The 144,179-nt window shown below is 46.1% G+C and overlaps 3 protein-coding genes across 6 annotated transcripts; 2 read left to right on the top strand and 1 right to left on the bottom strand.

The window, feature by feature from the left end:
- The first annotated feature begins 20,911 nt into the window (after positions 1-20,911).
- On the top strand, positions 20,912-43,820 carry LOC142571223 (uncharacterized). Its single transcript, XM_075679491.1, has 3 exons — positions 20,912-21,023; positions 40,932-41,053; positions 42,713-43,820. Exons 2-3 carry the CDS (start codon positions 40,991-40,993, stop codon positions 43,115-43,117), a joined length of 468 nt encoding a protein of 155 aa, XP_075535606.1. The 5' UTR covers positions 20,912-21,023; positions 40,932-40,990; the 3' UTR covers positions 43,118-43,820.
- Positions 43,821-63,230: 19,410 nt separating this feature from the next.
- On the bottom strand, positions 63,231-136,784 carry LOC142573157 (protein-lysine N-trimethyltransferase SMYD5-like). Of its 4 annotated transcripts, none has more exons than XM_075682710.1 (10): positions 136,652-136,784; positions 121,979-122,230; positions 114,689-114,804; positions 109,153-109,396; positions 107,256-107,326; positions 96,072-96,178; positions 81,514-81,570; positions 75,146-75,240; positions 65,820-65,890; positions 63,231-63,418 (listed from the first exon to the last, which is right to left on the bottom strand). In XM_075682710.1, exons 1-10 carry the CDS (start codon positions 136,706-136,708, stop codon positions 63,304-63,306), a joined length of 1,185 nt encoding a protein of 394 aa, XP_075538825.1. In that variant the 5' UTR covers positions 136,709-136,784; the 3' UTR covers positions 63,231-63,303. The 4 variants fall into 4 exon arrangements, with proteins under 4 accessions (XP_075538825.1, XP_075538827.1, XP_075538828.1 ...); XM_075682712.1 differs by having other exon boundaries at positions 121,979-122,149; XM_075682713.1 differs by lacking the exon at positions 65,820-65,890.
- LOC142573363 (uncharacterized) lies at positions 70,077-70,658 on the top strand. The gene has a single exon (XM_075683008.1). The coding sequence runs from the start codon at positions 70,077-70,079 to the stop codon at positions 70,656-70,658; it is 582 nt and encodes a 193-aa protein (XP_075539123.1).
- Positions 136,785-144,179: the final 7,395 nt, after the last annotated feature.

Here is a 144,179-nt window from a genome sequence, read left to right as displayed (position 1 = left end):
CTGCATTGCAATGAATGCGGCTGCAATCCATCTTTCGAAGGTGTAACCTATCTGTCAAAATATCGTGATGAACGCGCACGCCTCATATCCGAAGCATTCCACATTCACGTTAGTGGCGAAGCGTGTGTGAGCCTTCCGTCCATTTCTCTCCTTCCGAAGGAGATTGCTTTCCTATCACATTAATCGCAATTCCCCCTGCGCATGCCCAATTTTGTAGATTCGGTGGTTTCAGATAGCGGCGGAGCACATATACGCTGACTGAAAGAATAAAGACACTTTAGTTATTAGTCAGCGCTGTTGTCTCTGTCCCTTCTCTCGTCCCGTCGTTTAGCGCTGTTCTTTTTTTTGCTCGTAATCATGAACCAACCAGCCCAAATGCGTACTCTTTTGCAGTTTATTTCTTCTACGTCGGGCTCTTTTCCATCGTGTGTGCCTTTCTCGTGTTTCCGCTCTTCAGTCATTTCCATCAATTTGCTCGCCACCGCGACTTGTAGAGCTCGCCTCTACACTTACTCGCTCAAGCATTCTTACCTACCGCCGGAAGTCGCCGTGTTGTTCGGGGGACTGATGCCTTCGGAGGGCCACATAAAGAGAACGTGCCGAATTTTGCGCTCTGAAGCATTTCGACAGGCACGCTTCTACACCGACTGCTTGCAGGTTGTGAACCAGAACAAGCTGCATTTCCACAGTGCTCAGAAGAAGTTCCTTCAAGACTTGCGAATGGCGTCTTAGACAGCAGACTTCCTGTGGGGCAACTTGGTGGTGCGACTGCCTAGGAGAGGACGTAGGAATCCGGGGCAAGGCCAAGAGGTAACAACATTTGGGGATGCCTCAATTCCGAACAACGTTGCCGAGCTACTCAAGCTTGGTCCTAAATTTTGTGAGCATCCTTCTCTGGACAAGACGGAACTGCTCAGCCTCGTCAGGACAGCTGCCGGTACAGCAAGAACAGATGAAGCTGACAGATGCATCAGAGAACGTGCTGACTGCCTGCCCCAGCAGGTTAAAAAAGGCAACACAGTTCGGCTCCGCACAGCAGTGACCGTCCTTCGGAATGCGGGGCTCAAGCTGCTCCTATCTGACAAAGAAGGCGGTTTTGTCGTGATGCCTGGTGGCTTGTACAAGAGCAAAGCAGATTCGGCCATTCTAGGCAACTTCAAGGAAGTGCATGGAGTGGCTCCTGCGAAGGTCAAAACAAAGGCTGTTCAGCTCTGCGAAAAAGCCGGACTCTCCAAGCTGGCCTCCTCCATAAAGGCCTGCAATGAAACCAGTCTTTCTGTGTTTTTCAGCGCCAAGACGCACAAAGAACTGTGCCCGTTTCGGGCCATTGTTTCTGAGCGCGGAACCTGGCAACGACAATTGGGAGTGTTCCTGCAAAGGTTTTTGTGCCTCCTCGACATTGATGACCCCTTCCTCATAAAGACGCCAGGTACTGTCTCCACCTTCCTCCGTGAGGAATGTCCAAAGGCTGTCCGAGCCTTTTCCGTGGACATCAAGGGCTTGTATTACTCCTTGCCTCAAGAAGATGTATGCATTGAAGTCGGCCATTGCATTGACAAACATGGTGTTCTTAGGTTTCAGAATGCATGTGGTATAAACGTCGACAAGTTTTTAGAGCTTTTAAGGTTTTATATGCTTTCCACTTTCGTTTCAATGGAGGATAAGCTATTTATACAGAAGAAAGGTGTGCGCATCGGATCATGTATAGCCCCTGTTCTTAGTGACATATTATTAGCCACCTATGACCGCAATCTTGTAACTAAGCTCAGCCAGACAAGCACTGTAAAAGTGATGCGATACGTCGATGACTTTCTAATTTTTTACAATACTAACGCCACTGACGCGCAGCGTGCTGCTGCTATAATATTTGACTTGTTCCGCACAGTTCTAGATTCTTTCGAATTGACCACGGAGCATCCGTCAGACAACAAACTTCGTTCCTTAGACTTGGAGCTAACGTTCTTAAGCAATCATGTATGTTGGGGTTACGCTCCTCGGTCTCATAAGAACCTTCTTCCATTTTCGTCCGCGCACTCAAAGATAGTCAAGCGCGGTATAGCAAGATCCTGCATGAAGGCGGCCCTCATCCGGTCATGAGAACACCAAGTGGATGTAAGCTTCGAAAAGCAAGTAGCCAGACTGAAGCTCGCAGGTTTCTCGGTACCACTTTTGACCAGCATCGCTGAAAGCCTCGCAACGAACCTTAAAGGAAAGCAGTCGGCAGCTGCTCTATCCGAGCATCGCTCACGGCAAACGGTTGCGGTCATACCATGTGTTCACCAAGTTGCGCACAATCTCAAAAAGGTTGTCAGCAGGGCAGGCGTCAGGTTGCTGTTTACTGCCAAAAATAAGTTAGGTAGCCTGTGCCACCAAGTCAATAGGGTAAGCAAGAACAACAAAAAAGTTGTAAAAAACAGCACAGACAGAGGTTTGTTGGTGATTGTTCTGACTGTGTGGTGTATAAGATCGCCCTTTCATGCAAGCGTTTTTATATCGGCCAAACGGGGCGTTGAATCAATGACTGCATGCGCGAGCGCTTCAACAAATTTCAAAAACGGGCAAAAGATAGTCAGTTGTCTCTGCATTGCAATGAATGCGGGTGCAAGCCATCTTTCGAAGGTGTAGCCTATCTGTCAAAATATCGTGATGAACGCGTACGCCTCATATCCTAAGCATTCCACATTCACGTTAGTGGCGAAGCATGTGTAAGCCTTCCGTCCATTTCTCTCCTTCCGAAGGAGATTGCTTTCCTATCACATTAATCGCAATTCCCCCTGCGCATGCCCAATTTTGTAGATTCGGTGGTTTCAGATAGCGGCGGAGCACATATATGCTGACTGAAGGAATAAAGATACTTTCGTTGTTCGTCAGCGCTGTTGTCTCTGTCCCTTCGCTCGTCCCGTCGTTTAGCGCTGTTCTTTTTTTTGCTCGTAACTTGGTTACGCTTTCCGCGATGCCGTTCGCCACCACCACCGTAGAGTAAACGCACCGATGCCACGGGAGCCTTGTTCTTTAAGGTAGCTCGATGACGTCACTGCTGGATGTAATCGTGGAAGGATTCCTCTGTCAGCGCCGGTGCCACGTAGGCGATGTTTCCAGGGAAGGATAGCCGCAACTGCAAGTATAGAAGAACTTGGTTACGCTTTCCGCGATGCCGTTCGCCACCACCACCGTAGAGTAAATGCACCGATGCCACGGGAGCCTTGTTCTTTAAGGTAGCTCGATGACGTCACTGCTGGATGTAATCGTGGAAGGATTCCTCTGTCAGCGCCGGTGCCACGTAGGCGATGTTTCCAGGGAAGGATAGCCGCAACTGCAAGTATAGAAGAACTTGGTTACGCTTTCCGCGATGCCGTTCGCCACCACCACCGTAGAGTAAATGCACCGATGCCACGGGAGCCTTGTTCTTTAAGGTAGCTCGATGACGTCACTGCTGGATGTAATCGTGGAAGGATTCCTCTGTCAGCGCCGGTGCCACGTGGGCGATGTTTCCAGGGAAGGATAGCCGCAACTTCAAGTATAAAAGAACTTGGTTACGCTTTCCGCGATGCCGTTCGCCACCACCACCGTAGAGTAAATGCACCGATGCCACGGGAGCCTTGTTCTTTAAGGTAGCTCGATGACGTCACTGCTGGATGTAATCGTGGAAGGATTCCTCTGTCAGCGCCGGTGCCACGTGGGCGATGTTTCCAGGGAAGGATAGCCGCAACTGCAAGTATAAAAGAACTTGGTTACGCTTTCCGCGATGCCGTTCGCCACCACCACCGTAGAGTAAATGCACCGATGCCACGGGAGCCTTGTTCTTTAAGGTAGCTCGATGACGTCACTGCTGGATGTAATCGTGGAAGGATTCCTCTGTCAGCGCCGGTGCCACGTGGGCGATGTTTCCAGGGAAGGATAGCCGCAACTGCAAGTATAAAAGAACTTGGTTACGCTTTCCGCGATGCCGTTCGCCACCACCACCGCAGAGCAAATGCACCAATGCCAGGGGAGCCTTGTTCTTTCAGGTAGCTCGATGACGTCACTGCTGGATGTAATCGTGGAACGATTCCTCTGTCAGCGCCGGTGCCACGTAGGCGATGTTTCCAGGGAAGGATAGCCGCAACTGCAAGTATAGAAGAACTTGGTTACGCTTTCCGCGATGCCGTTCGCCACCACCACCGTAGAGTAAATGCACCGATGCCACGGGAGCCTTGTTCTTTAAGGTAGCTCGATGACGTCACTGCTGGATGTAATCGTGGAAGGATTCCTCTGTCAGCGCCGGTGCCACGTAGGCGATGTTTCCAGGGAAGGATAGCCGCAACTGCAAGTATAGAAGAACTTGGTTACGCTTTCCGCGATGCCGTTCGCCACCACCACCGTAGAGTAAATGCACCGATGCCACGGGAGCCTTGTTCTTTAAGGTAGCTCGATGACGTCACTGCTGGATGTAATCGTGGAAGGATTCCTCTGTCAGCGCCGGTGCCACGTGGGCGATGTTTCCAGGGAAGGATAGCCGCAACTGCAAGTATAAAAGAACTTGGTTACGCTTTCCGCGATGCCGTTCGCCACCACCACCGTAGAGTAAATGCACCGATGCCACGGGAGCCTTGTTCTTTAAGGTAGCTCGATGACGTCACTGCTGGATGTAATCGTGGAAGGATTCCTCTGTCAGCGCCGGTGCCACGTGGGCGATGTTTCCAGGGAAGGATAGCCGCAACTGCAAGTATAAAAGAACTTGGTTACGCTTTCCGCGATGCCGTTCGCCACCACCACCGCAGAGCAAATGCACCAATGCCAGGGGAGCCTTGTTCTTTCAGGTAGCTCGATGACGTCACTGCTGGATGTAATCGTGGAAGGATTCCTCTGTCAGCGCCGGTGCCACGTAAGCGATGTTTCCAGGGAAGGATAGCCGCAACTGCAAGTATAGAAGAACTTGGTTACGCTTTCCGCGATGCCGTTCGCCACCACCACCGTAGAGTAAATGCACCGATGCCACGGGAGCCTTGTTCTTTAAGGTAGCTCGATGACGTCACTGCTGGATGTAATCGTGGAAGGATTCCTCTGTCAGCGCCGGTGCCACGTGGGCGATGTTTCCAGGGAAGGATAGCCGCAACTGCAAGTATAAAAGAACTTGGTTACGCTTTCCGCGATGCCGTTCGCCACCACCACCGTAGAGTAAATGCACCGATGCCACGGGAGCCTTGTTCTTTAAGGTAGCTCGATGACGTCACTGCTGGATGTAATCGTGGAAGGATTCCTCTGTCAGCGCCGGTGCCACGTAGGCGATGTTTCCAGGGAAGGATAGCCGCAACTGCAAGTATAGAAGAACTTGGTTACGCTTTCCGCGATGCCGTTCGCCACCACCACCGTAGAGTAAATGACCGATGCCACGGGAGCCTTGTTCTTTAAGTAGCTCGATGACGTCACTGCTGGATGTAATCGTGGAAGGATTCCTCTGTCAGCGCCGGTGCCACGTAGGCGATGTTTCCAGGGAAGGATAGCCGCAACTGCAAGTATAGAAGAACTTGGTTACGCTTTCCGCGATGCCGTTCGCCACCACCACCGTAGAGTAAATGCACCGATGCCACGGGAGGCTTGTTCTTTAAGGTAGCTCGATGACGTCACTGCTGGATGTAATCGTGGAAGGATTCCTCTGTCAGCGCCGGTGCCAGGTGGGCGATGTTTCCAGGGAAGGATAGCCGCAACTGCATGTATAAAAGAACTTGGTTACGCTTTCCGCGATGCCGTTCGCCACCACCACCGTAGAGTAAATGCACCTATGCCACGATAGCCTTGTTCTTTAAGGTAGCTCGATGACGTCACTGCTGGATGTAATCGTGGAAGGATTCCTCTGTCAGCGCCGGTGCCACGTGGGCGATGTTTCCAGGGAAGGATAGCCGCAACTGCAAGTATAAAATAACTTGGTTACGCTTTCCGCGATGCCGTTCGCCACCACCACCGCAGAGCAAATGCACCAATGCCAGGGGAGCCTTGTTCTTTCAGGTAGCTCGATGACGTCACTGCTGGATGTAATCGTGGAAGGATTCCTCTGTCAGCGCCGGTGCCACGTAGGCGATGTTTCCAGGGAAGGATAGCCGCAACTGCAAGTATAGAAGAACTTGGTTACGCTTTCCGCGATGCCGTTCGCCACCACCACCGTAGGGTAAATGCACCGATGCCACGGGAGCCTTGTTCTTTAAGGTAGCTCGATGACGTCACTGCTGGATGTAATCGTGGAAGGATTCCTCTGTCAGCGCCGGTGCCACGTGGGCGATGTTTCCAGGGAAGGATAGACGCAACTGCAAGTATAGAAGAACTTGGTTACGCTTTCCGCGATGCCGTTCGCCACCACCACCGCAGAGCAAATGCCTGGATATCGCTACCATTGGATACCGTGGATACCGTGAATACCATTGGATACCGTGGATATTGCTATCATTGTTGAACGTGAAAGAGTTAGGGAAACGTCACAATAGCGGTGTTTTTAGATAATAAACGAGCCTTCTACATCGTCAGCCACGCCAACGTATTGTGTGGCCTGTTATAGCTTGGAGTCCGTGGAAGCGCGCTACGGTGGATATCGAAATTCATGAACGGCTGATCAATATCTATTTCAAGAAGCTAAGGAAAATGTTATCCTCATAATGTTGGTCAAGCAGTCCCGCAAGGCAGTGTCTGAAATCCATTGCTTGTGTGATGGCAGATTTAACGCGGAGACTTCGAATTGCACTACTAAATATTTGTATTTAGGCCTCTCCCTTATAAAAATGTCCATTAACATTCTTTAGAACACCTACCAACTTTCTATTTACTTTACTGACAATCTATTTAGATTTACATTCTAGCAACATTTGTTTATAGACGCTCAAAACACTTCCTTCTTACTTTTGTATAAAGAATATTTTCAATACACCGTTAACAGACTTCCATCTTACTTTTGTATAAAGAATATTTCCAATACACTGTCAAAAGATTTCCTTCTTACTTTTCTATAAAGAATATTTTAATACACCGTTAAAAGTCTTCCTTTTTACTTTTGTGTAACGAATATTTTTAATACACCGTTAAAAGACTTCCTTCTAACTTTTTATAAAGAATGTGGTTGCTCAGTGGCTATGGTGTTAGGCTGCTGAGCACGAGGTCGCGGGATCAAATGCCGGCCACGGCGGCCGCATTTCGATGGGGGCGAAATGCGAAAACACCCGTGTACTTAGATTTAGGTGCACGTTAAAGAACCCCAGGTGGTCGAAATTTCCGGAGTCCTCCACTACGGCGTGCCTCATAATCATAAAGTGGTTTTGGCACGTAAAACCCCCTAATTTAATTTAAAGAATGTTTTAATACACCATTGAAAGACTTCCTTCTCACTATTGTATAAAGAATATTTTAAATACACCGTTAAAAGACTTCCTTATTACTTTTGCACATAGAATATTTTAATGCCCTCATCAACATGTCTTCTTCTAGATTTTTTCTATATAACAACTTTAGTACTCCTTCAAAAGGCTCGTTACTTTTGTGTAAAGAATGTTTCACTATACATCATCAAACTATTCTTTTTTCTGAAGGACATGTATCCTCAGTAGGTCCACAGATCGTACTGCTTGCCGAAAAGTATTTAGAATGGGAAGCAACTTGAGAGTTTTTGGTAAATTTTTCTAACACATTAATGCCGATATATGACATACTCAGAAATCAAGCTCTTTGTTTTAAATCATAGTCCCAATTCCAGTCGGTTGTGAATTGTTGACAGAGTGCGCTACGAAAATGTTTGAAAAAATATGCTCGTAAACTGTTAGAAGTATTTTTTTGAAAGGTTCTACTGAACTACGTGAGCATGCGGTGACGTCAGCACACTTCGAGAAAATTTGCTTGCTCTACACCACCTCACCGGTGTGATTGTGCAGTACTGTGCAGGCCGCGTATCATTTGCACAGCTTTATCCCGGCCTTGGGTCAGGTTAATTAAAACTAAATTAAACTGAATTAAATTAAATGCCGATTTACGCTTAAGCCGTGACACCGCCCGCTTGCTGCACACTTACGGTACTGCGGAAAACTGCACATTTCGCACACAGGTTCACAAATTTTGGTATACACTGGGCTCGCACATGCAGTGTAAGCCGAAATGTGTGCACCAGTCTGCGGAATCTGCAAATTTTCACCCGACCACATGCGTGCTGGCAGGAGGGTGGTGTGGCGTGGGGCTCGAGCGTAACTCGTCCCTTACCACGCACTGCTATTGCAAAGCCCCCCAATTAGCATTGCAACGAGATAATCAGGTCACTGCAGTCCGCGATATAAATAGTACGCCCTAAGCGGGACGTGTCAGCACAGTAACGTCACGATATTTGTTAAAAAGAAGAAAAAGAGCCGAAACTCATGGTAAGACTCGGCGCTGGAACATTGTCGCTCAAATATTCAGAAGGCTGCAAAATATAGCGGCTGCTGAGTGAGCGCGAGTGTCGACCTGAGTAAGCGCACAGGTCGAACAGAAAGAAAAGCTCAAATCTTTGCAAGTGACACCTTTCTGTGAAAAAAGAATGAAATATTCTTACTGTGTAGAAAAATGTTGCTTTGTTCGCGTCTGTATTCGCACGTTTTCGTCCCTGCCTCCTCCTCCTTCTGTACATTAAAAGAAACTAATAGGATTTTGCATCAAAGTGAAGGCAAAGTAACTATGTCAATTGATCTGCTTTACGGCGATGGTAGCTTGCTATGGGAGAAAAGAGATCGGAAATGGATAATTATGCACTGTTAATATTCAGTGCTTTCGCTTCATAACACGGCGACAAAATTCTCAGCTCCGACAAGGTGTTCCGGGGCCCCTACGACATCCGTAATTATGACATTCCGGATAGCAAGAGCCAGGATATCAAAGGCCACGCTTTTGCCGTGCTTCGGGCGTCTGGAAACCGGTAACGTCATTGCCGCCGCGTTTCGGGCATCAATTTAACTATAAAAATTACTACAATAGGCTTCAGCATTATTTTGCGCTGGGCGCCATGAAGCAAAAATTAGTCTTTGAAAGCGGCAAGTGCTAAAGGATGTTTTTGCACAAAATAGGATAACCACATCATTTAACCTAAATGATCTCATTTTTCAATATTTAGTACATATTGAGAAAAAGTCGGTCTTAAGAACAATAATTGTCTCGGAAGATATATAGCCCATAAATGCACAACAAAATTGAGCCGGCGGTTTTATCAGGTTTTTTTTTTTTTTTTAACCTCGGCCATGAAGTACATTCCTACCTCTAAGTACAGTTCCCAGAAAGGGGTGCGCACACAAAGGCCGCCGCACCTCTCCCCGATAGGCGAGGAACGCCTACGCATCAGTCAACCCTCGCAAGGTAGGAGGAGGGAGAGGGGTCATGATTCGGCGTAAAGAGGGGCTTTAGTTTAGCGGTGGCCAAGGTGAAGCGGGTGGATGTAAAGAACGTCACATGCCTCTCCCGCGCATGCACACATATTTGACAGTCTAGGCAAAGAGAGAGACCATCGCAATCGCCATCAGTTCCTTTGCGACACCGGCGTGGTACGGTCGGAGCGATGAAGGTGTTTGGTCGCTTATTGTGGCAGCAATCTAGCTATTTTTGCTGCTGTTTATGCTTATGCTGTGTTGTGGCTGATTCATCAATGCAAGCCAACCGGCAACGTGCTTGTGAAGCCCACGGAGCTTTCTTCGTTCCGTGATGTGAACGTTTATGCAACTTCTCTGCCAGCTGCGATGCAATGTCGTGTGATGTGACTTAATATTGGCACTGTCTGTGACTTAAACTGCACACTGCACAAATAGCGAACACTTTTCCTCAAGGCAGCACTGCGCCGAAGTTTTGTCTGTCTCCAAATTATAAAGAAAGGTATGTTCTTTACCATCATTTTTCATAAACATATTATTTTGATGTTATATTGATTTCAGTTGCTTATGCAGCATTTTGAGAGGTTATTATAGCGCGAACTATAATGCCATTAAATGTTTTAAGAACGATTTTCTTATATTTTTGAGCTGCCCCGCGTCATGCGGTTCGCTTGAAGTTGCTATAAAGGCGAAGCGTACAAACAATACGTTTTCACAGCGTGTCCCGATGACTTAATGTGTGGTAAATATTGACCGACCACGTCCTTGCTCTTTCCTGCTCTGGCTCTACAGGATGAGAGATAGCGAAATATTGAGCGTATGGTTTCACGGTTCACAATGACATGTTTCAGTGAACCGTAGCACACTGACATAGGTCGATCTGGTTAGACAAGCGCAAATGTGAAAAAAAGAAGATCATTCGCACTCGTCTAACCACCTATGTCATTGTGAGCCAGTATTTTTTGACACTGATATTTTGTTTTCGAGTAGAAATAAACAACACGGAAAAATTACAGAAGCGTTCCATATAAGAAGACGTGCTTGAATATACATCAGTCAGCCATTGGTTGCTATCACTGACAAAGAATTTGTATTCTTGAGTACTGCTTCAAGCTCTGTAATCTGTGTATATTGCTACGGGATAGTATTTCCAATGACGAAGAGCCGAGCAGTAAGAAGACGACGACGACGATTGGAAGCTAGCGCGGGCTGTTGCCTCTTGGCCAACTGCGGCGTATTGCCTTGTAAATATACTTGTAAATAGGTTTTCGTCGGTGTCTTCCTACGTAACATATCTGGTGGAAGTGGACGTTCCCTGTACCTCGTCACGGAGCTTCGCAGTGGACGGTACGTCGAGCCTTCCTTCATGGCTCCCGGCGACGACAACCCGACTCCGCCGGCTCCGACACCTGCTGCCACTTCGACGACCTACATCACCCTCTCCGCTCCCCGTGATCCTGGCGTATTCTCGGCAAAAGATGGGGAACACGTCGAGGACTGAATCAGCCTGTACGAACACGTCAGCCGCAATAACCGGTGGGACCCTACTATCATGCTCGCCAACGTAGTCTGTTACCTCGGTGGCACACCTCGAGTTTGGTATCGGACGCACGAAGATGAGCTGACCAGTTGGGATACGCTTAAGCAAAAGCTTCGAGACTTGTTCGGCAACCCCTACGGTCACCAACTTGCCGCGCAGGAGGCGCTTTCCGGTCGTGTGCAGACGTCAACGGAGCCCTACATCACGTACATTCAGGGCGTCTTGGCTCTATGGCGCAAAGTTGACGCACACATGGCTGAATCCGACAAGGTCTCCCACATCCTCAAAGGCATTGCCGATGACGCCTTCAACTTGCTCGTATTTAACAACGTGGCGACGGTGGATGCAGTTATAAAAGAGTGCCGCCGCCTGGAACTCGCTAAAAGCCGACGTATCGACCAACAGTTTGCCCGTCTGCCCAACACCGCAGCGACATCTCCCTGTGCCGACGCTCCTCGTCCAAACAACCTTGGCGATGTTACCAGGATTGTCCGGCGTGAGATAGAGGCCGCCTATCCGGCTGCGTTCGACTCCAGCCCCTCCAATGCACCTGCAGTCACTGTTTCCCTGATCCAGGCAGTTGTCCGCCAGAAGTTCGCCAACATGGGTATCCACACCATCTGCTCGGCCCATCGCCCTGATACCCACCCGGCTTCTCCGATTCCACCCCGTCCCGCACCTTCTTACCCACCACGTTTCCGCAACCCCTCTGAATGGCGCACTGCAGACAAGCCAATTTGTTTTCACTGCCATCGAAATGGGCAGATTTCTCGGCACTGTCGCAGTCGCTGGAGTTTCCTGAACCAGTCTACATATACTGCCTACCCTCGCCCCCCAGGTGGCCTTTCTCGTCCCTATGCTGCCCGCTCAGATAATCCCGCCAACGATTCTCCTGCGCCGAACCGCCCCTATTCTCGTTCGCCTTCGCCCCAACGACGACAATCTCGCTCCCCCAGCCCCGTCGCTCCTATTCGCCGACTCCCTTCGGACGCCGCTCCCAGCCGGAAAACTAGACGATGCAGCGCCTCGAGGTGACGCTGCATTGCTCCCTACGCCGCCAAATCCTCTCCTGCCGTTGCCCACTCATCTGAACCTTCTTGACGTGCAAGTCGACGGTGTTCCTGTATCTGCTCTCATATACACTGGGGCGCATTTGTCGGCAATGAGCGCTGACCTTCGTCGTACGTAGCCAACCAGTCATTGACGTCCTGTGCATCCGTACCGCTGAAAACCGCTGGATGACGTTGCGGGACAGCGCCAGAGCAGGCAACGGGGTGTGGCGGCGACGTCGGCTGGGAGAGTCAGGCATGACGGGAGGCAGAGTCCGAGACCGGAGTTCCAGGGTGTAAATGTTCTTGAATACCCCGCACCTTCCACCAATTGTAATGGGTGCACTCAACAGTTCCGAGGGTAACCTCTCTTCGTAACCGAGAAGGCCGGTGACGCAGAGCAGGAACAGCTGGTTGCCCGAACGGCTCACATTCGCGCTAAACACTGGCGATCCGGCTGGCCCACTGTTTGCACAGCAGGCATGGAAGAGTCGATCTGGCTGGCCTTGTTCTTGTGCTCTTCTTCTTCATTACACATTTAACTTTATTGCTGTCAAATACTGGACACAACACATGTATGTATGTATGTATGTATGTATGTATGTATGTATGTATGTATGTATGTATGTATGTATGTATGTATGTATGTATGTATGTATGTATGTATGTATGTATGTATGTATGTATGTATGTATGTATGTATGTATGTATGAATTTAGCGTTACCTCAATAACAGCGCCAGGTGTACGTGACCAGTCCTGGTAAACCACTGTATGATCTCAGCTCAAGTTATACAGAGAGCTACGATTTTGCATGAAATTTGAGCGCCATATAGGTTTCGATGGAGTTATGAAGCAAGCTGTTGATGTAATAGCGCGAGATGTGTAGATTTATGATCTTCCCGTCAGTGTGTGTCAGTTTTGCCGCAGCGTCAGCGCTCATTTCCAGCTATTCCACAATGGCTAGGAATCAACTTCAACACAATGATATGTCCGGATTGAGACGCTTCAGCAAGCAGAGCAATGATGTGGTAAACCAGAGGACTATATGCGTTTCTGTGATGCATATAATTGCTTATGAATTGCAGCGCCGGTTTGGAGTCACAAAACACTGTCCATTTCTCAAGGATTTCTGCAGTGTGCAGCGGATTGCTTCTCGAGCGTTGGTCAACTCAGCTGCTATATACGATGTTCTCTGTCCTGTCTTGAAGTGTTGCGTGATCCCCATTCCGGTACCGTGTAAGCTTCCGCGGTGAAGGTATCAGTTAAAGAACGATATGAAAAAACACATTCGGTATATCCGTACATGTAAGCAATGTAGGATGACGTGAAATGCTTGAGCCCAGCAAGCGGCAGTCTCGACTTTTTTGTTATTCCCGGAGTTTGATTCTCTCACAGTCCGCTTTACCACCAACCAGAGTGGAACTTGCGGTATGTCAGGCGGTTTCACCATGCGTTGACTATGCGTATTTTACCATGCGTTAACTACGATCATAAGGCAGGCATTGACACATGTAGTACTAAGTCTTTTTTTTTCATTCATTTCTGCTTTGCACGTGGCAAAAAAAGAACCATCGTACTGCCGCTATTTTCAACATAAGTACATTAATATGGTACACTGGCTAACATTGTCAGCAGGAACATTGTAATGTATTCCCAATGAAACTATGTCATTGTTATTTTTGTATTTATTTGCTTTTCATTTTATTTTTGTAAAACAACCAAAACCAACCAAAAATTATTTGCTTACCTACGTGTTCAATCGCTTGTTCCCAATGCAGTGAGGAGTCGAGATTTATTACTAGATATATATGACTGCTAATTTATGTGTTTTGTGTGTCTCCAAGGAACAAGTTGCACTTATTAGAAGTAGTTATAAGGTTAGAAGCAAACTTAAAATTAGTTTATTACAACAAGATTAAAACAAGTTTGTCAGTTTCAGACCATGCTAAAGTACTCTGCAGCTCACTTTGAGCGATGTATTCCACTTCCTGTAGGGACTGCCTTGAATTTAATAGAACCGTATCATCCGCGAATAAAATAGAAAGAGAAAATCTGAGCGACCTACAGGATAATCATTACTGAAGAGAGAGAAGAAATGTTCAAAAAGAGGAAGAAAAGCGATAAGTATGTAGTTACTTGCAAAACTTCAAATGAACCTAAATACTTTCAACTGTCTGTGCACATCGCACATAATCTCACCCCAATTCTCTCCGACTATAACATTTCTTGCGCGTTTGGTTCTCCCAGAGCAGCCAGGTAGTCTTGTAAGCGTTTCATACAAGGCATCGACGCAGGCATGAAACAAGTGCTTTGTAAAATTTTCATTTAGTCCTTTATTGATCCAGACTAGCATGCCCTTTATTTCTAATGTTTATTTCATCTTAATATAAACTTGTTGAAGGATTTATTTCGCGTATGCTACCTTGAGAACATGCATATAACGATTACGCCCGCATCTATCATACTAACACCACTGTGTAAAAAACAGAGTTCGACCTGACACACACACACACACACACACACACACACACACACACACACACATATATATATATATATATATATATATAGAGAGAGAGAGAGAGAGAGAGAGAGAGAGAGAGGGAGAGAGAGAGAGAATTTATTAGACTGGAAATGATTTTCTGGAAGGGTGGTCGGAGCCCATCAGTCCAGGGCCCCACTGGCCTTTGCTGCCTGCCTGACCGATGGTTAATTAAGGGCATTTGTCTTGGCAAGTCGGAGCGGGCGGGCTGTGGTTCCCACTGCTCCATTGTTTTACTTTTATTTGGCCTATGAGGGTGCTTAGTGGACTGCCAGGTTATAAGCATTATGGTGGGTACGCCACCAATCCAAGGGCAGTTGACCCTATAGCGAGTGGGATGCATCGCGTTCAGCAATCTTAGATGGAGGAATACCCCGGCCTGTATTTTGCGCAAATCGGCGGCCTGTTCCCCGCTAAGTTGTGGGTGAGCCGGCGGGTTTTTTTTTTTGCGGACTCCGCGCTGATGAGCAAAGATGTCTTTGGCATTTAAAGTGAAGGTAGTTTCTGAGCGATAGTGGGAGCGCTTGGGGTTAGAAGAGGGCGCCGTCGCTCGGTTAGTAGACCCTCGAGCTAACGGGTTGGCTTGATCGTTCCCCTGCACCCCTTCGTGGCCCGGACACCAGAGTAGGCGATGACGATGGTTGAAGGATTTGGGAATTATCGCGAGGCTAGCCGCAGTCACGTGTCCTTTGCGAAATATGCGACATGTTTCCCGGGAGTCCGTGACCACGACCGAGCCCATCTGCGAACACTCCGCGTGAGCGAGGACTATCGCCACTGCTAACATTGAGCCGAGATGATAGACCTGATAGATTTTTCAAAACTGCAGCTTATAAAGATATATATATATATATATATATATATATATATATATACACACACACACACACACACACACACATATACATATACACACATTATATAGTTGAGATTTGGAGGAAGTCGAGCACGACAGGTCATGTAATACGCTGAACAGATAGCCACTGATTTATTTGAGTAACAGAATACGCAACAAACGAAGAAGACGAAATTGAGGACGGCAGAGAAATAGGCAGCAGGATGAGGTTGACAAGTTTTCGTTCAAAGTATTGGAATGTGCTGCCGCAAGACTGCGGTTATTGGAAATCGCTGGGAGAAGCCTTCGTCCTACAGTATATTGTCACGTGGTGGTGATGTTGAATAACACAGTAGCAATACCGTGAACGACTAAACTAACTTTTATTGGGCGAACCTGTGCCCACAAAACAGGCTACACTTATAGCGCAACGATAGCGGCGAACTCGGTCGGCGAAATCTGATCAGCGGGTCAAGCGCGTCGGCTTCTATCGATCAGACGTCGAATGTTCCAGAGTAACCGCTGGGACCCGCGTGTCTTCCACAAAGTTCTACACTAATCGCGTCGCGCATACATGCAATCAGATTACACAAGTTGAGGTGAAAGACGGTGGACGGAACCATCGATAACATTCGAGAAACTTCTTTTACGTGCAGGCGCGTCCTGCGCTGTGCGACAATATTTGTTAGGCAGCGAAACGTGTCCCCCGATAAAGACAAGTACACGTGTCAATACCCCCCTCTTAAAAAGCATCGACCCGATGCTGCAAACGAAAATAATAAAGAAGCACTCGTAGCAAAGAAAACAACATAAGGAAAGTTCGTCAGTGTCCAAAAAAAGGGTTTAAGACGCACCACGTGGACCACTTCAGATCGTGCGCGGCGCCGCTGTGAATGCAAAATGCCGTCTGGCACAACCTCATAGTCCAGTGCGCCAATACGTCGAATGACCTTGTAGGGTCCGAAATAGCGTCGAAGTAGTCTCTCAATGAGTCCTCGTCGGCGTATCGGTGTCCAAACACAAACACGGTCACCGCGCTGGTACTCGAAGAAGCGTCGTCGGAGGTTGTAGTGTCGGCTGTCGATACGCTGCTGGTTCTTGATCCGTAGGCGGGCTAGCTGTCGGGCATCTTCGGCGCGCTGGAGATAGCTAGCGACGTCAACACTCTCTTCGTCAGTGACGTGCGGCAGCATGGCGTCGAGCGTCGTTGTCGGCTTCCTGCCGTAAACCAGCTTAAAGGCGTGATCCGTGTTGTTTCTTGCACCGCCGTGTTGTAAGCAAAGGTTACGTACGGCAGGACCGCGTCCCACGTCTTGTGCTCGACGTCGACGTACATTGCTAGCATCGGCGAGGGTCTTGTTCAGGCGCTCCGTGAGACCATTCATCTGCGGATGGTTGGCAGTTGTCCTCCTGTGGCTTGTCTGGCTGTATTGCAGAATGGCTTGGGTGAGCTCTGCTGTAAAAGCCGCTCCTCTGTCGGTGATGAGGACTTCTGGAGCACCATGTCGCAACAGGATGTTCTCGACGAAAAATTTCGCCACTTCGGTTGCGCTGCCTTTCGGTAGAGCTTTAGTTTCAGCGAAGCGGATGAGATAGTCCGTCGCCACGACGATCCACTTATTTCCGGAACCTGATGTCGGAAACGGTCCCAACAAGTCCATCCCGATCTGCTGAAAAGGTCGGTAAGGAGGCTTGATCGGCTGTAGTAATCCCGCTGGCCTAGTCGGTGGTATCTTGCGTCGCTGACAGTCGCGGCATGTCTTGACGTAACGGGCGATATCGGCGGTTAGGCCCGGCCAGTAATACCTTTCTTGTATCCTCGATAGCGTCCGGGAGAAACCGAGGTGCTGTTGTGTACTCCAGGGTAGCGTACCGTACTGCTGCCGAGAAGTAGCGGCGCCTGCCTATCGAAGCTCGGCCGACATTACTTATTGGGTAGCGTGGCGTTGTTGGCGGGCTGCAGGCATCCGGTAGACCATGGCGACCAAGCAAGGGCGAGACGATTTGCTAGTGCGAAACTTGCACGGTTTATTCAAAGGTAGATGAAAGAAAATGAGAAGAGCATGAAGTATATAAAAGTACATTTCGGAGCCCCTTAAATAGGCTCCCTACAAGTGTGGGCGGGATCTTGCTTCCGTCGATGTCACGTGACAGGTACAGATAGAGGTCCCCTCCTCCTCTGGCATTACCGAGCAAGGAAAGAAAAAGTCACGCCTCATTTCGACGAAGCCTGGTAGAAGGCCGGGTGGTTGAAGGCCGGGTGATAGAAGGCCGGGTGGTAGAAGGCCGGGTGGTAGAAGGTGGGGTGGTAGAAGGCCCTTAGTGCGCAAGGTGCGTGACGTTAACCATCGCAGTAGAAGTCAAGCCTCCTTTCGACGAATCCTGGTAGAAGGTCGGGTGAAATTCCTGTCGCCACGTGGTGTCAGACGCCAACCCTAACAGTGCCCAGCGGTGGGATCGTCATGTAGGGCGTGCAGTAATTCTGGACACAGCGCCGACGGAGCAACAAGAAGGTAGTTGGCGCGGACTGGTGAGAAGTTCTTCTTCACGAGTAGGTTGTTTTGAAGCGTGAACGAAGATAATCCGCGCTTAAATGCCCTAGGGACAACGTCGGTGTGCCCTTCCAAATACTCAACGAGGCCTTTTAGCTCCGGGTCTGCTCGTTGCTGTTTAGCGAAGTCTTCCGCGCTTATTATTCCAAGGAAGGCGTCGTCATCCTCGTCATCTTGCGGCGGCGGGTCAATGGGGGAGCGTGATAGGCAATCGGCGTCTGAGTGTTTTGTCTGGACTTGTAGGTTACAGTGATGTCGTATTCTTGTAGTCTGAGGCTCCACCGCGCCAGCCGTCCTGAAGGGTCCTTTAATTTAGCTATCCAACACAACGCGTGATGGTCGCTGACGACGAATCTTTTTGTTGCCCAAATGATGGCGAGGCATTCCTTTTCAGTCGTAGAATAATTGCCTTCCGCTTTTGACAGCGACCGGCTAGCGTAAGCTATCACCTGTTCGACTCCCTTTCTCCTCTGGACTAGAACGGCACCGAGGCCTAGGCTACTGGCGTCAGTGTGGATTTCAGTATCGGCGTCTTCGTCGAAATGTGCAAGTACCGGCGGCGACTGCATGCGTCGTTTTAGTTCTTGGAATGCGTCGGCCTGCGGCGTTTGTCACTTGAACTCGACGTCAGATCTGGTTAGATGCGTTAGCGGCTCAGCGATGCGTGAAAAGTCCTTGACAAAGTGCCTGTAGTAGGCACACATGCCAAGGAATCTACGCACTGCCTTCTTGTGGGTGGGCTGCGGGAACTGTGCGATGGCAGCTGTTTTCTGCGGGTCGGGGCGTACTCCGTATTTGCTGATGACGTGGCCTAGGAAGAGAAGCTCATCGTAAGCAAAGCGGCACTTTTCCGGTTTCAGAGTGAGCCCTGATGATTTTATGGCCTCTAATACTGTCGCTAGCCGCCTAAGGTGGTCGTCGAAATTTTCGGCGAAGACAACGACGTCATCCAAGCAAACAAGACACGTCTGCCACTTCAATCCTGCTAACACCGTGCCCATGACGCGCTCAAACGTTGCAGGCGCCGAGCACAGTCCGAATGGCATGACCTTGAACTCGTAGAAGCCGTCTGGCGTGATGGAGGCGGTCTTTTCGCGATCTCTATCGTCGACTTCTATTTGCCAGTAGCCAGACTTGAGGTCCATCGACGAGAAGTATTTAGTGTTGCAGAGCCGATCCAATGCGTCGTCTACCCGCGGAAGGGGGTATACGTCTTTCTTCGTGATTTTGTTCAGTCGACGATAATCGACGCAGAAACGTAGGGTTCCGTCCTTTTTTTTCTGCAGGACAACAGGAGATGCCCACGGGCTTTTCGACGGCGGGATGATGTCGTCGCGGAGCATTTCGTCGACTTGTTGCCTAATAGCTTCACGTTGAACACGACGCAGCCGTGACCCGACGCCAAGACCCAACTGCAACGCCAGACAAAGAACCACCGACCTCGACGTGCTTCTCGGCGGCCACGCAGTCACTGCCTTAGTCGACACAGGGGCCGATTACTCCGTAATGAGTGCACACATCGCCGCCCAGTTGAAGAAGGTTAAGACTGCATGGCAGGGCCCCCAAATTCGGACCACTGGAGGACACTTCATTACGCCGACTGGAATCTGCACGGCAAGAATTACCGTTCATGACCGCACCTACCCAGCACCTCCACCAGATGTCACGTGGTGGTGACGTGGAATAACACAGCAGTAATACTGTGAACGACAAAACTAACTTTTATTGGGCGAACCTGTGCCCACGAAACAGGCTACACTTATAGCACAACGATAGCGGCGAACACGGTCGGCGATCGTCGAAAATCTGATCAGCGGGTCAAGCGCGTCGGCTTCTATCGATCAGACGTCGAATGTTCCAGAGTAACCGCTGGGACCCGCGTGTCTTCCAGAAAGTTCTATACTAATCGCGTTGCGCATACATGCAATCCGATTACACAAGTTGCGGTGAAAGACGGTGAACGGAACCATCGATAACATTCGAGAAACTTCCTTTACATTCAGGCGCCTCCTGCGCTGTGCGACAACATTTGTTAGGCAGCGAAACGTGTCCCCCGATAAAGACAAGTACACGTGTCAATATACAAAACAGTCGGGTAATGACGAATGTAAACATTGGGGCCTAATAATGGCGTACGCACGTTGAATTATTATTCATTTAAGGGTGTTTTACGTCGTCTAAGTACGACTTGGTCAATATGCGACGGGTTCATAGCCGCATTCAAGCCGCTTGCCAAGACGGAGCTGCGCTGCCGCCTTGTATTAAGCCAGCTGCCTTTACGGTCACCTCGGCGTCTACAGCCTACTATACAAGGCAGGGTCACTATTTAAGGCACTGATAACTCTAAGAACAACCACCTTTGCTGAACTGAGTGCAGCTGAATTGCTCGCAAATTTATTTGCCGTATCGAAATAGCTCCTGCATCGTAGCCACATTGTCACGAGTTCTCGTAACAAAGGGCAGAAGGAACGCCAATGACAAAAAAGGACGGAGGGTGGAGAAAGAGGGCGACGACGTTCGGCGGGCTACCTTTGGCCGCTCCTGAAATAAACGCCGACGGTGTCCCTTAATCTGCCTTGCAGGTTTATAAGTAAACGGTTCGCGCATAAGAATATTATCAGTTGAATCCTCATAACAAATAAAGCAAATCCGACAAGGCTTTGCTTTCTGCATTATTTTTTGTGTGCGGTATTCGAATGGGACATCGTTTAAACATTTTGCAGCGTTCCTGGAAGTTGCGAACTTCCACACGAGCGAACGGCAAGCACTAGGCCGTGACGGTTCACTGGCAGAAAGCAACTTACGTGCTTGACCCGCCAACTGTTTGCAGCAATCCTTTCTTGTCGAGGCATGGCGGCGCGAAATGCAAAACCCAGCCGTGCGAGAAGATGCCGGAGTGCCATTGGCGGCGACCCGATGGGGCGTGACGCGCCCCACCGGAGAGCCGCCGTGTCCGCAGGAACTGCGCTTCGGAAGCGACCGCGGTCGGGGCCACGCTCGACCCTTGCCCTCGCTTTACTTCCGTGGACCGCTCTCTGACACAGGCACCCTGCTCTGAGTGCAAAATTCACCCAAAGCTCGCCCCAGCGACTGCGGCCTCAGTAGCTCTGTGACGCACCTTCGATTACAGCGCGACTAACTGCGGGCCTGCTGGAGAAAGTGGTAAGTGTTCTCGGCTGTTTGTCTGCCCTTGCTGCTAGATTATAATGAAAGCAATGGTTAAACCTGATCCCGATGAACTGAAAATAATTTTTCGAAACCGAGCACTGTGCGGCAAATGAATGTTTGGCGTTCGAAAAATGCTTGCTATGGTGAATCATTTGCTAAGCGTATTAAGTTGGTTGCCATGTAGTAGTATGAATTCATTTAAAAGTTAAAAAATAAGTGCACACTAAGCTGTTTCCATCAATCTGCTGGCAGCAAAGCTATCTATAATCGCGTTTATGGCCTGGATCACCCGCTGTAAAGAAGAGTACATTTGTAGCCACACTGCCTGCGCTATTTTAGCGTCTCTATAACTCTGTCTATTGTTCTTCGACAAACCAAAATCGTGCACATCGAAGATGCATTTCCATTGCGGCGCCGCAAACAGACGCGAGCAGCTATGTATTCTTGCGAACATCGCTTAGACATTGGCGGGGCAGTTTAGTTGACACAAAGCAAAACTAACGTGTCGCCATTCATGTATCAGCGTAGCGCAAATTGTAGAAGCTTCGCAGACTCTGCTCATGTGTGCGATGAACACCACAGTGCTCCTTGACGCAATCACTGTTCCATCCGTTAAATTTTAGCCTACATTTGGGCTTGGGAGAGGCAAAAGCAAGTTGAGTAACCAAAACATGATCGACTGGCAGTTTTGCTGTCCAAAGGAAAAAAAGCGACATTTTCCCTTTACATATATCTTCAAGAGTGATTAAAACCTCTCAAAGGAAGACACGTACGGTATATGTGAAAGGCCGCAGAGGGTATTGCGGGATAATTTCGCCTACCAGTGGGGGGTCCTTAATTAATTAATTTATGGGGTTTTACGTGCCAAAACCACTTTCTGATTATGAGGCACGCCGTAGTGGAGGACTCCGGAAATTTTGACCACCTGGGGTTCTTTAACGTGCACCTAAATCTAAGTACACGGGTGTTTTCGCATTTCGCCCCCATCGATAAGCGGCCGCCGTGGCCGGGATGGGGGTCCTTACCGCGCACATAAACTTAATTCAGTACGCGCAAATTATTATATTCCGGCCCGATTGGGATGTGATCGCCACGGCCGGGATTCGTATCCGAGGCCTCATGCACAGTGTCAGAACGTTATAGACCCTAATGTTGAATTCAAATGGTAGATCCGGATCAAGTTTTTCTGCTCTGTATGGAGCAATCCTATTCCAATGGCAGAATGAGAGCGTCGGTCATGTGTTCCAATGGCAGATTGGGACCAGCTATCGATTCCGGATCGCTCTGCGGAGCAAAAATATTTGCTCCGACGAAATCGGCAGATTTGACCAGAAGTCCACGTGACGTATTTCCTTCATCCGCCTCTGCTTCCTGTCACGGTCGCCTGTTTCCGGTCTCGGACAGCTATGGACGACGTGGAAAACGTGGACGCTACATCGCGCCGTGCGTTTTTGTTCCTGCTCCTGGATAGTGACAACTCCGACACTATAAGTTCCCAAGTCCAGTGATGATTCTTCTGACGTGGAAGAAAAACTGAACGCACGGAATGCTAGGACGATCCAGATGACGGTGGTGATTGTGATGAGGCCTATCCGATGGATGAATGGATGTTATGAGCGTCCCCTTTGGAACGGGGCGGTGGGTTGCGTCACCAAGCTCTTGCTATTATATGCTTAATGTCCCACCTAGGTTAAAAAGAAAAAAGAACAAGAAAAAGAAAAAAAACACCATAAATTCCCAAAACGTAATTTTTTTGACCCCCAAATGTGAAGTTTGTTTTTGTACTTCTCCGTTGTTTGTGTTTCCCTACTTTTCTTCCACAAATTTTCCAATCGCCTCTTACTAATGTCTATTGCGGACATGTTTACTTTCCCCTTGCTCTCGCTGAACTGAATGGCTTCGAAGAGGCCAGTGGTGCCTAGATCGACCGCTGGGCAGATATCTTCACATTCTAATAAAACATACTCCATCGTTTCCCGAGCTTTACCGCAGCAAGCACATGCTTCTTCTCCCTTCTTATATCTCGCTTTATAGGTGCGTGTTTTAAGGCATCCCGATCTGGCCATGAGTTATCATAAATTGTTTTTTTTTCCTTATTTTGTTTTTTGCTCTTAAGTGGTTACTCATGGCAGGTTTCTTTTCCATTGCCGCCACCCATGAGATTATTTTAGCCTTTCTGACTTTCCGCTTGACGTTCTTTGTTGCTCTGTTGCTCACTCTACAGGCCGAATACTTGCTGGTAAGCTTCCTAGTTCTTTTCCTCCACTGTGAATCAATGTTTTTTTTTTCTGTACAGATACCTCAACACTCTCCCAGCCCATTTACTTTCTTCCGTATTCCTCAGTTGTTCTTCATACTCAATTTTACTGCGAGTTTCCCTCACTTCAAAACTAGTCCAGCCCATATCACCATGCACAGCTTCATTTGTAGTCCTCCTGTGAGTGCCCAATGCGAGGCGTCCCAGTGATTTTTGGTTACTATCGTGTCCTGATTGCACCCCTGATTTCAAGCGAACAACCGCATTTCCAAATGTAAGTCCTGGAACCATTACACCTTTCCACGTACCGCGGAGCACCTCGTACCTAGTGTATCCCCATAGCGTTCTGTGCTTCATTACTGCTGCATTTCGCTTGCCTTTTACTGTTATTGTTTTTTCCTGTGCTACCATATATCTATTGCCTTCGTTTGTCCATATACAAAGGCATTTATATTCTTTTACCCGAAGTATTTCCTGGCTCACCTCTAGTCTAGCGCCCTCTCACTTCATTTCCCTGTACTAAGTGTCCCCGCGGGCGCGCACACATTCCATTCGCAGTTTTGACGAGGGCGATCTCAGTCGGAACGATGCGCTCCGTTCGTGATCCGGCCGAGCACTCGCGATCTGCCATTGGGATTCAACATAAGCCAGCGCAGAAGATGACGTCATTGCGTTTGTTTGAGCGTTCAGGCATCGCTTCTGCCCTAGCAAAAGAACTATGGCAAAAACGCACCTCGGAGAAATTCTCATATAGTGCGTGTCATTCTTTGTAATCATTACTTATGAAGCTCATACGCTACCCTTGAAACCAAGGCTGCTGTACTTAAAGAGCACGTCTGGCGATTTTTCGATGTCCACTGATGTTAATAAAATTTTGCGTATACGTTCTCTTTTGCATTCTTATTATCAGTTCCAAACTATATGGATGCAAGTCACTTACTTTTCCTGAAAATGAATTTTAAAAATTGGTTCCGTTCCAAACGCATGACTTTCTACTGGCCACCCTGTGTTTGCAACGTCAGAGTCTATACACCCCACTCTCGCTGAAAACGTTACTTAAATCGCCGCTGTCTAGTTTGGAAACTCTGTAAAAGCTCTCTGTGTCGTCAGGAGACATCATCAGCTTCGCTTCTTTGGTGTAAGCGCTACGTGTACTGCGTGCTTAGCAGGCGTTCTGCGTGTTTACATTATGGTAGGGACCTGACGAATGACCTGACGTCATTCACTCATCGTGAAGTCACACGAAACAGCTACCCGTTTTGGTTTCGGTATCTCGTATATTTCATATTTAAAATTATTGATGAAGTTCCAAGGAAACCGAACCACCCTGCAGGGGACAGGACCGTCAATACCATTTGAATATGGCAATATCCTAATTAAGTTAAAAATAACTCCGGAGTTGCCCCTTAAGAGATAAGCAACTCGACAGAATACCACGTACAATATGACGATCTCCCAAGTAAACTCAGTTTTACTACTAATCTTGTTTGCTAAATGAAAGAAACGTCGCTCTGAGGCTTTCTTCTTTCTCGCGTAATTAGCCCACCGACACGCCCACCGGCATTCTAACGCTTCCTCTTCAAAAGATTATCCCCTGCGCCTCGGTAAGGCCAAATCGAAACGGTGCCAAGTGTTTCAACGCGCTCACTTGCCCGCGAGAAATTCGTAATGGGGTTCTATGGCGTTTGTCGATGCATGCGTCCGTGGCGTAACCCTACCTTGGAGCGCCCTACTCGCACGAATTTGTTTCGTAGGGCGAAGGATTGGGGTGCGAGTTTGACACACCTGATTTTGCGACGGGAGATAAACCGGTTTGTCTTTTTCCGATGTCTAACCGACCCTTTTGTGTGAACTGTGATTCAGGTGAGGCTCAAATGTGCACTGCGCGAGTTTGTAGCGGGCACCGATGCGATGGTCATTTAATAGAAGTGGCAACAAGAGTACAGTATTTGGCTGCAAGGTTTTAGGACGAATACGTGATTAGTTCTGCTACCAAAAGGAAATTCTAGCGAGATCTATGGGACCTAGCATTGCCTATGTATAGAGTCACTGGCAGTGAAGGCCAGGGCATGGATGTGTTAAAACGAGTGAAAATAATGCAAATTAGCCCACCAGAAAAATCAATTTTCTTACGTACAAACACATTGGCAGTAGAAATATTTTTAGAATAACGGCGTTTTTTTTTTCTACCGCGTGGCTCAGGCTGTCTTAGCTGTAAGAAAGCGAAGACTGCCGATCATGTTTTTTCTTCGCTGCTGAGAGGGGCTGTATTTTTCGAATGTGCTTCAGCGAACGCTAAAGATCGAAGCACTTTCCACTAGAAGCTAACGATATATAATTTCTGAACATTAGCACCGACGACGGAGTGCCGTACGACCTGATAATGCTGACTGACCTGCACTGTCTATGCAACGCCCGCACAACGAGGTTTCACTGTGGCCGGGCGCGCGTCCCGCCCGGCTGTTGTTACGCGAGTGCACGACGCTTTTCGTAGAAATGCAATAACCGTAACACTGTTTCTGAGCGGCTGTCGAGGGTAGAGCCCTTCACGGTGCCCAGAGAATTTTAAACGTTGATGACGGCCCAGCTTGAGTGACGGTTCAAATCGTAAAATGATTTGATTTTGTTTGTTGCGTAATTTCCGTCCTGACTATTTTTTTAACGCGCGTTTCACTCTGATCGGCAATAAAAATGGCGTCCGTGGCGTAACGGTTTCAATATCGGGCTTCTGCAATAGACGTCACGGGTTCGAATCCGGCCGTCGGACCAACGCTGGTCGGACAATTTTATTGGTGTTTATTTAGTCATGTATAAAACGGCACTTTGGCAAATCAGCCCTGCGAAAGCCCGCAAGGTGGGGGAAAGTACATGAAAGGGAAAATTCGCATCCAGCCAAATTGCAGCAAAAACCTACGCAGGAAACTCATTCGAGTTTTTCGGAAAGAAAGCCTCGCAGTTGAAGGAAGAGTCGTCCTTGTCCGAGACTCGAACCCGGGATTAACGCCTTTCCGAGGCGCTCGCTCTACTATCTGAGCTAGCCAGGAGGTTAGCCAATCACAGAGCGACGGCAATACAGTACTTTGTTAAAAAACGATGTGTTTACGATGTCGGGAAGCCGTTTAAAGCCACAAGGACGAACTTCAGGCAGTAGTAGTAAAACTTTATTAAGAAAGGGAGCGGGGGAAAGGGGGTCGAAGAGCGATGGGTGGCTCCTTTAGTCCAGGGCTCCACTGGCCTTGGTCGCCCGCTGGACTTGCTGGAGGAGTGCCCTCTGCACACCCAGGTCCGAGCTGGAGAGCTGTACCTCCCACTGCCCCACTAATGATTGTTGTTTGTTTGTATTAGACTGAATGGCTAACTCTGGCGGCATTCTTTCACACGTAAACAAAATGTGGAAAAAGGCTGATCGACCACCACACCACGGGCATCTAGCTCGATGTTGTGTAGGATAGAGAGCGTGAAGTTTTATGAGGTACGGATAAACATCGGTCCGGATTTTTTTCAAGTTTGTGGCCTCTTACCCGTTTAAGGATTTGTGCGGGGAGGCGTATTTGTGGCGTGTCAAACGCTGGTGTTCCAACATTTTGCGTGGGTATTTCGGCATAGGCAAGGCGTGTGAGCTGGGCTGCTCCACTCGGTTGCGAAGATCACGAGCTAGAGCATCAGCCTGTTCGTCGCCTACGAGGCTTGAGTGTCCTGGGCACCATATTACAGAGTGGTACCGTTGCAAGTTACGACCTAGAAACCTAAGGGTAGTAGAAGGTAAACGGTGTGTCATAAATAAGCAACATGCCTCTTGAGAGGGAGTTACTATGGCTGAAGAGTGGCCTCTCCTCTCCTGTTGTTGGATAGGTAGGGCTATTGCTGCAGTCTCCGCAAATGTTATGCAAGATGTGATTAAGGATGCGGCGACGAGGGGCTGGTGTTTTTTGTCTACGCCTACTGCTGTATAACGTGATTTTGCATATGTAGCAGCATCTGCATTTATTGCATGTGGTTTGGGTGCCAACTGAATTGAATTGAAGTATGTGGTTTTACGTGCCAAAACCACTTTCTGATCATGAGGCACGCCATAGTGGAGAACTGCGAAAATTTCGACCAGCTGAGGTTCTTGAACGTGCACATAAATCTGGGTACACGGGTGTTTGTAGTGCCAACTGGTGGCGTAGCCATTCGACCCTGGCTAAACGAAGACCTTGGTGGGTATCGTGATGCATATGCTCAGGAAGCGGTCTGGTGCATATGTGCTTGCGACACTCTTTAGTCATATCTTCCATAGCATCTCCTGTATTTAAGGGGGTGGGACTCCTATGCGGGCTAAGATAGTTCTGCCTGCAATGGTAGTGCTCTGCGACACCAGTACCGGAGTTTGGAGCTCCGCAAAAGTGTTATGTAGGCCGAAGGCCAAAAGCCTCTCAGTTGGAGTTTGCATAGGCAGCCCTAAGGCAGCTTTATACGCACTGCGAATGATTGCTTCTACTTGGTATTCCTCGGACTTGCTCAGATGGTGGTAGGGAAGCCCATACGATATTCGACTAAGGACGAAAGCTTGGATTAGCCGTAGGGTGTCTGTCTTTCATTCCTTTATGATGATGCGTTATGCGGCGTATCATCTTAGAGATTTGTTTAGTTCTGGTGCGTAAAGTTTTGATTGTGTGTGAAGCCTTGCCATTGCTTTGTACCCAAAAACCCAGAATTCGGGCTTGGGTGGCTTCAGCAATGGGGTGACCATCTACACTGAGATTTATTTGTCCTTTCGTTTTATAGCGATGATTGTGAACTCGTATAAGGTTTGATTTTTCTTTGGCGCAGCTAAGTCCGCTGTTCCTAGACAAACTAGAGACTATGTCAGCCGCCTCCTGAAGTGTTTGCTCTTCCTGCGCTAGAGAGCCGCATGTAGCCCAAAGGGTTAATCGTCCGCATATATAGTGTAGCCTAATTGTGGTACTTCCTCTAGGGCATGAGCGAGCCTGCGCATAGCTATGTTAAATAGGAGTGGTGATATTATTGCTCCGTGAAGGGCTCCTGTGTTAGGCATGTTTATAGGATCTGACCGGGTCTGTCTAATGCCTATTTTGGTTGATCGGTCACTGAGGGAGGACATGAATATGCAAATATTCGCTGACCGCACCCTATGACATTGAGTTCGTTGAGTATAGCCTCATGTGAGATGTTATCGAAAGCCCCCTTGAGGTCGAGGGCAAGACTTAGGTGTTCGCTACCCTTAGGTATGCGGAATAAAACTTTTTCTTTCAAAAGAAGGGAGGCGTCCTGTGTGGACAGTCCTGCCTTGAAATTAAGGTGATTAAATTTGATGCAATCTTGAAGGAGGTTCTGTATGACTCTTTCATACAGTTTGCCCATGCAAGAGGTGGGCGAAATGGGACGCAAGGCCTCGATTGCTGGGGTTTTTCCTGGTTTAGGTACAATTGTGATATTTGCTTTCTTCCACTCTAGAGGTACGCGACCCTGTTCCCAGTAGTGTTGGTTGAGGTAGTCGGTAATATCGTCCAAGATATCGTCACTGAGGTTCCTAATCACTGCGTTTGTAATTTTATCTGGCCCCGGTGCTGTGTTTCTTTTTGCTGCTCGTGCGGCGGCAAAGATTTTTGCTTTGGTGAGTGTAGCATCTAGTTCTGGGTTGGGTACGTGCCGCGCTATACTGAGTGTTACAAGGCGTGTGAGGTTGGTCTCCAATATAGCATGCGACTAAGTCTTGAATTAGCACTTGGTCTGTACCCGGGAACACGTTCGCTATTCTTTGTAGTGTTCTACTCATAGCCGTTTTGGATTTGCCGGGTTCGAGCATGTTACGCAGGACTGTCCACGTTTGTGCTGTGCCTAAAGTGTCTTGTACAGAGCTACAGATTTGTACCCATCCTATGGTAGCTAGCTGGACTGCATAAGCATTGGCTTCGTCTGAGAGGGCCGCTATCATGCATAACAAGGTGTGGTTGAGGCGTTGTTTTTTTCCCACCGTCTGAGCAAGCTATTGTGGCTCTCCCGCAAATGGAGTAGGCGGTTGTCTACTGCTGGTGTTTCCACTGTACGCGCAGCTTTTTTGAATATTGCTCGTGGGCCTATTTAATGTGTTGACTCAATTCCTCGACATTGCTCGGAATGTGGTCACGTAGGGGGTGGGAGGGCAAGGCAGCCCAGTCCGTTAGGATGGTGTCACCTACTACTCTATGGAGCTTGGGAGATGATATGGATACACTAAGGATTGTTTGCCACGTTCTCTTCTAGGTTGGTCCAATTTACTCGTTTAATGTTGTAAGTGAAGGTGAGATCTGGAAATGTGTCTCTGCTTATACTGTTGCCTAAGCGTGTGGGTGCTGTCGGTAGGGTAACTACATGTAATCTTAGCTTTTCCGCAAAGTTGATGAGGTTGCCTCTCTTAGGCGAGTCCCTATGATAGCCCCACTTGGTGTGGGGAGCGTTGAAATCTACGATACCATTAGTTGATCTTTGGTGCCCGCAATAACTTTAGCGAGAGTTTGGAGGGCAGTAAATTCTTCGTGTTTGTCTTTTGGGGGACTGTACACGCTTAGAACGACTTTATGGGCTTTGCCCATTTTCTGGGGCGTAACCATGAGTGTTTGGTGATTAGTTTCTGTGCGGCCATAGAAATAATGGGCAGTGGCAGTTATAGTTTTAGATACCAGCGTTGGGACACGAGGGTATTTTGAATTGAACAGCGTATAATAGCCTAATAGTTTTACTGGGCGGGGGCCCACTTCTTGTAAGCAGATTATGTCCGGTGGGCTTAATGAGTTTCGTACAAAGTATTGAAGGGCTGCTGCTCGCTTGTGGAATGTACGACAATTCCACTGCCAAATCTGAAGTTGTTCTGAAGAATTCCTCCTAATTGCCATCATCCACGCTCTCTGTGTCAGTTACATCTGTAGCGTTCGCAGTGCGGTGGTAGGTCGGAGCTCTGGGTTTGGACAAGGGGCCTGCATCTGTGCGCTTACGAGCTTTACGTCATGCGGTCAAATAACTTTCGTTAAGCATAGATCTTGCTGTTGGATTTCTTATTGCATTTGCTAATCTGTTGCATTACGCTTTGCAACATGGCCTCCGTGCCTGATAGGGGTGTTGTGGGTTATGTTGGGGTAGGATTCGCTGCTCCCTCCAGCTTACTAAGCCTAGCACTGAGACCACTAAGTTGTTCTTGCAAGGTGTTGTTGGTTTCTCTGAGCTGTCTATTCTCGGCTATGCTTTTCTGATAATCTGGTGGTTCTGTAATAGGAGCAGTCGGAGATACAACTCGAGCCCAGCTCACCTGTTGGGTGTTGTGTGGCGCTGGAGGCATCTTAGCTTGGATCTTCAGTTTCTTCAGCTGCTGCTGCGGCTCCGGGGCTCTAGTCTTGGAAGGGGACCGCGACTCTGTTGAGGTCTCGAGTTCGGAGCTGGACCATCAACGTCCTTGCTTTCGCCAGGATACTTGGTCTTTGCGACTTGGTGTTGGTTGTGCAGGAACCTTGGCTTTCTTGGCTATAGGCTTGAGGCGATGTTTACATTCCTTAGCGCCAGTAGCGTGGACTTCCCCACAGGCAGCGCATTTCAGAGTGCAGCCGTGCCCTTCCGTTGGGTTTTGGGTGTCGCACGTGTGGCAGACCACTATGTTATGTGTGGGGCACATATCAGAGCGGTGGCCGGTGCTGTAGCACACTCAGCATGCTTGCGTCTTTGCTTTGTAGTGGTAACAGGGCCTCTCCCATTCATAGGAGTATACATATCTGGGCGTGTACTCAATGCTGAAGGCAAGTACCGCGGTCTGAGAGTCACCAAGCATCTGAGGCTGAAGAATATCTACCCCCTGAGTACCTATACGCAAGTGGGCCATCAACGCTTCGATGGGTATCTTGGGGTCAATTCCGTGAATCAAGCCATGCGAGACTTTGTCCGGAGCTGCCGTGTACGCATTCATCTGGTGCAGTGTTCCGTTAACGTGGAGGTGGGTCAAGCACCTCACCCGGTCAGTGACTTGCTGGTGAGGTGTACAAACAAGTATGATGTTGGAGCCTGGTCGAAGCCTGACCATGAACTGCGTGTCCATGACATGGCCTTGACAGCCTATCGCCACGGCTTTGGAAATTTAGTGATTAGTGAAGTCTTTGAAAATAAGACCCTTGAAAGGTCGAGGCACGATCCTAAAACCTTTCTTTAGGAGTGGTGGCAACAGGCGACGCTTAGAGCGTTGCCCTGGTGCTTGCGAAGTATTCGGCTGCAGTTGTTTGGCGGGTGGCTCAATAGTGGTCCCGGCTGCGGTCACCGCTTCTCCGCTCGTCAACTTCTTCTGCCGTCGAGTCAGGTTCATTGGCCAGTTTGAGTGCGGGTCGTCCAGTGTTGACCTGGCGCGGACGGAGGTTGGCGCATTCTGGCTGGTTGAAGCAAATTCCATGGACTGGGCCTCTTGGAATTCCATAGAAATGGGCACGGTACATGGTGCGGTACTCGTCGAGGGCAAGTTGAGGCTCCGGTGAAGACCAGTAGTCGGATGGGAGGCCGCCATAAGGCTGCTCGGCGTATTCGTGCCTATGCCTATCCACGGCCGCCGAAGCGACTGCGTCAGGCTTAGTTCGACCTCGCACAACGGAAAAGTTTCAAAGTACTTAACTGGGAAAATATTGGTCACATACGGCCAAACCCAGTCTCGGGCGATGCAGAAACACTTCACGGATAACCTGAACACAAAAATTCAAGTCCCAACTCGAGTTAGAATGCATGAAAAAGCCGAAAGTCGGCGGAGTGGCGTCTCTTCGTAACGCAACTGATTGCTCCTCGTGCACAGGCGGCGCCGCAGAAACGACGAATCCCCTAATATCTCCCTGTTTTTACACGGCAGCCCCATCCCTCAGGTAGCTAGCCTCCGTATCTTGGGCCTCCACATTCAGTCTGATGGCAAAGCCTCGCACACTACGCACCTTTTGAGTCCGCAGATAGCACAAGTCACACATATGATAAACCGCATTACTAATCGTAGAAGAGGCCTTCGCGACAGACGCGTCCTCCACATAGTACAGGCTCTGGTAATCAGCCGGTTCGTATATCACCTCCCCTACCACAATCTCACCATCACTCAAACTCCGAAGATGGACACCCTTCTGCGAAAGGCAGTGAAAGCGGCTCTTGGGCTGCCTCCACATGCTTCCACAAAACGGCGTCTTCAGCTTGGTATCCACAACACCGTAGGCGAGCTTTTGGAGGCTCATCGCAATGGTCAGCTCCAACGTCTCAGACGCAGCCGTCAGGGCTGCGCTATACTCTCTCGCCTTGGCTACCCTGTCTCTGAGACACCCACACACGTCCCACAATATCGCCTCGCTCCTGTTCTACGCGCTAGCCTACAAGTAGCTCCGATTCCTCGCAATATGAATCCCGAGCGACACGCCGGCCGTAGACGCGCCCGAACTCAGGCCCTGGCACGCATTTTTTGGAGACCGCACTACAATTACACCGGTTTTGTACACTGACGCGGCCCGCTACCCAGAGAGGCGGGCCATGTGTTTAGCTGTAACTGGCAATACAGACGCGCTGAGGGTGTGTGCCACAGTTCTAACAACACACAGCTGCTCAGCAGAGGAAGGGGCAATAGCCCTAGCCATTGTCCACGCCTCGACCCTTTCCGACCATAGTGACAGACTCGCAGGCTGCCTGCCGGACCTTCGCGCAAGGACTCGTAACTGCACACACACATCGAATTCTCTCCTCTGTCCCCCTTCCCACGTTACACAGGGTGCGTATCGTCTGGACTCCTGGACACGCCTCTCTCTCCATGGTAATGAACGCGTTAATGCGGTAGTCCGAGGTCTGACTGGCCGGGCACCATCGGAACAGCTGTCCAACCGAGACGACGCACCGACAGAGCCCCTACAGTACACCGAGACGCTCGAGTACAACCGACAAAGTCGCCATAACTATCCCCCTCCTCATCATTCGCTTAATAGGGCAGATGCCGCTGTCTGGCGGCAACTGCAGACCAATTCTTTTCCTTGTCTCCACATGCTACATATCTTTCATCCCACCCTGTACCCTTCCTATTGTCCCCACTGTGGGGCCAAACCCACGGTGTATCACTCCATATGGAAATGCCCTAAGCCTTCAGATGTTCCTCCTATACCCAACTCTACCCTTTCCTCTTGGGAGTCTGCGCTGCTCGGCACAAGCGAGCAGGAACAGCAACGGCTGATCCAGCGGGCTCGCGAAGTCGCGCATGGCAATGGAGCCCTGGACTGAGGGTCCCACTCATCAAGTAAATTTTCTACTTGCTTTGCGAAATAAATGTTTAGTCTCTCTCTCTCTCTCTCCCATAGCGTTTCCAACTTCAGGCAAATATCTGTAGAAGTCATCACTCCCTGCTTGCTGACAAAATATCGCGTTGGAGATTCGTGCGCCCTGAAGTAGGTAGCGGTAATGTACAGAAGTCTGTGTATCCACAGATATTCACCTATTAAGCCTAGATGGCCTTAAAGGTGTTCTTGGGACACAAAATGTAGAAGAAAAAAATTATGCAGACCCCACGCGCAGTGGGAATCGCTCTAACGCGCTAGCAGACGCATCTCCCGTGTTCCTATCATCTACATTATACACGTTCTCAACCACTACTGACGCAACGTGCAAGGCAGTGACAGCAGCAGCAGCAGCAGCAGCAGCAGCAGCAGCAGCAGCAGCAGCAGTGGAAAAGTCGAGGGAAGAGGCAAAGAAAGCTTCGCCTTAATAACCCCGGGCACCTGGCCAAAGAATGTTTCGCACTATAATATTGATATTCACAGTGAGCCTGTTTCACAGTGAGGCCGTTCAAAGGTCACACTGATTTTGCTGTAACCATACGGAAACAGGAATAAAACAATAAAGCAAAGCTTGAAGCTTTGCTGGTGCTGATTGTTTGTTTTTTCACGAGACGTTTCTTTGCTATCTCTACAAATTTTAAAGCGAAGCTTTCTTTGCCCCCTTTCATAGACTTTCCCACTGGTGCTGCTGGCTGTTGTTGCCGAGTGCGTGGTTGATGCTAAAAGTAATGTCGTCGTCACTCCCTCCTTGTCGTTCCTTTGCCATGCTTGCTGGTTGCTGGTTACTGGCTAGTCTTGCACAATTGGCCGGTACCGGACGTAGTGCAAATACACACCAGATATAGTGCGAATTAAGGTTACCTAATCAGTCAGTGCAGGAAAAAGTGTAAACAAACACTGTAAATAGTGAAAATTAAGGCGGCCACGGTACCAAACTTAGTGCAAACACCGGATATACTGTGCATTCGGGTGGCCAGATTGGCCGACACAAAACACATTGTAAAACGAACACTGGATATAGTGCGAATTAAGGTGACCCAACCAGTCAGTACAGGACAAAGCGCAAACAAACACTAGAAATAGTGCAAATTAAGGTGGCCACGGTACCAAACATAGTGTAAACACCTGATATACGGTGCATTTGGGTTGCCAGATTGGCCGATACAAAACACATTGTAAAACAAACACCGGGTATAGTGTGAAATAAGGCGGCGCGCAGCAGCAAGTGATGCACTTGAGTGCGAACGTGAGCGAAAACGTCGACACACCGTCGTCATCATTTAATCGCATTCACGCCGTTGTAATCATTCCTTCGTTGTCATGGCATCGTCATCTATCCGCCCTTTTCACCCTGTTCCTGTCACTCCTTTGTCATGTCCTCGTCATCACGCCACCATATACGAGCCGTTGTCGTCATTCTATGGCAATAAGTCCATCGTCATCATTCCATCGCTGTCATGCCATTGTCATCGCTTCGCCATCACAGGGTCGCTGTCATGCCGCCGTGGTCGTTTCATCGTCGTCATTTTGTCTTAGTGACTTCACTGTCCCCATTCAATTGTCGTCATACCGTCATCGTCATTCCAGATCCGTCATTCTCTTCGCCACGCCATCGTCGCCATCGACATCACGTTGTCGTCGCACCATTGTTGTCACACCATCTTCATCACTCCATCGTCATACTATAACCGTCACACCATCGTCCTCCTGCAGTCGTCGTCTCAGCATTGTCGTCATACCATCGTCGCTACTTCAGCCTCATCATCCCATGGTATTTACGTCTACGCAATCACACCATCGTCGTCATGCAGTCGTCGCCACTCTAGCGTCGTCACTGCGTGGTCTTCACGCCGTCGTCATCACGCCATCATCGCCACACGATCGTCGCCACTCCAGTGTCATCATGCGCCACTGTGGTGTTTCCATTATGGTCATTTTGTCGTAGTGATTCCCGTGTCGCCATGCCATTCTCGTCATGCTTTCGTCATCATTTCATTGCCGCCATTGCGTCATCTTCATGTTGTAGCGGTCGTTCCGTCGTCGTGATGCGTGACATGTCCGCGATAGAGCGCAACAAGTTTACGCTGAGCGAGGCGGTTCCCAATGGAAATCGCCATCTGGATCGTGGCATCTCTACTTGCAAATTATTGCTAAGCAGCAGTAGTGCCGCGAGACAGAAGTCTGTCCCATTAGGCCGGCATCGATAAAGAAAACGTAGAAATTGCTCCTCGCCATCTTGGCTGCTGTGACTCCTATGCCGCTCGCCTTACTTGTAAATAATTGCAAATATACGTGTTTGGTGCAATATTTCTGGTGGAGGTGCGGGGTACGCTGCCTGTTCATCACCATCACCCCAGCACGAAACTCCGAAGTAGTCGGCGCGTTGCTTCCTCGGCGATGGCCACTGAAGCACCCATCGCGCCGGAACTTACCGCGCAGCAGCCGTCCCCGCCGTCCGTCACCTTATCGCTTCCAAAAGATCCAGGCACCTTCAGTGGCACAGATAACGTGAACGTTGAGGATTCGATTTCATGGTACGAGCGTGTCATCAAAGAGAACAGGTAGGACGAAACGATTATGCTGGCAATAGTGGTATTGTATCGTAAGGGAACCGCATGCGTCTAGTGCGAGACACATGAGTACAATGTCGCCAGCTGCGACCTATGCAAAGGAAAACTGAACGACTTGTTCGGGAAGCCCTTGCGTCGTCAGCTAGCCGCTCAAAAAGAACTTGGCTCTCGCGCACAGTCATCTACTGAATCATACATTTGATATACTCAGGATATTATAGCGCTTAGCCGCAAAGTTGACGGTAGCATGTCCGGAGCAGACAAGATCGGGCACATAGTCAAAGGTATCGCCTACGACGCATTTAACCTCTTGGTATTCAGGAACTGTGCTACCGTGGATGTCATTGTGAGAGAGTAATAATAATAATGCGCGTTCTATTCTGTAGCATCATTTCATATTCATACCAATATAATTCCCTCAACTCATTATATATAACCACGCGCTCACGAGGTCTATGCCAGTCTGCTTCTGATAGACCCCAAGAGAGCACCAACAACTGCAGCAGTGAAAGCCCGTGAGCGTCACCCAGCTGCTCCTGAACGTTGTCGCAACGCCGCCCGTAGCACAACATATTTTAGAAACAAGGCGAACACGTCTTTGTGTTTCAATGACGCGGAAAGTACAAAGCAGCTTCAACTTGTTCGCACTTTTGAAACATTGCATTTAAGAGGAGTGTCTGGCGTCTAGCGCGTCTAGAGCGTCTCGCGGCAGTTGTTGTTGCTGTGCCTTCAAAATATGGCACTTACTGAAGCCATTGTAGCGCAGAGAAACGCGGACAAAGAAGGCAGGTCTCCTGTGCTCTTGTCATGGTGCGTTGCCCTCTTCTTTGTCCGTGTTTGTGTTACAATGGCTTCAATACGCATCAACCAACTCGCCCAAGAAGTTCTAAAACATGGCACGTGGCCTTACTCGGGGAGAAGCCAAGAATCTGGTAGTTGTATGCTTTGTTAATAGCTTTAAAAAAGAAGAATGGCCATAAAAAAGCGTCACTGCGAATAGAAGAGCTTTGTGTTATTGAGAAGTGAGACCAGGTAAACGGAAGATCAGATCTTAAAGAAAAATAAGGAGAGTGATTGCAAAATTCCCAATAAGAGTAATTTAGAATAATTACAATAATAATTGTAGGCAAAGTAGGAATTAGCACCGTATGCGTTTGGTTGCTTGGATGAAAGCACTCACTGCGTTAAACACGTCCCTGTGACTAAAACCTTCTACCTAGACACCGAAAGGCAGCAATATTTGGTGAAAAGTGTTATTGTGAAAATTATAGAGCAACATGAAAAACTCTCGATACAGCTTTCTGTGGCTCAATACGTGCTACATAAGAGTGTTTTTCCGGGCGTGAAAGAGCCCTGCGAAGGCGCTCAAAATTGACGCGCGACTGGCCGCTCGATGTACTTTGCGTGTATTCGCGGGCGTCTTTCACGCTCGGAAAAACACTTTTATGTAGCACGTATTGGGCAACATAAAGCTGTATCGAGAGTTCTTATGTTGCTCTACAATTTTCTCATTTACACTTTTCATCTAATGATAATATTTGAGCAGTTGAATAACTAATAAAGACTAATTATATAACTAGGCGGAATGCAAATATAACCTGAGTATCTTCACGTGACGGCAAACAACTTTACCCTGCTTTTCTACAGCTACGTGGCATTTGCATATTTTTAAATCTTGATGCATGATAGTTGGGACACCCTGTATATATATCAACAAAGAGGAATAAAAAGTTCATATTATATTCAATTGCGGTTTGCAATATATATCAGACATGAAATAATACTACATAGGGAAACATACCAGGAAACATAAAGTATAGCATATACCACACCTAAAAGAACATTGAGATTTTTGGAAGTCTAGACATCAAGCATGGAGCAAGGCGGACACATGCATACCAACAAACAAGAATAAAGAGTACACATTTCATATACCAACGGTAAACCCCATAATACAAAAAGGACGTTACATTTCTGGAAATATGTAATGAAACGGATTCGAGCTCTGCTTGGGAAGTGGGGAAACGTCTGTGGAACGTGTCAATTTCGCGTGTGTGTTCGCTGCAGGCATGCACAATCGTGGCCAAGGGATTCTTTGAAGAGCCAGAAATAGAAACGTGCGAACGTCTAGACACCCTAGATTTTTTTGTGTGAAATTGTTAAACTAACGTTATCGAAGACGTCTTTACAATGAATGAGGCCGTCTACAAGCTTGAATAAGAAAGTTTTAAAATATTATGGGGTTTTCGCAGTCCATGCGTCTAGTGAACATATTTGTCATGTGAACATTTTTTCTTTTTGTCGTATGGGAGATGCAGTTAGGATTCCTTGCTTTGTTTTTTCTTTTCTTGGTCAAGTGAACATGTTTGTAGGTATTATACATAATTAGTTAGATTGATTTGAATGTACAGTGTATGTATATTGCTGTATGTGAATTGTTATAATCTTCCCGTAAAAAAAATTGTACTTCGCAACTTACCATGTCGAAACTGTGCCTGCGTGAATTCAGGGTGTCTAGGGCCTAGTCAGGTGACCACGTGTGTCACCTTTAGCCCTCTTCACCCGGACAACTGTATATTGTCTAAATTTCAATAAAGTCAAGTCAAGTCAAGAACCATAATCTGATTATGAGGCGCGACGTTGTGGAGGACTCAGGAAATTTGGACCACATGGGGTTCTTTCACGTGCACCTAAATATAAGTACACGGTTTTTTTCGCATTTCTCCCCCATCGAAATGCGGTCCCCGTGGCCGAATTCGATCCCGCGGCCTCGTGGTTAGCAGTCAAGTTAGCTTTCGTTATTCTGCAGTCCATGTCTTCGAGACTGAGCGAGGACTGTGAGCGAAACTGTTGTTCACGGCCGACCTGCCTGAAACACTGATATCGATGTTTAAGACAAATTTCCTTTGGACTATGTCTACACAATATTTCTTAGGCCGGCAAGTACTGTTCCAAACAACAGCGGCATATTCTAGCAGAGGCAGGCAGAGGGATGCGTGGAGCTTAAGAAATGCGCGTGCATTTCTGAGCTTCCTCAGCTTGTGCCCAGGGTGCGCAGACCGCTCTCGGTGATGCATTCTATGCGAGGCGGTAAGGTGTGCTTGGAATCAAATATGATTCGAAGGTCAGTATAATTTTACACCCCCGAGAGAGTGTGGCAAGCGGTGAAAAAAAAAATACACCTCATCTGTCTTGCGTCTATATGACATTACTTTCGTCTTTCGGTCATTTAGCACTAGATTGTTTTCCACGCACCAATTGGCAAACGCAGATACGTTTTGTTGAAGTGGAGCGCAGTCAGGAAGGCTGCGAATTTTTTCTAATATATTTGTGTCATCCATATAAAGAAAGAAAGACGAGCTTTTTGTGACTATCGATAAATAATTTACAAAGATACGGAAGAGGAGTGGTCAAAGGACAGAGCCCTGCAGGGGCACACCACTGGTAGTTATGTACGTGCCCGAGGACTGTCCGTTGGAAGCGACATAGCATTGCCGGTATGACAGGCAGGCCTGCAGCAAAGGCATTAAAGGTGCAGAAACATCGGTGTCGTAGTTTTGGGAGCAACGGGGCATGACTGGCGACATCAAACGCCTTGCCTATATACGTCACAGTAAACAGAGTCACGTTGACGCCTCAACCGCTTGCTCCTGTTCCGACTGCTTCCGGGCCATAAAGCAGGCAAGGTTTGTTGTTGAAAAGCCCGGTGTATGAGCTCATGTTGGTTAAGTATTAGGCTGTTCCGCACGCTGCGTGCGATTAATGTGCGCAGGACAGACGCAAAGACTCAACTAAACCTAACGGTATGCGCTCTCCCCCACCGCAGGACAGATCGGTCAGTCAGTCAGTCATGTCTGTTTAATGTGCCCAGAAAGAACCATAAGACCTGAGTACTGGCGCATGCATACATAAATAATAATTATATTAATAATAGTGGAAGTAATAATAATACTAATAATCAATAATCTAATCGTTTATTTACCGTGCTCAGGAACAACTATCAAGTCTGAGTGCTGACGCAGTCATACATTTAAAAAAAAAACAAAAAAGGGAGAAAACTGCAGGGCAATCTAAGTAAAAAACAATCAATAAAAGAACAATTTTCAAAAGAAGAGTGTACATACAACGCGCAAGATCAGTGAAAAAGGAGAAGGGCAGTTGAAAAATTGTGTTATACTATGATACAACGCAAAGCTCAGAAACGAACAACGACAGCGAGTTATGAAAAATAACGAGATCATGAAAATAAGTGTTATAATGACTCAGTATTCTGTGGATGGTTGAGTGTTGGTTATGACAGGCAGGAACATGGAAAAGTCTATGTTCTCAGATTATCTTGCGCGGAATGCGAAACATAGTGCAACTGAGGAGTTCGGGGCAGATGAGGATACCGTCAAGGAGCTTGAAAGGAAACATAATTTGAGCGCGATTACGTTGGCAGCGAGATAAGGGCAACGACAATAATCCAACAGTGCTCAAATAGGATCCAATGTCTATGATAGCAAAGCGATGGTGAAACATAGATTACTGGTGCTCTTTTGTCATTGCTTAGGCGAAGTCGTCAGCAATGCGGCTTTCAGCCCACCAGACTTACGCAACGTTTCTCTTACAAAGCCACTCCTTTAGACATAAGTCAGCGAGGCGCCAACGAAATCTAGTTCACCTTTTGGAGGTTTCTGCACCCTATTAAAAGGTAGCTAGTGTTGTAGTATGCCGAGGTATACGGTCCCCGTCAACAGTTACTAAATGAGAAACCCTGTAACAATATTGTTCTCTGCAGAAATTGCGTACTTACCTGCTGATTGGAACTGGAAATCAGAAAGAAGGGAACCGTCGGAGATGAAGTCAATACTGCTCCTTTTCCTGCTGACTGGTTGGGCGAGCGCTATGCCCAACCGAAAGGTAAGATCAATGTGCAGTGAGCCATTATTTATGGTAGGCTTCTCAGGGCCTAGCGGCAAAACCTGACTTCTGTTCACTACATAACACAAGCGTCTTGCACGTTAGCAACCACAGAGTTAGCCGGCACGTGTTGCAGAAGTAATTGTGCTCTTAAGGTGGCTGCAACCTTCAAAAAATAGATACCCAGGGAAAGCAACGGCTAAAATTTACGCGAAATAGCTGGCATCCTAAGCTACAGAAAACTACATTCGTTCGCCCTCAGTCCGTAACCGCTAAGCAACTACAATGCCACGCACCGCTTCGCCCGATGTACTGACACGTTATACGACCAAGCAAATATTTGTATTTTATAATTTATAGACACAATGCCCAAATTTGGTCGTCGCTTGAACGCCACTGTATACATTGCTCAGTCAAAAACACTTTGACTCTGAAAACATGTAAAACTTATCTACCAAGTGGTGATTACAGTTATCGTTGACATTGCTCAATTTGAACTTCTCCGTCGCCTCAGATGAATCAGTGAGGAACCACCGCTCTAGAGACATATTTCGGCAAGACAGCACAGAGGTCCGATCGCAATAGTCTCAGCACTATAGAAGGTCGAGAGCTGACTCCATGCGCATAAAGGGCACTCGATTTATTCAAGGTGATATGTAACTTTTAATATTATTTTGATCAATGTATCGCTAACTATACATGTGCCTTTTCATGACGTGATCAGCATTAGACAAAGAGCGGTACTTGAATGTTCTTTATTGTTGTTGGTGTGTTGCCTCTCCCGGTCCCCAGTTCGCGTAAGATTGACGGCGCGTTGCCGTGGCTATTTTCTAATGATTAGTGTACATACCGAATATTTCTGGGAATAACTTAAGTAGTATTTAAAAATATGCGCTTTGAAGCAAAAGGACGTTTCCTTCGGACACATGCCTTCATTGGTGGTGACCACGGGGTGACGGATGATACGCAGTTATTAGTCGTCAATTAACAAAAATTCATTAGATACCTTCTAATCTTTTAGTTTCAACAGATTCATCGTAACTTGGAAATTGAAGCGATCTCTACGTACAAGCCATATTAACTTTTGGACCTGGAAACTGGCATTACCCGCGTTACTGTGTCAGGGCGAATTTTGTCAATCAGAGCGCTCGAAAACGAAGCTGGGAGACTTTAGCGAGCGCAAAGGCGCGCTCCTCGAGACAACGTTCTGCTCACGTCAACCAGCAGCGGCGAACAAGCGCGCTGCTACCAGGATGTCGCAAAGAAATGTTTTTCGTTCTGGTTTTAATTTCGTTTCATTGAAAAGAATTCCGTTCCGGTTCAGCTCCGGAACGAATAAGAATTATCCCTAACCTTTCTTACAATGGCGCCACAATGCGTCGAAAAAATGCGGATTACCACGTATTACTAGAGTGTACACTCTAGTATTACCAGTCACCCCGTGATCACCACCACTGGCGGAATGTGCCCGAAGGAACCGCCCTTTTATTTAAAAACGACTATCTTTAAGTATTGAATATTCGTACAAGCAGTTCACAGTGAGAATGCGGAATGTTGTGTAATAACGAATTTACAGATTCTTGGGTGCATTAATTCTAGAATGATATTCATTGCCAACAAACATGGCTTATTTTGTATCGCTTGCACATTCTCTCGAAGGTCCCGCCGGTCGCCGCCGAAACCACGCCCTCCATCGCTGCTGATCGCCGCCAGCAGCAACCTCCGCAACCGAGCAAACGAGGCCTGGACGCTGCTGCGAGAAAAAGCCAGCCGAACCGTTCCCTCGAAGCGCCCTTCGTGCTCGTCAACGGCACCGACACTACGGCCGACCGCATCTGCCTGGTGCTGCACAGCATGGGCGAGCAGGCGCGCCGGGGCCTGATGCAGCAGCTGACGAGGGCCACGTACGCAGCACCCAGGAGCCGCGAGGAGGACGAGTTCGCGGGACAAATCCAGGAGCAGTGGGACGCTTTCGTCGCCAAGGTCAAGCAGGTGGCGCGCAGCACGTGGGAGAACCTGGCCAGGCGCATGGCTTCGTCTCTTGAACAGCTGGCCACTCGATGAATGCCCTACTCTGCGCGCACTGCGCCGATGGTGCTGCCACGTGACTTTTGGTTGGCGCCCTGACAGTTTCGGAGGGCGCGCGAGCCGCAATCACTCATCGACGCGTGCAGTCGCCGTGCGTCAACCGGCGCGTTTTTTTTTTTTCTCGTTATTCTAAATAACTGGGGCTGTCGTTGGACTACCCCTAGTCCTCATAGTGAATAATTGTGGATGGCGATCAGTCCGGGGAAGCGTTCCCAAGAGCGTACAGGCTCTTGAATCCAGGTTTCATATTTCTGTCGCTGTACACCATTCTTTACCCGCGCCTGTCCAAGCAATGGCTGTTCAATACATCTGCTGTCGACGCGTGGTGCAAAGGAGACCACGGCACGTATTAACAAAAAGTTCTTATGCTAGAAGTGTTTGTAAAAGCGAATCCCCGCAGATCCTGACACTGAACGAATTATCAGTGAACACTGCTTTCCAATAGCAAAAAGCACATACGAACGAAGAGCTTTGTGAGTTCGTCCCTGGATCTTTGAAAACTGAACACAATGGGATATCATCAGCAATTACCAAGCAATGGTCACTGCTGCATTATTTGAACTGATAAGCCGGCGGCAGGATGATGCCAAACATTTCGTGTCAGCGCGTACTCAGAGAACATAACAAGTCTACACTGTCCCGAGCTGTATCGTAAGGCGTGAATATTCTTTGAGATTGCGAAGTGACGGTTCTTTCATACGACTCGCAAGCGAAACAAGAGCCTATGAGCAAACGCTTAAAGAAATCTACAGCCAACTGCACGAATTTGCACTTCCCGATGTAAAAGCTATTTTGAAGCGGCATGTGTTCGTCTGCTCTTTTGTCTACACCTTGCATCACGCTGCTTCCTGTATCCCACTGGGCTATTACGGCACACGCGCACGTCCGATAAAAACTCTCATCCGTCTTTCCCCTCCTCTTTTGCGTATACGGCTATATAACGAAACCAAATAAAGAAACGCAGGTTACTTTCGTGCCCAACCACTAAAGGTGCCGTCTTGATCAAATAACCGCGATGCACTTGCAATTACCACCTGCCATTAGAGACTTTTAGCTCAGCGGGTTTACGTTTCCCTCCGCTCGTGGTCTCCACCGTTGCGCCAGCGGAGCGGCGCGCGAAAAAAAGTTTTAGCCCGGGGGATCACTCACAAGCTCGAGCGGAGTAAGAGCGGAGCGCTCTGCTGCCCCACCTAGAGGTCAGAATAGGAGTTACTGAAGAATGAATTTGAATTGCGCTTGTTCTTATAATGCAAGAGATGTTGAATAAAGATATATTACATGTTCTCAGTACATTATTTGTTAATAATGTACTGAGTATTCATGTACGGGTCAGCGCCGCAGTCACCGTCGTCGATGCAGAACTGCCGGTCTTCATGTTCGCGGCTGCCATCTTGCATTTCCCATGCACGCACGCTTGCGCGCTGCGTATTGGCGGCGAGGAGTTACGGAGTCGCCATCTATCGTAGCGCCTCGCTGGCGTAGTATGAGGGATCACGCGGCGCGCTCCTCATAGGTTTTGCTGTCAGCGCTCACAGAAAGCACCATGCGGGAGCTCTCCCGGACATTTCTGTAAGTACTTTCGAAATTAGAGAAGTTTTTTACTGTCTAAATAATAATCTTGGGCAAACTGAAAGCACACAATCGTTTACAGACGCTATCTCTTTACCGAATACGTACAGTGAACGCCACTGCGCGCGGTCGCCGCGATGGAGTCCCCCCAACCGGCTTCTTGCGTGAAAGGTAGGCAAACGCTGAGAGCAAACTATGTGAAATATGTTCTTATAGTGTTTGCATAACTAAATGGAGCGTAATAGAATGAAGCCTCAATGCAGCGATCGCACAGGTTAGCAGCGACCAACTGCGCGTCTGCATGCTTGTCCGCGCACTGTTTCGCTTTCGCCGGGTGCGCATTTTCGCACCGTGCCATGAGCTTTAGGCCGCAGAATGTGAGCATTTGACAGTATACAAGCAACCATTGTAGCGTGGGTGCTATCAGAGCTGTTCAAAAATAATTTCATTGTAGAGACTTCAACGCCTACGGGGACTGTGATGTGCCGTCGCGACGACTGAATCTTTTTTTTCTACATTCTTCGACGTTTCAATATTATTTCGCGAGTTGCGTCGCACGGTATGTTTATCGGTGTTCTCAGCGTGCGATTTCCCGCTGCTTCTTTTTTTGTGTGTAATCCAGAGCATTAATTCATAACACAAACATGACCATATGCCATGCTTTTTTAATGTGCTTCTTACCGCTTCCTTCCCACTCAAGTGAACTTGCCAGTATCTATAGCATCGACAAGTTCATAGACCAAACCGTCATGACATTAGTCGGGCAGCGGACTCGGGCGAGCGTCTCAGTGCGCGTTTTGCGAACATCGCAGTCCCAGCGCCGTAGCAGAAATCTTCCTCGCGTCTGTGCTTGCTGCGTACCCGAGTTGTAGCCGATGGCTGTCTGCCGGTTTTATGTTTCGCGAGCCAAGCTTCACGTAGCTTCTTGTCCTGCGGCTACGTATGAAGGCTGATACTGGGCTCCGTTGCGTACGTCTGGCACTGCGGCACCGAGCAGTAGCCTACCATGTTGCGCGCCTTCAAAGGCAGCCACTACCTATTGTAGTGCTTTCAATCCTTGTAAAGGAGGCACTCGAAGCGGGAAAATCTCGCCACTAAATGAGGACCGCAGCGTACGAGGGAACTTAAACTCGTTTTCAGCTTGCTTCTGCGCTCCCGAAGCAGCCGACGCGGTTGCTATGTCCAAGTGATCCATAATAGCACGTCACGCCGACGGTGGCGCCAGCTTTTCCAGTGGTGGAGCTTGAGGCCAATACCCTCCGCTGGGGAGTGCTTTCCAGCGAGCGTAAACGCTGCTCCGTAAAACCGCTGGCCGCCTCAGTTCCGCTCCGCTCCGCTGGCCGTAAACCCGCTGGGCTAAAACTCTCTATTATTGACTGAAGCACTACTCATATATATATATATATATATATATCTATATATATATATATATATATATATATATATATATATATATATATATATATATATATATATATATATATCATAAGAAGCCAACGCACAAAGACGCCAAGGAACACATTCGGGAAATTACTTCTGCTAGTTGAAATATAGAGATGATAAATTAACCGAAATGAATATGGATGAAAAAACTACTGGCCCCAGGTGGGGCACGAACCCACGCCTTCGCATTACGCATGCGATATATATAAATATATGTTGTATACTTAAACTTCTACCCTTAAATAAAAATGGGCAAAGGATAACACATCACAGAAAGAGAAATTATGACATTGTAGAACGCATAGGTATAAGGATTCTCAAATAGTTTCTCTTTTTCTAATGTGTTATTATTCGCCCATTTTATTGCAATAGCAATTATATGGATACTCCAGGCACATTTCTGCCGTCGCCGTCGGTACCATTGCTGACGTCCGTGATATCGGAGCGTTGTCCACTTGTTAAATAACATGAAACTTGTACGGGCATTGTCGGCAGCATTGTAACCATTGTCATGATTGCAGAAGGTAAGGAGCGGCACCGGGTCACAATCCATTTCGCAGCACAACTGACATTGGTCGGCGAGAAAACGTAAAAGTGTTTCAGCGAACATTCTGTAAACTGACCACTTCTCCGATAAGTGCGCCTTTTTTAGCCTACCAACCAGTCGGCAATTCTTCGGGGGGATGCACTGGGCGGCACACAAATAAAGTGTGACATGAAAGTCGCAGCAGCTTTCTGTATGTAGCACTGCATTTGTCTTTATCCGTAGACTTGGACAATTGTGCTGGTGTACTTTGTGTTTTACACTTTGACTGACAGCATTCTACTCGACATCATCCGTCACATAAATTTGTACGTACTATGTGAAACTTGTTCACTCCCTAGCATTTCTGTATGTATACGTTTCTCTACTACAAGAATTCAATCATATTAAAACATAGGTATATGTCTTCCGGAAGTGCAGTCGTACCGCGCATAATGTTTAGAATATACAAAATGACCCAATTATTTTTCTGGATGCAGGAACTGCATACAACTCTGTGCAGTTGCTGCGCAAGTATTTCTGTGAATGAAATAAACCGTTTCTGAGCGATATAAAAATGTCATACTATACAGTTCTTGTTCAACCTGCTTGCGCCGATCCTGAGCGTCACCCCACACAGAAGCCCATGAGAAGGGATGATGATAATTAGAATGTACATAGGAAGATGAAGTGCTCGCACTATTCTTAAAGCGAATAGCTTTCGTTGGCTCTTTCGGCCGTTTTCGTGGCGACGTTGTCAGATGGGAAGAGGACTTGGCACCCGGAGGTGCCGCGTCCCAGAGATTTCATGTACTCATCAACCCAGCATCATTCGGCACATTGACACCGGCTGACTGGACGGGGTGCTTTGGTTCGGGCCAACGCTCCTTCCCGGACAACGGGGCGGCTGTGGTGCAGCATCACTGAGTTACTACACTTAACCCACAAACAGCCATGTCGGTGTCACAGGACGCAAGCCTGACTGACCCTCACTCTGCCTTGACGCAAAAAAAGGTCAAGGCATACAACCATGGTGACTACCGAAGCCATCCGCGGAGCAGCGCGACCACGCGAGGGTGCGCCACGACCAGTTCCGACTCTGGGTTCCACTGAGCCAAAACCACTGAGCCAAAACCCCGTGGATCGACTGGCACACACGGCCGAGTCAAGCGACCTTAGGAGCATGCATCATAGCTTAGTTGAGAGCTTTCCACCTGACTCATCAAAAATCACGGCAGGACGAGCCCACACTTCGAGAAACTTCTTGTTGCCCAAGCGATGCCGCTCCCGGTTGACATGGAACCGGACCTCCTTCCGTGCTTTTGCAAGCATTTCGTGAAGGCTCGGCGCCCGTCCCTCGAAAACCGCTTCACAGCGTGCCAACCAAAGTTGGTATGAGCACTCAAGAAGAAGAAGCACGAACTGGTTGATCGCCTGTTTAGGCAAAGTGCGCAAAGATCGAACAATCTGATTTGGAACACCTGTGAGCTTAAAGAGACTAGCAATCCTTTGCAGAAGAACTGCAGGAAACAAACACTGCGTAAAGATATAAACCGAATCCTCATGACCGCCACAAAAAATGCACACTCCACTAGCCGGGACGGCTGTGAAGGGCCTGTAACTCAACGGCAGGCACCCTCGCGTCAGGCGGTACATGAACGTAGCTCGCCTAGCGTCGAGGAAACTGGCCGTAATAAGCTTCCAGCTTGGCCTGTGGATGGACAGATCATACCTTTGGCATTGCGGGGGGAGACGTGGGTTGAGGATATCGACTAGTTCTTCGATTGGAGTTGAAACTACGTCGATGCAGGGGTGAACCTTGTTGAAGCTTACCAGAGAATTGGCAGCAGCCGCATAAATGGTGGACGCGGAAGCTGAGCGAGGCACAGTGGGAAAATGTGCTCTGCGAAAACAAGCGGAATCGGGTGCTCAGAAAAAAGAAAGTAAAGCTTCGAGTCAGGAACATATCCGAGTTAAGAGCGACCAGGGTCCTTTTTTAGGCTTGTAGCGTAGCTCAGAACGAGCAAAAAGGAAGGTGGAAGGGGCAATGAAGATGGAAGGGGTAATTACGTATAATGCAGTAGCCACGATGCCTAGGTCGGGAATTCCGAGTCCTCCCTTACCTTGGGCAACTTGAGCACCTGCCTACCTACACAACCAGTTGTCCCTTTCCAGAGGGAGCGAAAGACAACCCTCTCCAAACTAAGCTTGGTTCGGGTTGGGACAGGAGACACACACGCCACATACGTAAGGAAGGAAAACAGGAGTGAGCGAAGAATTGTCGCTCGAGCAGTCAGTGGGCATGACAACGCGCTGAATCTGGTTTCAAGCTTCTCCTTAGCCTGTTGCCAGTTTTCAGGAGAGAGACTGTCTGGTTCGAATTGGAAACCTAGAATGCGCGACCCCGTTTTCACGGGGAGACCATGAACGGGCTGCGGACTGGACGGAGTGGAGTTCAAGAACATGGCTGCACTTTTCGACGTATTCAACCTTGCACCACTTGCTTCGCAGTAAATGTCCGTGACCTCCAAGACGCTGCAAGCTGATGCCTCGTCCGGGACGACAATGGATTAGTCATCCGCATAGGCAAAGAGTGCAACCGGAGGGAAACCTGGTGGGAGTAGGAACCTGCCAATTCTACTGTCACAGGACAACCTCTGCAGAAGCTGTTCAAAAGCGAGTACGTAGAGGGCAGGCGAGAGAGGGTCCCCCTGCCGTACACCACGTGCCAAAATGAATACCTCCGAGACGCGATCTTGTATGAGAACAGCAGGAGTCAGTCTAGAACACGGTGGAAGAATAAACTGGTCTAGAATACAAAGCTTGGACCATCTGCCGAAAACTCACACTAAAACCAGCCTCTGCCTGAACACGAAAAAGGTACCTATGGCTAATGATATCGAACGCCTTCTCCTGATCAAAGGAACACAGAATACGGGGAAGTTTGCTGGTATTTGCCCACAGGAGAAGGTCCCTCACTGCTAAACCGTGAAGCTGAGTGGAGCGCCCCTGGACACATGAATGGAATGGTCCCAAAACAGTGTTGAGTACTGACGTGAGTCGCATGCACGGGCACTTTGCTATGAGCTTGTAATCACAGTTCAAAAGTGTGATTGGACGCCATGCTTCTTAGATCGGAGCTTCTCGACTCGTCCTTACACTCGTCCCTGACTGAGTTAGTAAGATCTTGATGAGGGCTTGTTGGTTCATACTTAGAACTGAGGTTAAACAGCGCGAAAAAAACGAGGACACAAGGAAACAAATACCACAGACAAGCGCTGACTGCCGACTGGAAGTTTACATGAAATTTACCGGAGATTTATATCTTTTTCAGCATAGGCATGCGCACACCAGTCGCAAAAACATCTGCAAATCAGCAACATTATAATCTTTCTTCCCAAGATGTTATTTCTTTACCCGACAAGGTAAGAGAGGGAATGCTTACACAATTATCTCCTTCCTTTCTAATGTGAAAAGCCTCTACCATTTCCCTTTCCCTCTTACCTTTTCCTTTCCCTATGAATTTTGCCTTTTCAAATATGGGGGTGCAGTGACACTTGTTACAGTGTCCGGCTAAATGATTCCCATAGGCATTCTTTAGGTTACTGCTGTGCTGACGAGCTCTTTCATTGAAGCACTGTCCCGTTTGACCTATATAAGATTTTCCACAGCTGAGCGGTATCTGATAGATAACGTTGCGCATGCACTCAGTGAAACGAGTTTTATGATTTGTGGCGCACAAGTGCCTTTCGCACTTGTTCATGTGATTACACATTGAGGACAGCTTACATGGGGCATTGAAAACCAAATTAATATTATGTCGATTGGAAACTTTCTTTAAGTTGTGTGACAACTTGTGTAGGTATGGCACGACGTGCGCTTGTCTTTTGTCTTTCTTTTCGTTTTGGGAAGTTTGGAAACTTCTTTTCTCTTTCTGCAAAATGGCTTCGCATACTGAACTGATCACAGAACCGGGAAAGCCTGCGTTCTGTAAGCGCACTATCTGATTTTTTAAAAAAACTTTACAGCACAGCAGTAACCTAAAGAATGGCTATGGGAGTCATTTAGCCGGACACTGTAACAAGTGTCACTGCACCCCCATATTTGAAAAGACAAAATTCATAGGGAAAGGAAAAGGGAAAGGGAAATAGTAGAGGTTTTTCACATTAGAAAGGAAGGAGATAAATGTGTAAGTATTCCCTCTCTTGCCTTGTCGGGTAAAGAAATAACATTTTGGGAAGAAAGATTATAATGTTGCTGATTTGCAGATGTTTTTGCGACTGATGTGCGCATGTCTATGCTGAAAAAGGTATAAATGTCCGGTGAATTTCAAATAAACTTCCAGTTGGCAGTCAGCACTTGTCTGTGGTGTTTGTTTTCTTGTGTCCTCGTTTTTTTCGCGCTGTTTAACCGCAGTTCTGACTGAGTAGTTTGTTCACCAGCAATGAGAACGGCTTCCCTAACAATGTCCAAAACTTCGCATAAAATTCTACTGTCACACCAGCGGATCCTCGACTGCGATTATGCTTCATAGACTTCAAAGCCGAATATAGCTCGTCCTCATCTATGGCTGAGTCACAAACTTGCGGCGGCTCAGCTGGTGAAATAAAATGGAAAGACAGCTGGAGAGGCAACTAGTTCGGTATACAAGGTCATGTAAAACCGCCTCGCAAGTGCAAGGACTCCATCTGGTGAATCGACTATGCTTCCATCACTTGGATCTACTATGGAAGAGAGAGTTGTGCTCTTCCTTGAAAGATGCCTAGTAGGACATTTCTGCTGCATCACGCTTCGATTTCCCACTGCTCTGCTCGGGTTTTGGCTCTAAAGCTATCCCAGCGTCGCTGCAGGAGAATCCGAAGTTCCTTTCCGAGTGAGGCCAGCGCCGGAGCAACATTGACAGTGGCCTCGAGAGCAGGAGGATCGCGCCGGAGACGATTTTAACCTCCTCGCGCGACAACGCTTGCCCCAAGACCTGAAGCACTCACGCACTCTGACCTTCACGTCATCCAATTCTGTGCCACCTAGACTATTTCTGTTGTGTAGCGATCGAAAGAGAATGGATGATACTTCTGTAGTTGCCTGCCTGTCCATTAGGAGACGTGGATTTAGGCGTCATGGTGTCTTCCCTTGTGAAACTATGTTCGAATCGGCAAACCGCAGAATTAGGAATCTGTGGTCGCTAAGAGCAGAAGGAATGAACCAAGAATGCATACTGGAAGCTAGTGACGATGAGATGTAAAAACGATCGATGCGGCTCTGCATGCCCCTCCATGTCCAAGTCTTTTCTGACTGTCCAGGGTGAAGCACGCGCGAAGCATCTACCAGTCCCAGCCCACGGACAAGCTCTCGCAGTACAACATTTCCACGCATACCTAACTTTTGGAGTCCCCCTACGGGAGACGCGTTCAACCTGTTCCAACACACAGTTGAAGTCGCCTACAAGAATAAGCCGAACCTACCAAGTAAGGGTTTAATGCAACGAAAAACTATCTGATCTCAAGACCTGTTTGGAGCATAAACAATAACGATTCGAATGCGACAATCAAGATCCACCGACAAGATACGGCCTTCGGCATGACGAAGAACAAGGCCGTCAAAATGCGGCATCAAAATGATGGCCGTACCTCGGCTGCCCGACTCGCCATAACTCCAGAAAGACCTGGTGCGAAAAATACTGTCAACATAGCTGATCTGTATTTAACCTATGGACATAAGTTTCTTGGAGTACGAGAATATCTACCTTTTTGGATTTAGCTAAGCCGATAACCTCTAACTGATTGGAAGTTCGGGACGAACCTCTACGATTGAAAGAAGCTATATTAAGGGAAGGAGCCATATTGGGTGAGAGAAAATTTAGCGGAAAGCTAATTAAAGCAAACAAGAAAAAGCTAGAGAAAGAAAGAGTAAGCTAGTATTGAGTAGTACTAGCCGAATAAGATCTAAAAGCTAGAACTACTTATGCGAGTCTCCGAAATTGGAGACCCCTCATAATGGAATCATAGAAGTTACCTGACAGTTCAGAGCAGTCGCATCAAACCCCTTTACAATGCACACAAGGAGTGGTATCCTCCATGTTGGAAGGGATGTCAGAATCCGAGTCGGAATCTTAAAGGTCCACAGCAGTGCGCTTGGATTCAGGAGCGCCAGGATCCGAGCCATGGGATCCACCGTCGTCCGAGCCCGACGCGCACCGCGCGCCCGCGTCTCCGGCAGCCGAGCCAGCGTGCTTAAAGCCACTTAAACTTCGTAAAGTAGCGACACTCTCCTCCTCCGCCTGCACTTCTACTCGTTTCTCCTCTCTTTCACGCTCCCTCCTCGACCGTGACGCCGACTACACTGCTCGAGCGTAGCAACGGCGCGAACATGCGCTCCTCGCCACTCCGTAAACGCTTCTTGAGCAAAAATGGCGCTGATGCACGGCGCGAGGGCCCACGTGATGCTATTAGGCCAATAGCGACGCGGCGTTGGCCTCGGCCAGAGCGCGCGAGCAGGAGGCGGCATTCTTCGAAACGTGGCACTACTTTACGAAGTTTAAGGGGTTTTAAGCGTGCTTCTGCGCTATTTTTTACGCTTCCTGCTCGACTTCAGCGTCCAAAGAGCACCGTCGGCCGTGTCAGTCAGCAGCTCCGGCCCGCGTAGCAGGCGGCGCAACAACTACACGAGACGTTCATTTGAGGGATCGCCAGCCGTTTGTGCGCAGGAGCAAGAAAGAGAGGGCGCGGCGCGAGAGAGAAAATTTGGGGGCTTTTGCTCCTTGAATATTGGGGGCGAGCTCCACCACTGGAAAACTGGCGCTACCGTCGGCGTGACGTAGCATGCGGGATTACGTGTACACAGCGACCGCGTCGGCTGCTTCGGAAGCGCCGAAGCGAACTGAGAACGAAAGTTTAAAGTCCCACCTGCGCTGCGGTTCTGATTAAGTGGTGAGGCTTTATCGCCTTGGGTGTCTGCTTGACATTTGAAGGTACTATAATAGGTAGTGGCTGCCTTTCGAAGCGTGCAGCATGGTAGGCTATTGCTCGGTGGCACAATGCCGGACGTACGCAGCGGAGCCCGGTGTCAGCCTTATTCACACGTAGCCACAGGACAAGCAGCTGCGTGAAGCTTGGCTCGCGAAATTTAGAACCGGAAAACAGTCATCGGCTACAATTCGGGCATGCAGCAAGCACAGACGCGAGGAAGATTTCTGCTACGTTTCCGGGACTGCGATGTTCGGCGAGTAGCAGAAAACGCGCACTGAGACGCTCGACTGCGCCCGCTGCCCGGCTAATGTCATGACGGTTTGGTCTATAGACTTAATTGTTGATGCTAGATGCTAGCAAGTTCACTGGAATGGAGAGGGAGCGGTAAGACGCACATTAAAGAAAGGCATGGCATATGTGGTCATGTTTCTGGTATTAAGAATTAACGCGTTGGATTATGAAAAAGAAGCAGAGGGAAATCGCATGCTGAGAAAGCGGATAGACATACAGTGCGACGCAACTTGAGAAATAATATTGAAATGTCCAAGAATTTAGAAGACAAAAAAAGCTTGAATCGTAGCGACGGCACATCACAGTCGCCGTAGAAGTCTCTATAACGAAATTATTTTTGAACAGTTCTGATAACGTCCACGCAACAATGGATGCTAGTGTACTGTCAAATGCTCACATGCTGCGGCCTAAAGCTAACGGCACGGTGCGAAAACGCGCTGGCAGCGAAAGCAAAACATTGTGCACGGACATGCATGCAAACGCGCAGTCGGTTACTGCGAACCCGTGCGATCGTTGCATGGAGGCATCATACTGTTATGCTCCATTTGGTTATACAGACAGCCCACCATAAGAACATCTTTCACATACTTTATTCTCAGCGTTTGCCTACCTTTCACTCAAGAAGGCGGTTCGGGAGACTCCATGGCGGTGACCGCGTGCACTGGCGTTCACTGTACGTATTCGGTAAAGGGTGTCTGTAAATGATTCTGCGCTTTCAGTTTGCCCAAAATTATTATATCGACAGTCAAAAACTCCCCTCGTTTTGAAAGTACTTACATAAATGTCCAGGAGGGCTGCTGCGTGGTGTTTTTATTGAGCGCCGTAAGCGAAACCTATGAGGAGCTCGCCGCGTGATCCCTCATACTACGCAAGGGAGGCGCTTCCGACAGATGGCGACTCCGTAAGTCCTCGCCCCCAATATGACTCTGCCTAGGTACTACGGATTGTATCGGGGGCGAGCTCCATCACTGGAAAAGCTGGCGCCACCATCGGCGTGACGAGACATGACGGATCACGTGGACACAGCGGCCGCATCGGCTGCTTCGGAAGCCCCGAAGCGAGCTGAAAACGAAAGTTTAAAGTCCCACCTGCGCCGCGGTTCTGATTAAATGGTGAGGATTTACCGCCTTGGGTGTCTGCTTCACAACATTTGAAAGTACTATAATAGGTATTGGCTGCCTTTGGAGGTGTGCAGCGTGGTAGGCTACTGCTCGGTGCAGCAGTGCCGGACGTACGCAATGGAGCTTCGTATCAGCATTATTCATACGTAGCCACAGGGCAAGGAGCTGCGTAAAAAAAAATAAATTATGGGGTTTTACGTGCCAAAGCCACTTCCTGATTATGAGGCACGCCGTAGTGGAAGACTCCGGAAATTTCGACCACCTGGGGTTCTTTAACGTGCACCTAAATCTAAGTACACGGGTGTTTTCGCATTTCGCCCCCATCGAAATGCGGCCGCCGTGGCCGGGATTCGATCCCACGACCTCGTGCTCAGCAGCCTAACACCATAGCCACTGAGCAGAGCTGCGTGAAGCTTGGCTGGCGAAACTTAGAAACCGGCCGACAGCCATCGGCTACAGCTCGGGTACACAGCAAGCACAGACGCGAGGAATATTTCTGCTACGGCACCGGGACTGCGCGATGTTCGGTGAGTAGCAGAAAACGCGTACTGAGACGCTCGCCCGCTGCCCGGCTAATGTCATGACGCTTTATTAGTTCCATGAACTTGTTGATACCAGAATCTGGCAAGTTCACTAGAATGGAAAGGGAGCGGTAAGAAGCGCATTAAAAAAAGACATGGCGTATGGTCATGTTTTTGTTATGAATTAACGCACTCGACAACGAAATAGAAGCACAGGGAAATCGCCCGCTGAGAACATCTATAAACATACAGTGCGGCGCAACTTGAGAAATAATATTGAAATGTCCAAGAATTTAGAAGACAAGATTGAATCGTCACGACGGCACATCACAGTCGCCGTAGACATCGAAGTCTCTACAACGAAATTATTTTTGAACAGTTCTGATAGCGTCCACGCAACGACGGTTGCTAGAGTGCTGTCAAATGCTCACATGCTGCGGCCTAAGGCTAACGGCACGGTGCGAAAACGCGCTCACAGCGAAAGCAAAACATTGTGCGCGGACATGCATACAGACGCGCAGTCGATCGCTGCGAACCCGTATGATCGCTGCATTGAGGCTTCATTCTGTTATGCTCCATTTGGTTATACAGACAGCCCACTATAAGAACATCCTTCACATTCTTTACTCTCAGCGTTTGCCTACCTTTCACGCAAAAATCCGGTTATGAAGACTCCATCGCGGCGACCGCGCGCAGTGACGTTCACTGTACGTATTCGTTATACAGCCTCTGTAAACGATTCTGTGCTTTCAGTTTGCCCAAGATTATTATATCAAGTCAAAAACTTCCCTCGTTTTGAGAATACCTACATAAATGTCCAGGAGGGCTGCCGCGTGGTGTTTTTATTGAGCGCCGTAAGCGAAACCTATGAGGGGCGCGCCGCGTGATCCTTCGTACTACGCAAGTGAGGCGCTTCCGACAGATGGCGTCTCCGTAACTCCTCGCCGCCAATGCGCTCGGACCCTGGCTGCAGGCGCGGTGAAGTAGGTGAAGCAGCGGGCTAAGCCAGTCATGGCGGATCGTAGCTTTCTCGCGCCTTATGGCGATTTACCTTGTAAATAACATCACGGATGTTTCTGTGAGAGCAGTAGTGACCGTAGTACCCACTGAACACAAGACGTTTTGAAGACCTCTTTGGCCAACCAAAAAGAACCGTCTACAACTGTTTATGACGGCTACAAGACGTCCTTTTGCACACGTCTGGAAGACATTCTGTAAAAGACGGCTAGGAGACGTCTTGTTAAGATCTCTTCCGCTTACATCTTGCTAAGACGTCTTTAAAACGTCATCAGAAGGTGGCTTGGGAACGTTTTGCGTAAACGTATGGAAGATGTCTGCGCTAATTTTTCGGAAATGCCTAAATAGAGACATTTCAGTGCTTTTCTCAGCTTACACGGCTGTTACATATCACAAAATGACTGTACCTAGTATAAATACGTGCACTTCTTGGTACCCTGTCCTATCGTCTACACGTACATGACGATAATAGCGCTAAACTCCACTGACAACGTGTACGTGCATAGGCCAATGAGTGAAAATGTTAGTAAATACACAATTTAGTTCATAATAAATACAAAGACGTGCGTAAATGCTCGTGAAACACACACACAGGGGCGGGAATAACGCTCTGTACACACTTCGACGCATAGCTATCGCAGTGAATCAATTATTTTTGAAAGAGATACCGGTGGTGTTTTCTTAGAGAGGGGGGCTACAGCAGACGAAGAAGGCTTAAGCAAAACCAAACATGGTTAATTCCATGACGGCTCGTAGTGGAATGCAGGTCGGTGGCCACATGACAGGGTAGATATAACAAACTGTCGCGATAGTCGCGCCGCCGCTATCGCTCTAGCGGCGATGATAACGCTCCTCCCTTTTATTTAGGAGGGTGCACTTGTATCCTCATACAATAGTTAAAGAACGGGCTTCGTATCGCTCGGGTGGACGGCGTTGTCTTGACGGGTAGCGCCTTTGCAGAGCTGGTGTCTCTGATGGAGGAGCGGGTGCTGGAGGGACAGACTCCACGGGCACCGGCTCTTCTGACGTTGGCTGGTCACCAGTCTGTCTGGCTTTGAGGGAAGGCCAGGAACCCCTCCGTGAAGTCTGTGTCGGATGCACTTGGTGTCACCATACGGCCTGCACCAGCCAGCAGCTGGTCGAGATGTCGACGCCAGATGTACTTGCCTCGAGGTGTGGTTACCATGACTTTGTAAGAGACTGGTCCAGTCTTCTTCAGAACGGTTCCACGAACCCACTTCGTTGAGCTTCTATAAATGCGAACTTGAACACTGTCATTAACAGAAAAAAGTCTCTGTTGCTCCTCCGCTGCTGCATTTGGGTGAACTGACTGTACATCACCTTCCCCTCCACTGTAGGCTTCATTGCATCCAGACTGGTGCGCAATCTTCCATCCATCAACAGGTTAGCTGGAGTTTCTCCAGTCGTAGGGTGAGGCTCATCTCGGTACGTCAATAAGAAGTTGTGAAGTGTTTCTTCGACAGACTCACCGGGAGATGACTTGCGTAGAGCAGACTTCAACGTTTGCACGTAACGCTCCGCCAGACCATTTGTGCTTGGGTGATAAGGGGCGCTCATGACATGTCTGGCCCCAACATCCCGCATAAACGCCTTGAACTATTGGACACCAGTTGAGGTCCATTGTCGGACACCACCGCCCCGGCACTCCGAATCTGCAAAAATGTTCACGCAAGCAGGCAACAGTATGCTCGGACGTAGGTGCTTCGCATAACGAACACTTCCGGGCACTTCAAATGAGCATCTACTACCACTAAAAACATAGTTCCTCGGAAAGGTCCCACGATGTCCAAGTGAATTCGCCTCCACGGTGCGGTCGGCCATGCCCAGGGATGCGGAGGTGCCTTAAATGGATCATTCTGTTGTTGCTGGCAGGCTTGGAAACTTTCCCTGCGTCATATCAGTTTCACCAACCACTTCGACTTCAGATACGTGAACGTCTGATACGCTTAATTCGAAAGCGTGCGCTTCTGCCACGCTCTTTTTCGCCGCTTTCATGGCTAGCGCTCGTCCTACGGCTTTCTGGAAGGTTAGCTTATCCTCCGTGAATAACGCGCTGTATATGTTTTCTGCACAGACCGCACACAAAATGGTCCCACAATGACTGATCGAGGGCCGATTCAAATTCGCATGTCTGTGCCAATTTCCGCACTGCGCAACATATTCCGAAATTGATTCAGTCTCAAGTTGCGCTCTTCTGTGAAATTTTGCGCGTTCGCTAATTCCCGACGGCTTCAGTGACAAACGGTCACCAAGAAGTTTCTTTAAAAACTCGAAGCCTTTAGCTGACGGCGATTCCGCCGCGGTCAACAACTTGAGAAGACTGTACGTCTTTGGGCCTATGAGACTGATCTGTGTAGTGCGCGACACGGTGCGGTGGTTGGAGAGGACAAGGAGCAGACGACAGATAGTGCGCGCGCTGAGGCGAATTCCGTGCTGGATGGCAGACAACGTCGAAAATAACGCGCGGCGCAAGAAAAGAAACAAAAAGGGAAAAGGCCAATCCAATCAGAAGAGACCGCGGAGCTTCAAGCAGCCAATGAGCAAACGACGAATCGGCCAGAGCGAGAAAAAGTGAGGCACTGGCAAAAGGGGGTTGCTAAAACCCCTTGATAATTTGAAAGCAGCGACACCCTCCTTCTCACGGCGCTTTCCTCCTCGATTCTCCTTGCCCGCCGGCTGCGCACGGCACGCCTTTCCTCCTGGGCTCCTGCGTAAGGGCCGCAGGATTCTATGGAGGCGTGTTATTTTGGGCCAGTTGCGCGCACCAGTGGGGTTGAAAATTTTGATAAATGCTAATAACAGCATCGATAATGCTGGAGGCAACGTTTATGAGGAGGTTGGCTTTTTCTTAGAGCCGTATAAACGGGGTGTACCGATGTAAAGAGAGCTTTGAGGCGAGTTCTATACTCCAGAAAATTTTTCTGCCACATGATCAGACGCTTTACTTCGTGCGTCGGATCTAGTATCGCTTGTGACACATCCCTTTGTGTGTGGCTTATTAAGCGAAAGCCTTAGACCTCTGTTTCAAAGTCACGTTGTGAGCTACAGAAAATATCACGTGACAGAAGGAAGGTGGGGAGTGAACCAAAGCATGTGTAGCTGCGTATAAGAGATGATTAATGAATAGCAAAGTTATGATTGATTAGTGATTGGATTAAGATGAATTCGGGTGTATTAAGGAGGATTAAAGTCGATGAAGGTGCATTAGGGTGAATGAAGGTGGATTAAGGTGCATAAAGGAGGACTAGGTTGGATTAAGGTCGATGAAGGTGGATTAAGGTGCGTTGAGGTGCATTAAGGACGATTATGGTGTATTAAAGGGAATGAAGGAGGATTAGGGTGGATAAAGGATTAGGGTGGACTAAGGTAGATGAATGTGGATTCGGGTGGTTTAAGGACGATTATAGTGGATTAAAGTGAATGAGGAAACATTAGGGTTAAGGAGAATTAAAATGCGTTAGGGAGGGTTAGAATAGATTAAGGTCGATGAAGGTAGATTAGGGTGCATTAAGGAGGTCTTTCGTGGTTTATGGTGGATTAAAGGGAATGGAGGATTAAGGTCGATGAATGTGGATTCGGTGGATTAATGTGCATTAGAATTATGGTAGACTAATCGGTCTTAATACTCAATGAACCCCAATTCACCTTAGTCCACCCTAATAAACCCTAATGCTTCTTTATCCACTTTAATTTAGCTTAGTACTCCCAATCCAGCTTAATGCAACCTAATCAACCTACATCGCCCTAATGCACCTTAGCCCACCCTATACGGTCTTAATCCTCCTTTATCAACCCTAATCCATCATATTCCGCCTTAATCCTCGTTCATCCACCTTAATCCTTATTCATGCTCCTTAATCGAACTTAATACTGCTTAATAGTCCCAATTTACCTTAATACACCCTAATCCACCTCTATCAAACCTAATCCAGCTCCATGGTCCCTAATCTACCTTAATCGGTCTTAATCCTCCTTTATCAACCCTAATTCACCTTAATCCACATTAATCGACCTAAATCTTCCTTTATCCACCTTAATCCTTGTTCAGGCACCCTAATCGGTCTCAATACCCTTTCATCAACCCTTCACCTTAATCCACCATAATCCGCCTTAATCCTCCTCCACCCACCCTAATCTTTATTCATGCATCTTAATCCTTCTTTAATACACTCTAATCAACCTAAATCGTCCCTAATCGATCTTACGTCAATCACTAATGATTCATTAATTGACTTGGGTAATCATTTTCTTATACAGGGGTGGAGATGCTTTGGGTCACCTCTGGCCTTCCTTGGGTCATGCGATACTTCCAGTTTACAACGCGACCTTGAAACATAGAGATCTAAAGGCTGACGCCTTAAAACTTAAAAAAAAACTCAATGTTGACTAACTAACGCTCATCACCTGCAATACCACGGGCATACTTGCCACTAATTTTTTCAGGGCGCAAAGCAGAATCTATAATGCTGCACTTCCGACTGAATAACAACAGTTAGCGACGTGTGAGGCGATGCAGCCGCCCCAGAATATTAAGCATACTGAGGACAACCGCAACAAAAACGCTGGTGAGCAGGCCGGAAGAATGAAAAAAAAAAATGCAGTATTACGGGATGCTTTGCTACGAGCTATAAGAAAAACACCTCAGCTCGCAAACAACACTGTTCTTTGTCGGAACAAAGTTATTTCGGCCAATGTCATGCAGCCACTGCTTCCCGCGCAAGCCGTCACGCTTTCCTTGTGGTATCATAAAAACAGAATACCCATCTTCAGGCTTCTTGCTACAGTTATATGGGCAACAGCCCGGCATAGCGCTAACACATAGAGCAGGAAACACAGCGTACAACGTTCGCTACGCCGAGCTAAAGCGTTGAGCCAGCCGTGCTCAGGAGGTAAATGGCGCGAACGAAAAATAAAAACAAGCAAAACTCAAGATCCGCGCGTTTCCAAGGGCAACGGCAGGGAGGCCAATCGTCATGCAGAAAAACGGGGGCAAAACTGGTTGCCGCGGGGGAACGCGCAAGGGGCGAGGAGGAGGCGAGGAGGTCGCGCGGCGGCGGCAGAGTTCAAAGAGTGTCGCTACTTTCAAATTATCAAGGGACTTTAGGGGTTGCCACCTGTCGCGCATAGTGGAGTCTGTTAGGCCACATCCTCCCTCTTTCTCTATCATGTTTCACTTCCCACTCCCTCTCCCCTGACGACGCTTCGCCGTGCTCCCTCACGGGTTGCAGAATCAAGTGTCTTTCCTTTCTCTAGATCATCATCATCATCAGGGAGAGTTCCAGGAAGCGACGCCAGGAGAAGGTCGGCCACCGGACCGGGAGTTGAAGACAGGCCGTCGGGTTCTGGACCCGAGCCACCAGGACTTCACCTGACCAGGGCCTCCTGCCAACCCGTTCCGTGCATCTCACTCTACCTGATCGTGAACTGCTGCCAGAGGCCAGCGATCAAGCTTCTGCACCCGTGGGCAGGACGAGAGCAGTCGAGCTATGGGCCCGAGTTCTATGCCCAGCTGCATGGCCAGAAAGCTGCCACCATCTTCTCGTGCCGCCAAGTCGCCTGCATTCCCTCTCCAAGCCAGAGCTGTTGCGCTCTGGTCGCCCGATCAACGGTCCAACACCCCAACCTTCGGTGAGAACGGTGCCACTTCTCTCATTATCTTGTCGCCACTTCTCCATGTCGAGACTATTATGCGCCCTTGCAGTCGTGGTCAGCCTGGATTCGCATACTGTTAATGCCGTCCTTGCCCAGGTGTGTCTCTTGCCGTGACGTCTCTTTGAGTGTTTATTTTATGTTTTATGCTCTTTCTAGTTTTATTAAAAGTTTGTGTGTGTTTTTGAAACCAACAGCTTTGTCCTCAATTGGGTTCTCGGAGGCTCCGCCTCAGAGAACAGTCTGAACCCTTAAACAAAAGAACCTGCTTCACAAATTGGCATCCGCAACAGGACAAAACCGTTCGTTTGGATTTTTAAAAAATTCTAACAGCTCGGAACCATGGCTAGCACGTAAGACCTGTTAGCTTTAGCTGAATGCATGGGGCTGGTAGGAGCGGAGTTAAAGGCATGGTTAGTAAATTAGTAAAAAAAAGTAAATTTGTTCAGCAATGTTTGTATAACTTGATAATGCAGAAATTATTAAAAATATATTTAATACTGTTTCCATAATTCAGTCACATCACACCTGCCAAAGAAAGTTACACTTATAGTTCTCACACTTAGAACCTAATGCTTTTCTTGCTCATACTACTAACACGTTCAAATAGCTTTCTTTTTCCATTGTACAATAAAACACTAGAATTAATTGTCTGGTACTGTTTATTCCTTGCCCATAAATGAGCTTTTAGCCACCATTCAAGAATATTTTTCAAATACAGATAATTTGCATAACCTGTAATATTTCTTTCTGTAATTGTGTTTGCTTGTTTACGTTACCTGCTTCAGTTATCTGCTTGTGTTCGCCTTGTAGTTGACTAATTTACCAATCTGTACCTTTATCACTCCTGCTATAACTTTATAATACAGCTGCAGTATGTATAAATAGATAAACACAACATCCTTGAAATCAACTACTGCAAGTCAAAATGATGAGCAGGAATCATCTGAGATGCAAAACCACAACAAACACCTACGTATACGAGTAATATATTCTGCACACTAGATAGTGTCCCAAGAATGTCTGTGGTTATTTACATCCCTCAGGTGCCATTGTCTTCATCACTTTCATCATCCATTTCTTCATCACTTGTCACATCTGGCTGATCAGCTTCTTCGCAACACCTCTTGCAGCGGCACGTGAGCAAGTGGTTTTCTCTGCAAAAAAGAATACAAGTGATGAATTCAAAACATTAGGAGAACTTCTTCAGAAAATTGCTCCTGTGATGTGAAATATTGGAAAATAATTACATTTCTTAAATATACTTTAAACTGGCCATCACATGGCTGACTGACATACTAGTGGAGTTCTACATTTCAGTAAAAAGTATGGAAACACATTGACCTAAGCCAAAACTTTTTGAGTTATATACACTCTAATTATATTCCAAAATTGGCTACTAAAATTGTCAGCTTGAGGCTGCTTTACTGGCAGCAACCGTGGAATATTGGCATATAGTTTAAATACATACCGCTCAGTTAAACTGAGCTCCTGACAAAGCCTATGAGCCAGCGAATATGGATCCCAATTTACTATACTTCCAAGTCTTTCCAGGAGCTGCCAAGCACAACCATGCTTGACCTGTGTTACCGGACTCAATCTATGTGAGCACGACGCAGATGCCGACAGGATGTTGTTGCCATGGAGGAACAAAAAAAAATGGCTGTCACCAACGGTACGCTGAGTCATTGGGACATTTGGTGCTGCTGATAGAATACCATCCTACCATGCAGCGCGGACAACAGCAATACCAAATAGAAGAGAAAATTGTTGTGGTGTGGCTGGCTGTTGTGCCAATAATACAGACAAAAACAGCCTGCTGATTGCCATCGAGCTAGCCTCCAATGCTCACTGCACTGGTGCTTTGGATATCAGACAGTGAGCAAGCACTTTCTAGTAAATAAAAATTCTGCATGGATGCCCATGCTTGTAACTATTTTACTAGTGCTCAATATAAATCAAAACAAGCTTCTGGTGCTTAAACACACAAAATTCGATATTTTTCAGCCATAACTGCACTGATTTTTACCACTGTCGTCTCTATTGCATGGATGTTAAGGCATTTAGTGTGCCCACTAATTGTCAAGCAGCAGTTGAGTCTAGAAGTTTACTGTCTGAGAAGTTCAAACACAATGTTAAACCTTGCTACCGATGTCAATGCTTTGCTTTCTGTATGAATCCGGCAAACTTTTTACTACTACTATCTCATAAACTGCTCCTGCGGCTAGTTCAAATACAACAGACTACTCTCATGGCAAACACCTTCTTAATGTGGGCTGAAGTGCATTTAGTATTCTTTTATGTCCTCTATGTGATGCCAAAGCTGACTGTTACTAGAGCGAAGCACTCAAGCTGATGAACAGACATTCAAAAGAGGAGCCTTCTTCTGACCAGTGCAGAAAACCAAGCTTTGCAGGAGCAGTGTGTAGCACTGAGGTGGATTTGCTGTCTTATAGTGTGATATCTTTAGGTGGCAGTTACGAAAGCAAAATAATCACAACATCTAAGCAATCCATGTTCCCTCCAGATAATACTGCATAAAATCTAAGCTCGCCGAATGCAGCATGGTTACAGAATACCGCATTTACTCAAATCTAGGCCGGCCCCAATTCTAAGACATCCCACAAATGTCCGAAGCCAGAAATAATAAAAAAACTAATCTCGAATGTAGGCCGAACAAATAAAGTGAGGACAGTGCTTACAAAATGAAAACAGCATTTATTTAATATGAACTGGCTGAGCTCTCTCTACGTCATCATCGCTGCTAGCCCAGAACCACATACGCGCTGGCGGACACGCACAAGCTTGCTTCCGCAAGCTCAGACAGTGCAGCACGGCTTGCACGCATCAAAACGAGGCATGATCTCAGTGAACAGCTCCACTCTGTTATCGTGCACTTATTTTTCTTATCACTGCCATCGCCTCATTGTGGCACACGCAAAAGGCATCCTCCGTTGCCCCCTCCAATGACGGACGTTTTTCTCATCGATACCGAAGTCTCACCTGGATTGAATGCTTGACGATGCCTCTGCGGCTAGCACAACTTTTCGTTTGAAAGTTGAACTATAGTGGCATCGCCAGTCTAGTGCCATTACAACAACACCACGCCATGGGCCATGCCGCACGTGCAGAGATGCCGCACTCCGATACGACACAGGTCAAGATAGCGATGTCGATCGTGTACTTCATTGGCTAGTGACACGGCTAACAGTGGCTGTGATACTGACTTTTCTAGACGGTGCTAGCTATGCACCATATTTATCATAATCAATTACAAACTGGCGTGTTTTTTAAAATCCTCGAATCTAAGCCAACCTAGAGCTTGGTATACGATTATTTGAAAAAGACTATCGGCCCAGATACGAATAAATATGGTATATATACAGAAAACAGTCTTACAACTTAGTGACACACGATTAATGCTGACTTCCAATTAAGGTACTTCAGTGATGGAAGCATTGCATGCAAAAGTTCAACGCAGAAACAAGTTCTCCCTCCTCCTGTCATTACAAAATAAAAGATACATCTGATGCATGCCTGTACAGCGTAAGTGCTCACCTGAGCAGCTTGGCTCGACTGTGACGGCTCCTATTCAAGCTGCATTCATCCAGGTAGGAAACGGTGATCTCCTGCACACAATAGTGTGATTCTATTATTGCAATCTAGGGAACGTGGAGTTGCTTGCTAAAGACAATATTTAAAGAAATTGATGGGGAAAGTTGCAACACCCAATTTAATTGATGAATCATTAATTTGCATTACTGAGCTGTTTATCCCATATTTCACTAAAGTCGGAGGTGGTAAAGACACAGGTCTCGAAATTGTGCGTCAAGGAGTGGGGAGGGTCCACAGGATGATGGGATAGTCACATAGCATCCTGATGCATGCCACCAGACTTGTAAAGATCAAGGAAGCTATATCTTTGAGGCTTTAAGGACCAGCATCCAAGCCAACCAGCCGGTTCTTTGAAGGATGATAGCCAACACAGTGCATGGGGCACAGAGAAAGATGAACATGAGCACGAACTCTCCTGATGAGGCATTCCAACTGGTTTCCTGGCGAGCCAGCTGTTTTGTGGCTCAACTCGTAGATGGCACGAAAACTCCTTACTAGCACTTGAAGCTGCACTGCACTACGTCGCCCACACCAACCCATGCGTGGCAAGGCATGTAACGAGCCAAAGAGTGTTTTATTTTGGTTGACTAATCACTCATAGACCCATGGGCATGTTTTCACTGTTGCCTGAATGGCACTGTATACCCCCGCATGCTGTGTCCACTTGTCACGTACGAAAGTTCATAGGATAGTTCCTTGCCTTTAAATGGATGAAAATTTACTGCAGTAAGTGCCAGTGTCATGGTAGCAGCTGTTAATCATATTTTCCACGTCAGTATTGGCGGCAACGAGTTACGGAGTCGCCACCTGTCTGAAGCGCCTCCCTTGCGTAGTATGAGGGATCACGCAGCGCGCTCCTCATAGGTTTTGCTTACGGCACTCAATAACAACACCATGCAGCAGCCCTCCTGGACATTTATGTAGGTACCCTCAAAACGAGGGAAGTTTTTACTGTCGGTACAATAATCTCGGGCAAACTGAAAGCACAGAATCATTTACAGATGCTTTCTTTTTACCGAATACGTACAGTGAACGCCACTGTGCACGGTCGCCGCGATGGAGTCTCTCGAACCGCCTTCTTGCGTGAAAGGTAGGCAAACGCTGAGAGTAAAGAATGTGAAGGATGTTCTTATAGTGGGCTGTCTGTATAACCAAACGGGGCATAACAGATGAAGCCTCAATGCAGCTATCGCACGTGTTCGCAGTGACCGACTGTGCATGTCTGAGCACAATGTTTGGCTTTCGCTGTGAGCGTGTTTTTACACCGTGCCGTGAGCTTCAGGCCGCAGCACATGAGCATTTGACAGCACACTAGCAACCATTGTTGCGTGGACGCTATCAGAACTGTTCAAAAATAATTTTGTTGTAGAGACTTCGATGCCTATGGCGACTGTGATGTGCCGTCATGACGATCCAATCTCTATTCAAGCATGCACGTCCGAGCACAATGTTTGGCTTTCGCTGTGAGCGCGTTTTTGCACCGTGCCGTGAGCTTCAGGCCGCAGCACATGAGCATTTGACAGCACACTAGCAACCATTGTTGCGTGGACGCTGTCAGACCTGTTCAAAAATAATTTCGTTGTAGAGACTTCGATGCCTATGGCGACTGTGATGTGCCGTCATGACGATCCAATCTCTATTCAAGCATGCACGTCCGAGCACAATGTTTGGCTTTCGCTGCGAGTGCGTTTTTGTACCGTGCCGTGAGCCTCAGGCCGCTGCATACAGTCAAACCTCGATATATCGAACACGGATATATCGAATTATTGCGTTTATCGAACACTTTCTATATCGCGTGAAAAATCGCATGCATTTTTAATTTTTTATTTCGAACGGGGCCGGATGCAGAATGGATATATCGAACTCCGCCGCCCCAGACCTAAAGCCCCTTAATTTTTCAAAAGTAGCGCCATTCTTGGATCTTTCCACCACCCCGCTCACCCTGGCGCTTCCTCCTCCACGCCTCCTGTCTCCCCAGCCTCCTCCGCTCCCATATTGGCCAATCTGTGTCACGTGGAAGGAGGCGCCGCGCTTTTGTATATTTTTTCTTTCCAGCGCACTCCGACCTCCATTGTTGGGCCTGCGCGACGAAAGTACGGTAGGCGGACTTACGGAAGGCGTTAGCATAATAGAATGGGTTAGGGCCGAGAACTTAATTGCGATGCCGTGCTGCTGCGCCTTCGGTTGCCGCTACATCCGGCGGGCGCAACGCAAAAAGAAAAGTGTGGGTTCACAGGATCGGGCAGGTTGACTTCGAGGAAGTGGCAAAGAACGCACGACTCCGTGAAGTAAGTGCTACGGCTCCACACAACCTCTTCTTTTGAGCCTAGTTGACACCTTCCACTTCGAAAAAGTGTATGTGTTCATGCTCTGCGTGGTTTTTAGCGCGTTGAAGTTGACTTTTTTCTCGAATGTGCTCTCTTTGTTTCATGTAGTTTCGTCTTGCGGTGAAAGTGCACGCATGTGCAGCTGGCCTGCGACATAGAAGCGACTTTATACTGGGTGTGTTCTGACCTCCACCAGAAGTTAGCACATTCTCGATGATGAAGGCTCACTATGACTTATGGATGCAGTCTTTTAGCTTCGAATGTACGCCCGCGTGTATTGATTTGGTTTGTGGTGATTAACGTTTTTCACCTCCCGAAGCGACTAAAGCTCTGATGGAGGTCGTAGTGCATGGCTCCGGATAACTTTATCTGGGTCGCCAGGGGATGTTTAACGTGCACTTTGATCGCAGAGTCGTACGTGGGCCGGTAAATTCCTTGTTAGCGTTTCATAATTATCGCACGGGCGCGCAGCGCTGCTTTAGAAGTTGACGCCTCAGCGCGATTGCAGTTCTTCAATACATTTTATTTACTAGTTATAACAACGTATCATTATTTCGTACTATTGACGGCGCCTCCAGGGCACCAAAGCTGCAACAGGAGCACCAAAGCTAGAACCAGGGCTGGATGGGGCTCGCCGAAGCCTGTGCATGCCAAGAGAGTATAAGATAGGCTGTCCACTATAGCAGACAGCCGATTTTGTATGCGAACACTCCCTGCGCCCCCTGCTTTATTGTAATGTCACGTGCTCTTCAGAGGCCTCCGTTAGCCGTTACATGTGCCCTCCTGGAGCAGTAATTGTACAAAAAAAACACTCTATCGTCACGATTACCAAAGCACCCCGCAATGAAAAAAGCGACCCTGTTGCCAGGCATCGCTGACCGCAGACAGTCCGAATCTCACGCACCGGCCGAATAAAAGTATCCTGCAGCTACGTAAATGAACCTACGAAACCACGTACACACACTTTCACGCTGTCAAAACCTGAAACTTTGGTAATTACGCGCATGTTTGAGCACACCACGTGCTTGCGTCGTGTTTCAGCAACACGAACTCTCAAGGTGGAGCGCACTTTACGCCTTAAATACGCCTTGAATAATAGTCCTTTTCTCTAGTTCTTCCACAATTCCAACACGACATTCTTAATGCCAGTTACCGACTGACGAAGCAACATCTGTATTGAAAAAACTGCTCCGCAGGGCTCGAACAAGCTTTTCCGCGGATTTCTTCCCGTAGCGTGTTAGCCGCCGTCTGCTGCGGCAGGCCCACCACCGGCGGCGCCACCGTCGAGGCCATGCCGAGCGGAGGAGGAGGGAAGTGAATGGTGCCACTTTGGGAGATTAAGGGGCTTTACCCAGACCAAGTGCGCTCTGTTGATAGGAGGCGAGCTTTCCCGCAACACTCTCGAAGATAGTGGCGGCGCGATGGGCGTTCCAGACAGCTGCCCACATCTCTTGCACCGAGGGCGCCATTTGAACGTAGCGGCATATGCACGCAGCGGCTTGGCGTGGCCGTGGCTTGGCCAGGTTGGCTAGTTTGACGTTAAGGACACGTGCGTCTTGGTGCTGCCGTTTGTGCTACGCCAGTCGTTGTTAGTTTGTGTGTGGCTTAGGCCTGTCGTGGTTGGTGTGATGGCTGCAAACGCGAAGAAGCAGACGTCCCTGACATTTGCTGCGAAATTGGAAGTGATACAGAGCGTTGAAAATGGAGAAAAGAAGTCGAGCGTCACCCAAGCTTTCAACATCCCAAGGAGTACTTTGAGCACTCTGCTGAAAAATAAGAGTGACATAAAGGCCAAGGCGGAACAGAACCAGCACTCAGGCGCGCGGCGGGTGCGCAAAGCTACCTTTGAAGACGTCGAGAAGGCGCTGTACAAATGGTTTATCGACATAAGGGCCCGGAATATTCCTTTATCGGGACCAATGCTACAGCAGAAGGCCAAGAACTTTGCGTTCATTCTCGGCGCCGAGAAGTTCACTGCTTTCGGCATGCGGGTTTCATGACCCGCATTGAAGAAGCTTCAGAGGAAGCAACTGAAGATTTGACGTTGGATGGCACAGAGGAAGAATGTCAGCTTGAAGAAACCTGGAGCCAGTTTGAGCGCTTTGTCGGTGCTGAGCCACACAGCATGTGCATTGAGGACTTCGTTGGCGGTGACGACAGCACTGGAACAGTGGCGGAGTTAACAGACGTGGAGATCGCTGCAGAAGTGACTGCTGAGCGGCCAAACGAAGACGCTGCCGAGGCTGATCCAGCAAGTGCTGATGTTGGCCCACTCCCGACTGCAACTGAGGCTGTAGCTGCTTTGGCCATTGTACGCCGCTACTGCGGCGCAATAGAAGGCACTGGACTGTCTCTTGTGGACCGTTTGGACTATGTTGAGGACGCCGTGGTCAAGCACGCAGTTGCCAATATCAAGCAGGCTACACTGCTTCAGTACTTTCAGCGAACGAAATAAATACTTTGTTTGAAGCTTCATTTGAGTATCTATTGCGCCACGATTGGTTCATTGATTGATATGTGCTAGTTTTTGACACGTTTTCTATGTGATTTTATATACCGAATTCTGGCTATATCGAATTATTTTGCGATCACCGCGCTCTTCGATATATTGAGGTTCGACTGTATGGGCATTTGACAGCACACTAGCAACCATTGTTGCGTAGACGCTATCAGAACTGTTAAAAAATAATTTCGTTGTAGAGACTTCGATGCCTATGATGGCGACTGTAATGTGCCGTCATGACGATCCAATCTCATTTTGTCTGCTAAATTCTTGGACATTTCAATACTATTTCTCAAGTTGCGTCGCACTGTATGTTTATCCGTCTTCTCAGCATGCGATTTCCCTCTGCTTCTTTTTCATAATCCAGTGCATTAATTCTTCATACCACAAACATGACCATATATGCCATGCCTTTCTTTAATGTGTGTTTTACCGCTCCCTCTCCAGTCCAGTGAACTTGCCAGTATGTAGCATCAACAATTAAGTCCATAGACCAAACCATCATGACATTAGCCGGACAGCGGGCGCGGGCGAGCGTCTTGGTGTGCGTTTTCTGCTACTCACTGAACATCGCGCAGTCCCGGCGCCGTAGCAGAAATATTCCTCGCGTCAGTGCTTGCTGCATACCCGAATTGTAGCCAATGACCGTTTACTGGTTCTAAATTTCGCGAGCCAAGCTTCACGCAGCTGCTTGTCCTGCGGCTACGTGTGAATAAGGCTGACACCGGGCTTCACTGCGTACATCCGGCACTGCGGAACCGAGCAGTAGCTTACCACGCTGCACACCTCCAAAGGTAGCCACTACCTATTCCAGCACTTTCATATGTTGTCAAGCAGACACCCAAGGTGGTAAAGCCTCACCACTTAATCAGAACTGTGGCACAGGTAGGACTTTAAACTTTTGTTTTCAGCTTGCTTCGGCGCTTTTGAAACAGCCAACGTGGCTGCCGTGTCAAAGTGCCCTGTCCCTGTCAAAGTGCCCTGTCCCTGTCCCCCTTGTGCCCTGTCACGCCAACGGTAGTGCCAGCTTTTCCAGTGGTGGAGCGCGACCCCAATACCTTTACTGAAGTTAAATTTGGTAGTAATAAACTAAAATGAAAAGCAATAAACAACTGCCTCGCATTTGCCAGCATTCATAATATCACTCTGAGAAAAAATCTGATATGGCTTTGCTTACTTGTGCGTGCTTCCGTATCTTGTCTGTGCTCATGAGCTGAAACTCGTGGCATGCTTCCACTTGTGTCATGGCATGCTTCAGCTGGCATGCTATACATGATGCGAGTCATGCGACCAGGCTAACATGTCGAGCTACAATTAAAGCTTCCATGTGGGTTTGCCATGCACAACACCACTTGTTTTGGCGACTGGTGGCAGCAGTGCTCTAAAATTAGTGAAAGCACACCGCAGGCCTCCGGAACATGAGCACACTTTTGCTTTATCCTGGACCGTTGCTTAAAACAACTGCCATTTTATTGAAGTGATGCTACTGGCAGCCAGAATGAGCAGACTGGCACCAACGTACCAAGCATTTCATATTGCTTTCTACTTAACTTTGTCCTCACAGTGGCAGCTGAAAAAGGCACTAATGCTTCAAGCAATGGCAATGGCAAAAGCAGGCCATTTGGCCACCTAATATTTTTTTTAGCTGCAAGCGTTCTCAACACGTTTGTTTTTCGACTTGAACGCTGTGCAACGTGCACATTTGATGCCAACAGCTAGGAGAGGAAGAAGAGGAGAGAGGAGGAGGAAGTGCCTTGAAAAGCCACGAAGAAGAGAGGAGGTGAGTGGAGGCAGAGAGCAGAGTGCAATACTGGGCACCTTTAATCACTGGGCCATTAGTTGCACCAAATGCATCGCTAGATAAGAGTGTCGGTGCTCCTGTCTATTTTACACCATGGCATGAGGGTCCGTGTGAACAAAAGGTGCAGGCTCACAAATATGGCAAAAGTTTCGTGACTGTCCAAAGTGGATTAAGGGAGTTGCATCCAGTGATTGAGAACATTCGTGACCTGCACTCTAACGGTAAGAGGAGGCGACTGCCGCAGGCCATGAGATGCTCTTGTCCTTGTTGCCATTTGGCAAGGACAGCACCAATCCTGTGTCCATTGGTATAGGTTTGAACTACAGTGATGCCAAAAGGTCTAAATACGCCAAGGTGAGTGGGGTGATGAGCAACCCGGCAAATATGCAAAAGAGCGTCTAGTCCAGGACTCCATGAAAATAAGATGCTTAAAGGATGGGTAACAACAGCAAAACTCTTGACAGAACATAGGAATACGGTCCAAGACTCTGGACGTCTTTGGCCAAATGCAGCAAAGGGAAATATTTCACGCACAAATGTTGTCCTGGTCAGATTGGACATGAGAAGCGCACACAATGTGACCAAGAATGCTGATTTGAAGAGTTCGAAGGAAGGCTAGCTCAGCAGGAAAACACCAATAACAGCTGGCAGGTGGTTCGAGTGCCTCTCAAGTAAATGTAAAAAAAAAAGAACATCTAGACAACAAAGGCATCTGGGTCATTTTTAGCAATGAAAGAGCGAGTTGACCATCTTTTTAGATGTGGCTGGTACACTAGCCAAGCCAAAAGGCATAACTCAACTGGAAAATGTGGTCGTTTTGCAGTAAGGGTTTCAGCAAAAATCAGCCAGTATATATCTTGTGTGGATGATGATGCATGAGAGGTAGGTCGACTTATGAAGACAGCTGATGGCATAATCAATCAGCGGCAGAAGGTAGACGTCCTTCTATGCAACTTTTCTCAAGTGACGGTAGTCGACGCATAGGTGCCAGTGGCCAGCCTTCTTCGTTAATATAACAAGTGATTCCAAGGGACTGGGCATCACCTAGGAGGAGGTTACACATAATCATCTTGTCCAAACTGTCACCAGATGAACTGCATGAGGTGGAGGCTGTAGCAATGAATTTTAATCATCAACAGCAAATGCAGAAACTGCTCACTCATATATAGAAGAGAGGCTGGTCAGGATAATTTGTGCACACGAGCTGAAGTTCAAGATGGGCGGGGACACTTCGTTGTCAGTCACAGTGAGAAGGCTGTTGGAGAGTGGTGATACTCCAGCCTAATAGAACACCTACAGCTAGAGTGAAGGTGTAATCACCATTGAGTATAGAAGCAGAGGATGTCAAACTGACATGCTTAACAGCTTCAGGTGGCAGTCAAGCTTAATCAATGGAGCACAGATGCAGTTTACGTGGCCCAGAGTGTCAGCGTACACTGGTTTCATAATCAGTAAAGATAGAATGAGCAGATAGGAAGTCAAGGCCGAGGAAGACTTCATGCGAGCACTGCTTAAGCCCAGCAAGTAATACAGTCAAGCTGCAGTCAGTGGTACTTATGCACGCTGAGCAGATCCAAAGGGCAAGAAGTTTTTTTTATTTTTATTTTATTTATAGTACCTACAGCAGTCCAAAGCTGGCAGGGGCCAAGCAGCCTGAGATGAGCACTTGTTTTTATGGCTTCGGTAAGCTTACGTGTGCTCTCCTCGTTCATCATGAGTCAGCAGCTTTTTCGGCTGGAGCATCTTGGCAGAAAGTTTTGGCGAGTCTACTAGGTGCGAATCACTGCGTCGCAAGATGCTGATGCACGCAGAGTTGGTAGCATTCGAGCGACCGTACGTTGTCATTCAACGAAACATTGTTTTCCTTTGCGAAACCGAAATGAAACCGAGCTTGTGGGTGACACTGGAATACGATGCCAGCTGAGAGAAGCAAGATGCTCACTTCATGCTGCCTGCAGCCGAGAACAGCGGCACATTTGAGTTATCGCCTGTTAAAAGCATGCAGTATGCTTCCAACAGCACTAAGTCACACGTGCTTTGGAGCAAATAGGTGGAGATGCCTATCGCAATAGCGTTGGTGGCGATAGCTGTGAATGCGGCGTGCGATAATCTAGGAGGAGATTTGCTGGCACCAGAATAGGAAGCTGAGTGCACATTGGTGTCTTCATGTGAGATAAACGGGCGAGTACTGCAGGGAAGCTGCTGTGGCAGACGACTATGTACTGTTCTCGATTGCATGTGCCTCTTGCCTTTTCCTGTTTACATGGGACCTAGTAAGCGGAAAATGTACCATAACATTGCAGTTTGGCGATGAATGTTGCTGCCGAGAGATTGTGTTCTCTGGGAATGTATGAACTGGTAAAAAAGAAGCATAACTGTATTAGGACATTCCTTTGTGTTCTCGATCGTGAACATTGGCGCCGGGAAATCATACGTAACAGGATTCTACCAACGAAGTTCTACTGTAGTCTTTCCCATTTTTTAGAGCTTCGTTCAGTCAGCTTTATTGCTTTCCTCATGCATATATTGCCTTCAGGGCAATAGGTACAGCAGTTGGTAGTCAGTAGTGCATCTGTGTCCACTCCCTTGTTCTATTTTTCATGCTGTGTTTTACATGAGATCGCAAAGATAGCCATACCTCTCCTGGTTGGATGTCACGAAGAGCCACCAAGCTGAGGACATAGTTGTTGTCGGGGAACGATGACTCAGCATTGGGAATACAGCTGTGAGAGCCTGACAAAAAGAAAAAAGAAATACATTCAGGACATTACACCTAGCTTGTTCGATGAACACAACACTCTATGTGCGTCTGGTGATGTGCTCTTCCTGTGTTTGATTCCTGTCGTGATAATGTGCCAAATACAATCTCCTTTCAGTTGTTTCTCATTTAGAAGCTCCTCACTAGGTCAGACTTCTATTTCCTAATGGCATTGCACACACATCAAATGATGCAAATGAACCTTCTTTTTTTTGCCTAAAGAACTTCACACAAGCTTTATATTTAACTTTGTTTAGAAATGACCAAATATTTGGTTACTTGATTCAATACTCAAAGGTGTCTTTTTTTAGTAAATATTGGTATTACATTCTAGTTTGAATTTTCCCCATATTAAAACCCACCTAAAAAAAATACACCAAGGAGCACACTGGGTGCAGTTAGGGCAAGCGCTTCAACTTTGCCCGTGGCACCTACAGAACTTTTAGTTCAGCAAGGACAGAATATCATAGCAAAGAGCTTACTCCAACAGTCGTCCTTAATATGGATTTACAGAAACTGAAGGAAACCCTGGAATGTGTAATTTGCTACCAAGTTGCGGCATACAGCGGCAGGGATACAGCAAAACTTGTCACCTTGCCATGAAACACAGCACTTAAGGATAGGACAATGAACTATGTCTATATATATATACAGTCGAACCCACTTATAACAATATTCTGGTGCCACAAAAATTCCATTGTTATAACCGATAATTATTATAACCAGGTTGCATGAAAAAATCAAAATAGGTGGATGGCTGAGCTGTTATGAAAAGACTATAATGGTGGGGAGGCCTGTGCCCCTCCCCACCAGCTTCCTCCATCCAGCTGCTGATTGTGTTCGCTCGTTTAAGTGCTTCCTGGGTGCTCTGATCGCATGTAACAAGCCGTGGCTGTCGACGTTAAAGAATGGCACTGCTACGACAACTGCAAAGGGGTGTCATGGGTGGCAAGCGATATGCGAGTACCACCGAGGCATTGCTTTGGCAGTCCCAAAAGGGGCCATTTAAAAATTGCGAGAACGCTGCCACAGCAGCCTGTCAGCTTAAGAAATCCGGAAGAAGTGCTGAGGTGAGATCGCCACAAGCATCTGGACACGTACTTCTCATTAGCTTGCATGAGAAAATCCTACGTCCCTTAGCCTTGCATGCTTTACGCGAAGCTTGCAGACATCCTTCTCCAAGGCATCCAGGTGCTCCATGTAGTGCTGCGGAAAGTTCCTCGTGAAAATGAAGCCCCGGAGCGACTGAATCATCTGCCGGGCCTCCTGTAAGGACAACGTTGAGTCAACCTGCCCTACCGCATCATCGCTGTTGTCGTCGCCGTCGCTATCCGATGCAAGCACGTTCGCGACGATCACCTGATCGGGCAGCCTGCCCTACCGCGTCATCGCTGCCATAACTATCTTATGCAAGTACGGTCATGACGATCGCCTCACTTAGTTGCCAAATCTACAGCCGTGCGTTATCTTTCACCGGCAACCTCGTGCACTGCCGATGATCAGTGGGCAAATCAGCCACGAGAAACCGTGTGGCCAGGAATGATTTCGACGCAAACAACGAAGAGCAACGCGAGCAATTAAGCTGTTCGCAGAACTGCGCTGAATGAGGAGCCAGCGAGCAACATGCGAGCAACCTGCAAGCAGCGCAGTAGGCGCTGTCCATTCGTATTTCGGAAGGTGGGGCGGCTTTAGCTGTGGGTGCAGCCGAGCTGTGCACGGAACCAATTCATGTTCAGAGGGGGGGGGGGGGGGGCAAGGCCGATGGGAGAGAGACACGCAGAGATGGCTAGAAAATGAGCGCGCAGCGGCTGTTGGAGCAGTGGCTCATCATGCAGCGGCTCGAATTTCTCGTTTTCTTTTTTTCTTTTCAAGGATTTGGCATTTTACTACCTTTTGGCTTGGACACCCAGCAGCCAAACTGCATCGTTATAACCTTTGCCGCAACTAGAAACTTTCATCACTGACTACATTCCAAGTTTCCACACTCGATCGGTTGAAGAAAACTGGTCAATATTCAAAGAGAAAGCCAACTCCTTAATTAACCGGTACATCCTGCAAAAACGTATTTATTCTAATTCTCGCGCACCCTGGTTCAACTCGCGTCTTAAACGTTTACTGAACAAAAAGAAAAGGCTTTTCCGACGAGCAAAATTAACTGGCAATCATGATCGTTGGAATGCTTACACACTAGCACTGAGCGACTACAAGAATGCTGTAGCAGAGTCCAAAACAACATTTTATGAGCACACGTTGCCTTCTTTTTTGAAAGACAACCCACAGAAATTTTGGAGTGTGGTCAACGGTAAAAAATCTAGTGCCATTGAGCTGTGTGACCTTAACATCGAACCTGTCGATCGGAGTGTCTGTTGTGAAGTGTTGAATGACGCGTTCATCTCTGTATTTTCGGATTCTGTGCTGTGCGCAAGCGCTGTTTTTCCTGATGTGCATTATTTTCCAATGCTTCCTATTACCATTGACTTTGATGGCGTTGTAAAGTTGATACAGACCTCAAAAGTTTCTGCATGCAGTGGAGTAGATGGTATCAACACGAAATTTCTTAAGGGAACTATTACTTATTCATCTATAATTCTGAGCGAAATCTTTGCTCAGTCACTTCAAACCACCATCCTTCCGAATGATTGGAAGGCAGGGATGGTGATTCCCATACATAAGTCTGGCAGTCGGTACTCCCCACTAAATTACAGACCTATATCCCTAACCAGCGTTCCCTGCAAATTAATGGAGCACATAATTTACTCACAACTGGTTTCATTTCTCGAGTCAAACCTATTTTTTACCCCCTACCAACATGGATTTAGAAAATACTATTCCTGCGAAACACAGCTTTTGTCATTCACTAATGATTTATTCCAGGCGATGGATGCTAACATTATTATTGACTGCATTTTTTTAGACTTCGCCAAAGCATTTGATACTGTTTCACACGAATTACTTTTAACCAAATTAAGTAACCTCAACATTGATCCTAACGTGCTTGCTTGGATCAAGTGTTTTTTGTCTAACCGTTCCCAATTTGTTTATGCTAACGAATACTTCTCTTGCACTGGTCGAGTAACCTCCGGTGTACCGCAAGGCTCGGTTCTAGGACCATTATTATTTCTAATTTATATTAATGACCTCCCAGACCAAATTAAATCATCAATTAAGTTATTCGCCGATGACTGTGTTCTCTATCGTGTCATTTCTAACTCTGGCGACTGCGATACTCTTCAATCAGACATTGGCATAGTAACATCATGGTGTGCTAGATCCCAAATGAAGCTCAATTCTAATAAATGTAAGGCGATGCGTGTGTCCCGTGTTGTAAGAAATACCACCCTTCCTACGTACAATATTAACAACATACCTGTAGAAAATGTATCATCATATAAATATCTTGGTATCTACATTACGCACAATCTTACATGGAATATTCATATAAATTACATTTACGGTAACGCTAATCGCATGCTTGGGTTTTTACGGCGTAATTTTTCATCGGCATCTGTAGCTGTCAAGTTATTTCTGTACAAATCCTTAGTGAGGCCTAAACTTGAATATGCATGCTCCATTTTCGACCCTTCTACTCTAAAGCTAAAGAACACCATCGAATCCATTCAAAACCGAGCTGCTCGTTTTATTCTTTCGAATTATTCTCGTCATGCAAGTGTCTCATCAATGAAACTAACCCTTGACTTGCCTAACCTAGAGTTACGTCGTAAATACTTTCGCCTATGCCTTTTTCACAAGATCTATTACTCTAACGAAACACTTAAGGATGAACTAATCTCCCCTCCATCATACATATCGTCACGCACGGATCATCGTTTTAAGGTTGAAGTCCCAACTTGTCGCACGAACGTTTATTTTGATTCCTTTATACCAAGAACGACGAATGACTGGAACCGCCTCCCTGCCTCCGTCACTGCCATTTCTGACGCCACAAACTTCAAGAATATTGTTAACGAATATGTTTGTACTAATCACCACTCCTCTCTGTAATGCCTCCGGGCCTTGAGAGTATGACAATAAATAAATAAATAAACCTATAATGCGGCATCGGGGCATTGTAGTAAGCGAGTTATTTCACCATGAAAAACATACAAAAGTTGACAATGCAGCAGCTTCTCACTGTTGTAATGGATATGTTGTTAAAACCGGTATCGTTATAAGTGTGTTCCACTGTGTATGTATGTATGTATGTATGTATGTATGTATGTATGTATGTATGTATGTATGTATGTATGTATGTATGTATGTATGTACATACACACACAACAGCTGGAAGCTCTGAAAATAGGTTCACACAAACTGTTTCACAATTTCTTTTTAATAGCACAGTCGAACCAGGCTATATCGAACTCATAAAGAAACGCTTATCAGTTTGATATAGAGCATAATTCGATATGAGCCTGCTAAATAATTGGATGTCATAAAAGCACATACCATTTATAAAATCACTTTATTGAAGCAATTAGCTTAGTTTCACATGAAATAGTCCTGCATTTTCTTCTGCTTGGGCAATTTCGCTGCCTGTGACGCATGCACTTCTGCACATTGTCTAAGGAGTCGGAGCAGCTGAGGCCGCAACCTTCCGCATTCGCGCAAAAGCACTGGACTAGTGCGAGCGCGCCAATCACTTTGGAGGACGTGGGCAAAGGACCATCGCTGCTTTGCTCATTGTGCCCCATTTCACTTTTGCTTGGTGCAATGTCGGCAATGTAGTCTTCGTTTTCGGGCTCTCCCGTGGTCGCGACACCATCATTTGCACTCACAAACTCGTACACCATTGATTCGTCAACAGCTTCCCGGAAATTCTGACAGCTCGATCCAAACTTCGGCAACACTGGCAACGACTTCATTGCATTCATCAGTCAACACCGAGCACGGAGAAGCCGGCATGGCTGAAGCAATTTCGGATGAACCACTCGTATACGGCCGTGCATACGCGTCGGGTGCCAGGTCGCGAGTTTGGCTGCTTTAGCCCTAATCTCCCCATATTCTTCAAGATCATGCTGAGAGTGCTCCTCGGAATCTTGCACACTGCGGGGATATCCGACTTGTCACTGCTTTCGACCCTATTTATGATTTCGAGCTTCACGACGAAAGGCGAATTCTGCCACTTCATCACGGCAACAGTGCCGGAGAAGGCCCACACGACACACACACAATTAAGCAGAAAAGCAGCGCGACAACTCGCACTTTCACCATCAAGCACGACGAGGGCACAAGAGCCTCTGATTGGCTGTCTGAGCAAGCGCTGTGGGTGGGCCAGGATCATTTTTTGAAGGGGGGTGTCGACGGCTCGCTCAACGCAGCGCAGTCACAGTAGGGAGACCGGTTGGATGGAGCCGCGCCACCGGGTTTACCCGCCACCGCGAGGGAAAGCCAACCTGTGGGGGCATTTTTCCGCAGCTTGACGTTCGATATATCGGGAGTCGCTGCTACTTTTGTTCGATGTAAGCGGAATTTTTGTTAATTATACTCATTGTAACTATACCTTGTCCAGAAATTGTTCGATATATAGAATAATTCGATGTAAACGGGTTCAATATAGTCGGGTTCGACTGTACTCTTACTGAACTTGCTTTTCAAAATTTCTTTGAAACAGCATTGCACAAAAAATTAACATGACGCTGCATACTTGTGGTTAAGGCAGTCAAGTCCTACTTTATGGCCCCACCCTTATATGCTAGAAGTACACAGTCGCAGTCCTAATAAGCGTGTCTCAGTGTAGTCAGTTTCTTGAAGTCAGCTTCGTCGCAGTACAGCTGTGTTCTGTGGTAAAGCATGTGCAAAATATTGTGGCAAAACATATTAAGCGTGTAGAGGCCACGGAACATAGTACATGTCCCCTAATTAGCATACACGCATGCGCCATCTTTGGTCAGAGTATGAGTGCTGAGACGTCTAATAACTCTACTAGCAGCCCTTCAGTGCTGTTTCTAATGGTGCTGTGGCAATTTGCGACCTTCGGCACTGTAATGTTCCCCGGTTGTCAAGTTTTTTTTTCTTTCCGTGGCCCCTTGAAAACTGTATCAACAAGATTCCAGTGTACATGCTCCCTTCAGTTTTTCTCGGCACAACCACAGTTTCTGATTCCAATACTGAAGGCAAATAGCAATGTAAAGCTAAATCTCAGTACTGGTTTCAGCTTTCAGTAAATAGAAACCTCCAGTTTCTTTACCACAGTACCAAAAAAAAAAACACTGATGAGTTGGAAGCACTTAAACATGACCGAAACTCACACAGGCTTTGAAGAGGGAAGAGCCCAACACCTTCATTGTTTAGGAATGCACCCGACTCTGAAAAAAAAATAAAAGGCATGTGTTAATTAGCTCTATATGATTGCAGTGCCATAGAAGTTACTATGAAAAGAATGTTTGCCAAGCTTGCTAGAAGAGATCTTTCAACTGGCTGATTTCTCCATGTATTTTTTTACCCTTTCGCTACTCAGGCCAGGGCTGTAGGCACCAATGGTGTGTTAGCAGACCAGAGTGGCATTCTCAAACAATCACTTTCGGGGGTACAATCACTTTTACAAGACTGCATGACTCGGCAGCATATGCTATAGCTTACTGCATGCCTGGTACTGTGCGAGGCTCACTATCTTTACACAGTGCTAGAAACACTGTCACCCGTATACCTGATGTGTCTAGCGACAAGTCTTGCAAAGTCTCACGAAAGTGATCATATTTTTGAAAGTGATCACTCAAGAAATACTACCTCTGGATGGTTAGATCTTGTAGACTTGAGCAGGTTTCCAAATGTATTCTTTGTTTTCAGATTTGCGCACAATAACAGAAAAGAATCAGGTTCACCACGTGAAGTTAATGCTTGTTACAGCAAACCATCATAATCCTGCGGAAAAGATCTATTACATCCAAAGCTTGTTCCATTCAAAATTGGGGTTGCAGTATGTTTTGAAATGGCAGAACTTTGCACGTATCGTTGTCTAACCCGAAGGAAATTGCAAGGACGATGAGAAAATCGAAATCAAAATAAGTAAGTAACAACTGGGTTAGGTGGTAGTCATACAACCACATGGCATGATGTCTTGACAGCGAGACATGCCCACAATGGCAAAATTTAAAATGTTAATTTCATTGCATTAGAGCATATATACACTTGCACAGCAGCAAAAATAATGGTCGGCTCCCATCGTGCTGATCACCTGACTGATAACCACTGATGCAAACATCGACTGCTATTTTTCATACACCACAGTGGTTGGTAAAACAAAGTGCCTTAGTTTTATCTTTTGTAACAAGCAATGACCACTGCAAAAGCTGCAGCACAAACGAGAGCTGCGGTACAAGGCAAGTTCAACTTTCAGCCTGCATCTGGCTTTGCTCGGCCATATCACAGCTCAGACAGATCAGCCATATCACACGCCTTGCACTCTGTACACTGTGAATAACAGCCTATTGCCCTTTAAGCGCGAATTATTGTGATCAGACACAGAGCATTATCAAGCATTGGCATCTGCAATTGTCTGTGGTTCTTCTTTAAGCACCGTATGCTATGGCTTCGAAGCTGACCTAGCTGGGCCTAGTGGCATTTTCGGCACTTGCTTGTCACTAGGCCAACAGTGGTGGGTGGCTGCTTGCATTGTCAACACGAAAACTCTCCGTTGCGTATTGCGCGGAAAGCCATTGCGGGACACGCACACGGACACGATCCTCGGGGTACTAGCCCTTAACAGCTTGGATGTAAAAATGCATTTTCGCACAGTCTGCGAGTGGCTGGAAGCGGTTGCGCGCAGTGCACCGCTGCACGTGCGCAGCTCCACAGAAACGTACATTGTATTCACACCGTCTAGTTAAAATTTTTCCAGAAATGTGGCCATTGTAGCCTATAATCGTTACAGCCAGGTTCATTAAAAGCAGTATTTGTTGCATTGGTAATATAGGCAGACAAAACAAAGTGAGAAAAATTGGCTGTTGTATCCAAAGATATAGCAGACTACGCTTAAACAGAAGACTAAGAGGTAGCAGAACTTGCTTCATTTATCTGAAGTTTCATTCATTTGAATGGATGACACAGAAATGAACAATTTTTTTATTTGTAAAGCGTCTGACATATTTGATATTCCTGTGGTAAAGAAAATAGGCTTCATTGTACTTTATTTCGAATACAGTGCCGTCCACTTCTAACAATTTCAAGAACGAAAAATCCTGTCATTATAACCAATCAGTGGTACGTCTGGAGTGCCATAAAACAAAGCAGCCGAACATACCTTTGAGGCTCCGAACACAAATTTGCCATTTGTGCTAGATTAGTATATATGTTGTAGAAAGTAGGCTGTGAAAAATATTGAGTCACTTAAATGCACTTACGTGATTTCAAGCAAAAGAATTATTACTTAATTACATCCATGATTTGTGACGTCATACATTGTCACCATATCTCTAATAACTCTACCTTAATCCACTTTGCTCTAATTTGTACCAACCGTAATCCACCTTAATCCATTTTAATGCACCTCAGTTCACTTTACTCCACTTTAAGTCACCTTACTCTAACTTGTTCTAACTTTATTTCTGTATTACTATTGACGTCGTAGAATAAGCTGATGATGTCATTGATGATGATGATCTTTGTTACCATTAGTTGCGGAGAACGCCGGCTTTTCTGCCTCGAGGAACATATAATGCTTTCGCATTAATGAAACATTTATTTATAACTCTAAACAGCACGTCAGGTGCTAGTGCACTGAAACCATCATAAATCTGCACTTGCTTTTGCAGCAGTTTCAGGTTTGCAACCCCGATGTGCATTGAATCTAGCTGCTGTGCCAACACTGGCGGCAATTGTTCAATGTGCACAAAGTCAATGAGCGACTCAATCGACAACAGTGCACTCTGCGTGAAATTCAAAGAGGGGCCCTTGTCAATCTCGTCGTCATCTCCATCGCAAAATGCCACCATCTGTCATGACAGTGATCGCCTTGTCAGAAATCTCTTTGCAGAACAAGGCATCACTACCTGCACTCTGAAACTTCTTCATCGGAGCACCACCTGTTTCATCGTTAGTAGTGATGTGCTTTCAGGGCTCGATAATGTCAGCGGCTTCCACCTTTTCGGTTTCACAAAAAGGGGGATTTCACCCTGGCGGACAAAACTTGCCTTCTTGAAACATATCATAAGAAGCCCACATACATTGACACCAAGGACTACATAGGGGAAATTACTTGCACTTAATAAATGAATTAATGAAATGATAAATTAATGGAAATGAAGGTGGATGAAAAAACAACTTGCCGCAGGTGGGGAATGATCCCACGTCTTCGCATTACGCGTGCGATGCTCTACCAATCAAGCTACCATGGCGCCGTTTATTGGTAGAGCATCGCACGCGTAATGCGATGACATGGGATCATTTCCCACGTGCGGCAAGTTGTTTTTTCATCCACCTTCATTTCCATTAATTTATCATTTCATTAATTCATTTATTAAGTGCAAGTACTTCCCCCTATGTAGTCCTTGGTGTCAATGTTTGTGGGCTTATGATATGATTAATAAAAATTGGGCCGCTTGGTTAACTCCCTTCCTTGTTGAAACAGTTGTTTATGATGGAAGAGGGTCCCTAACCCTTCTTGCATTGGTTGGCATGGCAACTGGTTTGAGCCCTCATGACTGCGGCGCTCCCAGTTTTCAGAATTGTCTGTATAATCAACTGCGCGAGCTACCACTTCAATTATTCTTGCAATATTTGCAGCTTCGTCTCAATCGACACAGCTTTGTGCTTTTTCAGTGCCATCTTCTACAAATTGGGCTGTTCGCTGCTCCATTGCTGCTGCTGCGGTGCATTTCCACGCTGAGAGAGAGAGAGAGATTGTAGAAAGGGTGGGCACCCCCACATTGCTTTGCTTTCACTCTTTGCTTTTTTTTCTCTCTCTCTCTTCTCTGGATGTGTATGGATCACTATCAACGGCAATGTGCATGCGAAGCAGTTGGCGCCATCTTGTAGCACACTGTGCCAATTTGTGAGGCTCTCTGTGGCTTTCACAATCATTGCGCAGGCGGGACGTACTGTGCGGTAACGGCAGCAGATACAAAATTGCGTATGAAAACTTTTCGCCCCATCTCGGCATCTTTCATTTAAGGGATTTCAGCAGCCCGGATGTCAAGCTCAGTCTGCATGGAGAATGCCATCCAGAAGGCAAAATTTGGTGAGATGTATCTGACATGCAGGCATAACATATTGTTATACAGCTGAATCTTGATATAACAAACCTCGATTTAATGAAATGCATGAAGTAACAAACTATTTCCTTTTCCTGATCTTCGCTCTATTGAAAACCATTAATTTTTTTATTGCGACTTAACAAAGTAATTTGTGGCACAGTTCTACGTAACAAAGTTTCCAGTCATTTCAAGATTGTACTTGGGGCCTCTATGGCTAATAAATGTAGAAAAAAACTAGAAAAGTGTCAGCCGAGGCAGAAGTCATTATTGTATGCAAAGCTTGCGTGGGTAGAGCACCGTTGTGTGCTCTGCATGTGGAGTGTGTGCATGGTATGCAGGAAACACTACTGCACCATTTGTCGTGCCCACGACATGCTGTCATGTGCTAAAGGCACCAAAAGCAATTTCTAAAGCTGCAAAAGTTTTGAGTCAACCATCCCTGCAGCAATGGTTTCCTCGGAGCAACAAATGCCCATCTCAAAAGCTATGCTTCCGTGTGCTGCAAGCCTAGAAAGTGATTACAGGAGTCCGAAACAAGACATGATTGCCACATTGGATGTGTGTTTATGGATATGCGACTAGGCACTGTAACGATCGGCCAGCAGGGCAACGAACTTCGAACCTCTCCTGCTTTACTCTGACGAATCAGCTTTGTGAAGCTAACAATGCATCCCCTTGAACAGATGAGCAGTGACATCAAGGCAAGACACGTTTGGTTACTAGAGAGTTGATGTATGCTACTCCACCACCAACCTCGAGACCAAGAAAATCCAGAAAAAGGGTGTTCTACGCCACTGCCTTAGAGCCGCTGTTAGCCGCTAAGGCCATTCGACAGACGCACCAGCTAACTGCTTGGCCATCCCAGGAGCGGAGATGTGCCAAGTGAGTCAAGTGTGACAATCCCTGTCTACGAGTGTCCCCCCCCCCTTTCTCTGGGCCAGTGAACTGGGATGCCCTTGGGGTATTTCTTCGATTGTGTCCAGTGAACAAAGGCACCAGAGTGACAGTGCGCACCCTTGCCCTCTCAAGATGAAGTTATTGGCTACACTCCCCCCCCCCCCCCCAAACACACATTTAAAGTGCCATTACCAGAGCTTTGTCACCCACACCATTTGAGGCTTCTTTGGACTTTCCTCAACTTTTTCACTTGCAATTTTGCTGGGCTAATAGCTTACTGCATCATTTTTGGTGCAGACCTTCACGGCTTTCTTGCCTCATCCATATTTTCTCACTTCAACATTGTTTTAAATTTCCACTGTAAACGCAATACACAATATATTTAAGTATACAGAGAAGGCAAAGTTTATTATATTTTTTAAAGAGATGGAGCTGGCCAATTGAAAATTATTTCTAAAGGTTGGGATAACCTATGCCTAGAGAAAGAATACGTTGCTGTATGCTCACCACGCTTCAAATTGCTTTGCATGCTTTTTTGACCATGAAAAAAAAACTATAGACTTCAGTGAGCCCTTCGGCAGAGCCTTTTACCAATGGCATGTGAAATGCGCGTGAATGTTGTGTGTCTCGGCATTGCTTCTCTTTCCAGTAAGTAATGCTAACAACTTATGGAAAAAAATATATTTCTAATAATTTACAACATATATTAGGGATGGAAACACAGTCACTTGCATGCAAAGGTCATAAATATATACAGGGTGTCCCCATTAACTATCAGGCACCAAAATTTAAAAGAAGAGCAAGGTGTTACTCAAAGAAAACCTAGTGCATATTGTTTACAGTACAGTGGAGTAGCTGCCAATAATTTTTTCCTTACTGAGATTTAATTAGGTAATTGTGATTAATTATCTAAGTCGAGGTGTACTATTCTAATTATCAAAGTGTCAATGAGGCATATGAAGGCACAGCCAAGGGGCATCTAACTGTAGTATTTTCAGTGAACGTATTAATTGTGTACTAATTTTTTTTCCAACTGATAAATAAACTTTGCAAATTATGGAGAATACCACGTGACTGCACGCCCAGCTGGATCACAAAGCAGTGCCCTTGAACAGGCTCCCTCTGAGTTATCCAGAACAAAATAAAGGAAATAAAGAAAAACACTGTGATCGAGCTAGTACACGTCACATTTGGTGTAAGTTGGAAACAAGCTATGATAGCTGTTGTCTTAGTGTAAATAAAGTGCATGGATGTTTTTTCTTTTTTTTTTTGCCACTGAACTTATTACCACAAAAGTGAATTGAAAAAGACAGTGAAAGGTTTAAAAGTGCATTTTGTTTCGTCCCAGTTGCCATGTCTTTCTCTAACAAGCAGAAGGAAAACATAATCCTTGCCTTGGGATCTGCAAATGGCAACAGGAGGAAGGCCGCAAATATATATACCCGTCTTGTAAGTGGGGCAACATATCAACCATCATCAGAAATTATGAAAACCTGAGACAAAAACAGCGGCAGAGGACTCTATCTTTCAGTCCTAGCCTCCGCATGGATGTTCTAGCATTTATGGCTTCAAACCCTCATGCTAGCGTGCGGGACGTGGCTGCCTAGGAACCAATTTCCAAGTCACAAGTTCGGAGGATTCTAAATAACGGCCTTTCACCTGTACCACCTCAACTAATGCTTGGATAACAGGGACCTGTAGAGACCTGTAGAATGGTCTAGATTTCTAGAATTGGGCCCTCACAAAAGCCGATGAGTCACCAGACTTTTGAGCAACATCATGTGCACAGATGAAGGCAATTTTCGCAGAAACACTTAGGTATATTTACATAATGCACGCTATTGGAGGGATTCCAATCCACACTGGATAAAGCGAAATCAGCACCAATACCAGTGGTCGTCAATGTGGGGTTTGTAATTTACAACGGTGCTATAATCGGTCCCACCTTCTTAGATCACACAATGACTGGACACCGTTATGTAAATAAAATCCTTGAAGGAGTAGTGGATGAGTTTCTCAGCAAAGTCCCGCTGTCACGTCTTCCACTTCTCTGGTGTCAGCGAGAACGGACAACCGAACACAGCAGCAGCCGAGCGCAAAACTAGCTGCATGCGACTTTTCATGTGCAATAGGTTGGAGGGCCCGGGCCTGTAAATTGACCTGACCTCTCTTCACTCGATTTCTTTCTTTAGGGTTATGTGAAAGATAGTGAAATATAGGTAGAGGTAGAGCATCAGCCTCGCGTGCAAGAGGACCGTGGCTCAAATCCCGGTGCTGCAAAATTTTCCACCTGATTAAAAAAAATATTCCGTGTGTTGATAAAATTGCATAAACAGGCCTGGAGTGCGGCCTGATTTCAGTGACCAGAACCGGTAACGCACTCCCTCACCAGAGCAGGATTGGCCACCCTGGTGCAGTACTTGGCCACAACCTCCTACATGAATACAATAATCAAACCCGGCCCTCAGACCCCAGCAGCTGCGAAGCAACTGAGGGTGCTAAGAATCCCTGGCTCTGGACAGGCCGCCATTGCAATCTGAACCTGGCGACGTTTAACGCTAGAACATTATCTGGTGAGGCGGGTCTAGCAGTGCTATTGGAGGAATTAGAGGGCAGTAAATAGGACATAATAGGGGTCAGTGAAGTTAGGAGGACAAAAGAAGCATATACAGTGCTAAAAAGCGGGCGCGTCCTATGCTACCGGCGCTTAGTGGAGAGACAGGAACTAGGAGTCGGATTCCTGATTAATAAGAATATAGCTGGTAAAATACAGAAATTCTAGAGCACTAACGAGAGGGTGGCAGGTATTGTTGTGAAACATAACAAGAGGTACAAATTGAAGGTCGTACAGGTCTACGCCCCTACATCCAGTCATGATGACCAGGAAGCCGAAATCTTCTATGAAGACATGGAATCGGCCATGGGTAAAGTCAAAACAAAATACACTATACTGATGGGCGACTTCAGTGCCAAGGTAGGCAAGAAGCAGGCTGGAGACAAGCCAGTTGGGGAATATGGCATAGGCTCTAGGAATAGCAGGGGAGAGTTCTTAGTAGAGTTTGCAGAACAGAATAATATGCGGATAATGAATACCTTCTTCCGCAAGCAGGAGAGCCGAAAGTGGACGTGGAGGAGCCCAAATGGCGAGACTAGAAATGAAATAGACTTTATACTCTGCACTAACCCTGGCATCATAAAAGATGTGGACGTGCTCGGCAAGGTGAGCTGCAGTGACCATAGGATGGTAAGAACTCGAATTAGCCTAGACTTGAGGAGGGAACGGAAGAAGCTGGTACACAAGAAGCCGATCAATGAGTTAGCGGTAAGAGGGAAAATAGAGGAATTCCGGATCAAGCTACAGAACAGGTACTCGGCTTTAACTCAAGAAGAGGACCTTAGTGTTGAAGATATGAACGACAATCTTATGGGCATCATTAAGGAGTGTGCAATAGAAGTCGGTGGTAACTCCGTTAGACAGGATGCCAGTAAGTTATCGCAGGAGACGAAAGATTTGATCAAGAAACGCCAATGTATGAAAGCCTCTAAGCCTACAGCTAGAAGAGAACTGGCAGAACTTTCCAAGTTAATCAACAAGCATAAGACAGCTGACATAAGGAAGTATAATATGGATAGAATTGAACATGCTCTCAGGAACACAGAAAGCCTAAAAGCAGTGAAGAAGAAACTAGGAATTGGCAAGAATCAGATGTATGCGTTAAGAGACAAAGCCGGCAATATCGTTACTAACATGGATGAGATAGCTCAAGTGGCTGAGGAGTTCTATAGAGATTTATACAGTAGCAGTGGCACCCACGACGATAAGAGAAGAGAGAATAGTCTAGAGGAATTCGAAATCCCACAAGTAACATTGGAAGAAGTAAAGAAAGCCTTGAGAGCTATGCAAAGAGGGAAGGCAGCTGGGGAGGATCAGGTAACAGCAGATTTGTTGAAGCAAGGTGGGCAGATTGTTTTAGAAAAACTGGCCACCCTGTATATGCAATGCCTGATGATTTCGAGCATACCGGAATCTTGGAAGAATGCTAACATAATCCTAATCCATAAGAAAAAGGACGTCAATGACTTGAAATATCATAGAACGATCAGCTTACTGTCCGTTGCCTACAAAGTATTTACTAAGGTAATTGCAAATAGAATCAGGAACACCTTAGACTTCTGTCAACCAAAGGACCAGGCAGGATTCTGTAAAGGATACTCAACAATAGACCATATTCCCACTATCAATCAGGTGACAGAGAAATGTGCTGAATATAACCAACCCTTATATATAGCTTTCATTGATTACGAGAAAGCTTTTGATTCAGTCGAAACCTCACCAGTCATTGAGGCATTACGGAATCAGGGTGTAGACAAGCCGTATGTAAAAATACTGAGAGATATCTATAGCGGTTCCACAGCAACAAAATCCCAATAAAGAAAGGCATCAGTCAGGGAGATACGATCTCTCCAATGCTATTCACAGCGTGTTTACAGGAGGTATTCAGAGACCTGGATTCGGAAGAATTGGGGATAAGAGTTAATGGAGAATACCTTAGTAACTTGCCATTCGCTGATGATATTGCCTTGGTTAGTAACTCAGGGGACCAATTGCAATGCATGCTCACTGACCTGGAAAGGTAAAACAGAAGTGTGGGTCTAAAAATTAATCCGCAGAAAACTAAAGTAATGTTTAACAGTCTCGGAAGAGAACAGCAGTTTCCGATAGGTAGCGAGGCACTAGAAGTGGTAAGGGAATACATCTACTTAGCACAGGTAGTGACGGCGGATCAGGATCATGAGGCTGAAATAATCAGAAGAATAAGAATGGGCTGGGGTGCATTTGGCAAACATTCTCAGATCATGAGCAGAAGGTTGTCATTATCCTTCAAGAGAAAAGTGTATAACAGCTGTGTCTAACCAGTGCTCACGTACGGGACAGAAACCTGGAGGCTTACGGAAAGGGTTCTACTTAAATTGAGGACGACGCAGCGAGCTATATAAAGAAGAATGATGGGTGTAACGTTAAGGGATAAGAAAAGAGCAGATTGGGTGAGGGAACTAACGCGAGTTAATAACATCTTAGTTGAAATCAAGAAAAAGAATTGGGCATGGGCAGGACATGTAATGAGGAGGGAAGATAACCGATGGTCATTAAGGGTTACGAAGTGGATTCCAAGGGAAGGGAAGCGTAGCAGGGGGCGGCAGAAAGTTAGGTGGGCGGATGAGATAAAGAAGTTTGCAGGGACAACATGGCCACAATTTGTACATGGCCGGGGTAGTTGGAGAAGTATGGAAGAGGCCTTTGGCCTGCAGTGGGCGTAACCAGGCTGATGATGATGATGAAAGACAGTGCTTACATGATCGAGATGAACGTCAGATTAGCTCAAAACAAGGATAATAGATGTCTGCCGTAGAATTCCAGCGTCGGTCATGAAGAAAGCCACTGACGATGTGATAAAACGGGCACAGTACTGCGTAGCTTCAAAAGGAGACCTATCTGAACACGTCCTCTAGGCAGCAGTTGATGTTCAATGAAGCTTACAAATTTATAGATAATAAGGGCATAATGAAATCTGATTTCCTTTATCCTTTTTTTTGTGCTGACATCTTGATTGCCAATGCGGCTCATATAGAAGTGGTATATTTACTTTCTTGAACACGTTTGTTTTGCCTATTCTCTACACATTGGTCGCTACCCATTCTGTTTATTTCCCTTTTATTTTTTGAAGCGAACGTGTTTTTGCAGCACGTATACACTTCCATCAAAAAAAAAAAGAAAAATGGTCACTTTAATTTGTCTTTGGTCCAAAGCAAGTTTCTGGAGCAAAATATAGCTTCGCGTGCACCCTTTCAATGCGGTGCGAAGAAAGCCGGGATTGTGAAATGCTCTATGCCTATTACATGGCTTCTCGTATGCTGTGCGTGGTCAGAGCAGCGCTTCGGCCGTGTTATCGAGGGGCGTTTGTTATCAATGCGATCAGCTGACCTTGAAAGACAAATAATAAGTATGACGTAGAAATGAGAGGAAGGAATAGCTATGAAGCCGTGATACCTGCTATTGGTGCTGCTTCTGTGCCATTACAAAGGTGATGCGCTGTCTTTTCAGCTTATTTGAGGGCGCTGCTTTATGATACGGGTGGGAGCACACTCACATGGTACTTTTGATTTTTCATGGGGTTTCTTTGCCAGTTGAAAAAGATTGTGCGCAATTTTAGTATGCCGCTGAAAACACCGCAATTAGATGTCATTTTCGGTGCCTACAGATGCGTCATTGACACTTTGAAAATTAGGACAGTACTTCTCGAGTTAGATAATTAATTGCAATTACCGAATTAAATCTCAGTAACAAATGAATTACTCTTGGCTACTCCACTGTACTGGAAACAATATGCGCTAGGTTTTCTTTGAGTAACGCAACTGCTATTTTTTAAAGTCTTGGTGCATGATAGTTGGGACACCCTGTACAATTCACTAAGTGACCAAAATGAAGCCAAGCAGGATTAACTTGAAATCAGAATCAACAGCACTCATGTGCAGCAGCGCTTATACTCGGATTCACATAAGAAGAAAAAAGAGAGAGAGAGAGAGAGAGGCTGCAGTTTTGCCAGAAAGGCAAAGCAGTATTAGTGAGAGTCAAGTATACGACAATTAGACAAAGGAAGATTAAACCACTGAGAAGACTCAGGCTGTGAAATTGTACTGTCTCCTACTATGAGGTCTTGTATATACTCATATCATAACACACTGCACTCCAAGGTTGCGAATGTTTTCAATAGGCTTTCCCTTGACTGTCCACATATTGAACACTTTCATAGGTTAGGAAGAATGCACCCTGGGCATTCTCGCTTTATCATTTTAAAATTGCTTCTTTTCAGTGATAAGCTAGTGATGGTGAAAAACGGTTATAAGCAGAAAAATTCTGGCATGAAACTTTCCGAAGATTTTTTGTTAAGAGTGCGTGCAGTACATAAAAAGCTTTGGGACGCATCATTTGAGCAGCGGAACAACGGCTCGGTTATTAAAATGAAGTTTGATCATTTATTATACATAACATTCATTACAACTGGGATGGTGCCTCAAATAGTTTAGTAATAGCTCCTGGTTTTGATTCTAGTGCAAGATTTCCAAATGTTTCATCATCAGGTTGACAATCTCATCACTCTGCCCCAGATCTTGCGCTATTGAATGTTAATGTCAGAAGCATAACTAACGAATTTCCACAATTTCTTTCACTAGTGTCTTCATGTTCTCATTATATATATATTCATGAAAGAAACATGGCTTCATTAAGATATTCAACTCCTCATGACAGAAGCACCACTGCAACTCGATATCTTCACATTGACTTTCCTGTAATTGCCTGATGGAGTGAATTTTTTTTTCAGCATTCATAAGCATCACCATTTGACAAGTTTGTTGAACATTTCGTGTTCTGTACGCCAATGAGGTAAGTGAAAGTTTCTGTTAATGTTCCGTTTAACCGTAGTGTACAAAAAAATGGGTTCTGTTCATTCTATTTACTCGAACCTAACAGGCACTTTTTTTCCAATAAAGCAGGCCCAAAAACTGCGTGCGTGTTAGAACCGAGCGCGACCCTAAATATGCGCTACCATATTGTCCTTGCCATTTCAAAATGGTCGCCCTCGTATGCACTTTGCGCCTAGCTGCTGCAGTATCTAGTACATTCCAGCCGTAGCTTCCATGTGATGTAGTATGTGTGCTTAGGTTCATGGAGGAAGGAAAAAGTAAAGCCAGTTCCACGCAGTGAAAGCTGTCAAAACAGCAAAGCTAGTGGTCATTTTCTCAAACTTGAACTCGTGTTTAGCGGGATTTTGATGAAAGTCTTTTGTCTGGTTGTTGTTTTCCAAGATTCGAGCTTTGGTTCTGGCCTGCGCACACTCTTCAGGTGCGTGAGGTTGTGGTCAAACCACAGTCTATCACACACCTTGCAGCTGGGGTCGTACTCATGGTCAAGGAATTCACTCTTGAACCCTCCATCGGCACCCTCCGTCGAAGAAATTGCTCTGCGTTGACGTCTTTTCTTGGCCTCCCACTCTTGAAGTTGGGGGTTAGCTTGCCTCTGCTGGCCCTTAGCTTGGGTTGCCTTCTCTCGAAAATGGGGGTTGGCAGTTGGCTTGCGCTTCCCGCTCTCGATCCTCTGCGGTAGCGGCTTCCCTCCGCTGGCGCTATGCTCGCGCTTCTCGCTCTCAAAGTTCGGGATTTGCGCGACGTTGGCGCTGCCGCTCTCATGTGAGCTCCCGCTGCCACTCACGCCGAGTGGAATCCATGGGGTGAAAGGGCGCACGCCAGCTAAAAGCTTGCTCCTATATGGCTCTCCTCCCTTCTGCCGGGCGTGCCCTCTGACTGGTCTGCTCTCATCACGGTGCCCCGCTCCTACTCTCGGCGCACCCTTTGGTGGTGAGCTCCGGAAACTGGCCCTGTGCGGAACACCGAACGCCAGACAGCGAAGGCTTGACTTAGAACAGCTCCACTGTTAGAAGTTAGGAGAGAGCATCAAGTCACTCTGCCAACCTTGGCAAGCGAACGGTCCATGACGTCAGTCCCTTTGCTCAGTGTTGGCCCAACATGTGACCTTTGCGTTGGGATCCCGAAGCAAGAATCGAGATTTGCAGAGATGTTTGGTTTCCAGTAGTTTTTATTCACTGTGCACTTGTTCGGCTGCCCTGCCGTGGTTTTGCCTGCAGAGCAGGAGCACTAAAACAAACCGTGCACTCTGGCATGATGATCACTTGTTGGGCGAACAGGTTTGGTTTCAATCACATTGTGTGATGCTCCCTCATAAGCTTTTCCTTCCTCCATGCTTAGTTTAGTCCACCATCTGTCTTCCTGTTTTCTGCATTTGCTCTATAGCATGGAAGTGCCTGCGAAGACACGCCAAGTTAATCCTGATGCCACAATTACTGTACTGTAAAAGTGTTTTTTTTTTTCAGGCCTCCGCAAACAAGTGCGCGTTACAATTGAGGGCATTGTTTTTCATTATTTTTCTTTTATTTTCTCATGGGAAACAGATGCACATTACAATCGAGGGCACATTCGAATCGAGTAAATACTGTAACTGAAGTTTGTTACCATTGCCCCTATGGGCATCCAACCAAAGTTGATACCATTGTTCTGTTTATCTGGCATTCCCGTTTAAGTGAGTTCCATTTATCTGAAGTCCACTATATGCTGTATGCAGATCCATTGTAATGGGCATGGACTGTGCTCCATAACCTCAGTAGAAAAAGTAACGGAAAAACAACAGGTGACAGCTGTGGTTTGCAAAGTGCCAGCAGTTACAGAAGACTGTCTTCAAGGGGAAATTTTGTCAAAATCAATTTCATAATGAACTGTGCAGTTTGAAGGATTTTTTTGTGTTTAGTGTTTCTTTTTTCAGATTTTCTTAGACGAATTTTCTAACAAACTGCAGACATTTTCATAACATTTATTGCTCTTTTAAAAAGCCCAACCAACTTCCATTTCTTCATGTTTTTCTTACCAAAAGGCCTAGTGCAAATGCCATCATGCCAGTGACAAAACCCTCGTAAATTTTCTGACAGCATTATGCAAATGCTCTATTCTGTGCACCCCAACACCCTCATGCTTATATACCCATAATATTCTACCTCATGATTGTAGACTGACTCCCTCTGTCTCTCAAGTCATTAGAAAAGCAGTGTTTTTCCACTGCGTGTTGCAAGTGACGACAGCCACTTCATTACCTTTCTCAATATCCTCGTACACCTGGTCAATGAATGCATCCAAGGAACCCCGTTCCACATCAGGGAGGTCAAGGTTATTGCAGTTTTTCACCCAGACACTCAGCGCACTGCAAAGAGCAAACAACGGACAGTTTCAATGCATGCTGTAGATTCATAGTGATGTGCTAATTGGCAATTACTTAGCAGCACCTTCTGAAGAATCGTAAAGTGGGCTCTGAACCAGAAAAGAAAGATTTTCAATATACACTTACAGTGAAATTCTGACAATTCAAAATCTCTTCATTCAAATTGATGGATAATTCAAACTGCTCTGTTAGTTCCGGCAAATTCTTTAACGTCTCCCTTTTATGGATTAGTATAATGTTGGCATTCTTCCAGTTCTCTGGAGCACTTGAAGTGGCAAGGCGTGGCGTACAAAGGGCCGCAAGCTTTCAAGCATGATATCTCCTTTATCTTTGATTAAATCGACTGTTATTCCATCTTCTCCTGACGCTTTTTTCCGGGTCATGTCTTTCAAGACCCCTCTAACTTCATCGCTAGTTATAGAAGGAGCCTTTGTATCATGTTGATCACTACATCAAATGAAGGTAGTGTGGCTGCTCTCGGCACTGCACAGGTCAGTATAGAATTCTTCTGCTGCTTTTACTACATCTTCGAAATTGCTGATGATATTACCCTGCTTATCTTTCACTGCATCCTGCCCAGTCGTATGTCAAGTTTTCTTCTGACTGATTACATGCCGTGGCCATTTTTTATGGCTTCTGCAATTTTAACCAGCAATTTACTTTTGAATATACCTAACTTACTTCTTGTTTATCAAGTTTACAGTTCATCAAATCCCGATTTTCTTAAGTTGGAGATTTTTGATGCTTTGTCTTTTCTTTATTAGGTCCTTTGTTACTTGGGAGAGCTTACTTACTGGTTGCCTTGGTGCCTTACCTCCCACTTCAATTGCTTCTTCTGAAGCCAGCCTAGTTACGGGTTCATTCATTACCTCAATGTAATCGTCATTTCTCTGTTCTAAGGCTGCACATTTGTTTGCAAGTACCAGTCTGAAGTGGCCTACTTTTACCCTTACTGCATCTAGGTTGGCCTGTTTCTTCTTGGCCAATTTTACTGTTTCTCCCTTCAAACTGAGAGGAATCCTAGACTTCACTAACCTATGGTCACTGCTCCTTACCCTATCTAAAACTTCTACATCCTGCACTATGCTGGGATTAGCAGAGTATGAAATCTATTTCATTTTTTTGTTTCTCCATTAGGGTTCTTGCAGGTCCCCTTCACGTTACTGCACTTCCTGAAAAAGGCGTTTGTTATTCGCAGCCTATTCCTTGCCACGAATTCTACCATCATCGCTCCTCTAGTGTTCCTAGAATCGATGCCGTAGTTGCCAATTGCTTGTTCCCCAGCCTGCTCCCCCCCCCCTTTTGCAATGGAGTCATCCATGACTACAGTGTACTAACCTTGTACTTTTCTCATTGCTAATTGAACATGTTAAAAAAACTTTTCTATTTCTTCATCTCCATGACCATCATGGTGACCATTATCACCATCACCACGGAGGTTCGTACTGCCTTTAATCTGTATCTCCTATTCAGCTTTATTACGACGACCGCTACCCTCCCATTAAAGCTGTAGAACTCATCAATGTTGCTCGCTATGTCCTTAAGAATTAAAAATATGACCCTGTATTCTCTTGTATCTGGACAACCTCTGTAGCGGAGGACGTGGCCGTCAGCACTCTATAAGCCTCACCAGCTCTTGTAACCTCACTAAGGCCAACAATTGTCCCAGACAATACCTGATAATTCTTCAAAGAACCCTGCTAAGCTAGCATCACTCGAGAGAGTTTTCATGTTAAACGCTATCAGGTTCAGTTTCCAGTGGCAGCCTGTCCAGATCCAGAGATTCTTAGCACCCTCTGCCATGTTGCAGGTCTGACCGCTGCCTTGGTCAGGCGCTCCGCAGCCGTTGAGGAGTGAGGGCCATGCGTTAATTGTAAGTGGAAATGGTGGCTGAATACAGTTGAGCCCACTTATAATGATCCCAGATGTAACGATCCATCGCTTATAACGACCACATTTCAGTGCATCTACATTGTCTGATTATGCCTATAGAAATTGCTTCCAGATTATAGCAAACGTTTTTCTAATCGCCACACTGTTACAATGAATGCTCCTAACCTGATCATGGTAAAGAGATAGTGCACGCGAAGTACTAAAGCACGGAAGCACGACCAAAGTGAGTGCACAGCAGCATGCGCCCCGCTCCAGTCGAACTGCGATGACAATACAGCCTTCGAATAAGCACACGCCCGCACACGGATTTCGGAAGCCACGAAGATGGTGACTGGCTTTCAAGGCAAACGCGTACAGCATAAACAGCATGGCAAAAGGCCTGCACGGGCCCGTGTTGTCGTTACAAAAACGTTTTGGATGTTGCCTCCCTACGGAAGCTATTGCCAGAGGCTGAGGATATTCGCGACAACGCCGAGATCTGGCAGCACTGCTTTACGTGCCTCAAGGAAATCCTGTCTTCATCTACTGACACCCGCGATGAAGCAGACGAGGCATTCCTTCAGGAAGAAAAAGCGATCGACGACTTGAACAAGTACATCCACCTTTCTTATGTTTCACCATTGAAACAGCCATCTTCCATTCACAAACGCAACAGATGATCTTACGGAAAGAGAAAATGGGTCGAGATTGAAAGCGTCGTGGTGACGAAGATATGCTCAACTTTAAGCGCTACATACGGAAGTGTCAGTACACCTGAACCACTTGTGACAGAATGTCATGCATGCACTGGCTGCTTAAAGGGACACTAAAGGTTAATATTGAGTCAATGTGGACTGTTGAAATACAATCCCAGAAGCCTCGAAACGCTTGTTTCGTGCGAAGAAGAGACTTATTGTAAGAGAAAATGCGTTCTGAAGCTTCTGCGTACCTCTAGCGCAGTTCAAATCACCCGCCCTCCGATCGAGGACTATTGACGTCATGGTCTCATAGTGACGTTGCGCCGTCGGTGAGTAAAACGACTCCCGCAGACGGCGCTACAGCTTTTCTGCACAAAACGCAAACGCGCGGCCACAAACAGAGCCAAAACAGAGCCGACAGTAGCGCGAAAGCGGAACTGTGGTGGCTAGCGGAAGGGAAAGGGCACGACGATAAGCTAGTTCTTTATTTTGTGACGCCAACTTCGACGCTCCTTGCAATGGATGACCCTGACAATGACACATTAGCTTGCGACGCTGGGCTCGAGTTCAGCGATTTAAGCACTGATGAACGTGACCTGCTGTTGAGGGCTCGTGCTGCCGGTGTCGTTGCGTACTACTACGATGACAGCCTGCTTTGAAAGGCACTTCACGCGACTTCAGTAAGTCGGCGTTGAACTCTTAATCCTCTGGAGGAAAGTGCAGCGAGCACACTACGTGATTTCTCGGCTCTTTGCCAGCGCGCTGTGGCAGAGGTACGGCACTTAACCACTTCGAACGGAGAGGTTGAGTCGTTGGCACACAGTGATAAGTAACATTGGATTCGCTGCTGCAACTGCCCTTGGCCAAGTCCCATGGACCGTTCGCGCATCTCATGACATCACATGGACGTGGCATTCTCGCTGCTTGTTCCAAATGCAAGTTTCGCGAGCTAGCAGGACCACCGCAGCACGACGCGATAAAGAAACAACTGAAACTCCAAAGCGCGCGGCGCAAAGTCGAGCGCGCAGAGTCGAGCAAAAATGAAACCTTTCGATCACCCATACTATTCAAGGGTAACATCAAAATGTTATTTTTTATTAGAATCGAATAGACGTAGACAAGTAGCATTTTCTTCTGCCTTATAATCTAATGAAATTATCTTTTTAATACGAGTAGTTGAGTACTAGTGACATAAATTATGATGAGGAGTGCTTTCGTCATTGGGCTAGTACCGGAATGTCGCTGGGGGGTCTCAAATCGTGTCATGCATTTACCTCAATTGCTCGGTTACTAAAGCTCTGTTTGCAATTATATTGACGCCTTAGACGTTCTAGAGCATTGCTTTATCACTTTAACTTGACTTTCTGGTAACCTTTAGTGTCCCTTTAAACAGCTTGAAGCAAGTGTAACAGGCTTCAAGGTCCTATCAAGAGCGCCTCTGTCTCTTAACCACCGTGCCACGAGAAGTTGAAAACAAATGCATTAAAGAGGAAATCCCAGCTGTCACAACGTACATGCTCAGAAAGGCCTGAAATTGGCGCGAGAAGCATGGAATGTCGTCAGATTTTGATCGGTACATGAAGTCAAGGTTAAGCCCATTAGATGTACAAGGTGCACTCGACTATTTCACCAAGGATGAACTTGGGTGCTCTTGGCAGAGCCCGAACAAGAAGGACACTGTGTCAATCATCCCGAACGACCAGAGAGAGTATACTTTAAAGTGTGACACATTCTACCTGCGAGACGTTCCAGATATTCAAAGCAGCTCTCTTCGAAAGTGCCATCACCCTCTCAAAGTTTTACAACCTGCATCCAAAATGGGTGCTACTCGCACCACAACAAGAGGCTTTCGTTTGCGTTCATTGCGCTAATGCCAATCTTTGTGTCTCCGCACTTGAGAATGTAACAGGCATGGAAATCTCATTGGAAGGCACGAAAGCATTATGCCTCTGCAGCTCCCCAACCACACATTGTACATTAGGTGAATGCAAGCGCTGTCAATGAAGTGAAAGCCTCACTCTGGCCAGTCCGGCAATGGACGACGAGGACGAAGTCACATTTTCTATTTGGGAAAGTGGTGACTTGATCAAGAAGTCGTCGTCTCCAACCATTTTTGTGAAAGAGCTCGGCAAATGGGTGACCAAATGGATTCCTCACTAATAAACACGCCACACTCAAGCCGCAGCTATTGATGAAGAAAAAAAAGTCCGAGCAACGTGGAAGCATTGTTCTGCATTTTGATTTTGCTGAGAACTGGACTGTCCTTCACTCAAATGAAACACAATCGTACCGTTGACACAAGAAACAAATCTCCATTTTCACCTGTGGCACCAAGACAAGGAAAGTGGCATACTGGCTTGCTCTCATAAACGATGACGTGCATCACAATGCAGCACAAGCCTCCTGTGCCCTAGGTAGAGTGCACAAAGTGTTCGATGAAAAAGCACCCATCTACTGTCATGTAAAATACACCAGCGACGTACACCAGTAGCAAGTCATTTCAAAAATAGGTACTAACTGTATGAGTTGTGCCACTCCAAGTATACGTCCGCAAGGTGGATATTTTCCGGTACTGCGCATGGGAAGAATGCCTATGACGGTGCAGGTCGACTCCTTAAGCACCAAGCTTCCCTGCACAACCTGAGGTCTGAAAGTGCCGCCTCCATTCAGTCAGCACATGAGGCGGTCTTCCAACTTAGCAGAAACCTCAAGAATGTGGCCCTGCTTAAGATGCACCTGCTGCAGCCATTGCAGAGCAGCGTCAGCAGAAGTCAGTGCCGCTTGTGCCGGGAATTCAGTCATGGCATGTGTGGACGTGCACGTGCGATTAGTCCAGTGGTCATGCACTGTCCATTGCTAGAACTGCTGCTAGTCAGCTGATGGTGACTGAACCCTTTTAAATACTAACTGCAAAGGGCATGAATAAATTTGTTCGAGCACCCCAAGTAGTGTTGAGTTCATTGTCTCTTGCATTCCAGAAAACAAGGCAGAAAGCATGTTCTCTGTTCTTGCCGCACTAAAGAACCTAGGTAAACCTTCCTTCATTTGTGGCAACCATTGTCTTTTCTTTTTCTTTAAAAGAGAGTAACTGTTAACAAACCGGAATGAGTCATCGCGGCACTAAAGCCAGCATGCTCAACATAGGCCTTGGCCTGTTCTATTTCGGGAATAAAGCAGACGAGCAAACATATTATCGCACCCACATTTGCCTGACATAAGCAGACTTCTACCCAAAATTTTTCGAAAAATTGGAACTGGAGCTTTCTTCTGTTTTATTTCTTGAAAATTAGATTTTTTGAAAAAAACTTCCTTATTTAACTATTTTTTCTTCTCTTGCATTTCATGTAGGGAGATAATATGTGCCATAAATGTTGCAAAGAGAACATTCTATGTTTGACACTTGTTTCAAGTTTCTGTGTGAAATAGAAAATATGCCAAGATGCATCAAAGTTACAAATCTTTTTCTGATTTGGGCCATGTTTGGAATTTGTTTACATTTCTTTTGTTTGTGGACAGCATAAAAAAACACATGGAACTAATTTACTGTGAAGCGTACAGAATGAGCAGAAAAGTTTTTCGACACAATGTTTTTAGTTTGCATTTAATTCAGCCGTGAAATCGGAAAATATTGTTGTAATCAATGGGAGGTCGCTCACGCCGCCACCTTCAAATATTTTTTTTTGCTTTGCTGGGAGTGCTTTTAGGGAATAAAATTGTCAGTTCTGTGCAGTCTGAATATTTCTACATGACATATAAAAGAAACAGACAGAAAAAAATATCAAACAGACATGCATGCATGATCTCTCATGGAATGACCTGAAGGTGGTTTTGGTTTCATATCGAATGCACCACACAGGCATTTCTTGGTCTAATTTTCTTGAAAACAAAAAAAAAAGGGAGAAAGAGAGAGATAGAGAGAGAAGATGTGCATTATGATAGTGTAAACACCGTAATCATACATTGTGAATTACAGTAGAACCCCGCTGTTACGTTCCTCACTGCTGCGTTTTCCCGGCTGCTACGTCGTTTTCATCCGGTCCCGGCATAGCTTCCATAGGATCCAATGTATAAGGAACCCCGCTGTTACGTCGTAGCTGTGAAAACGTTCCCGCATGATACGTCGCAACTTAGCCCCCCGAATCCGCCTGGGCTAAAGTAGGCAACGCGCTCCAACCGCCATTTTGGCTTTTGACAAGTTTTGGCCGGGCTTGGCTATGGAACTGGCTGCAAGAAGCCGCACGCCAGTTCGAGAGGCCGCCATCGAATTGGCGTGCGGCTTCTTGCAGCCAGCTCCATAGCCAAGCCCGGCCAAAACTCGCCAAAAGCCAAAATGGCGGTCACATACGACGACTACCTCGCCGTGAATGTTGTTGTCGGGACGTCAGAGTGTCAGAGCATCGCCGAGATCGTTGGGATCTCGGTCGCGAGTGAAGTCGCAGACTGCGATGCACGAGCCGCATGATGCCGGGGAGTTGCCAAATCGTAGCTTTCGAAAAGCCGTTGCGGCTCTGGACCTCCTCCGCAGGTACGTCGCACCTCACAGCGACGCTGACAGCAATGCGGCCTTCCAGGCTATTGAGAAACGTGTGGTGATTTCTAGCGAGCGAAAGAAACGGCAAGCCACAATTCTGGACTTTTTTTTAAGTCCTAAGCGCACTCTGTGGAAATAAATTGTCTATAGTTGAAGCTGCACTTTTTTTCATTCATTTTCGGAGCTTTCCTCACTGTTGCGTTTTCCCGGCTGTTACGTTTTTTTTCCCCGGTCCGGTGAAAAACGTATGAACGGGGTTCCACTGTACAGTACTTGCTTAATATGCAGGCAAGGCTGAAGATAAGTTCTTTTTGATAGGCGAGGTGTGTTTTAATGCATTCACTGTCCCCTAAGCTCCACCAAGACAGAAACTGCCGCTGACGATGTCACAAACACCAGAAATACTAGCGCATTTAGAGACATGATAACCGCTATACTTACTTACCGGTAATATCTTTTCTTTATGTCCTGTTACCAAAACAAAATGTTTTCTAATGTTGTATTACATGTATGAAACTATGCTCATGTTTAGTTCTGAGCCATAGAGTTTCTAAACAAATACCCTAGAGGGAAATGTGGCGCTAGTGTCTACGGAGGTTCTCATGAGCGTTGCCTCAACCTACATGAGAAAATGATGGGAAGTACAGGCTTCGGATTGACTTCAGTCTTTAGACTAGTGGCGTTTGCTTGTGGCGCAGTAAACAAAGCTATACTCAAATATTATCGCGTAAAATCTAATTATATTTCTGCAATATGTTATATAATGTACAATACGCTACATAAACTTTGTATCACTTTGAAATGGAAGCATGGTTTACTATGGTTTGTCACCAGGACACACCAGGGTATGCATACTTGTGCGATTCTGTTCCCGATTTAACGCCAAAAAATAATTATTTATTCATTTTTGCAACAGCAAAACAACTGTGCATGTAGTTATATAAAAATACTCATCAAGTATTTTTGGAAATAAAAATCTATTGTGACAAAGCGTTGCGCCCTTGAGCGGAATGCTACAAGTGTCGTCTGCTACGACGCCTGCTCGCTGCAAACGCGAGACTTTTCTCGCAGACGACACGCACTTGCGAACTCTTTCGCTATTTCGAAAGGCTGTGTCGGCTGTCAGAATTGCTGAACGTCTTCAAGTACTTTTAAACACATCTGCTGCAGTGCTAGCTAGGACGCTATTGGCCTCCTACGAGTATTTCGTCATCATATGTTATATTGACGTACCGCTTCCAAAGCGTTATGGCGTGGCTTTGCACTTACCCATTTTGCGACACTAGACTACAGCGAGGAAGCAGCAGCCTAACCTTCCACAAGTAAGTTTGTGTTCTCAAAGTCCTAAAGCATTTTAATGAGCCCATTAACAAGCAATGCATAATGAAGCTCTCAATAAAATTTGATGGTCAAGCCACTAGAAGTACAACTGCCTTGTGTCAGTAGTGCCTTCTTTTTCCTATTCTGAAGTTTCATAAAGCACGTAACGCTACAGTGTTAACCTAACACACTTAACAAACCAAGGTCCAAACGCTCAAAACATGTTCTTTCAAAGTTTACGATGCCGCCGCTTTCTCGTCAGGGCTTCGACGCCACACCGCGACACAAGCATCGTCCCAGTCGCTGGCCCAGCGCACTATCGCCACTCCGAGCAACATAACAAAGGCAGATAGAGCTTTGCGTTGCACTTCCCACTGCAGGTTATAGCAATTGCACTTGGAGCGAAACCAAAACTGCCAAAAAATACTTGTAGACTAGTTCGCCAGTCAATAGAATGTCAATCCGAAGCCTGTACTTCCCATCATTCCCATGATGATTGAACGATCGCAGCGCCAGATTTGCCTCTAGGTATACTAATATGAAACTCTATGTTCTGAGCCAAGTTGTGCTCCGTACACATTTCTAAAAACCAAAAATTTGTGTAACTGATTTCCTTGATTTCAAGAGTATGATGTCTGGTGTTTGTTGCTAACAATTATATAACATTTTTCTTCAATCGATGTATTGGCTCTTATGCTTATGCGATTTGCATGTATATTGTCACACTCACACAATGCTCCCATGTAAAGGAGCCTGTGAGTTATTTGAATAAATAAGTAATGGGGTTCCTATTTAAATTAATCACCATATGGGTCAGACACATGCATGCTGACTGGTCAGGTTGGAATTATCCAGTGAAGGCTGATTTTATTGTTGATATAATGCAAGTTTGGGTACACAGAAGTGCATGGGCGCTGGCCGTGACTTTCGGTCGGGACCGACTCAAATGAAAGATCAAATTAACTAGAGTCAAGTTAACTGGACTCGACTTAACGGAAATATACTGTATCAGGAATAGGAGAAGACCAAGAACAGAACCTTGGAGTACATCAGATGTTACAGGCACAAGAACACAGGCAAGTTTATTAACAAGAATGTATCAAGATCAGCTGAACAAGAATTTCTCAATCCAAACCAGAAAGTTGGCGCCGAAGTTTAATTGGGTTAGTTTTAATAGTGATCGGTGAAATGGCACATTGTCGAACGCTTATGTAATCTAGGAAAATGGCGTCAGTTTGTATGTTGGCATGTGGTTTTGTGAAAGGGCCACATGTTAATTGCATGTAAAATGGGAATGTCCAGTAAACTATTTCACAAAACTTCAGTAGCGAACTTGCTACTTATTCGTCTCAGGACACATGCTACCACTGCAGAAATGAAGCTTGGCATTAATGCCATTAATGCCATAAGTCATATCTGCTTAGCGATGCCCCAAAACTGTTGCCCAATAACTGTCCACAAAATTTGAAACAAATACATAAGCATTCCAGTTACAGTGAAATCTCGGTATGACGAACTTTTGCAGACCGTGGTAAATTGTTCATTCTTCTGAAAGATCGTTATAGTGAAAGCCCTAAAATTAACTATTCCACCCCTGGACCCATCGGTTCATAAGTTCACCATGTGAGCTATCTACGAGAACGTCTCTCTTGGCTCTCGACATGCGCTGCTGCCATTTTCCATAGATTCTACGACCACGCACCACCGAAGCACCGTATTGTAAGTGACTTGTGCAAAGCAGAGGCTGATGCCGAAAGAACTACCGACAAAATGTAGCTACCTCTCGCCTCCAAAGTGCAATGTTTTTTTTTGCTTTATGTTTATATTTCACATTTTTTGCTGTGGACACCGCAACTGCCTCGCTCGAGGCGGACACGTGAACTATGTCAAAGCGCAAGTGCGCATAAACGATACCGTCTGGAAAGTACAAAGTGCAACCGTGTGGCATCCATGTGAATACAGAGGTTACATTTCACCGTGCGCATAGCTAGTATGGCCACAAAAAGAAGTGCGAAAGAGGCACGAGCAGAAAGAAGGGTGAATGAAGGAAGAGACGCGCCTCCGTTGCTAGGTGACACTTTCTAGGGCGGAGAATGTGCTCGCAAAACCTGATGCACCGTTGCCCCTGCTCGGCCGCCTTTCTTTTTTTTTTTTTCGAATGCCGTCTCAGGATTCTTGAACCCATGCACTGTGACGTCTCTGCGCCTTGTCGTCTGCTAGCCTACTGTTTCGGCTGCCGTGAAGGATACACGGCAACCTAAGAACCCCAGATTTCGGAATATTAGTTGTGATCCTGAGGTGCTGTTAATGCCACAGGGAAACTGAATAACGATCGTTATTCTGGAACGTTTGGTATTCCAAAGTTCGTAGTACTGAAATATTTCACACTGAAACTATAAGAAGTTAGCAGAGGATTTCTGAAAAGTTTGTTAATGTGGTGTTCGTAGTAACGAGGTTTCACTGTAATAATTTTTCAAATGCCTTTTTCTTTTCTTTTTTTTTTTTGCACTGCACACGAAGAAATTGGGCTTTGATTTTTAGGTTAAGGAACTTAATTTGGCTGGTGATAGCGGAAACCTGTAGCACCACTGCAGGTCTAGCCAAGTGCCATCAACGTGTTCGAAGAGGGTACACCCACCTGGTGCCAATGATCTGGCCACTCTTTGCCACAAATGCCATCAGAGATCGGAACCCTTCATCTGTTAGCCACTGAGAAATGTGAATAGGAAAACAGAACAAGGCAAGCCAATGTGAGGTTCAAGTTATGGTTACTAACTCTTGCACACAACTAATCATAAAACGTCCATCACACAGTACAGAAAGCAAGCAACTACGTACTACTACGATGGTGAGCACACGAGAACAAGGTGAGAGCAGGAGCAGGAGCTCGTGTTGTTCACCGTCTTGAATTTCCATCTCCCGCATTCCCCATTTTTTTCACGTACTACAATGAATTATTTCATTAGCTGTTCCGATTCACAAATACAGTGTGATTCCACTGCTCAACTTAAAAGGTGTATACACACAAAATAACTTTCACATCAAATTTTTTTGCCTTAGCTGCTGACTACATAATCAAGACGCAAGGCTGCCATGTGTAAACATTGGGCAGCGTGGGCCAGTGAAAGAAGCAAGAAAGGCTAACACACATTTATGTTTCAATGACTCAGGTATAAATTTCATTAAGCATGTGCTCCCTAAACATGCGGAGCATCGTGCACACAAAGACACACATGAAAGTTCACAAATCTTGAAAAGGAAATAAGAGGTGGAAGGAAAGCAAAAGAAGTTTAGCAATAGTACTAATTGTTATCATGAACAGGAACAAGGTTGAAGTGACCTCAATCAGGGAACTCTTTGTGCTGACATATGTTTCTGGCCCCATTTTCTATGCACAGGCCACATTTGTGATTTCACTCTCTGCAAACTTTGTGTCCAACTTCATGCGAACTTTAATAAGTGAATTGTGCCTATGCCATTTATCTATGTAATCAAATTCTGTCAATGAACTTCAGGTATTGTTAGCTGAGCCAAAAAGGAAAAAAATTATACACTTTAAGATAAAATTGAAGCACTACACCGATTGGCTGCATCTTGTCATGCAGCTGTCTGCTTTCCCCTGGCTCATGAAGACGTGGCTGCACCGTGGCTTATTCCATTCACTGTAACAGAATTGACCATGGGACCGGATCGCTACAAGTGGACAGTTTTCTGCCAGATGCCTTGAGAAACTTTTTGTGTGTTGTTAAAGCTGTTTACAGTAGATGAAAGTTTCATTTAAATGGGACTGCTGTAAGTGGGCTTGATTGTACTGACATAATGACCCTTTTCTACAAAATAACATATCCATTAAATTGGCAAGCAGGTTCGACAACAGAGTCAACTGGATCTGGTTAGATTTCATGATAGCCGGGAGCCACCACGTTCGTTAAATTCAAGCTTTTGAGGCAAGCTTGGGGCAGCCTGTGACATCTACAAAATAGTGGGCCCTATGCAAAGTGTAAACACAGTTTGTATCTTGCACATGTGCAGAGGGGATATTGTTATTCCCAATCCCTCAACAATGAAACCCCTGTTCAACTACTCTTTTCAGGATTGTTATAGAAATGCTTGGTACTCTAACAAACACTTATGACTGTTACCATGTTGCTCTTGCTTGTTCTGTCTCTACCTAGCAGCAACCTCAATTTTATTGCCTGCCCTGGTGGCTGAATGACTAATGGCAATTGGCTGATGAGCATGAGGTTGCGTGTTCAATTCCCGGCAGCATTGGTGAATGATGAGGGTGGAATGCAGGAACACTCATGCCCGAAGCATTAGGAGCACGTGGAAGAACCCCAGGTGGCCAAGACTATTCTGGAAGCCTCCACTACGGTGCCCTCACAGCCTGTAGTACTCCAGGTCATTGTGCCCCTCAAGATGAGCCTCGTCCAAACAAGCCACCTCACAACTTCAATGACCTCACTCTTGCATCGAGGGGAGCCCACAGCTGCTTCCCAGCTTCCACAGTGACATTTGAGCTCGTGTTCCCTTACCGAGGCGACGCAGGGGTGGCCACGAAAGATGGCAGCTGTCAGCTCACGCAAGGTCCTGAGCCTCTCGACCCACTTCTCACCCAACAGTCTGGACAGGATGCTGCCTTGCTCTTCAGTGGTGCCACCCGAGGCAAAGCGTTCGAGCACAGCCAGTTCTTTAACCTTGTCTTCAGACTGGACAAAGGCAGCCATGATCCTGACTGCCAGCTCAACAGTGGTGGTCTCTGGAGGGTAGTGCATGGTCCTAGGAGAAATGCAGCATGACTGGTTTACAATAAACCTGGGTAAAATTAACAGTGCAAGTGCCCAGTCTGCAGCAAGTGCACGATAGGGGACTCCACCTTTTCTGCGTCTGCTTTTATACTTTTCTAATCATGCATAGTGAGTATTCCAAGCTGTAGGAAATGAAGTCAAATGTTTCATGTCAAATGTGCATGCCAAATTGAGCATTAAAAAGACAGATAACCTGATGGTGACAGTGTCAGTTTATGCATACTGAAAAGCTTTTGCACCAAAAAACAACACACACAAGAAAGACGATGATACCACGGGCGCTACTTCGACTGTTTAATGAGGGTGAAAGCACTCGACATATATAACCCTCCAAAGCACCGCGCATGGGTAGAGGGCAACATGGAGTACAAAGTCTTATCAGAGTAGGTGCAATAGAAACTTCAGCTCAGCCTTGTAAAGAAAAACCGATGTATCACTAACGCAGTTCAGACCCGCTTTCTTGATGCAGAAGGCTTCCAATGTTTCACGCGATGTCTGATGCCTGTCTCTACCCAAAATCCTCGCATCGCGGAACCGTGGAAAACAATCGGTGCAAGCCCTGCAGTGATCCACAAGTCGCTCACCTTCATTAGTTTTTATACCTGTTGCATGCTCCCTAAGCCGGTCGTTCACACAACGCCCCGTCTGTCCAATGTAGGATTTCCCGCAGGACAGAGGAATTTCATATACTACGTTTGTGGCACACTTTACGAAACGCTGGCCATGCTTCTTCTGACAGCCAGGCATTTGGCTTTCGCAAGTTATGCGACGGCTTAGCTGGGCAACCTTTTGGGGAGCAGAGAGCACCACCGGTACATTATACCGGTTAGCCACAAAATCTTTTCAGTATGCAAGATCACCACTAGCCCAGCAGTTAACGCTTCTAAAGTGTCAGTTCATCTATCTATACATGACACTTTGCAAATAGCAACCTGACAGTGTAGACATTCAAGAAGCATTAACTATGAATACATCCACAAATTAAAAGTGGCTATACAAGCTTGATACAGCAGAACCTCGTCGGTACGATCCCATTACGTACCATTGCATGGCACCAACGTTTGCGATTCAGAACAATACAAGACAAAGACCCAATTGAGTTACGCTTATTTTTTACCAATTTATATGTTCCCGGAAAACATTATCTTTTATTTATTTATTTATTATGTATACATACTTTCAAGGCCCTAAGGCACTACAGAAAGGAGTGGTACATACAAAGCAATGTAATATGCAGACAATGGTATGCAGGCAACGTTAAGCGATAGCGTGGTAGACTGCTGTTTTGAATGAAGTTACATCTGTGATCTGAATGATGGAAGCAGGAAGGTGGTTCCAGTCGACACATGTGCGGGGTAAAAAAGAATCATGATACTTGTTCGTTCGGGAGGATGGGACGGCAACTTTATATCTGTGGTCTGAACGGGATGAAGTGTAGGAAGGTGGGGTTTAATAACGTTTAATACATTGGCAAAGTGCAATCATATGAAATGCTTTCTGTCTGCTAGATGCCATGTAAACAATAAAATGCACGAGGCACACGCTATCGAGAGCAGTGGCCATCAACCGCGGCCGCTCCACTGCAATACTCGCCCGCCTGTCTCGCATGAAAACACAGGTGCGCAGTGTTTCTTATTCCGGTACCGGCAAATCTCCATCTCTATCGTCGCATGCCGCATTCACAACTATCACTGTCAACTATATTCCGACAAGCATCTTTACCTATCTGTTTCACAGCACATGGTGCTGTTGGAAGCTTACCAGATGCTCTTAATCGGCGATAACCCAAACGCAGTGCTGCTCCCTGCTAAAGACTGCGATCATATGATACGTTTTTCGGCCGCTAGATCTCATTCAAACAAGAAAAGGCATGAAGTGTGTGCAATCGAAAAGAGTAGTTGCCCGTCTCAAGTGAAAACACACTTGAAAACGCGCATACTGAGTTTCTTAGTCCGGTACCAGTAAATCTCCTCCTAGGTCATCGCAAGCAACATTCACAGCTATCACTGCCATCTCTATTGCAATAAGCATCTTCACCTATCTGTTTTACAGCTCGTGGGACGTAGTACCGTTGGAAGAGTAGTGCATGCTTCTAATAGGCGATAACACAAACGCGCCGCAGTTCCTTCCTGCAGGCAGCATGATGTGAGCGCCATGTTTTGCTCCAGCTGTATCCAACGTCATCGGCCAGCTTGATTTTGTTTCGGTTTCCCATTGCCATCCTAAATCACTACACAATGTGAAAATAAAACATGGCTCGGGCCGCCGGAACCCCACCAGTTTGACCCGCATCGGCGTCTCATACCATAATTCACCCAACGCTTCGCATTAGGTAGACATCAACTACAGCTGAGCTTGTCATATTTATTAGTTGCTTCGGATCGTACGTTTTCCCGGTTGGTACGTTTTTCCATGTTTTTTTTTTTTTCAAAAATGTATGAACAATGTTTTACTGTATACAGGTTATTCAAGGAATTGGTTTCAAAATTCCTTGAAATTGAGAAGCTGGAAAAATTAAGCAATTTTCTTGGCATCGCTTTTGCCATAGAGGCACACAATAAAAAGGAAATTAAAGAATTAATTAAACAAACTAGGCTAATTAATTAACTCTTTAATCAAAAGAGCCCCATCTCCGATTCTAATACAAGATGAAGCATGTCATTCTAGAAGCCCTGTCTCCACACATGAAAGAAAGGTGAGCTTCCAAACTATTACAGCTTAATGTTAACTCCAGGCAATATCATCCCAAAAATCAAAACTGCAGAGCGCAGACGCCCATGAATAATGTGACCGTTGGAGCCTCACTTTCAGTCAAGGACATAGCGGAAGTCGTTATCAAGATGCAATCTGGCTTGCTCCATGCTCAGCCGATTGCGAGTCACATTTACATCATTCATAAGGCATCTGCAATTTGATTTGATTGATTGATGATTGGGTTTTAACGGCGCAAGGGCCAGTTCTGGCCAAAGAGCGCCAAGCGTCTGCAATTAAAAAAAAAAGCTTTTCAGTAAATTTATTTCTCTTACTTTTCTTCAATTGTGTTTTTGCTTGTGCATATACATATATGCATATATATACCAAGTCCTTTCATTCGAACATTGGCTTCACCATGGGACATCTTTTGCTGAATTACTGTTGATCCATAATAAAGAGAGTACCGTAAAAACCTGCATATAATACAAACCGGCATATAGTACGAGGTGACATTTTTGGGATGCGAAATGGAAAAAAGAAGTTTTATCCACGTATAATATGAGTTAGGAAAACATTTAATTGCACTCCGCACTTCAATCGCTGTCTTCCTCAGCTGCACTCTCTTCAGATAGTTCCTTGTCGGACATGTCTTCCCAGAGGTACTCATCCTCAAGGCCATCAAGCAAGTTCAAGATGCTGCACTTCCTGAATGCGCGACGCACAAGGTCCTCTGTATGCTGGCCCATGCGTTCACAATCCAATTGCATAGCGTAGCTGGCGAAGCCCGCTTCAGCCACCCGGTCATCTGCAAGCTCACCTGAGCGCATCCAATCTGCATAACACTCTTGACCGCGTCCTTGAATGGCTTGTTCACGCAAACATTTAAAGGCTGCACCTGAGACGTCATCCCACCTGGGATAACGGCAAGTTCAGTGCCAGATTCGCGCAACAGCCTCTTCACTGAGCCGGCCAAATGGCAACAGAATGCATCCAGCATGAGGATGGACAGGTACGACAACAGTGCACCGGGCCGCCTACACCAGACGGACTTTATCCAATCGAGCACAAGATGCTCGTTCCTCCAGCCTTTCTCATGGCATCTCACAACCACATTTTTTGGCAGCTCTTCACCTTTAGGCACTATCTTGCGCTTGAAGACAACATAGGGCGAGGCTTGCGTCTGTCTGCCATGCACGACAACATGACGCTAACTCGCATTTTCTCATTGCCAGTGGACCGGACATAAACTTGTTTAGAGCCCTTTTTGTGCACGGTGAGGGGCAATGGCATGACCAGATAAACTGGTGTTTGGTCAGCATTGCCGATTTGCCCTAGCTGGTAGTTCTTGGACTTGCGCAGCGAAATAATGTGGCGCTGGAAAGCCACAAGCAGCTCTTCGAATGATTCGGGCACCTTTTGAGAAATCGAAGTTCGGCGGCGTAAGAAAAATCCAGCACAGCACATGTAGCGATAAATCCAGTGCTTGCTTGCTTTGAAGGCACAGCTCGGTAGCCCTTTTTCTCTTGCAAGCTCCTTAGCTTTTGCCTGCATAAGCTCCATGCTCGCAGCTAGATGCACGGCTTGCTGTTGGCGTATGAACTCCGTCAGGGCGAGTTCGATTTCCAGGAATGTCCCATTCTTCGGGCCGTGAAAGCTTCTTTGCATTCTGCTGCACGCGAAAAGGGCTACCTTCTGTCGACACCATCTGCGAATTCTAGCCCAAATTTCTGACTGAAATTTTTGTTCGGATCCGCATATAGTACAAGACGAAAATTTGGGACACTAACAATAGGAAAAAACTTTGTATTATATGCGGGTTTTTACGGTATAATCCATATTTCAACATGCAAACTTGTGTTTGCTTGGGCACACAATGGTGGAATTGAAAGAGGAAAATTTTTGTCCACTCAGCCATAGCTAAACAGGGAACCTAATACGAGCTTCGCACAAGATTCACAGTTCAAGAAAAATTTATCCTGGTCCACGAATCAAACCTGGGACCAAAGCTTCTTCTGGAAGGTTATTCTATGTTCTAATATCTAAACTAAACAGGGGGCTAGCAGATTGCAGAGCACGTCCAAATGATTAAATTATAGGGTTCTACGTGCCAAAATCACGATATGATTATGAGGCAGGCCGTAGCGGGGGACTTCGGAAATTTGGACCACCCAGGGTTCTTTAATGTGTACCTAAATCTAAGTACCACGGGTGTTTTCGCATTTCGCCCCTATCGAAATGCGGCCACCGTGGCCGGGATTCAATCCCGCGACCATGTGCTTAGCAGCCTAACACCATAGCCACTAAGCAGGCACGGCGGGTAGATATCCAAATTATTTAACAAATCAAAGTACTGGGACACTGCATATGGCAAACAAGTTCTGATGAAGCCTACAAGGTTAAAGAAGACACCCTCATGCTACAGTTGGGTGGATGACGATTTTCCCTTCCAAGCATCTTCCTCCACCTTGTGGGCTTTTGCAGAACTGATTTGCCATGGTGGTGACAGTGAACATGGGTTGCTTTAGAAAGCAGTCGTGCGTGGACTGCCATCAAGGTCCAAGTCACTCACTTCCAGGCTTCCAGCAGGTTGTGGAGTGGGCGGCTGGGCTCATTGCTCACGGCACAGAGCACCTCGTGGTACAGCTGCCAGGCCTTGGAGCGACACGCCTCACTGCAGTATGCTGCCTGCATGAGCGTCACCATCATTATCACTCTAATAAACTAATTAATAAGTTCATTGCAGGTCAACCACCCAGTGACTTACACTTACCCATTTCCTGCGCCTACCCACCCACTCAAAGTTAAGACCTCATCACTCCATCCAATTCTCTGCCCTCCTGTATTTTATTTTCCCTTCTGGACACCAAATCTCTTTCTCTAAGGTCTTTTCTCCTGTTTATATGAGCTGCCCAACTTTGTCCTGAAAGGATCATTAGGAAACAAGTTCGCGTCTGAGGCGCTAGCTCAGTGACAAATAGACAAAGACAGTTACATAAATGTAAATGCACCAACACTTTAAGTCACGCATATGCACACACACACACAAAAAAAAGGAAGTTCCACTGAGAAAACCCAGCTTTAAGTCATGCCGTTTTTTTTAATATCATTGTTTGCCACTGCTGGGCATTTGACGATTGCATGGAACTACCGAAGAATATTCTGGTGGTCACCAGCTATGTTTCTTTAGCTATCTGGTGATGCCATCTGTGTTCCCTCCTGTATTCCGGCACATGAATAAATTGTACTCGCTGTTGCAACACTACAGTGTGCGGGCGTGTCTCCAGACAAAGTGCTGCTCTATGGCCAGTCTCGATACATTGTGTTGGTACTGCCTTCACATTCAAGTCTACAGCATTCAACAAAAGTAAGAAAACAAAAATCTCCATTCAAGCACTGCAGCCATCACTTACTTCCACAAGGTCTCATAATATGTAAAGAAAAATGGTATAAAAAGCTGAGGTAAGAATAGACTTCAGTGCACACACGAAGCTCACTGGTCTTTGCAAGAAGGTCAATAGAATGAAAATAAAGTTTATTAGATTTGCAGTAGAAAAAGATCACACAAATAAATATATAGAATGAGGTCCGAGAGCACAAGGCTATAGGGGGACCTGGAATCAAAGTTCACAACCTGAGTAACTACTAAAACAGAATTAAAAAGGTAGTTGATTTATTCTTACTTTTACTTTTTCATTTAGTGAAACTCCACACCACCAACAGGCATTATTGCGGGATGCATAAACCAAAATAAAACATAACAGAGTTGTGTAAGAACAAAAAAACTGCCACACAAAAAGGCAAGAAGTACGAAAACTATGAACAATATTCTAAAGAGAATAACAATATGTGAATTAATGCTGCACTAAGAGGAAGAAAACTGGGAAATCTATTTACAAGTTATGCAGACGACAATGGCACAGCAGCCAAGTGCCTAGTGTCTTTTCCAGCACCGAGCTTGTGCTCTCTTTATTCAAAGGGGCCCCGAGGCATTTTTTTAACACAGTAAAAAAAAAAAAGAAAGTGAGCATCTGTTGATGAGGCTCCTTTAAACATGTAAGCACTGCATGCAGCAAGGAATTTACAATCTCACATAAAAAGCATTGGACAAATGCTTGCTCTCGCATACGCAATGTCGTCATCAAAAGCTGATTGAAAGCAGTTGGCCGGCTAATGCTATTTGATGATTTTGTGATTGTGAGAACATTCTCAGTCTATAAGATATAATTGATAATTTTTAGTAAAATAAATGAAAGACGTGTATGTTCGCGATCTCAAAGAGAGAGAAAAATAATTTTATCTTTGCACTACGTGTAGCTGCATCTCCTATGCATGGCATCCAAGATGGCAGCAGCATGCTGCGTAGCATCGTCTACCATGGCCGCCAGAGGGTGCTGCGACGAGCTCTTGCACAACCCCGACACTCAACTTTTGGCCGACGCTTTCTTTCCTTGGCTTCTCCACTGTGCAGCCTGCAGTGCGCTAGCAGAGCCAAAATGCCAGAGGAAGCAGGGCATCGTTGTGATGGCTCTGCTTGTAGTTTAAGGATTCAAACATTTTTCTGGCAAGAGATTCATGGGACGACACATTTTAATAGTGAGGCCATTCTAGGATTAGTTGAAAGTGTTTCAGGGTCCCTACGATGTTGTGTACAGCATAGCAGCATACTGTATTTACTCGCATAATGATCGCATTTTTTTGTCAGAAATATTAATGCAAATTCAGGGGTGCGATCATTACGCGGGTTAAATTTCCCGCGAAAATATTTTTTTCTTTTTTCTCCTGCGTTTGCGCGGGATGACAACAGGTTAACAAGCAGGTGGCTGCCACTGCAACAGTGCGGGACACCGAAACAAATATAGCGGGCAGCGGAGCAAGCCGAACATGCTGAATGTGATTTTTGTTCTTCTTGTGAGTACATTAAGCACATTGAAGCAGTTTCTTCCGTATCAGTAACGAATAATAATGTTAATATCAGCAAGTTTGCGACAATAATGTAGCCATGTCCGCTTTGAGGGGACAGAAACAGAGATGGGCTCGGCCAGTGACATAGAAACACATAGTGGGCATGCTGCGGAAACCGCGGCATTTGTCTTCACTACTATCCTAATACGGCACGTTTCCGCTGAGGGTGGGCAAATATCTTAGCTGTGTTACAAGCGTCGATGAATGAATAGGGTACCCTTCTGACGTATCTGTCTAAATGTGGCCACTGTATATGCCGCCCACGATTTGTTGCGTGCCCACGAACGCAGACAAGAAGAATCGGAGGGTGCCTTTTTTGTTGTTGCTGGCCAAAACCATTATGAAGCCTACAGGTAATAAAGGAAAGGCAAGTTTAGTTGTAGCTTTTTTTTTTTTTTTCATGGAAGTGCGGAAAGTGATGAAGGGAATGAAATTGGGCATCTGCTTAAGAATGTTGAGTTCATGCAGACCGCTTGGCATGCCTTCAAGAGCCGTTCGCGTAGCATTCTACAGATGGTAAGTGCGGTCGTCATTAGCTAGACTTGGCACATGACATATCGCTGCGACAAGTTCAAGGTGTGATCATTACACGGGAAAGAAAAAAATGGAATTTTGACGACAAAATTCAGGGGTGTGATTATTACGCGAGTGCGATCATTATGCGAGTAAGTACGGTACATCCTCCCAGCATGGAAGCGAAGTCCCGGTGCACCTATGGTAGGGGAAGACTGCTGGTGTTTTGGCTGGCCAACATAAACATCAAAGGAAGCCTCAATGGGTTGTGTGTTAGGCACGGCTGAATAGGTCTCGTAGGTTACATCGGTCACCTGGTGGAGGACCCAGTAAAGAGCGGAGTATCAAGACCTAAGTAGTCTAGTTCCGAGAGGATGATTGCACAGATCGGAGACCATCGATGGACAAGGTCAGAGGGAAGATAGTGATGATCCCAGTGACGACTGTCATAAATGTGCCTCTGCTCATTCTGGGAAGCACAGAATCAATGGTAAGTGAGTAGACATGTCTGTATGGTTTGGGCGAAGAAATTATGGGCATACTATAGGCAGGGCAGTGAATACAGGCTTGCCGTTGTACAGCCTATAAAATGCCGAGTAATCTGCAGTGTCATTGCAAGGGGAATTATATATGAGTGTAACAAAAGGGAGAGTAGCGCTGCAGTCACAATCGACATAAGAAGCATACATTGGGACCATGTTCATGGTGGTTCGCTTAAGCCACTCAGTAGGACCGTTCTGTCTGCAGATGGCACATAGCAGTAAGGTAGTGTTTGGTGGTGCAGCAATGGAGTAGGTTGTCTGAAGCTTTGGATACGAAATAGTGGCCCCTATCAGTAAAAGGTTGACGAGAGGGGTCGCAGTGAAAAATGATGCCTTGCAAAAGGAACTCAGCAGACTCTGTTGTGCAGCAGGTTATGAGAGCTCTAGTGATCCTAAGTCAAGTTGTACAATTGGTGGCATGGAGTCAGATGCGGAGAAAGGCCAAAGAAGTTCTACACCAGCACAAAAGAGCAGTTGTGACGGTACATCAGAGGTTGAAATCGACAAGCAAGGAGTGAAAGTGGCTCCTTGCAGCGCTGATATAAGTTTCAAAAAGTGAAGTAGCACTATAGTGATAAGTATACATTAGGCCAAAGGAAGTGGTGCTGAACACTGCAGTGCGTGCAAGATACCTCAAGGTGACGAGCAGTTGGTACACCGTGTAGCTGGGAGACCAGGCAGGATTCAGGAAGGGATACTCTACAACACATCACATCCATGTCACCAATCAGGTAATCAAGAAATCCGCAGAGTACAATCAGCCTCTCTATATCGCTTTCATAGATTACGAAAAAGCATTAGATTCAGTAGAGATACCAACAGTCATAGAGGCATTGCATAATCAAGGAGTACAGACTGCTTATGTAAGTATCTTGCAAAATATCTACACAGATTCCACAGCCGCCTTAATTCTACACAAGAAAAGTAGGAAGATACCTATAAACAAAGGGGTCAGACAAGGAGACAGAATCTCTCCAATGCTTGACAGAAGTATTCAAGCTATTACACTGGGAAGGCTTAGGAGTGAGGATCGACGGCGAATACCTCAGCAACCTTCGGTTTGCTGATGACATTGTTCTATTCAGCAACACTGCAGATGAGTTACAACAAATGATTGAGGACCTAAACAGGGTGAGTGTATGAGTGGGGTTGAAGATTAATATGCAGAAGGCAAAGATAATGAGGAATAACGGGGCAAGGGAACAAGAGTTCAGGATCGCCAGTCAGCCTTTGGAGTTTGTGACGGAGAATGTTTACCTAGCTCAATTAATCACAGGGAACCCTGATCATAAGAAGCAAATAAGAATAAGAAGAAGAAAAATGGGTTGGATCGCGTATGGCAGACATCATGAGCTCCTGAGTGGAAGCTTACCGTTATCATTGAAAAGGAAGGCACACAATCCGTACATTTTACTGGTGCTGACGTATGGGGCAGAGATATGGAGACTGACAAAGAATCCTGAGAACAAGTTAAGGACCACACAAAGAGCGATGGAACGAAGAATGCTAGGAATAACTTTAAGAGACAGAAAGTGGTTTGGATCAGAGAGCAAATGGGTATAGATGATATTCTAATTGACATTAAAAGAAAAAATGGCACTGGGCAGGCCATGTAATGCGCAGATTAGATAACTGTTGGACCATTAGGGTGACAGAATGGATACCAAGAGAAGGGAAGCGCAGTAGAGGACGGCAGAAGACTAAGTGGTGCGACAAAATTAGGAAATTTGCGGGTGCTAGTTGGAATCGGTTGGCACAGGACAGGGGTTATTGGAGATTGCAGGGTCAGGCCTTTGTCCTGCAATGGACATAAAATAGAGTGATGATTATGATGGTGGTGATGATGTTGATGATGTAGCTGGGGGAGAAAGTGGGTCTCTTGCATAGCGAAAGCTATGCAGAGACCCACTTTTAAAAGTTTATTTCTTTCACGATCTTTTGTGCGACAGAAGCAAGCGCATGGTGCGGGTCACTAGGTTGTTGGCGCTGAGTACTCACATCATGCGCCCGCTTCTGTCGCAGAAAAGACGGTCTCTTGACAGGTTAACTGATAAACATGTGATTTCTTTGTCAGGTAGTACAACAGATGACATGCTCACAAATTTTTCATTCTACACTGCAATTCTGTCAGCCTCAATAATTTTGCGTGTCATTTGGTTTATGTTTTTGCTGAAACTTCACAATTTTAATTTTCACAGCGGCACCCTTACTGCTTACAATGAACACCTAGATAGCCAGTGATGGCTCTAGTTACATTGTAATGATGCTCGCAAAGTCTTTCATCTAAACAACAGCCAGTCTTGCCGACATAGACCTTTCCACATGTCGAACGGATGTGGTACACAAGATTTGCAATACATGAAACAAACGGTCACTGATGTTTCTTAGTGCAAGTGAAACCATACTTAGTTTTGCTGCTGACTCTGTTACACAATTTTGACTTGTTTGGCGCAGTTAATACAACTCAAGCATTCTCGCACTGGTCAATCCGCTTCAGATTGTGTGAAGAGGTATGAAAGTAAGGTATTTCGGTGGTGTTGCAAAACTAGTTTGTTTTCGCTGTTGCTGCTTGCTCATTTGGAAGGATCTATTTTTTATTTCTTTCATGATCTTTTGTACGACAGAAGCGAGCGCATGACGCAGGTCGCTAGGTTGTTGGCGCTAAGTACCCGTCACTTGTAGAAATACGGCGAGGGTCAGAGAGATGGGCTCACAAGCAGTCTGTATCTTGGTGTAAACAGCCGGTCTTGTAGGCAATTGTGTCCGAGCTTTCTTGAAGGTATAGTGCACAGCGACCAAGTGGTGGGGTCCTTCAGCAACGAAAGCCACGAGTGTGTGAACGCTGTAAGTGAATGGCCATATAAACAAGTGCAAGATTTTTCTATTGCACAGAGAAGCGCAAGTCCCTTCCCCACGGTGTTGGAATAATTCTGCTTGACTGGAGAAAGTAAGTGACTTGTGTATGCAATCCCACAGTCATGCTCTCGCTGATGCTGGCACAAAATGACGATTTCTTGACCACTGGACTGGCATCAGTGTGGACTTCATGCCACCAGTGGCAAACTTCATAATTCATCTTTCACGATTGTGGCTGTGAATCAAAGCAAAAATAAACTTCATGACACTTTGTATTGAGAGCTGTGTTAACGATAATATGTTCCAACTATGAAAACTTGCGCAGCAAGCCTGGTAACAAGAGATGTGTCTACGTTTAAATGTGATGACTATCTGGTGAATGAAACAGGTAACGCAGATTGTAACAGCAGGGTGCCCTGCTGTAGCAATGTGTACTCTGCTATACTGTGCTGATAAGTCAGCAGTGCCAGGTTAAACTCGTACACCAAGCGGAATTTTTCTTCAGGTTTTGATGAAGGAGCCTGGAAGGGTTTGGTATATATGGCACTAATGCTGCACTCAGACGGATGACAGCTCTTCAACACAGAAAGCAGCAGTGAAGATGAAAGCCCCATGATGTATGTGAGGGACAAAGTAAAGGAAAGGTAGAAGAGAAGCAACAAATGGTAGGCTGAATTTGGTTAGAAGCACCACGCTGCTGGCTCAACTGGTTAAAATGAGTTCTGTTAGCAAGACTTCTAAGAAAATTTCATTTCCTTTACGGCAATGGTTTTCAGTGGCTAATTATTAGTGCTCTTGTATCACTGTGTTGCTGTTTTATGGAGTGTATTATAAGCACCTTGTTCACAAAACCATTTTCATTCCCTCTAAACCCCTAAGTAATGCTATTTGGGCCTTAATATGTAAGGAAACAAGCAAATACACAAAACAAATAAATCTGGCTAGATGGAGGCATGCAAGCTGTACCCGACCACGTTTGCACAAACCTGGCATCCGGGGCAGGCGATGTGCTCTTGGAGACGTGTTGCGCAACAATCTGGATGCGGCAGCCTAAGCTGAGACTTGGCTGCCAGGCGCCGTGCGTTTGCCTCGGCCGTCTCCAGGGGCCGCATGCAGAGGTCGCAGGCAGCATACTTGCACGCTCGGTTCCAGGCCAGCTGGGAGGAGGTCACAGGAAGCTCCGTCAGGACAGCCTCGCCTTCCGCAAAGTGCCTGACCGCAAAGAGCTGCTCCCTTGCCTGGCAAGTAGCAAGAGACAGTGTGATCATAACAAGCACTCATTAAGATTAAGCCTTTGTTGCTGGGTGAAGTGGTTATACAGCTCCCCATGTTTTATTGAAACAACATTTAGAAAATTTTTCTGCTTACTGCTGTTTCATTTTACCTCACATTTTGAAACAAGGTTTCAAGGATTGGTCCCTATTGTTTATTAAAGCCCTCACAAGCTGTGACGATCACCTCACGTGTGAAATCATGGAAGTTGTCCACCATTAAGAGAAAAAGGCCATGATACCTTATTTCAATGGATACCAGGTGATTGCAGTATCATTGGAAATGATACCGCAGATAAGGCAAATCGGACATCAAACAAAGAGGACCGCTGCATCCCCATTCCTCTGTCAAAAACTGATGCTGCAAGACAACTTTGCATTCTAGCACACATGCTCTACTTAGGAGAGTGGAACACCAAGATACAAGGCGCACCAGACTGCATAGACTAAACCCTTCACTGCAACTCAGACTTCCGGCCGGACTGCACCGACGCAAAGTGTCTCTTCTGTGTCGGTTGTGGCTGGGAGTTGCCTTCACGAAAGCTTACTCAGCACTAATTGGAATGGCTGATAGTCCTACACGCAATGTTTGCAGATGCGAGGAGAACGTTCACCACTTATTGTTCTACTGTCCTCAATTCCAAGCACAAAGACAATCTTTGTCCAACACATTGAGGAAACTAGATGATCGTCCTCTGACTGAACAGACAGTACTTGAGCACCGTCCCCACTGACCATTGACTCAGAAGGCAGTAAAGGCGCTTTTGTGCTTCCTGAAAATGTCTGGTTTACACGAGCGGCGTTGACTCAATGACTGTCTGCGCACGTCTCTATACTCTCTCTCTTCTCCTTCTCCCTTCCACCAGCGCAGGGTAGCCAACCAGACTCTTGACTGGTTAACATCCCTGCCTTCCTTATATCCCCCTTCTCTTTCTCTCACAGGCTTTGCTTGGCTAGTCCATCCCAGAAGTCTGCTGCTGGAGATACATGAACTGGTTTTGAAGCCTGTGGGCAGCTAGAAGTGAGGACAAACGTAACAAACAATGATACCAAGTGTTCTGTTGTGTAACATGGATGGACGCATAAATGCAACCATGCCAGAAAGTGTGCATGAGAACAAAACAGCAGTAAATTCACCAAACTAACTGCACTAAGGTTGAACTTGCACATAAGAGAACAGAATGATTTAAACTTGTGTCCAACTTCTATTTTCATGCTGTTATGTTAATTATGCCCAACAAACTAGCCAAAACGTACACCCAGCTGTAAATGCTAAATCTTCAAATGTTATCTGAATTATAAGAGGTCATTGCACCATACCTCACACATATGAGAGCAGCATAAGACAATGTTTAGAAGAGATGTCGTACTAAACTTTCACCAGTATTCTAGAACATTCAACAGCCTTCCTAGGCTCAAGGAAGTAGACGATAGTGCTGTCCCTTGACAGAAATTGGTCACTGCGCTTCCTTGACACCCCATGGCAATTGTTCAGAAGCATAGTGTCTGTTTTAGTCGAGCAGTTTTAGTCACGGTTCAACCCGGAGAAGTAGAGAAAGAGATAGGAGACGAGGTTCATTCGAGAATATGGGGATTAGTGCCTGTCCAAATCCCCACTTGTGTGTCACCTTTTACTTCTGCATTAACATGTATTGAGTGCCCAGCAATGCACATCAACATAGCTAGTATGGGCTCACTGGTTCAAGACTGCGAAATTCGCACAAAGGAAACATGATGGCAACTACGGCAACACAAATGCTCATGTGTGATTCTCATGCTCTACACTGTGAACTTTCGTTGCTTCTTCAGCAAGCAGCATAGAGGGTTCCTTTCTCTTGGATTCTTAGACATAAGTTGCACAAAACAAGGCAGACATCATATAATAGATTCACAAAGACTTGAAGTTAAAGCCGCAACACTATTTGCATAGGATATATACCAACATTCTAGATTCCTGGTTAAAACTAATAGTATGGTGAAGACAAAAGCAAGTTACACAACATAAACATTAGCCAGTTTGCCTGCACTTCGGTTCACGTACTACGCGGCACCAGTGGTTAGAAGGATGTTTTACGTCTACCACCATGGCCATGAATGGAGCCGGTTAACACTCTCATGATCAAATCTCGTACACATACACAAACAGCAAGAAAGTGAACGAAACAACAGCCACTGCTGTAGCTCTATCACATGCACTATGTGGAAAATGTCGGTTTGGGTCCCACTAGTGGCAATTCCGTTTTACAGTGAAGCTGTTAGCCTCTAGTTGGTCGGAATTTTTCGTGGCATGCTCACCCCAAGAACGGCAGCTGGAAAAGGGGTTTGCATTCGAGTTTCCACATAACAGAATCATGTTTTCTCATGTCTTCAAATTACAATTTGACGCTATCTTGTCTGTAGGTTGCACGTAAGTTGTACTTTACCAATTTTCTGGCACATTTCACTTTGAGAAATTCAATTAGTTCAATAACACATTTGTGTGAGGCAGAGGGCTTACAAGAGTAAAGATGAATGAGGATGGACCTCAAATGGCAGCTGGAGAGGGTCTCAGTTCAAGTCTTTCAGTTACTGCACAATAGAATTATGTTTTCAGAGGAGTGAACTTAAGGGAAAATTAGAGAGGGGTGAGGAAGCAAGGGCCAAGGGAGTGATGAATATGATGATGGCATATTTAGGCACCGTAGAATGTTCCACGGGAAAGACTAATGCTTATTTTTATTCTTGGTTTGTAAATAGTTCACAAGTATGTGAACAATTTTCTGTAATTGTCAGTTTCCAAGAGTAACCTACATATATGGTCTATTAGAGACAATTTTTGAATGATTACTTAATGCATAATTCAAGAAAGTCTCTCCATTTGAATACCATAACAATGACAAGCCCCAATCCACCATGGGCTGCACCATGGTTTGTCATTTTTGTCTGTCCTGGTTTTTGTAGTGCTACTCATTAATATAGCAGCCCTATCTACAAAATATAGAGGGGAGTGCAAAGGTTTGGTGTAGTGGTAAAGACGAAACTTTTGGATGCAAACAATAATTTCTTTAACTTGTTTGTGGGAAATCTTTCTTTTGCTTTGAAAATAGCCTTTCACGCAGATGCACATTATATTTTTGCAAATGATCCATTGTCAAGGACAACTCAGACATATGTAAGCCAGAGTGCAGAACCAAAGCACAAGCACAACCTCTTGCAGTAACCCAGTGGCTGTAACGGTATACTGCCGAGCTTGAGGTTGCGGATTCAGTCCAGGTTGGGGCAGCTGCGTTCCAATCACAGGTAAAATGCAAAAACGCCCAAGTACTATGCATTTGGTGCACATTAAAAAACACAAAGTAGCCAAAATTAATCCATTAAAATTAGCCTTTAAGGTGTACCTGACAATCAGATTGCGATTTTGACACATCACCAGAATGTAACTTTAGCAGCTCTGACTTGTGCTGGTGATATTCCTGTTGCGTCAATGAGATTACAACTGTAACTTGACATGAACTTGGTGTTTCAAACAAAAGAAATAACTCCAGCAAAACACATCTCACAAAGGGTGTCAACAGTAATGTGACCAACATTCAAGCAATGTAGCAAGATGCGTCATTCCTGAAGACATGTTTGTTTAGACTTCTGCTGCTTCGACTATATGTGCGATATACTGTCTCCTATGGAGCCCCTTTACTATGGCATTCACTTGCCAAGATTTGCCATGTTCATCATTGAATAATGATGCAGTGACGACAACTAACGACGAAGAAGAAATTCCGGCTGAACCCATCTCATAGTAAGTGTTCACGTTATTACGATTAGCATTGAAGCTATGTAGTGACACACTGCATCGCCACTACCGAAATGCGGCAGGTACGAGGCCTGTATGCAGCCAGGTTTCTCTTTTGTACTTTTCAGTGAACATGCTGCGCTATCTAATAGCAGCGCTGCGAACTCCATGTGTGAAGCCTGTGTGAATACATATTCCGGCAACATTGTATCAATATATTGTTACGCCCACAAAAGGCATTTATTGTCAAGCTGGGTAGAGTTAGACGCGATGGCCTTGATCAGCTGAGTGGCTATTGAGATTCAGCTAGCCAGCCGCATGTCGTCTTTTTCGTTCACCTCTCTTACATGCCCCCCACACTGTTTGTTGAGACATAAAGCCACTACACACGTTAGACACGTCATGCCGCAGGCGTCACGTTCTCGTGACGCCTGCGGCATGAAGGACGTTCCACGTCCGCCGCCAAGGTCTGTGAGTGGCGGCGCTGGCTAACACTCCCAGGGTTCTACTAGGGCACATAAATACCCAAGAAAGTGGATGGGAAAACAGCGCCACGGTAGCTCAATTGGTAGAGCACCGCACGCGAAATGCGAAGGTTGTGGGTTCGGTCCCCACCTGCGGCAAGTTGTTTTTTCATCCACTTCAATTTCCATTAATTTATCGTTTCATTACTTCATTTATTAAGCACAAGTAATTTCCCCTATGTTGTCCTTGGTGTCAGTGTTTGTTGGTTTCTTATGATATGACTAATAAAAATCGGGCCCCTCGGTTAACCCCCTTTCTTCTCGTTGATTACACACGTTAGAGTGTCACAATATATTGCTACAGGGCGTCGACACTGACGAAGCAATGGCAGCAACAGGAAGAAGGGCAGAGTGAGGAAGAGAAGGACAATGTCCAGTACCATCTGGAAGTTGTTGTCCAGCCTCTTTAAATAAACCCCCTTTCAAGCCTTGTAACACCTGGTGGAGGTGCTGAGTATCTAAGCAGATGATGGAATCGCTACCACCCGAATGTCGTCAGGGTTGTCGCACTGCGGGACTACAACCCGCATGAGGAGACATACCCCAAGATACTGAAGGTCCAAGGCTAACATTCTCTTCGCCGTAGTACAAGGAGCCGTGAAGCTTTGGCAGGGCAGCTGGGAATGTAAACGAATGCCTGAAGTATCACAAGCAAGTGAGCAAAAACGAGTGGGACCCCACCATTCAGCTGTCTAATGTTGTGTTCTCGCTCGCAGGCACTGCTCTAACCTGGTATGACTACCATGACGATACCTTCAATACTTCAAATAGTTTTGTTGAAGAAGTAAAGAAGTTCTTTAGTGATTCTACTACGAAAAAGCGAGCCAAGCAAACTCTCATCCAAAGGGCACAGATCGCGGGCAAGACTTGTACCATGCAAATCGAAGAGGTCCTTAAGCTATGTAAGCTTGTGAACACTAGGACATCTGATGAAGATAAAGCGGGACATCTTCTTAAAGGCAGAGCAGAAGACGTTTGCCACTTCTTTTAAATTGTCCCCAAAGAGAACCTGGCATCGATGTCCGACGTCACTCAGCATCACCATACGTTTGAGGCACTGGAGACGCAACATATATACTGAAGTTGGGTCATTTGGCTAATGTGTCCACAGTGGCCAGCACTGATGGGAGTCCAAGTTCTGATCTTTCGTGGAGAATATGACAGATAATATGAGTCCAGTGTCAGGAAACCAGCCAGTGCCGTAATAACGACATTTGATATAGAGAACCCAAGCAATCATCAGTTTTCTGGCAAGCATCTGTTAATGTGGCAAATGTGGACGACTAGCGAGTGGTCCTGCGGTCTGAACCCATCAACCAACAGTGCTTCAACAACAAGCAGCAGTTCTGCACCATTTTCGTATTACTTAGCCAACGACAAATGGGTACAGCGATTATGGCAATTGCAGCAGCTATCCCATGCCTGCCGATGTCATTTAGAGCTTTTAGCCGCAGCAAGTATTTTGGCCTCCTCCTGTGTGCTACAGCTGCAGAGTCCCAGGCCACATCTCGAGGTTTTTCTACAACTGCCAGCAATTTCAGGAGGAGTGGTAACCAGTGTCATACCAGCTGAATTATCGACCCTTTCCTACATCATGGCCAAAACGTTTGCCTTTTAAGTGTCGATTCTGCCCAGGCAGCTTCTGAACCCGTCACCGGCCTCTGATCACAGTGTAATGCCACCAGCTGCTCCATGTGCTCTGCAGTACCTATCGTTATGATGTTGCTTGGCATCACCACCACCGGAAAACTAGGTGGAGCAGTTGATGGGGGGTGCATTTCGATGGGGGCAAAATGTGAAAATGCACATGTACCTAGATTTAGGTGCATATTAAGGAACCCCAGGTGGTCCAAATTTCTGTAGTCTCCCACTACGGCGTGCCTCATAATCAGAAAGTCATTTTGGCAAGTAAAACCCCATAATTAATTTTAGTTGATCGGGGTGGCGTTGCTGGACACCATTCACTGCCAACAGAGATGCCTCTGTCAGTTACTATACAGAAAAACAAAGTTCGCATGCTTGTTGATGGTGTGGCTACTCTTGTCGATACTGGGGCAACAATTGTCATACTGAACCTGAGTGTTTAAAACTGTGCTCAGATAGAAAGTGATGTTTTGCTGGAACAATGTTGTGGCATTTTGTGGTGTTAATGGTGGCATGTTATGCCCCATCAGTGTTTGTACTATGGAGGTATCTCTGTGTGGCAAAGTGTTTATCACGGAATTTGCAATTATTCCCCAATCAACCCATAATATTATTTTAGGAATTGATTTCTTGCAGAAGTGTGGTGCAATGCACTCACCACCTTTGGATGATTCAATACCATCCTGCGGCGTTTAAAATGGGAGATTTGTATGCGCTACCTCGATGATGTTATAAATTTTGGACACCCATTTGACGAGTACAATGTGTCTTGATAATGCCCTGAGCTGCATCCAGAAGGCTTGTCTTTTGCATGAGAGCAGTGCAAGAATCAGAGTTTATAGCCCCACTTTTGTCTTCCATGAAAGACTCAGCAGCAAGTCGTTTCTGTGTTCAGGATAGTTTTCTCTATAAGAATTTCTCCATGACAGGTGCGTGCTTTCTCCTGGTGGTACCAGTAGCCCTCTACTTTTCCGTTAGTGTTGTGCATGATGACCCAACCTCTGTTCTATTTAGGAACCACATGAATGCTTTATGATGCCAAAGAAAGGTTTTGCTGGCCTCAAATGAGCACGACACAAATGTGGCAATTTGAGCTGAGTGCAACAGTCACAAGCGACCTACTACAGCTCCAACTGGTTGCCTAAAGCCTGTAGTGCCTCTCTGCTTGCCTTTTGAACAAGTTGGCATCAACCTTGTAAGACCATTTCTAGATTCATCTAAAGGCAACTGCTGGATCATCATATGCGACGATGACTTCACTCTGTTCTGTGAGATGGCAGCCCTACCTTCTGCAACTGCAGCCAAGGTGTCCCAGTTTATGCTGCATTCTATTATACTTTGTTATGGTCCCACTCGTGCAATAATTAGGGAACATGGGCATCTATTGATATTTGATGCTGTGGAAGACCTTTTCCTCTTGTGCGCGTCCTTGCCTGCAACCCTCAATGCCTTATCATCCTCAGGCAAAGCAACCAAACAGAACACTTATTAGCACGCTTGGAATGTATGTTAGTGCTGACCACAAAAAATGGGACATGTGTTGCCATTTGTCACACATGCATGTAACACCTTAGAACACGAGACCACTAGCCACAGTTCATTTATTCATCTTTAGGCACGCCTGCAATGGTACACATTACACAGTATCTCTGCCTTTTGTAGTCATGACAGCCCTTTTATTTCTAACTCTGTGTTGGGCAGAGAAAGCTTGACACCTTGCTCACTTACGTACACAAGCTTCACAAGAGCAGTATAAAGCCTGCTACAATATTTGACACCGGCACGTAACTTATGTTCCCGGTGATCTCATGTGGTTATGGACCCCCATGTGCAAATGTGGACTGTGTCAAAACCTGCTTGCGGGCCTCTGACCGATCATTTTAGCGAAGTGAACTACAGAATAGTTTGCCTCACTGCCAGAGGCTGATACTCATCCAAGACTGAGATCACCCATGTAGCGCACCTTATGCCATTTACCCGGCAGCTGCCCAACTGATTTCTCGCCCGGAGGGCTTTGTCTGCACAAGGAGTGCAGTTACAAAGCATCGGCGCTAATGAAGCAATGGCAGCAACAGCAAGAACGGTGGAGGGAAGAACAACGCTCAGTACCATTTGGCACTTGCTATTCAGCCTTTTTAAGTAAACCCCTTTTCACGCCTCATAAACAATATGCTGCAGGATTGATTCTGCCCAGAACAGGACAAATTTTACAGAACTTTTTTGATTGTCATTGGACAGCAGCACCTACCCAGTGGCACATACCCAGTGAGCCAAATTGGCGCCCAAGAGATTCACTGAAGGGCGATGCATACCCAGAGGGAGAGAGAGAGAGAGAGGATAAACATCTTTATTACGTGACTGCAGCTGTGGAGAGGCGTCCTCATTCCAGAATGCACATAACCAGAGGCAAGTGTGGATGAAAGAAGTTAACTTAAGAGTGGCACATAACCACTGGCACATGCCCAGTGACTCAAGTGGTTTGGTGGCTGGTTTCGAACTCTGTTCTTTCAGCACAGCAGCCCGATGATGTACCGTTACACCATAGACTACTCAGCAACTCAAGTTAGAGGGAAAACAGTTAGAAACGCAGCCTGACAGAAACATAGTCCCCTGAAAGTACATGAAGTTCCCAAAAAATGCTAATTGCATTAAAACTCACGGGAAAATTACAAGTGTGTAATGCGAATGTTTAAGCGGCGTGGTGTGGGCTAGGTCTTATCACTCCCGATCTCACCGAATCATTGAGGGTCTGAAGGTCCCACTTCTTCCATGACATTTCAGTGTAAAGGATGTTTTATAGCATTCCCATTTACACTACTGTGCCCCTCTCTAATGCTTGAGTGTTCCCCAGCTTTCTAAGCATACACTGGCACCAGTGAAGGTGGTATGATGGCGATAGAATGATGACAATGGTATGATGATGAGTGTACGACAACTATGGTGTGATAAGGACTGTATGAGAGCAATCGAATTATGAAGCTGGAATAACAATGATAAAACGAATGGGACAGCATGACGACAACGCTATGACAACAAATGCTTGACAAGAGCTCTATGATGACGATGACATGACAACATAGTCACAAGAGTGACTCAATGATCACAGCATGGTTATGATGGAATGATGAGGCAGCATGATGACAGCATGACTACAATGGCATGACAGCAATGGCATAATGAGAATGGTGTGAGAATAGATGTATGACAACGGCTGCATGATGAGAATTGGATGACCACAACTATAGGACTACAATAGTGTGATGACGAGGAATGGCACCTAAGAAATGGCTTTGGACAATACCACATGGCACAAACAGCTATATCGGCGGTGTGGCAAGACAAGTATGCAGAAAACAGTGGTGGAACACACTGAAGCGGGAGATACATCCTCAAACCCACCGCTTGAACTGAACAGCTGAATGTTTCTAGTAGGTTACGCTAATTATTCTATCAGCCATGCGCGTCTCTGCTTGCGTATTTCAATTGAGGAAGGAAAAAATTAGGTGCTATATGAGAGTTGTGGTATACATACTAATTACACAAATACACCTACAGACACACACAAACAGAACTGATCACAAAAAGAGCACATGTGGCCCACAAGAGCGCAACTGCTAAGAGCATGGTTTCAATTCAAGCTAGGACTGCACCTCGTGTCACTTCGTGTTCGTTTTGGACTAGAATCAGGATCTGTCATCCACACCACGTTGTTGGCCATGAAACCCAAAATGAAACCCAGCCCATTTACTAAGCCAAGCGAGGTCCAACAACGGCAATGGCAAAGTGTGCGTCCAATTCCTGTGCGCTCTACATGACCATGACAGTGTTACAGCCAGGAGGATCTCGAACAGAACCAAAACCAAACAGTTATTTTTCTTCCATTATAGAATTGAGCCTGAACTTACTGCAGGAACCATTGCAAACGGGTTTGACAAATGGTTCAGAACACTCTGTGAACCCTCTGCTAAGGCAAATCAGAGGGGGAACGCAAGACAACGGTTCAAAGACTTCCGTAGTCAGCAAACAATTGTGTTTCAGGTAAGACTAAAAAAACTTCAAATAAGCATAACTCAGTTTTTGCACTCCTTATGGTATTAATTTTAGTGCAACCAAGGCTGGTTGTAGTGCCGCACGTTTGCAAAGTCAGTTATCTCCATCACATATGCCGCGAAGATAGGCAAACAACATGTAATAGCATCTGTGTTACAGCTACTTGCGTGGATGCAACATTGGAGCATGTTTGCAGAGGGTACAAAACAAGATATCCCTTGTAAGGGCAATGCCTGTCACAATGGCCTGTGCCATTGCCAAATCTTACTTTATTAGTCGTTCACTGGTCCTTCAAACTTAATGAACGAAGTCCCCACAGCTGTAATACCACTGTCACACGGGTACCCGCAAAGTCCATTGACATGAAACTCCCTTATGAAGATTTACAGCAATGAAGTCGCGGCCATGAAACGAGGCCCAATGCGAGCTTTCGAAGGGCATCGCATGGGACAGAAATGGTGCTGCTGAGCTTACTTTCGCATTCAACTGCTCACATATACAACAGCCATTAAAGGTAGCTTTTTTTATGCAGTAAGTAATCTAATAAAACCACAGCGAGAAAGTTTGCTGTATGTTACCCCAAGACTTTTGTTTCCAAGCACAGTGAAGTTTAAAGCAATGCTGGCCACAGTGCAGTCTTGCTTTCATGCATGGGCAATGTGGGTCACGTTTTTCGACCAATACGCTTTGAGTTGTGATTCCGTGCTGTGTAATCGTACGTGTGCATGTGTTTGTGGTCCCGCATCGTCACTCATCTGCTTCCAGATGAGTGTCGATGCGGATAAACAAACAAAATGACAGAACACCATTTGCCCATGTGGCATGGCGAAGCATTGGTCTAGAGAATAGAGGTGCTACGTCCTTAAAAACAAATTAAAAGCTCCCAATTACGTGGTGTATAAACCAAGGCAAAAAAAATAATGATGCTAAAGTTTGTAAGGGAGCCAGTTACGATGATTTTATTAGCATGGTTTTCTTCACAGCTGTAGCTATCTGGGAACGAGAGTATTCCATTCAGCCGTAGTAGTCACTGCCGAACTCCTTTCGCCAAAATCTCCATTTAACTTCCTTGACACAAGAGAGGCCTCTTGACATGGAGTGCAACCCCCTTGACATAAAGACAAAGGAGTTAAATGGAGTTTGCAGGTGTGCGTGACAGGGGTATAAGACTGTCTACAGCTGCACTAAATGAAATTAAATGTGTTTTCAATGTAGTGGGGCACTATGGCCCTTGAAAACAAATTCACAATATGCCTGCCAGCCTTGGGTTAAGCCCCCTGATATGCACTTTCACAGTATGTGAAAGTCTGATTTCAAGACGAAACTCATACATTGGTATGCTAGCCCAATTGTGATGCGGATGAAGCAGAGAAAATATGACGAGAGAGAAACAAGAAAAAACAAGAAGGTTAACCTGATGGACATCTGGTTGGCTTTACTGCAAGGTGGAAGAGGAATGAGAGATTAAAGAAAGAAAAAAAGGAAAGAAGGAAGGCAAAAGGAGATAGTTCACTTGCACATTAGTAGACGCAGAGCACCTATATAAGCATCTCTTTAAGTGTGCGAGATTTAGAATAATTATTAGAGCACGCATAGCTTTCTGGATCGATGAAGGCAAACAACCAGGATATTTGCCTCTGTAACAGGTCGATCGTCCAGTTGATTGAGCGCACTCCAAGAGGATGGTGATCAAAGCAGGTGTACTGGCAGAGAAGGGGCTCAATGTTCTTCGCACAGTTACAGCAGACGTACAGAGGAGAATCAGCCATTATAATAAGGAAGAAGTGTGAATTTGTTAAGGCTGCATGCAGGCATAGGTGGCACAGCAGTGTAGTGTCACACCGGGGAGAATGTTGGTAGTAATCATACCAGCAGTGATGGATCAAGCAAGCATAATCGATGTTTGAAATACTCCATAGTTTTTAAAAGCCAGCATGATGTCGTGACGCAATTTGTTAAAGTTCCCTGTCTGTGTCTATTCTTAATAGTAGCATGAAAATGGTCTGCGCTTTATCATAGGCTGATCTAGCAGCTTCGTCAGCAAGATGGTTGCCGGAATTGCTGCAGTGACCAGGCAGCCACTGGAAGATAACTGGATCTTAAAGCCACTAGATCGTCAAATACAACCGATCAATATATAAATAAATATACTATATAAATAAATTGATTCACTATTGTAAATTGTAGATATATTTGAAATGAAACAAATATAGTCATCCACCTGACTGTAGCATGAAGCTACAAATGAAACCTATACGGATTCTTGGGAAATGAAGCTTCAGAGATGAAGAAAAATTTGTCCTGGACCAGAGATCAAATCAAAAACCACCACATTTCCAGGACAGTCACTCAACCATGTGAGCTATACAGGATACTATCAGATCGCAGCATGAGGGTGAATGAATAATATATGGGAAATCAGTTCTGCTGAAGCCTACAAGGTGGAGGAAGGTTCATGAGAGGGAAAAATGTCATCCGCCTGACTGTAGCACGAAGCTACAGCAGGGTGGATGAGTTCGCACAGAGTTCGATCCCCAGACCAGGATGAATTTTCTTCAACTGCGAAGCTTTCTTTCTGAGAAACCTAAGTGGGTTTCTTTTGTAGCTTAGTGCTACAGTCAGGTGGATGAAACTTCTTCCTTTGATGAACTTTCCTACCTTGCGGGCTTCTACAGAGCTGATTTGCCATGTTTGAAATCAATGCCTCATAATTCAAACAACACAGTAGCACCTGAAGGCTTTACAGAGCTGCTTTAGAATTGTGGAACACCACTCACTCAAATGATGATTCCTGCTGAATGTATTTAACATAAGCATGAAGGGCGGCACGTTCTGATTCCGTGCACGTGGTCATAGGCGGCTGTCAGAGCTGTGACCTGGGGCCATATTCTGAAACGATCCACTTCGGCGCTACTATCGCCTCATCCCCACCTTCACCATCTCTGTGCACTGATTGGCTGTTTTAGCAAAAGCGGATGAGCTACGTCATCTGATTTTGCTCAACCAGCCAATCAGCGCACATCTGACGGTGAAACTATCGCCGAGGCAATAGTATCGACAAAGTGGATTGTTTCAGAATATGGCCCTAGATGAGCCAGAACAACAGTGGCCATTGCGTTGGCATATTTAGCTGAACCATCCATGTAAATGTGAATGCCGTACGCATACACTTTGTGTAAAAGCGATAAAGTAACCTGCTTTAGAATCTTCGATGACATCTGGCCCTTCCACGTAATCGCTCATATTTGGAGTTGCACTTGACGCTTCTGCAGATGCCACAAGGTAAACGGTGAACTCGCAGCAAGTGAAAAGCTCTTTGGAAGCGAAGGCTGGTGATACACTATGGTTATCGAAAATGTAGCCCCACACCTCATTGATGAAGCAACTCATGGAAGTATGACACTCTGTTGAGTGTCATATGTTGTGTTGAAGCCCCCATCCTAACTCTGCAAGGATGAGGGCCGCTCCCATACAGCACCTGAAAAGACTGGCATTGCGCAGGCTTTCGCAGCCAAGCAAATCGAATATGCCACGTCTTAAGAGCCAGTCGCCACCAGTAGCAATCTAAATAAAATTTTAGTTTCCCGGCAACGTGTCCATATTTCCCTAAAATTTTCGCGTGTCCTTACGTACGCGACATTTTCCAAACTCGAAATTTTCGTAAAGGCGCGCTTAAGTAAAGGCCTTTACAATAAACTATACTTCGCTTGTGGGTAAAACTAAACATTTTTATTCTCCTAAATTCCGACCCGTCATAAACCGGTTCGAACTGTTATATTTTTGATCCGATGCAGAACCTGAACCGAACCGGCAAACAAGCACAAGTCTGAACCTCAACCCGAACCTAACGAGAAAACTTTTCGGTTGGGCACCCTGGTTACGGCTCCGCGTCTGCCACACAAGTCAGTGCCCTTCCGAAACATCGGCAAGACGAATTTGTATGCATGCACGTGAACGCCGAGTGTAGTCATCGATGGAACACGACACCGCGACTGCGCGGGGCGCGCCAAACACGTTGTAGACTCTGTAGTAAAGCCACTAAAGCTACAGAACGGCATGATCCGGCAACATGGCAATAACGGTGCCTTTTCAACTTGATCGTTTCCAGGACAGGAGAGGAACACAGCACCGCTAGCGCCGCATTTGTGCCGCATTACAGAACAAACGACCCTAGGAATATACACACACATATACATATTGTTTTTACACGCGAAGTTTCATCGAAATTCGTCCTTGAAAAGGCAAGCACTGAGCCTACAAAGTAGTTTTTCAGAAGTTTCTTTCTGGTAACGTTCAAGATGCTTTCTCGGCTGCGCATGGAAACAACACGGCATGACAAGGTCCGGCGAAATATCTTAATACAGCGGAGAATCCAATATGCTGATAAGATTAAGTTCGTACCCTGGATGTGCCCATGTGACGTACTTCTACACCCGATGAATGGATCACCGTAGACATGATGTGTAATTCTCATTAAATGCCGAAAACGAAGTAACGTGTCCACCACTTTGACACAACACGTGGGTACGATTTGTTTACAGCGGAACAAGCCAAAATCAAGCACCCCGATTTTCGCATTTAACAATCTTGTCGTTGTAGTTTGTATTCACCATCAAATAAAATTGCTAATTTGTCATTCACAACGTTAAAAGCTATGATTTGAAAAGTATTTCTGAATTATTGAAACGCGTGAAATCGTTTCATAATAAGTCGTGATTGTTTGTTACCTCCGCTGACGTAGGATGGCAGCACCTGTAGGCGTCTGTCCAGGGAGATTATATACCAAAACTACTGGAGCGGCAGCCACTGCAGCCATAGAGTTTTAGGAAACTCTATGACTGCAGCCATAGAGTTTCTCACTACATTACCTAGAGGTATAGTGCCTAGAATTTACTGGCTAATGTGCCGTCCGCGGCCTCCCGGGTGGCACCAAATGCAATGAATGTCGGCGGCTGCCGCTAGGGGCGCTGCAGTACAGGTGGGTGCCGCGGCACCATCCGGTCTTCGTAGCCCGCCGTGTTTCCACAGCATCGGCAAGCGGGCTGCTGCGCTTTTTGTTTTTATTAAGCTGTAGCAGCAGCACAGTTCAAATGTGGGCAGCTGATTTATAAATCAGGGTTTGTTTTGATTACAACAGGCTTCTCTAGCGCTTGTCGCTTGCACGAAAAGCGTGTGCTAGCTCAGCTGGGCTTCGAGCGGGGAACTCGATGTGTTTCTATGCTGGCGAAGAGAAAACGTAATTTTTAAGGCAAATGCCTTGATCTCCATGTTCCAAGGCCGTGTTGCGAGGTACAGAACATATCACACGATCCAAGGAAGGCCAGAAACGAACCAAAGCATGTCCAGCCGTGTATAAGAGATGCTAATCATTAGCAAATTTCATTATTGATTATAGTGATTGGATTAAGGGGGATTAGGCTGAATTAGAGGGATTAAGGTGTATTAATTAAGGAGGATTAGGGTGGATGAAGGAGGACTAGAGTGAATTAGAGTAGGCTTTACAAGGCGTTCGCCTTCGTACGTGTCTCTTCGGCGATAGCTAAGGACACTTGTTTTTTTATTCTAGCTATGATTGCAACGTAATATTTTAAGGGTAAGTTTTAGGTTACATTTTTCATTCTAATAAAGTAAAGGAATTCTAAGGTTACGTTACTGTTCTATCGATGTTATATTAATGCATAACCATTCAAAACCGCTGTAACCGATCTTTTGAAATGACTTTAATTTCTCTGTTCTTTCTTTTTATTTTATTTGCTGCTATTTCTGCCTATTATCTTATTGTTGTCCTCATAGGTTTGAATGTTTTTGATTGTTTGTAAACCATCTACCCATCCTTATAATTCCCATTGGGCCCCGAGGATAGGATAATAAGCAAAAAAAAAAAATTGCCTGTAAAATGGACTGCACGTGGTTTTCCGTGTACTATTAATTTTTTTTTACACTTGGTAAATACGTGCAGATTTCTTTTTATGTCTGATATACGTGAACAAAAATAGGAAACAGATCTTTCATTAAAGTGTAACAAAGATTTTATTTATGCGTAACAACAGTCAAACGCAGGCATATAAGACAGCCCTAGATGAGATAATGCACACATACATGAAGAAAATAGATCGCGCAGTGACGCAGTTTAAGGAGCTTCTGCCATTGCCTTTGCGCTTCCCTCTCTTTGTTGATGCCTTTTACAAAAAAAAACCGAAACCTCAAGAAAATAAGAAGTTTGCAAGCGCAGTCAAAGCTGGCTTTTCATGCTCTGGGCACCCTACTTGGGGAAAGGCCAGCTGTCTGCAGCTGACCTGAAAAATCAGCTACACTCGCTACATGTAACTTGTTTCTGCTGAAGAACACAGTAAAAGCATCTTCCACGGCCTTCACAGCGGTTGACAGCGTCTGGCTAAGATAGACAAGCAAGGCCTCCATTGTCAAAATGGGAAGTGCAATAATGAAGCAGCGTCGTTACTAGCTCCAGCTTTTTACGCAAAGGAAGCCTGCACAATTTGGTCAAGAATTTTGGGCAGTGATCTTTCGTGCAACATAACCTGCAGTATAGTAGATCAAAGCACTACTGCTCGTTTTTTCTTGTTTTTTTTCCCCCTGGTACTCAGGAAAAGTAAGCTGAATGCTTAGCATACTCAGGGAATATCGTGGGTATAGCTTAGGGTTTCAGGCGTGGTCACGATGGAAGAATAGTTCCACCGTGGGCGTGTTTTATCGCGGGGAATCTCGTGGACAACGTCATTCAGGGTGATAGAGAACGCGCGCTCGACTAAACTGTTTTCGAAATGTTTTTCACAAACCGCAGCAGTTGGTGCCGGCCTTCTGTCCGTTCTCCTGATCAGGATACACGCCCTTTGTTCGAGCGGTAACCGCTTCTACACAACGGCACAAAGCAGGTCCTCTCCTTGCACTGTTTCTATAGCTTCGGCATTTCTTCACCGCCGCCGCATAGTTCTCGCAATGACAGGCACACGAACATAACAGCCACGCACTCACTCTTTGACAACACCAAGAACAAGCACGCAACGCCGCTATAACACTGAAAACACAAGCACAGAAACCGACGCAACAGCTGCGAAACTGATAAGCGAAGCAGACGACACGCGCAGTCTGCACCCACCCGTGTGGCAGCGACCTCTGCCGGCCATAGTGGGCATTCATTGCAGGCGGCGCCACGCTCGTCCATTGAAAAGAGCTGGTGCACGGCACACTAGCCAGTATATTCCAGGCACTATACTAGAGGGAAATCTGGCGCTGCTGCATTGTAGTATGCATGGGAATGCCGGTATATTGTGACTTCGGATTGGCATCGTTCTCGTAGAGGCAGGACACCTTGAAGACGCGCTTGGCAAGTACCGTTCCGTCTGTCACAATAATTTATTTTCTACTAAAACAGCACGTAAAAAGCTGTTTTAGCTTTATTATTACGCGAAAACATGTTTTGTTTAACCATGAGAACTTGTTATTGTGTGTACGACTACATGTTACGTAAAAAGTATCAGCGGGCCGCTAAAGTTGGAGGACAGACGACAAGGTTTGCGCTCGCTTTGAAACAGTTGGTCGTCTGTTCTTGCTTTTCTTCGCTTGGTCATGCATTGTGGGTGAGTAAACATGTAATATGGGTGAATAGAAACATTTTATGAAGATTTTACTTTGAGAACGCATTATTTGCATAGCCATATCCACGTTTTAGACGAAGCCTCTTACAACACCAGCCAACACGAGCCTCGCAGACACATATACCGTCATTCCCATGACGGCACGGTGCCCCCTTAAGAAACTCCCATAGGCGGTGGCGCCAGATTACCCTCTAGGTGTTATAGTGAGAAACTCTATGACTGCAGCCATAGAGTTTCCCATAGAGTTTCCTACAAAATTACTAGAGGGAACTCTGGCGCTGCAGTCGTTGTCCTACCATGGGAATGATGGGAAGTACATGGATTTGTCTGATCTTCGTGCTTGTGGATTCAGACGTTCTTGTGGCTTTGTATATTACGCTATATAAATCTTATTGTCGTATATTTCAGCGCAATCTATATTCTTCGAAGTGTAGAAGACGCCGGGGAACGCGTACAATTGCTATTAATTGCAATGATTGAGCTTGTTTATGTGCCCAAATCGAAACGCACCAAGCGTCTCAAAGCACTGGCATGCCCGCGATAAATTCATAAGTGCGTTTCATTCGCTTGTCGATACATGCATCTGTGGCTTAATGGTTTCAATATCAGGCTTCTGTACTAGAGTCCCTGTGTTCGAATCCTGCAGTCGGGCAATTTTAATGATGTTTATTTAATTATTTATTACGCAATAAACTGTTGAAAATGGCGAGTTTACTAAGTCACAAAGCCGTTTGAAGCCAAAAAGGACGAAGTTTAGGCAAATCCATGTACTTCCCATAATTCCCATGCTGGGACAACCGCCCCCATTGTAGCTCACGTAGACACTAGCGCCAGAGTTCCCTCTAGTAATTTTGTAGGAAACTCTATGGAGTTTCCTACAAGAATTACTAGAGGGAACTCTGGCGCTAGTGTCTACGGGAGCTGCAATGGCAGTGGTTGTCCCAGCATAGCAATTATGGGAAGTACATGGATTTGCCTAAACTTCGTCATTTAGGCTTCAAACGGCTTTGTGACTTTGTAATCTCGTCATTTTCAACAGTATATTGCGCAATAAATAATTAAATAAACATATTAAAATTGCTCGACAGGAGGATTCGAACACAGGGACTCTAGCACAGAAGCCTAATGTTGAAACCATTAAGCCACGGACGCATGTATCGACAAGCCAATGAAACGCCCTTATGAAATTATCGCGGGCATGCCAGTGCCTTGAGACGCTTGGCGCGTTTCACTTTGGCCACCTGGACAAGCTCAATCGTTGCTATTAATAGCAATTGTACGCGTTCTCGGCGTCTTCTGCACTTCGAAGAATATAGATTGCGCAGAAATATACGACAATAAGATTTATATAGCGCAATATACAAAGCCACAAGAACGTCTGAATCCACAAGCACGAAGATCAGACAAATCCATGTACTTCCCATCATTCCCATGGTAGGACAACGACTGCAGCGCCAGAGTTCCCTCTAGTAATTGTTGTAGGAAACTCTATGACTGCAGCCACTGCAGCCACCTAAGTTGGCATGTCAAGCCACTAGCAGCCATATTGCCGGCGGCAAAAGAGCGTAGGCCTAGCACATAGAGTTTCCCAATACATTACCTGGAGGGAAATCTGGCGCTGCTGCGCTGTGGTACGCATAGGTACAGTGTACTGTAGCATGGGAATGCCGGTATATTGTGACTTCGGATTGGCATCGTTCTCGTAGAGACAGGACACCTTGAAGACGCGCTAGGCAAATACCGTTCCGTCTGTCACAATGATTCACTTTCTACTAAAGCAGCACGTGAAAAGCTGTTTTAGCTTTATTATTACGCGAAAACATGTTTTGTTTAACTATGAGAACTTGTTATTGTGTGTACGACCACATGTTACGTAAAAAGTATCAGCGGGCCGCTAAAGTTGGAGGACAGACGACAAGGTTCGCGCTCGCTTTGAAACAGTTGGTCGTCTGTTCTTGCTTTTATTCGCTTGGTCATGCATTGTGGGTGAGTAAAGATGTAATACGCGTGAATGGAACCATTTTATGAAGGTTTTACGTTGAGAACGCGTTATTTGCGTAGCCATAGCCACGTTTTAGACGAAGCCTCTCACAACACCAGCCAACACGAGCCTCGCAGACACATATACCGTCATTCCCATGCACTCTTAAAACGGTTGCACCCTTTGGGGTGTATATTTGTCCCGCAACAATAATCGTCATCTGTCTTGCTTGCGTTTTCTTTCTTGAAAGCTCGGCGCTTGCTACTTTCCTGTCGAGAAGCTGCGTCACACTGATAACGCGCATGCCGTTCGTGACTGGGAAGTACCAGGCTCGCAGCGTTAAAGAAAGGAAACGTGGGCCAGACAGATGACGATTATTGTTGTGGGACAAGATACGCCCCAAAGGGTGTAAATGTTTCTAAGAGTGTGACGGCACGGTGCCCCCTTAAGAAACTCCCATAGACGGTGGCGCCAGATTACCCTCTAGGTGTTATAGTGAGAAACTCTATAGCCCAGCATATTAATTTCTTTCACGGCGATCCCGTGGGCGCTACCATGTTTGATCACGTGGTGACGCGTCCATTGCTTGCCTCCATTGCCTCTGTGTTTACAATGGATGTTCATGATGCAGGTGCGGTTCTGCAAACGTCTGTTTCGGTGGGCATGGTAGGTGGTCACTGGGTGAACGACACGCGAAGCTTTGACTACATCTTCAAAGTACATGTAAGTGCTTTCGGAGCTCATTACGCTTTGTCCAAACGGCGAGAGCAGCGTATACGGTGCCTGTAATAAAAGAAGACCTAACGATTTATACCAAGCTATCCTAACTTTCCGCGTATGAATTGAATCAGTATCAGTGTGTTTAGCTCTTCGTTCTTTATTTAGTACATATTTTTAAGCAGCGGCTTGTCATGTTACTGAGTCAGTGAAGTTCCTCGGACAGTCACTATGCGATTGTTTATTTTCTGCCTGATCGCTCGCCGGTGTGCTCAGGTGCGACAGATTTGTTCTTGCTGGGCACAAATCTTCTAACGCAGATGTTGTGTATGTATTAATAGCTTGCAGCAAATACGTATTATCGCTAGTAACTCGATTACTGTGTAGAACGTTACGAAACGTTCAGCTTCGAACGTTTTTGTGCTGTCGGCGTAGTTGCAGTCATCCATGATTTGGCGCACTGATTCAAGTGTGCGCCCCTCACTTATTCTTGATACCAGTGGCATAGCCAGAAATTTATTTCGAGAAGGGGGGGGGGTCCCGCCTACAATTATCACTCCTTCCCCTTCTCTCTTTCTTCATATATATATATATATATATATATATATATATAAAGAGAGAGGGGTTGTGCACTACGCAACGACAAACTCCCTGGACAAGCATGCTTTAACAACGAGGATGCACGTTTTGCAGCCACTTCGCATCAAATTATGCCATCATCTTTATGCTATTTTTAAAATGATTATATTAAAAAAATTTAATTTCGTTTACGAATTGATGCGTTTATATAACGTATGTCGATGACCTAGCTGGTACATGACTTGGAAAAATGAACAACGCTAAAAGTGGGGCCATGCAAAAACAAGACAGCACACTATCGTGTGCCTTCTCATTTGCGGGCCAGACTTGTTGCAGTCCAGGTAACAGCGGGAATCGCCGTAGTTTTTCTACCAGACCTTCTAGTGAGTGGTATGGCCATGGCTGTGTACGGGAGAGGGTGGGCACTATTTTGCAAGTTTCCTATCCCTCAATCGCGCTTTCGGCGTTGTGGGTGTGCTATATTCTAGATTTAAATATAAAGGAACGATGCTTTGCGCTTGAACTTCGATAGCCTAGATGCAAGTGTCACTTACTTTTGGTGACCTGCTGTCCGACTTGTTTGAAGAGATGTTTGGAAGTAACTTGCGATCATGGTATATTGTAGTCATCACGCGACGCGTATTGTTGTTTCATCACACTGGAGAACTGATGAGGCAGATAGTCCGAGGCAGGGCTGTTTCCTGTTTAGAAGCCTTTGTGAAAATTACGGCGTCTGTTGTTCGCAATAAAATGAGGGCCAGTAGCTCCGAGAGATTTGAAAGCGTCGTGTCTCCTGACAACCGTATATTCTGAAATTTGCCGAGAGGTTTAGTTAGGATGGGCTCTCGCAGCAAGCAGCACATGGTAGGTGAGCCTCAGCTAGGCGACTGGCCACGGCCGTCTGGTGTTGAGCGATTGGGCAGTGACGAGACTCTATGTCCATAATTATCAGCCAACTTCGTTGTTGACGCCTTTCATGCACCCCCCCCCCTCCTCGTATCTATACATCTATTCCCCTTAACATTCATTTCCGTTG

This window comes from Dermacentor variabilis, chromosome 2 (genome assembly GCF_050947875.1).
Source record: "Dermacentor variabilis isolate Ectoservices chromosome 2, ASM5094787v1, whole genome shotgun sequence".
Classification (NCBI taxonomy): Eukaryota; Metazoa; Arthropoda; class Arachnida; order Ixodida; family Ixodidae; genus Dermacentor; species Dermacentor variabilis.
The sequence above is the reverse complement of the archived record's forward strand: the minus strand, read 5'-3'. Positions and strand labels throughout refer to the sequence as shown.

Bases quoted from the DNA above. Each gene is read 5' to 3' on its own strand.
- LOC142573363 (XM_075683008.1), top strand. From the start codon at position 70,077: ATGGTTTATCGACATAAGGGCCCGGAATATTCCTTTATCGGGACCAAT.
- LOC142573157 (XM_075682710.1), bottom strand. From the start codon at position 136,708: ATGTCTACGGTGATCCATTCATCGGGTGTAGAAGTACGTCACATGGGC. The intron at 114,805-121,978 runs GTTTGTGCAAAC...ACGCTCATGCAG, and splicing joins TCGCCTGCCCCGGATGCCAG to GCAGCATACTGCAGTGAGGC. The intron at 65,891-75,145 runs GTATGGCTATCT...TATTGTGTGCAG, and splicing joins GTGACATCCAACCAGGAGAG to GAGATCACCGTTTCCTACCT.
- LOC142571223 (XM_075679491.1), top strand. From the start codon at position 40,991: ATGAAGTCAATACTGCTCCTTTTCCTGCTGACTGGTTGGGCGAGCGCT. The intron at 41,054-42,712 runs GTAAGATCAATG...ATTCTCTCGAAG, and splicing joins GCGCTATGCCCAACCGAAAG to GTCCCGCCGGTCGCCGCCGA.